General features: G+C 41.4%; 1 protein-coding gene across 2 annotated transcripts; it reads left to right on the top strand.

The window, feature by feature from the left end:
• The first annotated feature begins 85693 nt into the window (after positions 1 to 85693).
• PXDC1 (PX domain containing 1) lies at positions 85694 to 132197 on the top strand. 2 transcript variants are annotated; one of them, XM_083358408.1, is made up of 6 exons: positions 85694 to 85994; positions 102643 to 102734; positions 105713 to 105830; positions 111358 to 111469; positions 130610 to 130709; positions 132140 to 132197. In XM_083358408.1, the coding sequence occupies exons 1-6, from the start codon at positions 85739 to 85741 to the stop codon at positions 132155 to 132157; spliced, it is 696 nt and encodes a 231-aa protein (XP_083214534.1). In that variant the 5' UTR covers positions 85694 to 85738; the 3' UTR covers positions 132158 to 132197. The 2 variants fall into 2 exon arrangements, with proteins under 2 accessions (XP_083214534.1, XP_083214533.1); XM_083358407.1 differs by lacking the exons at positions 130610 to 130709; positions 132140 to 132197 and adding an exon at positions 114153 to 116652.
• The last annotated feature ends 7709 nt before the right edge of the window (positions 132198 to 139906 follow it).

Here is a 139906-nt window from a genome sequence, read left to right as displayed (position 1 = left end):
TCTTCTAGTCCAGCCCCTGCTTAAGCAGGAGACCCTATCATTTCAGACAAGTGGCTATTCAGTCTCTTCTTAAAGTCCTGTCATGACTTTCATCAGGCTCAGCTAATCTCAATGTACACATGTACTTTGACAATAAAGGTTTATTATTATTATTATTATTATTATTATTATTATTATTATTATTATTATTATTATTATTATTATTATCATTATCATCATCATCATCATTATTATTATTATTATTATTATGAAGCATCCACGAGTTCTGACGGCAAGCTGTTCCACAGTTTAATTGTTCTCACTTTTGGGAAGTTTCTCCTTAATTTCAGGTTGCTCCTCTCCTTGATTAGTTTCCATCCAGTGTTTCTTGTTTTGCCTTCTGGTGCTTTGAAGAATAACCCTCTTTTTTGTGGCAGCCCTTCAAAATGCCAGGATACTGCTATCATGTTATACCTAGTCCTTTTCTCTAGACTGGCCATATCCAGTTCCTGCAACCCTGATCCAATGAACACAGAAAGCTAGAAAATACGGGGGGGGGGGTTTATACATCCTGGGCAATAATGGGACATTCTGTTTATAGGGAGCATCTATAAAGGACATGCTCTAGCAACAGGCGTAAGTCATGTGCAAAGCAAAATACAATTGTGGTATAGTTAACATGAATTTAATCCCCACTTTAGTAACAAAAGTTTCTGCTGCTGATTATCGCCTCAAGGGGTGGATCAGTCTTTATCTGGTCCGGGGATGACTGAAGTGATAGTATTTTTTTAAAGTGTCATTAAATCATTTTTGACTCCCAGCAACCACATAGATTGCTCTATGAATGTCAATTAATGAGTACAGTAAAACTCCAAAGGCCCTTGGACTAACACAGCCATAAAATAACCTAGTATTTTTTAGCAGCTCTGTCTGTAGGATGTGTTTTCGGTGTTTTGGACTTATATATTCTTCAAATATATATTAAATTTATTTTGTGAAGAAGGCACAAGTGATGCTTAGAATTCAGCAAAAGTTAAACAATGGGATGTTGTTACATCATGAATTTAATTGTTTTATTAAATCATGGATGCAAATGTACATTTGGATTATCAACGTATTTTTTTTAAAAAAACCTGAATTTTAACAGTAGCTTGCTGTGTTAAGATTGATATAAAAATTACTTGCAACCCTGTTTTGAAGCAATTTCTACTCTCTCTGTTAAAACTTTGATAGGCAGTTCTTCACCTGCATGCAGTTTTGGATTTCTAAATTGGAAAACGCTGGAAAGCCCTGGTGTAAAAGCAGTAGGAGACTAGTCCAATCCAGGGGTTCTGGATGGCCTCTCCTGTTAAACAGAGTGGAATATCCTTTTCTGTCTCTCTGCCCTGGATTATCTTGTGTGCATGATATTTTAGAGAGTATCCTGATCTGTTTTTCAATGTAAAGGAATGATTGAAAAAGGGTGAAGAATCAGTGCTGACTTTGCAAAGTGTTTTAATGAAATCTGGCTTTAAGAACAATGAGCTATATCTAGTACTTGGGTTCTTTAATTAAAACAGTTGTGTTACTAGATGACAAAATGGAATTTTTGGTGGTTTTGTGGATTGTAAATGAATTCATATAAACAGGCCACCAATATATTAAGATACTAGCACCAGAAATCATGAGACAGATTATTCTTTTTTACTTCTGGTAAACTTGTTTACTTTTCTGCCTTAAAGAAGAGTGAACTTAATTTCAATGTCAGATGCTTCTCTCTGCAATGTTAAAGTTATGTGACTAAAAAAAATCAGTATTTGTTATGTCTGTCTTTAAAAGGATAAGCTTTTGAAAATAGTTAAACCTCATAGGAACGTTCTTATTTAAAATTGCACATGCAAGTATCAAAGTGAAATGGTCCCTATAGCGTAAAGAATAAGTCATAAACATTTTTTAAAAAATAGGTTAAAAGTTCTACTATTGCCTGTGCAGCAGTTGTTATGTAAGCTCCATATATGTAAATATTAGTCCATATTAATATGAATAATATATGCTTTCCAAGGCAGATGGGCAGTTAAGAAATATGAAATATAAATAAAGCTTATTCTGAAATATTAATTGGAAGAGTAAAATATTTACTTCTTTTTCACAAATTCCACTTGTGTTGTAACCATTTCATTTTTAAAAAATTGCATAAGTGTTACTGTCATGTTGGATGATTTCTACTATGAATAAATAAATGTCTGTTTCCAAATAATTTTCATCCTCACTTCAAGATTAGTTTTTAATGATAGAGAATAACTTTTGCACAGACACACAATCTTCTGTGGTTAAAATGCAGCTTCCTCTTAGTACTTTTATTGCAATTGAAGAAATTTTGGGAAAATGCCACTGACATTTGTCAGATGGTACCAAAGACATCTGCTCAGAGAAATTTACATACTGACCAACTCTCAAAGCCCTCTGCATATTATACACACACACACACACACACACACACACACACAATCCAATTTATCAAGTACTCATGAAGCACCTACTAAAACGTTTTAGCAGTTCTGCAAAAATCTAGTAAGGGATCTGGTCTATCTCTATGGATAAGGTGTTCAAAAGCAAGAGAGGCAGGCACTATGGAGAAGGATTGCTTTGGGGTTTATGCCTGTTTGATCTTGGGGGCAGGGCTCTAAGCAATTCCCTACTGTTTGAATGTGCAAACTGGGCAAATCCACCTGGAATGAATATTCCAGGTAAGGTAACCAGGAGCCAATCCATAAATGGTTGAATAGAAATAAAATAAAATTATAACAGAATAAAATACTTCATTTGAACAAGTGTGATTAGACATACAAGGAATTTGTCTCCAGTGCAGAAGTTCTCAGAGTACACACAAAGCAGTAAGTAATAATGCATAATAATGATACCAATAAGAGGAGGTAGTAGAAAAGATGAGGATAATAATAATAATACAGCAAGGGTGAATATACTTAGATGTAAGAAAAAATCATATAAACATAGATCATCTAATCATATAGATCATAACCATCTTTTGAATTGGCCTCAGAAACAAATTGTGCCTGATGCAGCAACCATAGTATTGGTGTCATATTACAGAAGGGGACTCTCACCTACAAAAATCCAGGCTGTTGCATTTTTTTTCCCAACTGCAGTTTCCTGGACATCTTCAAAGACTTATGTAGAGCATATTACAAAACTCATGAAAATGAGGTCATGAGTCACTATTGCCAGAACTACACAACCCAGGTAGGCTGCAGATTGTAGACCGCTTTGAGTAAAAGCCCCCATCCTGATCATAGTTTCTATCTCCATACCACCTGCTGTGAGTCCAGGAGGACTCCCAAGTTCTGGACCTTCTGGTCCTTAAGAAGGTCAAGAACTGTCAAAAATTGTCATCAGAGTCTTTACAGGTACAACCAGATCCAGAGACACTGAACAAATGGGGCTATCCAGTTGCTTCTGCTCTTTGTGATTGTGGGCCATTCTAATCTTTAAATACTAGTTAACCATCATTTAGGTGATTTCATACATAAGAAGACACCATTCTTGGCCAAGTGAGTAACTTCCACGTACTTATTGCAATACTGTTTAACTAGTTTTGTACTCAGTTTCTGGGAGCTGTTTACATATCAAGAGGAAGTCCTCCCACAAAATCTAAGTGCTGTACAAGTGATGGTTTCCCATTTTTTCCCCAGCAAGGGACAAACATTGGTTGACCTACATGAGATAGCTTTGATTGGCTTTGATGAACTTTGCTTTGCATTTTGACCACCTTTCAGAGGTTGACAATGAGGAAGGAAGGAAAAAGGGAAGTTGAATTTTTCAGAAATTCCAGGGTACAATAGTGCTTTGTATACTCATCTACACAAGCATTACATATGTATGCACATGTTATCCACATACAATATGTATTCAGAAGATAATTTTTAAGTTCAATTTTTGTTACATGAAAACAGAAAAAAAGAGAAGGAAAATATCCCGTAAAATCAGACAGGAACATATAGGATTTTGTAAAAACTACATTGGTAATATTTAAGTTTGTTCAATTTACTGTAAAAGGAAATAAATAAGCTAGAATGCAGATTGCAAATTGCACTTGGTTGTCTAAATTGGATTCCTGGAGTGTCCTTCCAGCCTTAATAGCTGTTGTCTTTTTACAACTCTAATATTTACTTCTATTATGCTCTGTTAGCACACAAGACATTCAAAGAGAATTCAGAGGGACAAAAGCATCTTCATAATGAATGAATAAATGTTCTTTCAGAACAAAGCCTGTACAACTCCACTAACTTTGTAACTCCTCAAATAAAAAAAAGCATTATCTGACACTAACAATTTACTTACTGTTCAGCAGGGCAAGAGGCAAATAATGGAAACAGTTTCTGTTCCTTTTATACATATGTCACGATATTGCATACAGTACATATATGAAGGGGGTGGAGCTTGCAGGATGACAATTTTTGTGCGGCTTGTGTTATGCTGTGCAGCAAAAGATTTGATAATGATATTGGATAGACCTGCGTTTACTACTTTTAACTGGTCTCAGCTCTTTTTGAATCGTCATTTCTCTCCTTTCTCTTTCCCTCCTTGAGCCAATGAACCTCTTAAAGAATTACCCCATTGTCATATAAGCAAACATACTTTATTTACAGTCCAGACAATATCAGAGTTAACAAAGAAAAAGGAGAAAGGAGTTTTGTGTGATTATGCCATGGGAGAAAGATGGCAGGTTAAGGGAATTTTCCAGATCCTAACAACCACAATGGACTACCTAACATACATATTGGCAAGGTAATAAGTGCTACAATGCACTCTCCCCTGTGCTTATAATTTGCTTAGTCCAACAAGCAAAACACTTTATTTTGTCATTTAATGAAAATCATGTATTGGAGGAAAAATCAGGTCCGGTTCCAAGCCAGGAGAAAGACGCTGAAATAAAATGGAGGCAGGTTGCAGGAAAGAAAGTCTCTTTATTTGGTAGCTAGAAACTTCAGTGACAACAGCATGTTTCTGGGGTGGCTGACAAAATGGGGTTGAAAGTGGGTGGGTTTTTATACATTCTTTGGGACTTTGTGGTTGAGATGCCTGTTCTTGTATAAGAATATGTCCTTTAATATTTTAATGGCTGTTGCCAGATTCCTATGGGGTCATTCCTGTGGGGTCATGGCTGGATCTTCAGACAAGAGGGGGAAATGCAAATCCTAAGTGTTTTGTTTGTCTGAGCTAACCTTGTCAGTTTGGGCTCCTTGCCTATTGTGCTGCTAATTTAGGGTTTCTGGCTGTACTTTGTTTATGAATAGTGTGGCCCAGCTTTCTGAATAGATACAAAATATCCAGTCCTAAAGACTAGCCTCTTCAAGCTTCTGCTTGAGGCTGTTTTCCTATAGCAGGAAGACTGGGGCTGCTTTCTGCCTTTGTTAAGATTTTTCTCTTCTTTTCCTTTAGGGGAAATATTCTATCCTGCCTCTTTTAATATCCTGTAGAATATTTTTATTCGGGGGGGGGGGCTTCCCACACCTGCAATGTCTTTGCTCTTGTATACACTCTGCACTTTGCTCCAGCAAAAGAAATGCCTTGCTATTTTCAAATGTTGACATCACCATTACATTAATTTACTATGACTGTAAGGATCAAACTGGATTTTGTTTGCTATTGCCAGCTACATCATACTAGCAGCTAATAAAATAATTCAATATTTAACAAAGTAATTAGACTACAACATCCCACAACTTATAAGGGTGCCAAACATGTTGATTCCAAGAGAGTCCATGAAAGCAAATGTCCAGCAGACTAAATTGCTATCATATATTATTATCCTGAGAAAAATATTATGTCGCATCATACAGTTTTATCACTGCAAAATTAAAGCTTTCTTTTCTGACCATTGAAACTTCCTCAGTGAAAAGTGAGAGGGTGCCTTACCCCAAGTGAATCTTCAAAACAAGGCATTGATTTTCTAAAAACCTGCTTTAAGCATGTCTTTCTTAAAATAGTTGCAAGATTTTTCTGAAATCAAATGGTGGTTTACTTTTCTACATGGAAGTCTCATTTTATTCCTTCACAGCCAAAGTCATCAGTGCATTTAACAGTTGATATACAATCATGGAGTACAAGCCTCTTTGGACTATACCAAAAATAGAGTTCTGCAGGGCGGGAGGAGTAGGCTTCAAAAAAGTCAAAGGTTCAATCACACAGTTGTGACTGCCTTCTTGTTCCTTCCTCCTTCTCCTCTCCACCAATATGCATGTCCTGATATCCCTTTCTGAATGGAGGTAAAGGAATTACATACTGGAAATTAGAGAACGGTTAATGTTTTTGTTTTTAGCCTAATCTTGCTTATATTCAGTCTGCTCACTTCCTTCTTAAGAATGTAAATTAATGTAACAACACACAAAAAAACTCCCTGCTGAATTCTAAGCATCACTTGTGCCTTCTTCACAAAATAAATTTACTATATATTTGAAGAATATATAAGTCCAAAACACCGAAAACACATTTCGTATGCAGCTAAAAACAATCTTTCTTCTATAATTCCATCACTAAAGTTTTTTTTATAAAGTAAATAACCTCAAGGGTAACTATTGCTGTACTCAAACAAATCTATTTGTTTAAAAAATGTAGCTCCTACAAAGCCCTCCCTGATCAACTCCCTTCACGTCAGAAAGAAGAAAGGCAAATTTTGCTATTTGCTTAGGAATCAAATCTGCTGGGAGGATTTGCAACGGGAAAGGAGGCAGGGGAGCTTCAGCTGAAGGAGAATCATAAGCAAAAATAGACTCACAGTGAACACTGAGAGGTGGAGCAAGACCACAAAAAGTTTAGTCTGTGCCATGTGGCATCTCTAAATGGGCAACAGCACAGGGTGTTCTTGGAAATACAGATGCAAAAAAAAAAAAGGAAATAGGTTTCTCATCTGGGCAAGAATTCTGCCTGGAAATTTCAGACATTCCTTTTAAGTTCGAAGGGTGTAATTTTTTTTTAAAAAAAATGAATCATGTTCCAAAGGATTTGAGAAAATTGCCTGAGAGATGTTGCGTAACAGAAGGAAAGGGAATTTGTGTATCTATTCCCCAAAATGCTTCCAAAGCATCCTGTTCTATTCAATGCAATACCAGCTCTGATAAATATCCCATAATTACCATTTTTAGCAATATTCTATTTTTTATTTTTATTTTATTTTAATTCCATTTATATCCCGCCCTTCTCCGAAGACTCAGGGCGGCTTACAAGCTTAGCAGTAGCCTTCATTCTATGTATATGCCTGCTTATTAGGGCTTTCATACACCCCCCAAGCGGCATTATTACAAAGTCAGCTTAATTGCCCCCAACAATCTGGGTCCTCATTTTACCTACCTCGGAAGGATGGAAGGCTGAGTCAACCTTGAGCCTGGTGGGATGCGAACCTGCACTAATTGCAGGCAGCTGGTGTTACTTAAGGAGGCATTAGCCCACTGCTCTACCAAGGCTCTATGCCTCTGCTTTTTCATAATTGAATTTTCTATAATAAAGAAATGCTGACCCTCCGGGTATACCCTTATGCTGTTGACACAAGGGGTCAAATGACAAGCTTGCATTGCAACATTATTATCTAATGCCCCTTTTGTAAATGCATTGTGCAATTTTTTTTATGTGCCTGTGAAAAGTCCTGTTTGCACTAAGACATTTCAATGCACATTTTATTATTCTCATGTAATTGCAGCTCAGAGTGGGGATTTCTGAGTAATCTCAGAATGGAAAAAAATGGTCATGGAGAATTAGTCTCCATCCTTTTTCCGCTGTTTCAATCATCACACTTAAGTACTTAGCTACAAATCTCATTTACCTGGAGGAAGGATGTCTATTTAATGGATATCAATGGTTTTGTCTTTCCCATGATTTGCCAAAATAGTACAGCTCAGTGCTAAAAATAATTCAGCTGGATTTTCAGCCAGATCAGTCATAATGTTATGCAAAAAGAGATGGTTCCATCATTTGATTCCCCCAGCTTGGAGTCAACAGTTTTTCTTTATGCGCCCCCAAAAATGAAGTTGGAGGTTTTTTAAGAAAACGTGTTTTTTTTTGTTCCCAGCCATTCTTGGATTTACAGGTTTCAGCAGGCAATTGAAGTACATATTTTCATACGTCGAAACCTCACTCCCACCACTGATGAAAGCAGAGCCGTTTTTGAGAAAAGACAGTTTTGGATAAGACAACATATTTTGTACTTCTTTCACAACCCCCATCCATCCTAGCAGCTTGTTCACAAGTCTAACTGAATATAGATAGAGGAAGAGAGAGAAAATAGATGATGATAGGCAGACTGACTGGCAGGCAGACAGACAGAGGGAATATGACTGTGGCAAGGAGGTATAGAACAGCCTCAGAATTTGATCTGAGTTCATGTAAGTGTGGAACAATACAGTATACAGCAAATGTATATTTTTATGCTATATGTAATGCTGATGAAATAGTACATTTTAATTGTTTATAATTATTCACTTTTAATAAATATAATTATAGTTTAGCCTTTCCGTCAATTAGATCCAGAGTTTCTTTGGGATTGTCTTCCATTATATAAACACACACCCATACACATGCACAAATACAGTATGTTTAGTATACGCACATACACAACTTCTGTACCTCCTTTGCAATAAAGAAATAAGTTCCACAAAAACTGAGAAATTTCCCAGATGGCAAAAGCTTCAGAACCTTTCCTATACATACACAGAGTTTTCATCCATTTTTAGAAAGTAAGTTTGCATTGCTTTTTTAAATGGGAAGAAGATGGTATTCATTATTTTGTTCCCTTTATTCCCAGTGGGAAGGCAACAGGTTCCATCCTCAGCTTCCATCTTAAATTCTTGCTGATGAGAGAATGGAATTCTCACAAAATTAGCAGTATTATAACACCACAAAAAGAACATGCTCATGTAAATAAACTAGCATAGGATAAAAAAGGCCCCACTCTCAAAAGCAACCAATGTAATGTGATTGCACAGGTCTGCGGTTGACTCAGTTGCAATTGGTATGATGCTTACAGAGATAGTGGTCATATATATATGAGTGGACTGCTTAAATTTAGTTGAATCAGTGGGATTTTAGGAGCCATCTTTGTGCAATCCTGGACAGAAGCTTGCAATAATCTTAAAGTATTAGACAATTATATGTATGATGCCTTTTGTCTGCTGTCATGTTAATTTGTCCATAAGTACTGCTATGCTTTTCTAGCATGTACATACCTGACTGTAATGAGAAATGACGGGATTAATGAACTAAGAATCATTTATTAAGAAAGCATGTTTTGGCTTGCCCCTTTTAATTTGTTCTACTAACAGCTGCTGGTATGTGCAGAAAAAAACCTGATTTTATTATAAATAGTACTTTTAATTGTTGCAGTGATTGCAAATATTGAAGCTTTGGGTTCTTACAAGCACTGGTTTATTCCTAAAACAAATATCATGCTATACTCAATTATGGTTGTTTCAGTATTCATATATTTTTAAACTTGATCCAACAAGGCAATAATACAAGTAAACTGAAGACAGGAATAATCTCCTTAAATAAGAATATAATCTGTCATGCTTTGAGACAAGGAAAGTGCAGGATGGAAGAGAGTTCTGATGCCTAGAATCTCATGCAATAATTTAATATGGATTTGCTAGATTTGATTTGCTAGATTAGAACCTTATTTGCCTTTACGAAGAGTGATATCTCTGCTTGAGACATTGAAGGTGAGTCAGCTTGATTCAGAGTCTAGTTCAGGTTGAGGAAAATGGGTCACAGCAGTAGCAGTAAGGGAACGAGGTCCATGATAGTCTAGGAATCAAATACCAGAGAGGCTAGTTGGTTGGTCCAAGTTGAAGAGTCAAGAGTCAGAACAGGAGTAACAGAATAACAGAGTTGGGAGGGACCTTGGAGGTCTTCTAGTCCAACCCCCTCATCAAGCAGGAAACCCTACACCATTCTGGACAAATGGCTGTCCAGTCTCTTCTTGAAAACCTCCAATGATGGAGCACCCACAACTTCTGGAGGCAACTTCTGTTCCATTGGCTAGTTGTTCTCACTGTGAGGAAATTTCTCCTTAGTTCTAGGTTGCTTCTCTCCTTGATTAGTTTCCATCTATTGCTTCTTGTTCTGCCTTGAGGTGCTTTGGAGAATAGTCAAGGAGAAGAGTAGGAAGCATGGATACAGGGATCTGGATTTGACATTGGTGAGGCCTTTCCAATAAAGGGCCTGTTACGGGTGGTTTCTTCTTAAATTAGGCCAGATGCAAGTGTGTCTCATTTCTGGTTGCTGATGTCTCTTCTGTCAGATGCTGCCGACAAGTCCTGGGGCATGGCAGTTTGCCAGGATCGGTCTCTTTCTGAACTGATTTCTCCTGTACCTGCTGAGTCAGCCTTAGGTGGTTGATTGACTCTGAACTCCTGAGGTTGGCACCTTGCTAGATCCACCCCTGAGAAGTTCATAACACTAGGTGCACCATGCAAATTTCGAGCTGATACATTCTAAGTGACTTCTTCCAAACTGAACTGAAAACTTTGCTGTTGTGTACTGGGTTCTTGCTGGAAAGCAGGTGACGAGGCAAGAGAGTTCAGGCAGGAACATGCTTTTATTGAAAGGCTGGAACTGAACTGAGAAGCAGGGCTGCAATGTAGCTATTTATACTCTGGCCACTAGGCGGCGGCCAATAGGTTTAAAGCAACCTATTGCCACCCTAGAGCCAACCAATGGTGGTCCTGGAGACTGACTGTCTGAGGAGCTGGCGACCATTACCCAGCTCCCTGCTTAAGCAATCTCACAGCAACCAAACCCACGTGGTACAACTTAGTCAAACTAGGCCCAATACATTACATTTGCATTGCCTTATTACTGTGGCTTTCCATTCAGCCCTAGGCAGCCTACTCAGAAGCAGGCTACTCTATGTTTAACAGGGGGGAAAAGCCCTCAGGAATTTTCTGTAAAGTTGATTTCAGTCTTTATTTGATGGGGAGGGGGGCTATAAGCCTGAGTAAATAAATCAACAGATTTTTATTACATAAGAGAAAAATAATGATCATTAATCCTTATGTAAAATCTCAGTATTATTATTTATTTTATTTTAATTCCATTTATATCCCGCCCTTCTCCGAAGACTCAGGGCGGCTTACAAGCTTAGCAGTAGCCTTCATTCTATGTATATGCCTGCTTATTAGGGCTTTCACCCCCCCAAGCGGCAGAGATCCTTCTCTGTGGGCGCCCCGGAGCTGTGGAATCAGCTACCGGTAGAGCTCCGGATGGCGCCCGATCTTCGCTCCTTTCGTCGCGATCTCAAGACGTTTCTGTTTGTTCAAGCCGGCCTAGCCTGATGGGGATTGGTGGGGTTTTTTATTTTTGGTGTCTTAATTTTAACTTGGTGTTTTAGAATTCTATTCCAATTGTTTTAACTTGGGCAATCATTTAATCTCTTTTTAATGTTTGTATTTAGTATTTTATTCTGCCCTGTGAACCGCCCTGAGTCCTCAGGGAGAAGGGCGGTATACAAATATTATTAAATTAAATTAAATTAAATTATTACAAAGTCAGCTTAATTGCCCCCAACAATCTGGGTCCTCATTTTACCTACCTCGGAAGGATGGAAGGCTGAGTCAACCTTGAGCCTGGTGGGACTCGAACCTGCACTAATTGCAGGCAGCTGGTGTTACTTAAGGAGGCATTAGCCCACTGCGCCACCAAGGCTCAGTTTGTAATGCTAAAATACACTTTTTTATTTATGCAATTAATATCTGGATGTCAGAGTTACATCCTACCGTTTCTCTTAGAGAAAAAGGTGACTAATATAACACTCCCTTCTCAAATGCCTTCCAACAATACCCCAGTAAAGTAGGCTGCACTGAGAGAGTGTGATTTATCCAAAGTCAGTTACTGAACACCCTTGGCTGAGGGTGGAACTGAACATAAAGGTCCTATTTGAACACTAGCCACTTATACCAGACTGATTTTAAAAAATTATTATGTCCTACGCACAGTCACTCATGCGCTCGTGACCTCCCGTTTAGACTACTGCAACTCTCTCTACATGGGGCTACCCTTGAGGACCACTTGGAGGCTTCAGCTGGTGCAAAATGCGGCCGCACGAGTTGTGATGGGGGTTCCCCAATACTCCCATGTAACACCTCTACTCCGTGAGCTGCATTGGCTTCCGGTTGCCCTCCGGGTGAGATTCAAGGTGCTGGTGATGACCTATAAAGCCCTAAATGGCTTGGGTCCGGGATATCTGAGGGAACACCTGCTGCCGGCATCAAGTTCCCTTTGTCCTGTGCGCTCCCACAGGGAGGGCCTTCTCAGGGTGCCGCCGGTAAAAGATTGCCGGCGGATAACACCCAGGCCTTCTCTGTGGGTGCGCCTGCCCTCTGGAACCAGCTGCCTGTGGAGCTTAGGACTGCCCCCGACCTTCGTTCATTTCGCTGGGACCTGAAGACCTGGCTCTTCGAGCTTTCCAGCCCAGGCTGAGAGTTTTAACTGGGGTTTTTATATTTCTTCAGGGATTTAATTTAATCTTTTTAAATTGTTTTTAATTTTTGTATCGTTGTTTTAAGTACCCTGTAAACCGCCCTGAGTCCTATGGGAAAGGGCGGTATATAAATTCAATAAATTCAATAAATTCAATTTTCTGTTGGCAGCCTCTTAACTATACAGTGGTACCTCGATATGCAATGTTAACTGATTCTGGGAGGCGCAATGAGTACCAAAAACGTTGAATATCAAAACATATTTTCCCATAAGGAATACTGTAGTGAGTTACAAGGCAACCGACACCGACAAGTTCTAGCTTGTGCGTTGAGCAGTGGCGTAGCGTGGGGGGTGCAGGGGGGGCCGGCCGCACCGGGTGCAACATCTGGGGGGGGCGCGCTCGACGGCGCCGGGATCCGGCAGGGCGGAGGCACCGGAGCCCCAGCCGGGAAGGGCCTGACGCCCCACGGCGCGCCACACACACACACACACACACACACACAAACACACAACCACACAGCGTGACTCCTCCTTCGGGCCGCTCCGACCGGAAACTCCATAGGCCACAAGTCGGAGGCGCTCTTCTTTGCCCGGCCTAGAAGGCTCCGGGGAGCCAGGCCCGGCTGGAGCTCCTTTAACTTTTGCCAGGCGGCCTCCGCTCCCCCGAGAGGGCATAATCCCTCTCGCCTTCAGGTTGGCTGAAGTTCCGGCTTGTTTCCCGCCTGCCCTCCCACCCTTCTCCGCCGCCGCCGCCGCAGGCAGCCGCGGTTGGCGCCTATTTACTCCCGTCGTTTGTAAGGACGGCTCCCACCAGGAGGGCCAGAGGCTGGAATCCGCCTTCGCTCCGGCGCTGGACGGAAGCCTTCTCTCCCTCCTCCCCCCCTGCAAAGGAGAAGGCGGCTCCTGAGCGTGCACAGAGCGCGGCCCTCCTGCAAGCCCGGGGCTCCGCTGCGGAGGCTCTCCCAAGGCGCTCCCGGGGTTGCCAAAGGCGGGGGGGCGCGGCGGGGCTTGAAAGAGGGTGGATTTCCCGCGGGGGGAGGATCGCTGCAGCGTCTCTCCGGGGGTCCCTGCTCTGGAACGAAAGCTGCGTCGGCAGGTTGCCGATCCAACCGTGCATCGGCGATCGGGACCGTCCCCCCCTGACACACGTCGCCAGCAGCGAGAGTTTCCAGCCAGGCCGGCGAATCTTTGGGGTGAGGTGCCAAAGAGAAGGAGGCGGCTTGGCTTGGATAAGCAGCGTCTGGGCAGAAAATAGGTCGGGCGCCACAGCAAGTATGAATTCCTGGGGTTCAGCCTAAGCAGGCAAAGCTGCAGGGTGGATTGGTTGGCTTTTCCGGCTTTGGAATAACCTTGGGCAGCTGAGGCATTGTAAGTTGGAAGTCATTGTTTGTCGCCTAACATGTTGGGTCAACCCCACGCCACATGCTAAGCCATAAACCGTGGTTGGTATCCAGGGTTTAGGACAAGATGGAGAAAACTAGCCAATTGTGGGATCATAAATCTTGATGAAGCCCATCATCGCTCCATGTGATGTATGCACTCAATCTACAAACGTAGTCCAAGCCTATTCACATCTGTTGTAAGGTCATTCTCTCGTGGGGTTTATCCTGACGTCCACTAAGAGTGGAACAAACATGCCCCATTAACCATTTTCAATGCCATGTCCTCTCTTTGTCTCATCCTAAATCACAGCTGAGGCACCTTAAAGTTGCCTTGTTTCAGTTTTAAACTAGCATTTTCCCTCTTCTCCAGTGCAAAGTCGCGTGGTCGCATGAAGAGAGACGGACACTTGAGCTGGGTAGTATTTCTTTTATTCGGATCAGGAATGAATCTGGGACAAAGGGGTTTGCCTGGTGTTTCTTATACCTGCCCAGGTGAATGATGGCCAATAGAATTGAACCTGGGCTTCTCGCCAGTGCATGTGGCCAATAGGTTTAAACCCTGGCTTCCCTCCAGAGCTGACCACGCCGGGGCTGTCAAACTTGCTCCATCCGGCTTTTCCCGCCTCAGCGGTTATCGCCTGGAGCTGACCAGCCCCCTGCTGCGCTGGCATTTCCTGTGTATGCTAGCAGCATACACTACACCCCTTCCCCCATAGTGAGGACTTTTCCTCTGTCATACCATCTCCAACTATATACACATATTTACAAAACATGGTTACAATGGATACACTTGTTGATCTGTTGCCCCCTTATGATCGTACATAGTCAGCGAGGTAGCTTGGCGCTTTGTGTGGCCTACTTGACCTTCTTGGTACCTGATCTTCCGGAGGTATGGTGGCGTGGCTATTCATTCCTTCCTGAAGCTCCTGTTGAGGAAGGTTGTTGTGTGTCTGTGTGTGTGATTTGCTGATTCCTGGTGACTGCCTGTACAAGGGTTGCCATTGCTCCCCCCCAACCATCCTCCTTGGTGAATGTGTTTGTATTGGCTTTTGTGTTGGATCTTCCTCCTCACCGCCCAGTGTGTCCTCTGCCCCCCTTTCAGGATTCCTTTTCCTCAGTTGATCCAGATGCCTTTTCCACAGGAGTCCCCCCTCCACCCTTACTCTGTAGGAAAGGGGCCCTGTTTGCTCTATAATTTCCCCTGGCACCCATGGATAACCCGTACTGTAGTTCCTGGCCCAAATGAGGTCCCCTGAGGTAAAATGTGTCTTGATGTTGGGGTTCCCCGTGTCTGCGGCTACTCTGTCTGGATGGAGCCTGTCTAACGTTGTAATGAGGCGTCTCCCCCATCTGAGTTCCGCTGGGCTTTTGCCTGTGGCAGTGCAAGGTGTTGCGTGTTGGTGAAGGAGGAATGTGGCTAGTCTTTGCTTCCAATCTCCCTGTACTATGCGCTTGAGTGCATCTTTTGTTGTTCTCACGAATCGTTCTGCCAATCCATTACTGGCAGGGTGGAAGGGGGCCGATGTGACGTGTCTAATCCCCAAGGTCCTCAGGAACACCTGGAAATCCGAGGAAGTAAATTGCGTTCCATTATCTGACACGATTACATCAGGCAACCCATGTGTAGCGAATATCCCCCTCAATGCTTGGATGGTCCCTGCTGATGTCATGCTGCTTACAGGTATCACCTCAAGCCATTTTGAATGACTATCCACAACTACCAGAAATGTGTGACCTTGGAACGGGCCAGCGTAGTCTATGTGCACCCTGGACCAGGATGAGTGTGTTTCCTCCCACTTATGGACTGGTGCGTGTGGTTGTTCTGGCCGTGTCCTCTGGCATGTGTAGCAGCCCGCTACCTGTGCTTCTATTTCCTTGTCCAACCCTGGCCACCACAGGTAACTCCTTGCTAAAGCCTTCATTCTTACTATCCCTGGGTGTCCTTCATGTAGTGATTGGAGAACTCTTTCCCTGAGCCTTGTGGGAATTATGACTCTATTTCCCCACAAAAGGCACCCTTTGTGTGTGGACAGTTCAAACCTTCTTGAGAAGTAAGCAGTGAACTCTTGCCCAGGTGCTTTGTCTTGCCACCCACTACTCACCCACGAATGAACTCTGCTCAGAACCTTGTCTTTTGGTGTCTCTGTGGCTATGTCCTTCGCGTTGAGGGGGCATTCTGGCAGTTCTTGGATTGCCAGGATTTGGGCAGCCGGTGCTGGGTCCGGCTCCTTGTCCATTAGGGGCAGTCTGCTGAGACCATCAGCATGCCCCATCTCCTTCCCTGGTCTGTGTATCAATTTACAAGAATATGCAGAGAGGAATATTGACCATCTTAGCATTCTAGGTGACAAAATCTGTGGTGTCTGTTTCTCAGTTGTGAATAGTCCTAATAAAGGTTTATGGTCTGTGAAGATTATGAAATCTCTGCCATAAAGGTAATCATGAAATTTCTTTACTCCAGCAACCACTGCCAGTGCCTCCTTGTCTATCTGGGCGTAGTTCCGTTCTGCAGCTGACAGGGTTCTGGAGTAGTAGGCGATGGGAGCCTGAGTTCCATCCACCTTGAGATGGCTGAGCACTGCTCCAATCCCATAAGGGGATGCATCGCACGCAATACAGATTGGCTGATCCTCCCTGAAATGGGTGACAGTGGCATCGCTTGCTAACATGTTTTTTAGTGTTTGGAATGCTTTTGCATGTTTATCAGTCCATTCCCAAGGCGCTTGCTTGTCAAGTAGCCTATGTAGGGGTTCTGCAATTGAGGCTTTGTGAGGCAGGAATGTGTGGTAGAAATTGAGGAGCCCCAAGAATGCCTGCAATTCAGGCTTGTTTTTGGGAGCAGGGGCTTCTTTGATTGCCCTCACCTTTGATGCAGATGGGTGGATGCCTTGAGCATCTATCCTGAACCCCAGGAATTCTGTTTCTGGGACCCCAATCCTGCACTTCTCCCTTTTGAGTTTGAGACCTGCCCCCCTGAACCTCTCAAGGACCGTCCTTAAACGGGTCGCCAGCACGTCCGGTGAGCTGGCTGCGATCAGGACGTCATCAAAATAAGGGCAAACCCCTGGTATTCCTTTAAGCGTCCTTTCCATCACCTCCTGAAATATCCCCGGCGCTACGCTAACCCCAAACTGCAACCGGTCTACCCGGAACGCTCCCTTGTGAGTGATGATCGTTTGTGCTCTAGCAGCCCCTGGGTCTACCGGCAATTGCTGATAAGCTTGGGCGAGGTCCAATTTAGCGAACACCGACCCGCCTTGCAGGGACGCTAAGATGCTGCTGACTGCAGGGACTGGATAGGAATGGGCACTTAAAGCTCGGTTTATCGTCCCTTTATAATCAGCGCAGATACGAATTTCCCCATTTGCTTTAATTGGCGTTACGATGGGAGTCTCCCAATCTGCTCCATCCACTGGTGTTAACACTCCCTGGTCTACCAGCTTATCCAATTCCCGCTCTATCTTTTGCTTTAATGCGAAAGGAACACGCCTCGCCTTTATCCTTATGGGTTGTACCTGGGGATCTAGTCTAAATGAGATTGGGGGACCCGTGTACTTTCCCAACTGCCCATCGAACACGTCCGCGAATTCCTCGCAGACTGCTTCTAGGGACAAATGGCTCCGTGTTTGATTAATCCCTGTGATTTTGATGCCCAAGGCGTTAAACCACCCTAACCCCACAAGGCTAGTCCGCTGGCCCTCGACGACCAACACACTTAATTTACCCTTGAATCCCTTGTACTGCACCCACAACAACGCCTCCCCCCGGATTTTGATCGGTGAATTTTGAAAGTCAGTGAGGGTCAGTCTGGATGTTCTCAAGGGAACCCGTTGACCGCTCCGCTTGCAAATGTCTAAAAACGTTCTGGCGGAGATGATGGATACGGCTGACCCTGAGTCCAGCTCCATCAAGCAGGGGACCCCTTGCAGCTTCACCCTCAGTTTTATTTTTTGGGCTAGCGCCGCAGGAGCCCCTGTTTTGAAAACGCCCGGCCGTCTCGATGTGTGACTCACAGTCAGACCCAACGACCGCTTCCCAGTACCTGTGGCATACTGGAACTCAGCTTCCACCTCGTGTAGGCTGTCCCGCTGCTTGCCTCTGCAGACCGCCGCGATGTGCCCCGTCTTTCCGCACGACTGGCACTTCGCTGACTTGAAACGGCAGGTAGACCGGGGGTGCTGTCCTCCACAGCTTGCACAGCGGGTAGACCGGGAGTTGCAGCCGCAATGCTGGGTAGACCGGGGGCGATTCGCGCTGTGATCGTGAGGCTGGGTAGACCGGGGTCCGCTCGCTCCACATCTGCACTCCTGGTGTCTCTCGCCTGCCGTGGTTGGTCTCGGTTCTTTTCTGTTGTCTCGGTCGGGGTTGAAGGATCGCTGAGGTCGGTTGATGGCGTCCACCTCCAGCTCTTTTCCGTCTGCGTCGGTGCCTCTTCTCACCTGGTGGATGGATCCGCCCTCCCTCGTCTCGGGCTCCTCGGCTGCATCCCAGGCTAGGAGTTCGTCTTGGACATCCCTCAGGGTCAGTTTCTGCTTAGCAAAAAGTTTCTGGCGCAGCTTCCTGTCCCTCACCCCGCAAACGAGCCGATCCCGCAGCCTAATTTCTAGATTTTCGAAATTGCAGAGGCGAGCTGCCAGCCTCAGAGCTGCCATATACTGTTTGGCAGACTCACCTGGTCGCTGATCCCGTTTTTCAAAACGATACCGCCAGGCGATCTCGGACGTCTCGGGTTTGAAATGTTCAGACAGTTTCGCCAGCAATTCGTTGTAGCCGACGGAGTGGATGTCATCGGGTGCGCAGAGGCCAACCGCCAGCTGGTAGATTTCTGTGCCGCAGCTGCAGAGCAGTACCGCCGCTCTCTGCCGGTCCTCCTTCACCCCGTTCGCCCTCAGGTAGCATTCTATCTGCCCCACGAAGGCTTCCCACTCCTCAGGGCGGCCGCTATTGAAAAGGGGATACTGACCCAGTTGTGTCATCTTGTCGTCTCGGTTGTCCTGCGTCTGGATCCGGGGCTGCCGATTGGATTCTGTCCGTGGCTAGCGTTGTCTGGTGCAGGATCCCATCCTCGTCGCCAGTGTGGGATCATAAATCTTGATGAAGCCCATCATCGCTCCATGTGATGTATGCACTCAATCTACAAACGTAGTCCAAGCCTATTCACATCTGTTGTAAGGTCATTCTCTCGTGGGGTTTATCCTGACGTCCACTAAGAGTGGAACAAACATGCCCCATTAACCATTTTCAATGCCATGTCCTCTCTTTGTCTCATCCTAAATCACAGCTGAGGCACCTTAAAGTTGCCTTGTTTCAGTTTTAAACTAGCATTTTCCCTCTTCTCCAGTGCAAAGTCGCGTGGTCGCATGAAGAGAGACGGACACTTGAGCTGGGTAGTATTTCTTTTATTCGGATCAGGAATGAATCTGGGACAAAGGGGTTTGCCTGGTGTTTCTTATACCTGCCCAGGTGAATGATGGCCAATAGAATTGAACCTGGGCTTCCCGCCAGTGCATGTGGCCAATAGGTTTAAACCCTGGCTTCCCTCCAGAGCTGACCACGCCGGGGCTATCAAACTTGCTCCATCCGGCTTTTCCCGCCTCAGCGGTTATCGCCTGGAGCTGACCAGCCCCCTGCTGCGCTGGCATTTCCTGTGTATGCTAGCAGCATACACTACACCCAGAGACCCTTTTTTGCCTTGAACCTAACTCAGGGGTAGGCAACCTTGGCTCTTTTATGGCTCATGGACTTCAACTCCCAGAATTCCTGAGCTAGTGGAAGAGACTCGAATGCTAAAATCCACAGGTTAGGGGGCGCAAATTACTTGCCTTGCCCCGGGTACTGACAACCCACGCTACGCCACTGGCGTTGAGTGCCAAACAAAGTACTGGGACAAAATTGTCATGTCAAAATGCATTGAGTGCCAAATTCCACAAGTTTCGAAGCAGTTGAGCACCAGAGTATCACTGTATATCATTAAGTATACAGTACCTCAAAGAAAAGTTACCTTTGTTTAGTAATATAGGAAACAGAAATCCAACCTTTAACTGTCATTGGAAGCTGATTCTGGGGAAAGTGAGGACAAAACCTAGGAAAGCCATTGTCTGCCCAGGTGGGGAGAGAGTGAGAACATTTCCATATGTGGTTCTATAGTTCAAGATTATTACGAATGCAATAACTGAGATCTTAAACTATGCTCATAGTTGAAAATGTAGTGCAGCATATTCCTCAGTTAAATAAATAAAGCTGTTAAAATGTAAGATACTGAGAATGTTTAAAACTTTCCTTAGTTGGGATGGTGTCTGAAAATTCTATCAAAAACAAAAAAAGAAGAAATACATCAGCCCAAGGAAAGCAAAACAGGATATATGTTACACAATTATTCAACGAGAATACAAATGGCTAGATATAAAAATAATATAATAAATGCCCTGGTTTAAATAGAAATACATATTCTAATGACCAGGTAGCCTGTGCCTAAGTTTTACCTGCCTCATTGAACAGGTTCAAGGTCTTCTTTCTGAAGGGTCTTTAAGTCCAACCTTGACCAGATAGCTTACAAAGAAATATCAGCTGTAAATTAGAACACACAGTCGCTCTGTTGCCAAACATTTCAATGAAAAAAATAGAACAAGATTCAAATTCACCCAAAATCTGTCCATAATAGCTTAATTCTCCATGGTAGAAATCAGCAGAAACCACCATCCTAGTTTAAAAATGCTGAGCAGGTCAAATGACACACCACTCTCCTACCTTCTCCCAGTTTCAACTGGCTGAAGTAAATGCTCAGTTTGGTCTAATGGTAGTGCCCAGCCAGATTAATTTGGCAGAAAATAAACTACGAAAAGTTCACAGAAGTAGACCCACCTGAAAGCCTTTTTTACAGTCATTTTATGTATAAAACAAGAAGGAAATCTGCTTTTTGTAGCAAATGAAAAATAGGATAAGGAGTTCCCCACATCTAAAGTAAAATTGATTTCTTTGATTTAATATATTTAGTGGAATTAGGGATGTTACTAGGCATGTGTGTGCAAAACAGTCACAAAGGTTGTTGTAACTATGGATTCAAAGTCCTGCCTCTTTATGTGCACTAGCACATACAGAAAGGGCTGAGCCTTTGATCACGTGGGTACAGGGGCGGTCTTGACTTTCTGACACATACACCTGATCAATTCTGCAAAGAGCCATGGTGGTGCAGTGTTTAGAATGCAGTATTGCAGGCTAATTCTGCCGACTGCCAGCAGTTCGTTTCTCACCAGCTCAAGGATGATTTAGCCTTCCATCCTTCTGAGGTGGGTAAAATGAGGACCCAAATTGTTGGGGGCAATGTGCTGACTCTGTAAGCCGCTTAGAGAGGGCTGCAAAGCACTGTGAAGTGGTATATATGTCTAAGTGCTATTGTTACCAATACACCTGAGTGGATTTCAGTAGTCCTTTAATAGTTGCATTTAAGAACATCAAGATGCAGTTCGGCAAACAAAGATACATTTTTAAACAATATATTCTAGGACCATATGTATGCAAAATATATTAGCATGAGAAGATTTGCTAAAAATGTAGACTTTTTTTAGGCAGTCTTTTTTTTTAAAAAAAGTGCAAATTAATTGCAAAAACATCCTGAAATACAGCTTTGACTATATCACCATTTGTTTTTTATGACTGCAAAATAAAAAACAAATCTTGCATATTGTATTGCCATCAACCTACAGAGAACAGATTATTGGCAGTCACTGACACACTCACAAGTTATTTCCAGCATAGATTAAAAAACACTCTTTTTCTCACGCACTCAAAAGCTGCACATTAACAATTTAACACTGGGTGGCACTGTGTGCCCAAATGGTTGCATAGCCTTCCCATGGCTAAACTAAAGGAATCCTTAACTGTAAAAATAATGTGGAGGTTTGTTGTTGTTGTTCTGAAAATAGCAATTGTGGGGTTGCCTAAGCAGCCTCGTGACCCAGGAAGCTCTTTTTCATATAACCATATTAAAAATGGCTTCTCTGAAGCTGCTATTTAAGGGAAATCCATGGGCACCAACTGAGGTTTTCTATAAAAAAGCAAATCAGAGAAGCAAATTTGTCTGGGTTGTCTGTGGTAAAAATTGGGGAGAAAGAATTAAACATCCATTACCCTAAAATACTAGGCTGCTACACTGTCTGTAGTTAAACATATGCATTCATCTCATTAGGCCCTGTATCCTAGCTGATAGCAGATGTGCAGCATGTCCCTTCTCTGGATTCACATGTTCCACGTGGACCGTAGAGTCAAAGTGCAGAACGAAAACATCTGAGTTACCAGGTCATATGGCAACTGAGCTACAGAGCAAAGAATGCTGTGACTTTAACTTAGGACTTGGGCCTAAGCAGTTCTGCCTTGGAATGCCTGCCTGAATGTGTTCACAATGGAACAAAGATCTACTTTCAGTTCTGCCTTTATTTCCCATGAGTTGTTTATGTAGTATGAATACAGAAGCTTATTTGTTTCCTTTCCCCACTTCTTGTTCAAAAGTTGTGTGTGTGTGTGTGTGTGTGTGTGTGTGTGTGCTGTATGTGTGTGTGTTTTACCAAGGTGGGTGACAAGAAAGCAATTTGACCTCTATCTTTGATTCTGTGCTCTGTAGAAGAAGAAAAAAGATCAATCAAAATTAGGGACGAAGTTATATGATCATCAGATAAATTATCTTAGATTTTTCTGGTAGAAATAAAGTGTTGGAATGGTCTTGGGTGGAAGGGGAAATGCCATAAGTAGAAAAGTAGCATATCGGGGGGAAAACAATCTTTCTTTGTTTCTCCCTTGCATAGGAATTTTCAGGTATAGAATTGCCCTATCCACAACGTGGAAATACGATTTATTTATCTTGGTGTACACACACACTTACACACACAACCCTTTCAGATATATTTGGGCAAATATTGAATACAATTCCTTAGTAACTGGTGAAGTCTAACTTTCTGCTCTCCCACTATATTTTTTGGTCAGATAAGGGTATATACTCAGCTTGAGGGATTTTCAGTTCAATCTTTATTTAATTATGATCAGATTTACATATATTTAATTGAAAATTCATTCTGTCGAGTTTCTGAATCTGTTTACAAATTAAATGACACATACACATATACCCAATTTATTCTAACACATACAGTATGACGGATCAGACCTGGTGGAGTCATTCCACTAAAGAAACATTATCTGTCAACCAGATTGATTCTCACTTCCTTCCTGCACTTCCCAAGTCTACCCAAGGGGGTTAGGGGTCATCCAAGACTGAGTGATGGTGGGAAAAATGGGAAAGGGATATCCCGCTGCAGGAGAAGTCATCAACTTTCAGAAATGTCCAATATGCAATTTTTAAACTACCAAAATTTACCCCATACAGTTCAGATATAAATCATATAAATCATGCAACTGGAAAAACAAGTAACCATATTGCAACGAAGATGTTAACGTAAGCAATATGAATGCTGCTTGTTTGTTTGTGCATCACTTTGATTTCTAGCCTGTATTTCCATGCATAGGTGACTAAACCAATTGTTTAGTGTTTCAAACACATCTCTTCCCATTCTATTAAACACATGGATTTCGTATACAGGATTGCATTCAGAGGTGTCTGCAGCAAAGCAGAACAAGATATTTCAATTCCTGTCCCTTAGCATTGCCACTGCACAAGCCCTTTCTTTATGTGCCTACATCATGGGAAATGTTCAGATACTGCACAAACACATCTTCCAGCTTACCAGCAAAAAAACCCCAGACCTATTAGTAGCTGAGCAAGGTTCTGACTGCAGTCTGCAAGAGTAAATTGGTCTGTTTTTTTTTTGCCAGCAAGAAACAATTACAGCCCCTTTTATTTATTAAACACAACCTCTACTTAATTAAAAAAAACATTTTCTGGAAATTAAGTGTGCCAATTGTCTGTAGTGAAGATCTCTCTAATCACACCCCATGACCTCTTAATGCAACCACTCTAAATTGATGCTACACTTGTTGGGCATGACACAATCCATGCTCAGTTTCTTCTGTGTCTCTAGTTAAAGAATAATCAGAAAGATTCTTAATTGCTTGGGATATTAGGCACATGTTGCCAGTTAGGTTCACCTGGAACAATGCACTTTCTTACATTTCATTGTACAAATGCCCAGGGACCATCTCTTCCTGATCAGTAGCCTAGCATTTTTTTTCTTTTTATGTACAAATCATGAATATAGAATATGGATCATTATAATCTCTGTTTATAGCTTTGAACTGAAGTGTAGGAAAAGGAGCAACAGATGGCAAACTTTCCAACTTTTTCATACAGATACATATTTTTTGGAATAATCAGAGATAGAACTCCCGGAGGAATTGTGCAAATGGACTCGAAACCTTGGAGCTCTTGTGCAACTGATTTGGCCAATTTTCAGCAGTTGTGGGGAACAGTGTGACACAACAGGTAAAGCCGCTCTCTCTGTACGATCTATTTATACAGGCTATTTATCGCAAGAGTAAATGAAGTGGTACACCAAAATACCAGTGGAACTCTCCCATGCCAAGCTTTCTGGCTGCAATTTCATATTTAAATTTTTCCTGTTAAATCAGACACTGAAAAGAAATGAAAACCTGACATTCTGAGTGGAAGCAGGAAATGAAGAAAGGGAGCAGGGAGAGAGGAGTTAATTACTTCTCTGCAGTCTGTTTTTCCCCCACTCAAAATGGTCTCATCTCCCATTGTAAACCCAGCAGAAGAAGTTTGACTTCCGGTTTGCCAACAGCCGACAATGGATGTCTGGAGGACGGCTCCCATCTTCCCCGTCCAGATTCGCATCGCTGGGGGGTCCTAAAAGGACCGAAGAGTCGTCCTGGAGGGGTGTCCAGACAGAAGGGGCTTTTGCAGAAACACGGGGGAGCAGCAACCCCCCCCCCGTTAGTGCCTGCATTCCCTTTGTACCAGTGGATGAAAGACTGACCATAGGAATACGGCCAGTTACTAGGCTGCAGACAGCCAAAGTCAAACTTACCATCAGGCAACATTAAAGCAGCGTGGAAGAGACAGGGGTAAGATTCCTCTCTTATACCTTAATCATCTTCTTTTCACCTAATTAAGCTGTTAAGTACTTTCCCCCTTGTGGAGAGGGAGGGGAAAATTTAACTCTCCCTTCAAAAGGCGGCGAACAAGCCCAGAGGTGCTTTTTAAAAAAAACGTTAAAGAAAGAAATACTAAAAGAAAAGAATTTTCAAAGTACTTGGGGGACACCCAGTGGCTAAACGTGAAATTGCAATCTGACTTTCTCTTTTAAAAAAACAAGAAAATATTTAAGAAAAACAAGATAAGAGTAACCTTCAACACCAGATGTGAATTTTCACAATGGAAGAGTTTCAAAAACAAATTCAGGCTTTGTGGGAAATATCTTACCAAACTTATCAGTTCCTTTCTACAGCTGGCGATGAAATAAGAGCTTTTGGAAAAGAATTAGAAAGCATCTCGACGAAACAAACTCAAATTCAAACTGTGACTACAATTAATATTTTATTAGGATTTTACTTAACAGAAGAAATAGAACAATCAAATACATTGGCAGAAGAATTAAATATTCAACAAATACAGGTTTTTGAAGATTGTAATGGAGAATATATGGAAGGAAGTTTATTTGGACCAGCATAATTATATCAAGAGGTGAAAATAATGAGAAGATTTGGTGCTGTTGGCAGATTCTTCAATCCTTCAAAGGTGGAGACTGGAGGACCACTTCAATATGATATAGTAATACAAGAATGCTTTGATGACCCTGAGGCAAAGAAGCGTAAAATAACATGGCAAAGGAAGAAAGCAAGAATAAGATTGAAGAAATATGAACATTTTAAAGAGGCCTGAAATAGATAATATTAAAATAGACAGGATTGTATTGGGATTACAAGAGATTGTTTTGATGAGTAGATAAAAATACTGATTAACTAAAAAAATAATAATAAAATAAAATAAAATACAGATGTATGAATTCTAACATTGAAATATTGAGTTTTTTAAATGATATGGGTTAAGATGTATATATGCTAAAATGATAGAATGTAACTAATATACTTGGATGTAGAGACATGAAAGGATGTATTAAATGTTGAAATGGAAGAAATTTTGGTTAATTTTTAATATCTGGAAACTATAAATGAGAAGCAAGAATATTATATTGTCCTCCTTTGTTTTTTGTTTTTTTTTCTCTCTCCTCATTACAAATTGGTATTTTAATGACTACTATTCTAAATATTGTATAATTGATATGGATATGGAAATGAGATAAATAAGAACTGGATTACGTTACCAGATATTGAAGAAAATTGTGTAAAGGGAAAGGAGGTTATTTAGCAATATGAAAATGAGAAGTCTTAAACATTTTAAGTTCAATATCAATGTAAAATTAAAGCTAGAAAAATAGATAAGGTGTTTGATGTGTTAAAGATGGAATGTTAAAATATGAAATATACTAAAAGATTTATAGATAGATAGATAGATAGATAGATAGATAGATAGATAGATAGATAGATAGATATAGATATAGATATAGATATAGATATAGATATAGATATAGATATAACTATTAAATGACTGATGGGTAGCAATAAGAAATATATTAATTTAGATAAAAGATAGTATGTATTAAAGGGAAAAAGAGAGAGGAAGTATTGATTATAACTTGGAAATTTGTAACAATATGTATTTGTCTGAAATGGAACTATTGTAACCTGGACACCACATTGCTTTTTAAAGATATTATTGTAATAATGGAAAACTAATAAAAATATATACGGTATACAAAAAAAAAGAAGTTTGCAGACGTAAACAGGCACCTAGAATGCAATAAAGGGTGAGAGGTAAAGTATGTTTGAGCATTTTGTAAAATCATCCATCCCACTCATCACCTGCTGCTTAAAACGCACAGCCTCGGAAAGCTACTTTTTCTATCAAAATGCTAAAAACTGGAGCTTTCTCACTGTATTTGTGTATCCAATGTTATTACTGTACTCCTGAAAGTGCACCTCTCTATTTTCTCTGTGACTCTGTTTATTTCTGTGTTTTTATGCAGTGTTCATTTGGTTCTGGAGTCCCAATTTTTTAAAATCAAAATGTGCCCTTCTGTATTAGATTTGCTTATAATGTTTCCTTAAATTGAGTAGACAAGATGATTATATTTCATTTCTCTACTCAAGAATTATGTACAGAAATATTCTTAGTAAGGCGACCCTAACTGTAATACCCTGAGTATCGTACAATTAAGCTTCTCAGAACCTCCTTGTAATGGCTCTCCATGCAATGGGTCACATTTTGCTGTAATTTATTTCATATTTCTAATGATGTAAATGGCACAAAGTGCCTCATCCTCATAATAACAAAAGACCTCATTTGCATTATTCACATCAATGGGATGACAAACTGCTTGATTCCCTGGATTTTGGGAAATAATGAATATTTTCTCCTATGAAAAAGGCCATTAAAATCAGGTTCCTGAGTGCCAATGACACCAGCTATCTTCTTTTACTGTTTATAGTTGAATTCTAGTTACATGTCTAAATTTAAATCATCCTAGCTTTAGGTTCAGTTCAACAACTTCTACTTGAATGTTCTAGTTGAATATCTTAATTTAAAACATATCGCGAATGAACTTTTCCCATTTCTCCTCTATTTGGTGCAATTTCCCCCTTTTTGGTGCATCCGAAGATTGATAATGTTTTGTTTTTGTTATTTATTTATTTGTTTTTACTTACATATTTTACATTTCTAAACTGCCCATCTCCCTCAAAGAGGGACTCTGGGTGAAGTACAATATATCTCAGGGGCTGCCACAAAGAAGAGGGAGCCAAGCGATTCTCCAAAGCACCTGAAAGCAGGACAAGAAGCAACGGATGGAAACTAGTCAAGGAGAGAAGCAACCTAGAACTAAGGAGAAACTTCCTGACAGTTAGAACAATTAACCAGTGGAACAACCTGCCTCCAGAGGTGGTGAATGCTCCAACACTGGAGGTTTTTAAGAAGAGACTGGACAGCCATTTGCCTGAAATGGCAGGGCTTTTTTTCTGATAGAACGCTCAGAACGGAGTTCTGGCAGCTTTCTGGGATGGAACCTTGTAGGATAGGCAAGGCAGTTTGTATGACATGTGTGAGTTCCAGCACCTTTTTCTTTTACAAAAAAAGCACTGTGAAATGGTATAGGGTTTCCTGCCTGAGCAGGGGGTTGGACTAGATGACCTCCAAGGTCCCAACTACTACTACTACTACTACTACTTCTTCTTCTTCTTCTTCTTCTTCTTCTTCTTCTTATTATTATTATTATTATTATTATTATTATTATTATTATTATTATAATATCTGATAAATAAAGCAATGTATAAAGAGTAACATTAGAAATTTAAAATTAAATTAGGGTTAAAATTTCAAAATTATAGAATAATGACAATTAAACCTCAAAAGGGGTGGATCCTAAGATGGCCATTCAGTGTTAGATTATAACGGGGGGGGGGCGGGGCGGGGGGGGGCTCTTAAGAGACTAATCAGTCCCATGGTTGCAAGGTTTTCTGTGCCCCTCCTCCCATGCAAGGCTATAGTGCTATGTTTTGACCCTTTTGTGGAAAGCCAAGAGATTGGGGGCTTTCCTTACCTCTTTGTAGTGATAATGAAACAGGAAGCCATATGATTTTAACCACACTTTGGGATGCTTATGTGAGTGAAGAGCTGTTTAAAATGTCATGCATTACTTTATAAAGGTGAACGTTTCAGGTAATCCTAGCTAAAGAAAATAGGTAACGCATGTAAGTGAATAAACCCGCTCCAGCTCTTCTGATATAGACATAACAATATTTAAATCTGGGTGTCTCCCAGCAAAGCTGCAATGTTTTTGTATAACTTGGGATCTACCTCCCCCCTCCCTGCCAGTTATCTCAAGTGACAGATTTATTACAGGCAAAAAAGACATCAGCCAGCATAGCAAACAAAAACTCTGCAGGTGATTCTTAGATTCTGTGCAGAAGGATTGTGGCGCTCCCTTATCTGAGGCCCTTTAAATTTTTGGTGACGCCCAACTCCCAGCTCTGGCAGATGTTAGACTGCTGCTACTCAGGGAAAAGATCCCATCACCTTCTTTCTGTCAGGGGGCTATAAAGAAAGTAGACAAAGGAAGGATGCATCTGTCTCAAAATAAAGAACATCTGTTTTTCTGCCCAATTGGTTTTTGCCATGACTTTGCAAAACACAAAGACTCAGGTTGACCAGCAGAAACAAGTCACTCCATAAAACAAATGATAGCTTTTTTTGGTTGCCTCTAGAGTCAGACTTGTATTCTTCAGCAAAACAACAGGAGGGTATGAAATGGGTTGAGTATCAACATGGCGCACAAATCTTAGTGGTGCATCTGCTGCTTACTTTCTTATGGCCTTATGGCCCTTTATCTACAGATTATACAAAACTAAATCGTGTCTTGGATTGTGTAGAGATGACATAATCAGGTGGGAGACCACGTTCTGAAACAGAAGGGATTTCCACCATTGGGCACTAGAATATTACCTCGTTGAGGACGTACATGCCACTTTTTAGTGTATTTTACAATTTTAATCTGGTGAGGTTTTTGAAAAGACTGTCCCCCAGACTGACCAAAGTTATATTGTCAAACCAGAAAACACTAATATATTCTTATTCAGTCTTGGCTGCAGCTTCAGCATGACATGTTAATTTTCTACATTTATTAATATGTGCTGCTTGAATCAGTAGTTTGTCACAAAGGAGCCTGACCTGGTCCCACCCATAGAGGGCTACTTTGTTTATGCTAATAGGCATTTTGGAATATTTGCTACCATACAGTTCGATTAAGTGTAGTATCGCATTTGATGATATTGCCCAACTATATTGATTAGGAATTGTACGGACAAAGCAATTGCTTTAGTTTTCTTTATTTTCCTTTGTGTTTGGTTTATACTTTGGAAGGAAGCCTTGTTGACGCTAAAGACATTCTCTAGCTCAGTTTTCTTGGATGTTCATGGAATTCTTACCTAGGTAACAATGAAACAGTGAGGTAAATTACTCTGATTCTGAAGCCAGCAATAGATTACTATATTTTGTACTGTGTTTTTTATGAAGTTCTATATAGGGTTAAGAAGGGACGCGGTGGCTCAGTGGGTTAGGACGCTGAACTTGTCGATCGGAAGGTCGGCAGTTTGGCGGGTCGAATCCCGAGTGCCGCGTAGCAGAGTGAGCGCCTGTTACTCGTCCCAGCTTCTGCCAACCTAGCAGTTCGAAAGCACATCAAAATGCAAGTAGAAAAATAGGGACCACTACGGTGGGAAGGTAACAGTGTTCTGTGCGCCTTTGGCATCTAGTCATGCTGGCCACATGACCACGGAGACGTCCTCGGACAAGCGCTGGCTCTTCGGCTATGAAACGGAGATGAGTACTGGCCCCTAGAGTCGGAAACGACTAGCACGCATGTGCGGGGGAACCTTTACCTTTACCTTATATAGGGTTAAATAAATTAACATACTGAGACCAGTGAGGCAGACCTAGTATGTGAACCATTATTATCGTCTCAAAATAACCTTCTAGCTGTTGTATAATGAATTAAAAATTATCTGCTTTCTCATATGTGTGGTGATCTAATTAAAGTATGAACATGATTTCAAAGACTATCTGATGTTGCTTACGAGTTCTTTGGTCAACAGCTTCTTCTGTGTCTTAGTATAGTTGGAACATTTGGATCTATGATGTGATCAAAGGATTTAATTCTGATAGGTTAAATCACATAATGGAAAACTTTAATGTGGCAGATTGATTTTTTTAAATTTAAATTTTATTAGAAAATTTTAGAGAATATAAAAACTAACACAAATACAGAATAAAAAAAGAGAAAGGAAAAAAATAAAAAATGAAAGTGCGGAAATAAATATAAATAGAAAGAAGAAGCTTCTGATTTCCTTTGCAGCAAATACAAGTATGATTACAAAGTTATCTCATACACTAGGATTAAAAAAAAACTTTTCACATTTTTCTATTATCCATTTTTTCCCCTAATTATCAAAATCACAAGTCATAAATGTATTTTTTCTGGTTTCATGCAAAAGGTCTATAACGGGTTTCCAGGCAGCCATAAAAGTAAATGTTACGTTTTCTCTAATCAAGGAAATTTGAGGAACATTGTCCATAGGGTCGCGATGGGTCGGACACGACTTCGCAACTAACAACAACAACAAGTTCCATCATATTTGCTAACCATTCTTCCATTGTGGATAATGTTGAACCTTTCCATTTTTTAGCAGATAACAGTCTTGCTTCACTTGTCATATATAAAAATAAATTTCCATGACTCTTTTCTAATTGCCTGGCCATTAGTCCCAAAATAAAAGCTTCTGGTTTCAACTGTACCTTAAACTTTAAAATCTTCTGAATTAACATGGTTAGAATGCAATATTGCAGGCTAATTCTGCCAACTGCCAGCAGCTCGATTCTCACCAGCTCCAGGTTGACTCAGCCTTCCGTCCTTCCGAGGTCCATAAAATGAGGACTGCTCGCAGATTGTTGGGAGCAAAATGCTGACTCTGTAAACCACTTAGAAAGTGCTGTAAAGCACTGTGAAGCAGTATACAAGTTTAAGCGCTATTGCTATATGCATTTGTATCCAATTGTTTTTGGCTTTTCTACATATCAATTTGTTGTGGCTTACTGAAATATTAAATCAGGGGTCTTCAAACTTGGCCCTTTTATGACTTGTGGACTTCAACTCCCAGAATTCCTCAGCCAGGCACACTGGCTGAGGAATTCTGGGAGTTGAAGTCCACAAGTCATAAAAAGGGTCAAGTTTGAAGAACCCTGTATTAAATGGTTGTTAGCTGTAAATAACTGAGTCACCAGATCACAACAGTGCTGGGATTCAAATATGTGAACAACCAGTTCTCTGTGTGGATGCCGCTTCCGGAAGTCCATTCTGGGCCTGGGCAACAAAAAATTAGCTACTGGTTCTGCCAAAGTGGTGAAAACTGGCTGAATCCCACCCCTGGATCACGAACTTCACCATATGGAGTAGGAAGTATAATAACTGTTCAATAGCATTGATAAATATTCCATAACGGCAACTATAATAGCAGTGATATATATTCCAGCCCTCACGCATCAGGAAAATGTTACATGTGTGCCTGTATTTGTGGTGGGGGTAGGGGTGGGGTGGAATTATACTCTGCTCATATTTAACAAGCAATTATTTGTTTTAAGAAGAGCAATAGAAGCTGATTCTGTTAATTTTAGCCTGTGATTCCAAGCATGCCCTCTGGCTACGTGCAAATGCATAGAAAAGCAGCTGCTGATTTTTTAAAATACTTGTTATATAAAGTAAAGATGAGAAAGTTGGGCTAATTCAAAACAGTATATAATAATATTTTAATTAACTGTGTTTGAAGTTATTTTCATTCCTTCCTTCTAAAGATTTATCCTTTGCCAAAATTACATTGCATGTTGAGGTGGCAAGATTTTGTTAAATATTGTAATGCAACCATAGCAATAAAATGAATATTGGTGTGAATTTTACATGTTTTCCTGAGGGCACCTGGATGCTGTAGAAACAATAAGAAATACTTTAATAATAAAAGGTGTCTATAAAGTGATTGCCAGTGCTTTCTGTAATTTTTTATTTTACCACTTTTCTGAATCAAAACAATATATTATGGTGACTTATCCATAGTTTAATATCCCCTTTGAAGTCTGTATACTTTGAACATGTGTTCAGATTTAGATTCCACTATGTTTTGAATTGGTTGGAAACAGCTGAAATAGGAACTATATTCAATTTCAACATATAAAAGTGCTTTTGGAAGACTTCTTAAATCAGATTTTCCTGACCTAGTTTTCTGAAGACATGTTAAGAAACCTTCCTATCAGAATCAAACATTCAATTATATAAGTTACATCATCTCCTTTTTTGGAGGAATTTTGCCCATGTTTACAGGTATTTTTCCATACTTCTCATTGGGAGGGTGTATGAATAACAAGCATGAGGTGAATTGTCTCATAAATTAGATACATTCACACTGAATTTCAACTGAATATCTACCCACGATTGATTGGTCAATAGAAAGCATATAAATTCATAACTCCTGAACACATTATACTCCTTCCTTCTTCTAATATGAATGAATGAGCTAGTGAATGTTATATATTATTGTTTCCAGGTGTCAGGAAAACACAAGTTAATTGGAATTTCCTCTCTTGTATGGAGAGTTCATAAGTCCTCCATATGCACATTTTACATCTTTTCAATATACTATTTCAAAAGAAAGATACCGGTAATAGAATTTTACAGGAAGCATAATAAAGTCCAGCTGATGTATTTATTAGATCTTAAATGAAGTTCATCAAGCACTTTTTCTTCACCTTTGCCTTCATTTGGAGGCCTTTAGAGAGAGCAATGTTTATGCATTCTGTCAAATTTAGCTACAGATTACAAAAGCAAAGTCTTGTAGCTAGCTATCTGCATTCCTATAGTATGGCTTCAGCATTATTGTTGCTTGTCCAATGAACAGAAGGACTGACTCTTCCTTCTCAATGGTACAAGATCATGGGATAACAGCCAGGAAATGAAGCATATTTAGCATTCATGTGAGTCATAACTAGTTACAAAATGCCTTGTTAATGATAGGCATACTGCAGAGAGAGTCCACAGGTCATAGTTTAGAACTTGGCTGTCAGATGTTGCCATGTAGTCCAATTAAAGCAGCAGCCAATTCACAGAGGCAGCTACAGAAAGACGTTTTGTCTTCAGAGAATGGTGGGCAATTGCCATCAATCTCTTTATTCAGATAATTTTTTTAAGTTCATTGAACGTTTTAAAATTCTTTAGCAATAGCTGGGTCATAATATATTCTATGAAATTCTGTACCATGGTACTATTACTGAGAAGAATGTAATACAAGGTGAGCTTGAAAGACTGATGACTTGAGATTCACAAGCCAGCTAGGCAAATGAGGCACCCCTTGACATTTTTTAAGGCTTGAAAGTTAAATCATAATACTTTATTCTAATTGGTGGATGTTTTAATGATGACCCAGGCCCAATGTATACCAGGTATCTAAAAAACAAGTAATGTTATCAAAGGTAAATACTCTTCCCCCCAGATAAGGGAATGCTTATTTAAACAAGAATCGGACACTGATGAAATAAAGCACCAAGCAAAACTCAACAAATGACAGAGTCCAGTCTGAGTCATCTCTGAACAATTAATGCTGAATTGCTTCTTCTTTTCCAAACATACAGCACATATAACAGCACAAGAATGTGCTGGGTTTTTTCTTTCTTCTCCCTTAAGAATGGGAGATGAGAGGAAGACTATGCTAATTGACCCATTTTCCAAAACACCTGAGGACAGCTTATCAAAAAGAGCTCCAATCTAGAATTAAGACGAAATTTCCTGTCAGTGAGAAAAAATTAATCAGTGGAATGGCTTGCCTCCACAAGTTGTGGGTGCTCCATCTCTGGAGGTTTTTAAGAAGAAATTGGGTAGCCATTTGTCCAGAATGGTAAGGGGCAGGGGTGTCAAACTGCCATCCCACAGGCCGGTTGCCTCATATGGAGGCCGCGCCCACCCCAGCTCTGGCAATGCAAAAAAAGTTGCGATACGTCATGACACGTCACGTGACGCGACGAGTTTGACACCCGTGGTATGGGGTCTCCTGCTCAAGCAGGCAGATGGACTGGAAGATCTCCAATATTCCTTCCTACTCTGTTATTCTGTATTCTGATTCCCTTTGGCAAAAGAATAAGCTTAACAGTAGGTTGTTAACACCTCTGAAATGGAATAGACTTCACTCACAAAATGATTGCCAGTGATGGGCACAACCAGTTACAAGGCACTTATATACCAGAAGACAGAAAGTAGTGGTGGGAGTTACTTTTCAGGAGTCATTGAAAACAAGACAGCAACAAATCTGATCATTGCAAAAACAAGAGAGAGAAATGGAAAATGGTCCTTTTGTCCAAAATATGAGATGTGGTTAATTAAAAAGGCGGGAAAGAAAAAAAAGGCAAAAGTAGTTTTAATGTTGTTTCTATATATAGGATTTGCTCTTGAAACAGAGCAGTTGTCAGAATTCTTTCCTTGTGCCTTCCTAGGTTTTCTTCAGTGAGTACAACTTCTCTGAAGTTGTTGGATTCTCATCAAGTTGCCAAATTGGTTTTGGTCCTCCCAGTGCTTTTTTTGTAAAAGAAAAAGGTGCCGGTACTCACACATGTCATACAAACCACCTTGCCTACCCTACAAAGTTCCATCCAAAAAAGGTGCCGGAACTCCGTTCTGAGTGTTCTATGAGAAAAAAAAGCCCTGGGTCCTCCCTTTTTGGAGAAGCTGATACACTTCTATACAATGCCCTGGTTGACAGACATCCACTATTTTTATTTTCCAGGAATGGCCATATAGGGGCAGAGGGGCCATTTGTAAATGAAGAGGAAGCTAGAACATGGTTTGGGTCCTTGGAGAACTCCCTCTTTAAAAGAAACAAATAAACATATAAAAACCTCCCTAAAATTAAAGTTAGGTGCGGCAGGCCAGAGTGGTTTGTGACAAGGATGCCCACTAACACCATATTCCTTAATTCTGCCTAGAACATTAGTTTATTTTCTTCCTTGCTTCAGAATATCAAAATAGTTTAGAATCTTACACAATAATTATATAAGTAGATGAACAGCATATTTATTTTTAAATGTGCATCATTTCATTTTATTGTGTTAATATTATTTACGTAACATTCCTTAGTTCAGTTTTTTGCAAAACAAGCCTGCAAAGTGGGTTAGTGAAAGTGAATGGTGCAAAATTGTTCCGTCAGTTTCCAACACTTTCCTGCTACAACGAACTGGGAAATGAGCAATAGGCCTGGTTTAACAATTATGGCTGAGATGAGCATGTTCTATTGGTCCTAAGAACCAGACGTTTTGGTTCATTCCTACAAATACATTTTTGTCCTGCTCTTTTTATAGCAATAATTTGTTGACTTTTCTCTTGAAAAGCTGGCTTATATTAATTTCAAGATTTTTGCTTTGTTCCAAGTGTACTTCCAAATATTTATGGAAGAAACTGTGGATCATGTGATTAACCTGGAATGATTCCAGTGAAGAAAGAGCAAAAGAAAGGGCTAAGTATAAATACGATCATTATTACATCATTGTCTTGGCATCCTCATACAGACTAAGAAAGAAGCCATATCCTCCACTGTAAAGTGGCCCCAAGATCCAATGAAAGGATAGCATATCACATATAACAATATTTTTTAAAACTGCAGGAAAATATTCAAAAAACTGAATCAACTGTTATCATTATAAACTGTTCTGAAGCCCCCAGTATTTCAAATTGAGTGTAATGTTATCCTATTAAAATACTACTTGTGTTGCATCCAGTTTTTCTTACCTATATTTATATTATTAAACTGTTTACTATCTATCATCTATCTATCTATCTATCTATCTATCTATCTATCTATCTATCTATCTATCTATCTATCTGGAAATTCAGTTCCTCATGAATATCCAAACTCAGGCATTAAACTGTAAATGTTTCAACAATTATTACTCAAACAAACGAATAATAATAGTGTTATATGGTCAGTACGTTTAAAAAAAATAGCAGGCAAAGCTGTTCTGTACCAGCCTGCTACCGGCCCTGCAGAAAAGGCAACCCCTTTACAAACGGCAAGAGGCTGGAATTACGTCTGCCAAATTTATTACTACAAAAACAAACAAGACACGAACCAAGATACAGGAGCTTTGAAACACTATCCGAGCGGTTGCTTTCAGCAAACCAGCCCTCCCCACACATTCCCCTTATAAAGAGTTCAGGGTGTGGCTTCTCTCTGCCTCCTTCTGAGAAGCCCCATTGCCTTCCTCTGTTTACTCCTACTTGACTGCCTCCTGCGTCAGGCATCCTTGAACAGGGCCAGCTGTAGGTCATCTTCATCCACACTGTCAGGCTCACACAGCTGGGTCTCCATGGTGACCAAGTGGGAGGGGCCTGCCTGAGGGCTATCATCAGCAAGATCTTCAACCCCCTCCGCAAGGTCTTCAACACCCCCCTCCTCCTCTGAGTCGTCCGACCCAACTGCCGAACCCACAGGCTGACCCTGAATCACAACAAAAGCAGATAAAAACAATATAACAAAACAGTTTAGCCTGGCAATGGCTAAGAGCAGGAAACTTGAAGAAAGAGACAAAGCGTCAAATTCTAACTGCATAAGACAACCCTGAAGAACAAATGCATACGAAGCCAGAATTGAGCAGACCATAACAGACAGCATACGCAAAGCAGCTGAAGAAACAGTTTGATAGCTAGTTAGCTGCTGCAAGAAGTTTGCACAGACAAAGTTACAAACAACGGCATGGCAATGGTGCACTGGAACATCTGTAAGAAATACCATTTACCTGCAAGGAAGAATGGTAGCACTACAAAAATAATAGAAAACGAAGAGACTAAAGTGCTCTGGGACTTTAGGACTGAAACCGACAAGCACCTGCCACATAACACCAGAGACTTAACAACTGTCAATAACAAAACACACAAAAAAATCTGGGTAGTGAATGTGGGAGTAGAACAGAAAAGAAACAACTGGAGAAAATCACAAAATATAAAGACCTCAGAGCAGAAGTAGAATGACTGTGACAAAGGAAAGCAAAGGTAGTATCAATAGTGATAAGGAGCTTAGCATGCAATCCCAAAGCAACTGCAGTATTATTGGAAATACCATTAGCATTGACAAAATCACTATCAATCAGTTGCGAAAGGCAGCTTTACAGTGTCTGGAACAGCTTACATCTTAATAATAACAATAACAATAATAAGAGTAATAATAAAGTTGGAAGGGACCTTGGAGGTCATCTAGTCCAACCCCCTGCTCAGGCAGGAAACCCTATACCATTACAGACAAATGGCTGTCCAGTCTCTTCTTAAAAACTTCCAGTGTTGGAGCATTCACCTCTTCTGGAGGCAGGTTGTTCCACTGGTTAATTGTTCTAACTGTCAGGAAGTTTCTCCTTAGTTCTAGGTTGCTTCTCTCCTTGATCAGTTTCCATCTGTTGCTTCTTGTCCTGCCTTCGGGCACTTTGGAGAATAGCTTGACTCCCTCTTCTTTGTGGCAAACCCTGAGATATTGGAACACTGCTATCATGTCACCCCTCGCCCTTCTCTTCATTAAACTAGGCATACCCAATTCCAGGAACCATTCCTTATATGTTTTAGCCTCCAGTCCCCTGATCATCTTTGTTGGTCTTCTCTGTACTCTTTCTAGAGTCTCAACATCTTTTTTACATTGTGGTGACCAAAACTGGATGCAGTATTCCAAGTGTGGCCTTACCAAGGCATTGTAAAGTGGTATTAATACTTCACGTGATCTTGATTCTGTTCCTCTGTTAATGCAGCCTAGCACTGTGTTGGCTTTTTTGGCAGCTGCAGCACAGTGCTGGCTCATATTTAAGTGACGATTTTATGATGATATCTTTAACAACATCAAACAACAACATGCCCCTATCCCAGGCCCTTGGGAAAGACTTGACAGATGAATAAAAATGTCAGATCCAGTCTAAACATCTGGCTGACTGGGCAACCAACCATAATAAAATAAATTAAATGTATGACTCCCAGAGACTTTGGGCAGTTACCAGTTATATAAAAATGCAAATAAATGAGCATTCGTATCTTACCATTTCTCCACCCAAGAGTCCACATCCTTTGTTTTAATTTCTAATTGTTCATACACCAGGAAGAAAACACTTTGATATCTGATAGTAAGAGGCCATAATTTACTGTTCATATTGTATCAGGTTTCTAAATTATGTTGGATCAGTGATAGGGTTCTTTTTTCAAATCAGAAGAATTGAAATATTTTCCAAATCTGTCATATTTCACTAAACTGATATATTTTAGGATCTGGCATATATAGAAGGTTAAACACATTACAAACTTGCTGAGCAGACATAAATAATAAATCTGGGATATAAATAAAGTAAAATATGAACAGTTATATGTTAACATTGAAGTACTTCCAGAAAAACCACATTTCTTAACTGAATATCATTCATTATTTTCTTAAGCTGAAACTTAAGAGCTGATTATGAAATCCAAACCTCTGCTTGATTTGGACAGCATCAGGATTGAGAATATACAGTATCTTTGGAACTGCAGTCTCCATTTCTTCTAGGAGCTGTATTTGGTGGCATAAATTGTTTTCCAGATGTTATCATCATTCCAGATGTTATCATCATCCTAAGAAAATAACATATCCTCTGCTTAAGTGCCAAATATCAGTAGACCATGAAGAGGGAAAAGAAGAACCCAAAGTTTAGCAGTTTCTCTTAAATGACACACAAGTTGCAACAGGCATAAACATTTCATGCCTCAAATTAGCCTTCAGCTGTTCCTGGAGATAGATGATGCTTCCAGAGAGAACAAGCACAAAAGGCAAACAGGAGATCCAATTAAAATGGATGAAATACCAATAAATAAAACAGGGAAAGGGGGGCGTTGTCAGGCATTCAAGTCAGAGAAGAAAGAAACAGAAGGGAGTAATGTGCACCATTTCACTATAATGTATCATAGGAGGGTCAGGCTTTTCTTGTTGTAACCTGCTATCAAATTATTTAGAACCACATCTCTTCTTTTGACCAAGTCCAGCCCTACCATTAGGCAGAATGTGGTAACAACCTCAGACACCTGGCATCAAAGTCGCACCTCTAGCAGCTCACCAATTGTTCCTCTTAGCCCATGGACAGAACTAATTGTTTCATGAAAACAGTACTTAACCTACCCTCCTGGTGTTAGATGAGCTGGCAAATGCCATCACATCAACAGTGGTGAAAATTCTATTGTATGTCCAGTCACCTTCTGCAATAAGAATGGAGAGACAACATCTTGGCATCAAAATCCTTAGTGCCTGTCCTTGCTTGTATCTAAACATGGCATAAACATGCCTCAGCTACCTTTTTTTGTGCAGAATCCTCATGACACACAATAAATTTCATTTGATCCCCAACCCATCCCGGAGGCATCCTTAAATCATTCGTAACTGTCAGGCTTAAAGTCAACATTCTTTTGGTTTCAGATTAGGGGTTTCCATCGTAACCTGACATCACTTTTATTGCTGATACAGTCTGGCATGTCTCACTCACACAGAGACTTCTAGGGAACTGGGATCAATCTAGGTCCCACTGGTGAACATGCCCTCCTCCTCCTCATCTCTGGTCACTATCCACACATGTTGGAGTAGCAGGAGGATCTGGTTCTTTCAAATCAGAATGTGGAAAGATGAATTGACCCAAACAGACAGATCCCTCTTTGCTGCTTCATGGTGTAACTCTCCCCACAACTGTTGTTTAGTCTTTTTTTGGAACACAAGATTAGCACTCTTCCAGAAGGCCTATCAGTTGCTTTGAGTCCATGTTTGGGCTACCTCAGGACAACTCACCACAGCCAACTCGCCACAGTCAACTCACCACAGGACAACTCGCTGTGGGACAAGTCACCAATTCAATGTAATCATTTTAAATAATTAAGCATTATTTTATTTTTATTTTTTTTATTAAATTTTTATATCGCCCTTCTCCCGAAGGACTCAGGGCGGTGAACAGGGCATATAATAAAAATACAAAAATACAAAAGTTAAAATAGAATTAAATTAATGCCCAAAATAAAACAATAAAATATACAAGTATTTAAAACCCTAAATTAACTCCCCATCAGGCCAGGCCAGCTTGTTCGAATAGGTGGGTCTTTAACCCGCGCCGGAAGGAGCGGAGATCCAGTGCCATCCGGAGCTCAACCGGCAGTTGATTCCACAGAGCCGGGGCGCCCACAGAGAAGGCCCTCCCCCTGGGGGCCACCAGCCGGCATTCTCTGACCGGAGGCACCCTGAGGAGGCCCTCTCTGTGGGAACGCACAGGGCGGAGGGGAGTTGACGCCGGCAGCAGGTGGTCCCCGAGGTATTCCAGACCCATGCCATGTAAGGATGTCATTCATTCACATTTGTCATTCACATTTCATTTTATAATAATAATAATAATAATAATAATAATAATAATAATAATAATAATAATAATAATAAGAAGAAGAAGAAGAAGAAGAAGAAGAAGTAGTAGTTGGAAGGGACCTTGGAGGTCATCTAGTCCAACCCCCTGCTCAGGCAGGAAACCCTATACCATTTCAGGCAAATGGCTGTCCAGTCTCTTCTTAAAAACTTCCAGTGTTGGAGCATTCACCACTTCTGGAGGCAGGTTGTTCCACTGGTTAATTGTTCTAACTATCAGGAAGTTTCTCCTTAGTTCTAGGTTGCTTCACTCCTTGACTAGTTTCCATCCATTGCTTCTTGTCCTGCTTTCAGGTGCTTTGGAGAATAGCTTGACTCCCTCTTCTTTGTGGCAGCTCCTGAGATATTGGAACACTGCTATCATGTCCTCCCTTGTCCTTCTCTTCATTAAACTACACATACCCAATTCCAACAACCGGTCCCTATATGTTTTAGCCTCCAGTCCCCCAATCATCTTTGTTGCTCTTCTCTGTACCCTTTCTAGAGTCTCAACATCTTTTTTATACTGTGGTGACCAAAACTGGATGCAGTATTCCAGGTGTGGCCTTACCAAAGCATTGTAAAGTGGTATTAGTACTTCACTTGATCTTGATTCTATCCCTCTGTTAATGCAGCCTAGCACTGTGTTGGCTTTTTTGGCAGCTGCAGCACACTGCTGGCTCATATTGAAGTGATTGTCTACTAGGACTCCGAGATCCCTCTCACAGTTACTACTATGGCATCCTTTCTTTAATGATTTAATTTCACTATTTCTTCAATATTAGTGCAATCCTTGTCCTGTGGCGAGTTGGCCCATGGCAGTTCACTGCGGCAAGTTGGCTGCGGTGAGTTGGCCATGGCAAGTTGTCATAGAATGAGATAATTCTCCGTAGTCAACTCACCGCTTCTGCTGAGGGCCATTCAGACATTTATAATTTCATTCGCAGGCCACACAAAATTATTAATTTAAAAATTAGCCTTCTATATTTGGTCAAATATTTAATTAGTTCATCCCTAATGTGATGGCTGGCATTGCTTCTCTTTGGTGAGGCATGCAATGTTAGCTGGTATTGTTGATGTTGCTACTCGCAACTGGTTTTCCAGGTTTGCATTGGTCAATCTGGAGTACAGTCAACTCTTTACGATGGTAAGCTTTGAAAAGAGCTGCTTGTGGCAGTAAGTTGTTCTGAGCAGATTCATATTTCACTGCATGTCTCCCCAAAGTGGGAAATTCATCATTGCTTATGTAATGTTTATCTACTACTTGTGCTACTAGTATTGTGTTACTTTTCTGGAATAGCCTTAAGCTTGGATCCAAAGGGAAATTTATCCGTTGATATCAACTGATACTGAGGTTTTCTTTGAAGGCACCCACTGACACAAAATGGTTGTACCAAGAGATAACATGTTTTGACAGATGGCCAAAAAACAAAGATGATTAGAGGACCAGAGGCCAAAATATAAAAAGAATGATTGCAGGAATAAAGTATGCCTACTATAATGAAAAGAAGGGCTAGGGTGACATGATAGCAGTGTTCCAATATCTAAAGAGCTGCCATAAAGAAGAGGGGGACGTCAATCTATTCTCCAAAGCACCTGAAGGCCGAACAAGAAGGAATGAATGGAAACTAATCAAGGAGAGAATCAACCTAGAACTAAGGAGAAATTTCCTAACAGTGAAAACAATTAATCAGTAGAATGTCTTGTCTCCAGAAATTGTGGATGCTTCAACACTGGATGTTTTCAAGAAGAGATTGGACAACTGTTTGTCTGAAATGGTATAGGTTTCTTGCTTGAACAGGGGGTTGGACTAGAAGACCTCCAAGGTCCCTTCCAACTCTGTTATTCTGTTATTTTAAACCAGGGGTCTTCAAACTTGGCCCTTTTATGACTTGTGGACTTCAACTCCCAGAATTCCTGGCTGAGGAATTCTGGGAGTTAAAGTCCACAAGTCATAAAAGGGCCAAGTTTGAAGACCCCTGTTCTAAACCCACTGGACTAGTCATTTATCAAAACTCATCTCCTTCCAGCCCAATTTCAGTACATGTAAAGAAAGACTGGTGGATGTTTTCATCTAATTTAATTTTCTTCTAACATTTCCAATACATTATAATAAAGATAGCATCTTTTTCCAGTATTGTGCCTACAGAAAGTTAGTGATTCCCACTGGCAACAAATTTTGTACCAAGGTCGTTGTCTCCTCCTTCTCCTCCTCCTCCTCCTCCTCCTCCTCCCTCCACCTTCTCAAGAGTAATACATTTCTTCATTCTCCGCATTCTCTTTCACAACAGTAGGTAAAACATAAGGCCTTGTCTTTCCCAAAGCCATAACAAACATCTCTATTACAAACTCTCAAATGTTCATGACATCATTTAAATTTAATGTATAAAATACATCAAAATAATGCTTATTCCCAAGAGATACATCTTGGCATCTGAAAGCTTTATTAACATTATTAGATCTCTAGTCTAATGATATAGCAATACCATTTATCAAGGGAGCAATACAATATTTGCTTTGGGAATATTGGAAGTTATTTTACTTAATTATTTAGCAGAAGAATTGGCATTTTTTAAACCAATCAGACTTCTCCAACAACTTTTTGTCCTCTGGCCTTACCATGCACAATGGACCCACAGTTCTTAATTCCAAGTACAGAGGATATAGTTATTCATGATAAAGTCCTATTGACAAATCTGGGAAGTTTTGCACAGAGTGTGGCAATAATAGGAAAATCCATAACCATAAGATTTAATATTTCAATTTCTGAACTGCATTTCCAAGAGTAAGGCTGCTGCAGCTAACTCTTGAAAAAAACATTCTCTGAAGTATTCCATATACACAAAACAAGATTTTCTGCTCTATTAAATTGCATTTTGAGTTCAAAATAAATGAATGTCATAGTTTTTAAAGCAACCTGCCACTGGATTTGGAGAGAACATTCAATGGAAGCTATTTCATATCAGGTCATTGCGTTTGTCCATCTCAGAAGCATTGTCTGCTGTGATCACTTGCTACTCTGGGGGGGTTTCAGCCAAAGAATCTTTTCCTTTCTTTGAATTCAGTGCGAGAGAATGAATCTGACATCTCCTAAATGAAAAAAGCATTCTTAGGTAAATATAAATAGTTGACAGGTAGATACCAAGAGTCTGAACTGACAGTGTCCCACTTTAGAATAGGACCTGCAGGAATGGGACCTTGGCCTTAATTCAATTTGAAGTAGTTGTCCCTTCATTTTAAATCTGAAGCTATAATTGTGTAATCAGTTGAAGATAAAGATATGCAATACAACTTTTATATATGTTTGTGTATATGCATGTATTTGTTTCCATTTTATTTCAAAAGTGTTTTTTATTCTTTGTGGTTCCTTGAGAACTCTGCTGTTTTATCTCTTCCTCCTTTGTTCCCTTCCTGGTTCTTTTCCTATTTTAATATAATGTGGTTGCTTGTTAACAGCTATGGGTTATCTTCCAACCCTCCTGTTGTCTAGTCGGTTTGTTGCAGGCTATAAGCAAGACAAAGGTTCCAAACAGTAACATGCTTTATTGAAGTAAAGCAGAACAGAACTGAAACACTGGCAGCTGCACAGCTATTTTTTTTTTAAATTCCATTTATATCCCGCCCTTCTCCAAAGACTCAGGGCGGCTTACAAGCTTAGCAGTAGCCTTCATTCTATGTATATGCCTGCTTATTAGGGCTTTCACACACCCCCAGCGGCATTATTACAAAGTCAGCTTAATTGCCCCCAACAATCTGGGTCCTCATTTTACCTACCTCGGAAGGATGGAAGGCTGAGTCAACCTTGAGCCTGGTGGGATGCGAACCTGCACTAATTGCAGGCAGCTGGTGTTACTTAAGGAGGCATTAGCCCACTGCTCCACCAAGGCTCTTTATACGGTTGGCCACTAGGCGGTGGCCAATAGATTTGAAGGAAGCTATTCCCACCCCAAATCTACCAATGATAGTCCTGGAGACAACAAGTCTGGCTTAGTCAGTAGCCGTTACACATACACACCAATTAATGCAGCATTTAAACAGATACGTGAATCAATACAAGCAAAACCCCCAATACATTACACCTCCTTTAAAGAAAAACTGATTTTGAGTATGGATGAGGCGATTCCTCTTTTTCTATTCTCTAATTATTAAGAACTTCTGACATCAGTGGTGGGATTCAGCTGGTTTGCACCAGTTCGGCAGAACCAGTAGCTAATTTTTTGTTGCCCAGGCCTAGAACAGACTTCCAGAAGTGGCATCCACACAGAGAACTGGTTGTTCACATATTTGAATCCCATCACTGTCTGACATCCTTTTTTTTCATTTGTAACTGTATTGTAGGAGAATGGCTGGAATGTCAAAATATTGGCATAGATTTTTTAATATGGCTCCAAAGTTTGGAAAGGGGTAGAAAAGAAGAAAACATTATATGAACTTAAGGTAACAAATGCACCACTGTCCATGTTTAAAATGGCAAAACAAATTTTCCTTGTTATCAATGGGAATTATATTACTGTTCACATAATCAAATCCTTTCAGTGGAATTGTAACCACATTTTATTTTATTTTTATTTTTTTAAAAAGTCAACATTTATAGCTCTGTAGCACTTGAAAATATGGGTTACAGTTCAACAGAAACAGTTCCATAAGCATTTCATGGCAAGACAGATTAAGACAAGATTGGAATCTCTCTTTCATGTGTAATTCCATTCAGTTTCTCTTCTAGAATACAGTTCTGAAAAACTAGGTCTAGAATCCTGAATCTGAGGCCTGGTAGCATCAAGGTTCCTGTGGCATCTCCTTTGGCAATTGCCAGACCTTATCACTTACATTTTAAAATACATTATTTTATTTAAAAGCATATAATTATATCCAGTGCTTTTTTTGTAAAAGAAAAAGGTGCCGGAACTCACACATGTCATACAACCCGCCTTGCCTACCCTACAAGGTTCCATCCAAAAAAAGTGCCGGAACTCCGTTCTGGTTGTTCTATGACAAAAAAAGCCTTGATTATACCCAAATCATTTGCCTGGCTTAATGTTGATGAATGTTGTGGGCAAGAGTCATCATTTTCTACTCTGCCTCAAGTTGTAAAGCAGACATGTCAAACACAAGGCCCGGGGGCCAGATCCGGCCCGCGAAGTGGTTTCATGTGGCCCGCGAAGCCATCCTGGAAACAGTGAGGGAACAGCCCCCACTACCTTGGCCCTGGCCCAGAGACCCTCCTTCTGCCACAGACCCTCAGATCTGTCCCACTCCTGCCCAGGCCCCCATAGGCAACCTTGATGCAAACGATGTAGAGCTGGCCACGCCCACCCAGTAGGCCATACGCACTCTAGCCACGCCCATCCAGTAGGCCATGCCCACCCAGGCCATACTCACCCGGCCCCCTGAGGGCAACCGCAAAGCTGATACGGCCCTCAATGAAATTGAGTTTGACACCCCTGCTGTAAAGTATTTTGAGCCCCAGTGATGAAAATATAGCAGAAAACAGTAGTGCAGACCAGACAAGAGTAAGAGAAAATATACTCATGCAATAAAAATGAGGTTTTAATTAATTGGATTTATATTACAAAGTACAGTCTCTAGATGTTCATATTTCAGCAAATAGACCTGTAAGTGGTAAAGGAACGCTACCCAGGCAGTAATTAAAACCACAGAGTCATATTCTATAACAGTCTCTTCATCTATTAATCCAGATGTTCCTAGGGTCCATGTTATGTTGGGGTTAAAGAGCAGGCCATGAAAATCAGGCTTATGTCATACTTGTATAACCTTGTAAAGCAGTAACACCTCTCAGTGGCATTTAAAAGTATTTTCGCTTCTAATGCAGAACTAAAGCTGGATGTTCCTTCTTCCCACTCACCCAAATGCATTGTGGGCTTGAAAAATATATTTGACATAATTCCTTTCGCAGTCTTAAAAAAAAAGCCTGCAGCACTTTGCTTTAACCCATCCCTGATATTTAATTTCATGTTAGTGGGTACATATGTAATTAAAGTTCATGAAAGCAAGTTATCTATGCATAGTAACTTGAACGAAGTCCAGCACATGAATTTCTCACCTAGTAAAGCTGAAAGGATTGAAACAGAAAATCAGTTATAATTGCATATAGAATACGAAACCCCTCTACAGAGCCAATGCCCCCGCAACCTCACTGCTATTTTTAATTAGCCAAGTAAGAAAGAAAAATTTCCTCCTACCTCAGTGCTTTAACTATAGTTAATATATCTCAGCAACTCTGTGGTGGATAGTCTTGAATCCAAGACTGTAAATATTAGGCACATCTTGTATATAATTAATTTGAAAAGGTATTCATAGCAACATTTACAAGTTTCTTTTTATTCATTAATAGTTTCATTTTGTTCTTTCAGTGCAATGAGAGGTTTACAGCTGCCCTTGAAAGCTACCAGTGCTTTTTTTTTAAAAAATAATAATAATGTTCTTGTCATATTGGAAGAAGCATGCCTAATAATACTGGGGAATCAGATTAAGTTGATTGTATATATATATATATATATATATATATATATATATATATATATATATATATAAAATTCATTTCCCCCTCTCAAACCAGAATCAGATACTACATATTATAATAGGGAAATCTCCTTTAATTAACTTCAGCCTCATGATCAAATCAAGGTACCGTAATCAGATTGACTAGCAATTCTGGAAGCTGTAATTTCAACAGATGCCTAGAATATCAGATTTGGAAGGATACCTGTATTTTTCTCAGATTGGCTAGGTACAGGGCTGGCATGAAGAATCAGTATGTGGACAGCTGCTTGGATATTCTGTCAATCTTCTCTGGAATTCTATACCCATACTAGAATGTTGAGAGTATACGTAATGGTCTCCAAAGACTCTTCATTATTTGCCCTAACCATGGCATAAACCTGACCTTGTAATTACTCCCCCCACCCCGCTATGGGTTCAATCTTCTATACTTGCTATACCATTGACTCTATGGTTGCTCGCAGGGCTTTTTTTGTCATAGGACGCTCAGAACGGAGTTCCGGCACCTTTTTTGGATGGAACTTTGTAGGGTAGGCAAGGTGGGTTGTATGACATATGTGAGTTCTGGCACCTTTTTCTTTTACAAAAAAAGCACTGGTTGCTCGTGTAGGAGTTGGAATCTTGGAATCTCACCAGCTCCTATTGTTCACCTTTGGCTGCTGGACATTCTACCTCTCCACTAATCACTACTGTCTGTTGTCTTTTGAACTTGGGCTTAAGGAAAGAAAGAGAGAGAGAGACCTGACACATGGCTTATGTAGAGGCATTTGTCTATGTAATGTCTCATCAGCTTCTTCCCTAGTGTTTTTTAAGTCTTTCCCAGGCAACTTATATTTCCATCAAAGTCATCTTTTTTACTCTCTATAGTAGCTTTCCTTTGTAATTTTATCTCTGTGGAAAATGGTGCCCACTTCAGGTGCTATGGTACATCAAAGCTTTTCTCCTCTAGGAATTCTATAGTCCATTCCATTTTTGTTGTTATATCAAACCTTGTAGATTTTTTCCCCTGCTTGTATTAAATTATAGAATTCCCAGGAGAGTTCCAACTTTGCAAGAACTTTTGTTTTTTTGCGAGAAGTTGGAATTGATTGATTGACCTTTTTTCTCCCCCCACCCCAAACTTTTTCTGTTTCTCTGTGCGTGGCAATGGAGGATCGTGAAGAAGAAACAGGACAGGGCTGGAAATCAGGTAAGCAAAGACATGCAATTCCTGGGGGAAGCGAGGATATCTGGGTGGTAGTGTCGTAAGTTCTTCAGTTCCATGGGAAGAGGCAGCCAGCATGGGTGCTGACGCAGGATGCCCGCTCGCTGCAGCACCCTCCCTCTCCGAGGCTCTGGTGCTCCACCGACCGCTTTGGTCCTGGGCTGCCACCTCCCCACTCATCTCCCAGGAAGGCGGCTTCCCCGGATCCCCGGGGCAAAGCCCCCCCCTGCTCCAGCCAAAGGAGCGTCTACCTGTCCTTTCCCACCTCAGGGTCCTTCCCGCCTCTGCCTAGCATGGCTGCCACAGGGCTGCAGGGGCTGGCCTGGCACGGGAAGGCCACCCGCCCCACCCACCCAAACCAGTTCTTGGTCCACCCCCATCTCTCACTGCCAGGTTGCATCCCCACCCCATGCACAGGGCCCACCCCGCCCATGCGCTCATGATCTGCTGGTACTGTCAAAAGTAAGCCCTACCTGAAAGTAAGTCCTAGTGCTTACTTCAGAGTCCAAAAGAAAGTAAGACTGGGTCTTACTTTCGGGGAAACACGGTAGTAACATGTGGCTTCTGAGAAGGAGGAGAGACAGTGGCATTTTATAATTTTGTAATAGAAAGATTCTATTGGAATGCATTTATATATTAGGTTTTTTATTCCACCTTGTTTTGCTTCCTCCTCCTACTTCCCCCCCCCAACAATCCTGTGAGGTAGGTTGGGCTGAGACAGATTGATTGGCCCAAAGGGTTTCACCTTTCATCACTCTATGCTATGTAAGAGAACAAGGTTGGATTTGGTTTCAGTTTTGGGACAGAGCATTCTTAGGACAAGGTAAAATATAGATTTCATGGAAGGCAGTTTCTTTATGAAGTCATTTATGTTTGGCTCCAATGTAGCATACTTGAGATTGAAATGCAGATGATGTAAAACTCTCTTCCAGATAGAGAATGTAATAGTCCTCAGAGTTTTCTTCATGAAAATAGCTGCCAGTGTAAATTTCATGGGTTAGAAGTGTATACATTCCATCAGAACATTCCATCAACATCCTTTAACACTGCTTGGCTCTCAGTACTATGTTCAGTGTCTGTAATATCCTACATATCTTCACTCTAGATATCATCGGGTTAACTTTTAACCTTAAGCCAGTTCATTTAATTTTGGATTGCAAAGAAAAGAGGTTAAGATGGCTGGGTCATGCTTCCAATAAAAGTATCTGGCTGAACTCCCACTGACATTTTTGGAGAGGAACAAGTGCCAGAAGACAGTCAAATATTGTTTTGTTCATTCAAAGAGCTTTTCCCAAAATAGGAAAATAATACATGTTTCCAGGAATGCTTTATTTAAAAATATTTAAGGGCACAATCCATAGACTAAGCACCAATGGTCAAATTCCTCCTGGAATTTGGTACATTAATATGCATTTGTCATTGTGGCTGTGCAAATCCTTTGAAAGAAGTGCTTTGCAAAGTGTACAAATACTTACACAAAGCACCTGTTTTTCCACCCTGCTGAAGCAGCCGCTTCCTTTTCCAGATTTCTGAAGCCATTTTGAAAACATCTCCATGCTGTCTTTGTATGGGCTCCTACACATTCCCAAGCATCTTTTTAAAGGACTTGCACCACCCTATTTATTATGTCATTATTAAGATGAGCTCAGCCATCATCCCTCTGGGCAATGGTCCTGAACCAGCCTGCCAGCTGGCTGTTAAACTGCTTTTACTTGGACTGCTTTTATCTGAGACATTTTGACAGAACAACTTAGTTGTGTGTGTGTGTGAGTGTGAGTGTGTGTGTGTGTGTGTATACATATACATAAAAATACATACATTATCAAAGAAAAAGAAAAACACAGAGAAAGTTATTTAATCTTTCTGGAGGCGGGAATCTCAACTATTTGATCTCTTCCTCTGCCCTCCAACTCTCAAGAGTACTTAATTTGATCAGCCTAACGTCTTATTAGTTTGACACCTTTTCCCTGAGGCTGAGGGAAAACAACATGGGCTCCCTTGTGCTTGAAGAGCTCGGCTCCCTGAGAAGCCTATTTTATGCATTTCTAGCTGGCTTCCCCAACTCCAGCAGCAGCCTCCCTCTCCCCTTTGCTAATTTTGTTTTTTAATATTAGTTTTAGAAACTCCTTTGCTCTCTCCTGATCATCTCAGCTTTTCTTCACCCCCACACTGTCTACTCCTCTTCACTTCCCTTATATGCAGCTGCACTTAGTACTCCATGGTAATTTTCATACTTACAAGTGGACACCTCTCTTTAAAAAAATATTAACTGGAATTCCCAGAATCACGAGCTATGCAACATCCCTTTCTGAATAATCATCCTGCTGACATTCCTATAGATTGTTTTTAAAATAAGGTATAAAATAAGAAGCCTGCCTTGGACCCAGATGTGTTAAACAACTTTCGTCTGGTCTCCAACCTTCGCTTTCTTGCAAAGATTATTGAGAGCGTGGTGGCGCATCAGCTCCCTCTGGTCCTGGATGAAGCTGATTGTCTAGACCCGTACCAATCGGGCTTCAGGCCTGGGTACAGCACGGAGACGGCATTGGTCGCTCTGGTGAAAGATCTCTGGAGGGCTCGGGACAGGGGATACTCCTCTGTCCTAGTCCTATTAGACCTCTCAGCAGCTTTTGATACCATCGACCATTGTATCCTGCTGCGGCGTCTCAGGGGATTGGGAGTGGGAGGCACGGTTCTTCAGTGGTTCTCCTCCTATCTCCTGGGACGTTCGCAGTCAGTGTTGGCAGGGGGGCAGAGGTCGGCCTCGAGGCCTCTCGTTTGTGGAGTTCCTCAGGGGTCGGTCCTCTCGCCTCTCCTGTTCAACATCTATATGAAGCCGCTGGGTGAGATCATTCGTGGTTTTGGAGTTGGGTATCATCAGTATGCTGATGATACCCAGCTTTTTATTTCGACCCCAAACCACCCCAGTGATGCCCTCGACGTGATGTCCCATTGCCTGGAGGCGGTTCGGGTCTCGATGGGGAGGAACAGGCTTCGCCTCAACCCTGACAAGACTGAGTGGCAGTGCGTGTTGTCATCTTGGGAAATTCAGAATATTCCATCTCTTTCTATGGGGGGTGAATTATTACCCCCCGTAGATAGGGCTCGCAACTTGGAAGTCCTCCTAGACTCACAGCTTTCTTTTGAAGATCATTTAGTAACTGTGACTAGGGGGGCTTTTGCCCAGGTTTGCCTGGTGCGCCAGTTGCGGCCCTATCTAGACCAGGATGCCTTGCGTACGGTCACTCATGCGCTCGTGACCTCTCGGTTAGACTACTGCAACGCTCTCTACATGGGGCTGCCCTTGAGGACCACTCGGAGGCTCCAACTGGTGCAGAATGCAGCCGTGAGAGTCGTGTTGGGAGTCTCCCGATACTCCCATGTTACACCTTTGCTCCGTGAGCTGCATTGGCTTCCAGTTGTCTTCTGGGTGAGATTCAAGGTGCTGGTAATGACCTTTAAAGCCCTACATGGCATGGGTCCGGAGTACCTTAGGGAGCACCTGCGGCCGGCATCAACTTCCCTCCACCCAGTGCGCTCCCACAGAGAGGGCCTCCTCAGGGTGCCACCGGTCAGAGAATGCCGTCTGGTGGCCCCCAGGGGGAGGGCCTTCTCTGTGGGTGCGCCGGATTTGTGGAACCACTTACCGGTTGAGCTCCAGATGGCGCCTGACCTTCGCTCCTTCTGACGTGATCTAAAGACCTACTTGTTTGAACAAGCCGGCCTGATCTGATGGGTTTGGGTTTTATTATTGCTTTTAACGTATTGTATTTATTGTTGTATTGTATTGGGCATTATGTTTAATCTTTTCTTAATTTTTGTATCTTTGTATTTTAGTATTTATTGCCCTGTTCACCGCCCTGAGTCCTTCGGGAGAAGGGCGGTATACAAATAAAATTATTATTATTATTATTATTATTATTATTATTATTATTATTATTATTATTGTTGTTGTTGTTGTTGTTGTTGTTGTTGTTGTTGTTGTTGTTGTTGTTATCTTGAACACGTTATGGGTAGTCCTTGACTTACAACCATTATTGAGCCTGCAATTTTGGTCATAAGTTGCAAAGGATGTAAAGCAGGTCACCTTGTGACCATACCCAATTTTATAACCATATTTGCAGTGTTTGTCAAGCGAATGCTGTGATTGTTAAGCAAATGCCATGGTTGTTAAGCAAATGCTGCAGTCATTAAGCAAAACCGTTGCTTTGCCATGTGGTATATTTTGCTGGAAACTGGAAGCAAACACTGGTTTCAGGCAAAAACATTGTTAATCACTGTCATGTGACTATGGGATGCTGCAAATGGCTGTAAATGTGCGCCTTTTGCCAAGCAAAAATAGTCACATGACTTTGGAAGGGGCTGGACGTTGGAACTTTGAGTCTGGGTCATAAGTAGCTTTTTGGGGGTCTATCCTAACTTTGAATGGTTGCTAAGCAACTGGTTGAGGCCTACCTATACTTAAATAAAATTGTAATAGGAATTTTCCAGCCTCGTTTATTGTGAGTTAATTAAAGCAGAGTCTCTTTGAATACCTTAAAGTACTTCTTCCCAAATTTCTCATCACCTCAGCTGAAGTGTTATTTTTGAGATAAGCTGTCAACTGACTTGACCACTGCAGTCTCTTGATTGTTTGTCTCTGTTTTCTTCCACTGTTCCCACTGCCTCCCCATAATCTCTCACATCGGGTAAAAGAAATAACTCTAGATTTTACTTGATAGAAGACTGACAGTTCTTCTCTTTGCCCTTTGTAGAAGAAAAGTTGACTTAAGGCTGGCTATGAAAAACTGGTTTTTGTTTTAAATGCATTGTTGCAGATAAATTGTCTGTCTCTGTACACAAACAGGTAAATATTTCTTGAATTCTGGAAAGAAAATATGGAAAGATAAGTTTAGGTAAAGTTCAGAGCAAATGCCTGTCTTCCGGCAGAGACAAATTTAGTTCTGGTCTTGAGAAGGAGGTAAGAGGGTTATGCAGCCTTGGAGAATGAGAAAGTATAATAAAGAAATTCAGAACAGCCCCAATATAATCTTCTTGTCCTTAAAAAGGGCCAGTGAAGATTTTGAACAAACTTTCAGGATTTGGTTAATATACCATACCCTACCTACAACAATGTAGTAACATTCCTGAAATTTGTTTCTTGATCTAGCCTACCTCAAAGAGCTGATCTTTGTAATATTTTAAAATACAGGTAGTCCTTGACTTACAACAGTTCATTTAGTGACTGTTTGAAGTTACAATGGCACTGAAAAAAGTGACCTATGACCATTTTTCATACTTATGACCGTTGTAGCATCCCATGGTAATGTGATCAAAATTCAGACACTTGGCAATCGATTCATATTTATGACACTTGCAGTGTCCCGGGGTTGTGAGATCACCTTTTGTGACCTTCTGACAAGCAAAGTCAATGGAGAAGCTATATTCACTTAACAACCCGTGTTACTAACTTAACAACTGCAGCGATTCACTTAACAACTGCGGCAAGAAAGGTCATAAGATGGAGTGAAATTCACTTAATAACTATCTCGCTTAGCAACAGAAATTTTAGGCTCAGTTGTGGTCGTAAGTTGAGTACTACCTCTACTGGAATGTGTAGCAGGTGTCTAAGCCACCTACATATTCACAACAAGAGGTGTGTTCAGAGGAAGTTAATAGGGAAGGCGTGGGTGGAAGAAAAGCAAGGAGTATCGTTACAAACACTGAAGCCCTACCTCTCTTAGGCATCTGTAGGAGTGCAATACTTTTGAATGACCATGCCTTTAGAGGTGTGCTCTCTCTAACTAGATGATCTCTGATAAGAAAAAAAATGGAAGCGAGAAAAGATGGGGCAAAAGACTTACAAAAGTATCTCATCCACATAACCATTTTGCCATGCTTCATCTTTGTCTGCGAGCCAGTAGAAAATTATCTTGGTATAAATCATTTTGCTGCCATTGCATATATCAATAGCAATAGCACTTAGATTTACAGTATATACCACTCCATAGTGCTTTACAGCCCTCTCTAAGCAGTTTACAGAGTCAGCATATTGCCCCAACAACCTAGGTGCCATTTTACACACCTCGGAAGGCTGAGACAGACTTGAGCTGATGAGAATCATTAATGCATATCCTTAATAATGTGCATCTGAAATGGGACTCTGTTGTACTTCTGATCCTACAATTCTACTGTGCAAGATAATAAAGGCAGTGTCTGTGATTTCCTTGGCTGAAATCGCACTCCAAAATCACCAACCATACAGAAAGTGACCACCGATTACCATGTACAAACTTGCTGCTGTCACTTTTTACTGCTTGAACCATTAGGGCTGTTTCTTCCTAAGTTTCTTTCTCCAACGCTAAGCCACTGTGAACCTTTCTTGCCCTATTGTGTCCTAGGCAGCATCCCTTCCCCTACTTCCTCAAGGTCATTCCATTACATCACCAATCTATCAATCACTAAATGGTAACTGTAATGTATTGGGTTTTGTCTTACTAAAGAGTATCATGTGGGGTTAATTGCTGGAAGATTGTTTAAGCAGCGAAGCTGGCTAACAGCTCCCAGCTCCTCAGACAACCCGTCTCCAGTTCCGCCATTGGCTGCTTCTAGGGTGGCAATAAGTTGCTTTAAACCTATTGGCCGCCACCTAGAGGCCAGGGTATAAATAGCCGCATTCGCAGCCCTGTTTCTCAGTTCAGTTCTTGTAAACAAATAAAGAATGATTCTTGCTGAACTCACTCACCTCGTCTTGTCAATCAAACAACTAACCCAGTATATAACAGTAACAAAGAATAAATACTTTCTGTCTCTTTTGACTACCATGTAGTGGTCACCTGGATTTGTGTATCCCAGATGCAGCTGTAGATACGTAAATTATTGAAGAGACAAAGTTAAGTTGCAAAGTGTTTTGGATACTCTTACTCCAACTCTATAGACCAATAAGTCAACGTTTTCTTTGGAAACAACAAATAAAGCAGTTCTGGAAGCCAGGGTTCTGTTCTGCCTTGCATCCGAGGCAACATCATAGCTACAAAGCCCAGAAACCTGGAAGGAAAGGACACCCCTACAACAGACCTGCTGGCCAGTTGGACCCAAGTAGATGGCTGACCTACACTGTCATGTTCTTTGTGCATCAAAATTATCCTCACAGGAAGTCTTGCACCAGGTTAAGAGGGAAGACATCACTTCTACATTGCAACATCTATGCTAACTGGGGTGTCTTAGGTAGGAGCTGGCAATGAGATGGAGACAACATTAGGAGATGTCCTTGGTAAGAAGTCTGTGGAGTATCTTCATGCTGCAGAAAGTAGAAACATACGGAATAACATTAAGGTGGATATTTTGAGAGATGCCAGGGTTGTATAAAAAAAATCTTTAATATACTGTATTTTCCAGCGTATAAGACGACTTTTTAACTCATGAAAATCTTCTCAAAAGTTGGGGGGTTGTCTTATACGCCCAGTCGTCTTATACGCCGGAAAATAGTGCATAAATCAATCGAGCGCCCCTGTTCTTGCAAAGCAACTTCAAGCCTCCTTAGTCCAGTCCCCCCTCCAACATGACTCTCCCTTCCCACCCCCAAGAGCCTCTAAGCCCCTTCCCCTCCCCCTTGCAAATGCCAGACCCTGGGAGCGGCAGGAAGCCCCTCCCCCTTGCCCAAGTGGCATCTGAGCATAAGCAGAGTGCGCCCTTCTACCCACTATCTTTCCCGGCAGTCTGGACAGCGGTACTTGGCGGCCTGGCTCCCCTCTCACCTGCAGACCAATCAGCGGCCCTCGCCAGCCGACCTCGGCATGGCCGCCCCAAGCCCGGCTCTCCAGCGCGTCTTCCGGGTCCGCCTGGCCAACCGCCTCCTGGGCGGGACTTGGCTCCAGAAGCGGAAGCTGCTCCGTCTGCAAATGTACTCTCAAAGCCGGATTGCGCTCGGCTGTGCAGGCTGCCGAAAGGCGGGGACTCAGAGTGCCCGCGGTGGTTGCGGCTTCTGGCGTGCCATTTGCAGAGTCTGGCCTGGAAGAGCGCGTCGTGTGAACGCAGCTCTTGCGTTTATTCCAAAGGGTGGGTGGAAGGAAAAGCCCCTTTGGGCTTCAAAAGGGAGGCTTTGCACCATCTGCATCAGATGGGGCTGAATCGGGCTTGTGTCAGACACTTGGCAACTGGCATGTAAGTATTTTCTGGTGTATAAGACAAAAAATCTTGAAAATCTTCTCAAAAGTCGGGGGTCATCTTATACACCCAGTCGTCTTATACGCCGGAAAATACGGTATCTGTAATACATTCTTTGAGTTTAATATTGCAGAAAGCCTAAATATTATTTCTCCACCTGATGTTCCTTTTGCAGGATTCTTGTAAATGAGGTTGGCTTGGAAATAACAATAAGTGGTTTTATATTGCACTTTTATTATGTGCATTTCTTCAGTTATTTCTCTAGACATAACAAATGACTCAATGGCTGTATTATTGAGATATGACAGCACTTGTACCATTTATTTTTAGTCTGTTTCACTGTTTGCAACATAAAGTTGTAGAATTGTATGATTCTTCTGTCTAAGGAATTTGCCATTCAGGCATAAACTGGATGGTATTCATTTGTGCTATTTTTAGATCACCAACCTCAGTAATAGATCTGTATTATATATCAGGAGGTGAGGGAGGAACCCTTGCAGGGTCGTGCCGAGGAGTTTGGTCAACATCTGTTGGATAAAATTGCTCGGATTCGGACCGGTCTGGCCTCCAACTGGGCAGAGTCTGACGATCAGGACATGGGCGGTCTTGTCGATGTTATCTGGGAGGAGTTTGATTCTGTGACCCCTGAGGAAGTGGACAGGATTATGGGGAGGTTGAGCTCCACCACATGTTTATTGGACCCGTGCCCTTCTTGGCTGGTCTATGCAGCTCAGGAGGGGACACGAGGCTGGTTCCAGGTGGTTATATCTGCTTCTTTGAGTGAAGGTAATTTCCCCACCGTCTTGAAGGAGGCGGTGGTGAGACCTCTCCTCAAGAAGCCTGCCCTGGACCCAGCTGTGTTGAATAACTTTCGTCCGGTCTCCAACCTTCGCTTTCTTGCGAAGGTTGTTGAGAGTGTGGTGGCGCATCAGCTCCCCCTGGTTCTGGATGAAGCGGATTATCTGGACCCGTCCCAATCAGGTTTCAGGCCCTCTGAGTGGCTTTGCATACCTTCATCCCGGGTCTATTAGGATATTCCACCTCTTTCTATGGGGGGGGTGAACTATTACCCCCCGTAGATAGGGCTCGCAACTTGGGAGTCCTCCTAGATTCACGGCTTACCTTGGAAGATCACATAGGGGCTGTGACTAGGGGGGCTTTCGCCCAGGTTCGCCTGGTGCGCCAGTTGCGGCCCTATCTAAGCCGGGATGATCTATGCACGGTCACTCACGCGCTCGTGACCTCTCGACTAGACTACTGCAATGCTCTCTACATGGGGCTGCCCTTGAGGACCACCCGGAGGTGGTCTTTGGTCTTTCGGGTTTTTCCCCGCGTAGAAACATGGGAGAAGCATGGAAGCATGGAAGAAGGAAGCTGAAGCCACCAGCCTGAGGATGACGGATGGGATTCCATCGAAACGTTGCTCCTACACCTTCAATTCTACGCGGGGAAAAACCCGAATGACCAAAGATCCACATAATGTCCTTAGGAAGCTGCATCTGTTCTAATATGTTTTTTATCCTCTATCTGTTAGCCTCTGTCTATTAATTTTATTATTATTATTATTTATTACTAATGGGAAGGTTCATGATTTTTCCGCAGTAGCCTCCATCCTCAAAAAGGTACATCTTGTTAATTCTGTACTGCTGAGGTTAAACAAATGGTATAACATCCCTAGTTGACCTGATGCTTGTTTTTGATATTTTTAATGGTTTTATTTTATGGATATTAAAACATTAATTTAAAAATCCGAATTTTCAAAAATTACATAGCCCCCCTTCTTGTTTTAGACCCGTGAACAACACCCAGTGGGGCTACTCTACCATTATTGCCTCAGCATCTAACAAAATAATTTCATTCAGTCAACTTTTGAACCATGTAACAGTGGCAACTGCATTGTTACATGGAGGAGAAGGGGAAGGAGACCACCATGGCAGAAGATTCTCAGCCAAGAGAATTATTCTTTGCATGACAGTATAATAAAAAGATTTGTTTCTGCTAACAATTTCTTTCTGAGCTTTCAGATGAGTTAATTTGTGTAACTTGGAGCACTATTTCTCAAACAGAACTATTCTCATCTTCTGTGTTGTGTATACAAGCCTGTGGTTCATACTGAGCAATTTCTCAATCTGTGTCCCCATGGGACAGCTATAAATACAGCACTACAACTTCTGTTTTGTTTTTACCCAAGGTGATTTCCTCGCCAAGAATCTAACTGACTAGTTGCACTAAGGATGGAGAAGAATTGCTGTTAAAATAAACTGTTTTAATTATGAAGTCGTACGAAATTATGGGGTTACACGTTTCAGGCTTAATGAGAAAAAAGAAAGGTCACCTTAGAAGTAGTTATGGAGTCTGTGAATATCAAAGGACATGGAAGCAGATGAGTTGTGTGCATTTTCCCACGGACTAATTGTCCAACCCATATACCTCCTATGATTGGAAAGGATCCTGTAGTTCTTTGTTGGAACCCTGCTGAGTATCCACATCATTACATCAACAAGGATAACTTCCAGAATGAAGCATCCATTCTGCAGCACCATTCAAATGGGTCCATTCACACTCAATTATAGTTATACACTGGCACCACTGGATAACTGGAATGTAGATTCAGAGAGAAAAGCTGAGCATTCACAGAAAGAGCAAATCTCCCATACCAAGGAACAGACCTAATCTGAAAGAATAGGGAGCGCTTTTGGCTGTTGGTGCCAAATAGCTGTTTAAGATATAATTTCCACCTTAGGCAAATGATGGCTCATAGACTGGATTTCTGGCTAACATCTTTCAATGTCACTGGTTCAACACTTGGAATGAGCTGAAGCCCGAAGGGGGATTTTTAATCTTCTTATATCTATAATATTTGTTCAAACAGAACAAAAACCAGTGATGACTCCTGGGTGAAATGCGACCTAAGGGAACATCTTTTGGCACATTCTGCACAACAGTGAAAAAGCCGAATCAACCCTTTAGCGATATGTGGATCTATTATATAAACATTCTCACTTTCCCATCAAACCAGAAATTCTGGCTTATCATTGTAGTTTGAAAAGCGTCCGTCCATTCTAATGGACACAAGCATGGGTCAGAAGACAAACTGAGAATAGGCACACCCACTTGAGATGGGATTATTTTTTACTATTAGTCCCTCTTTGATGTTACACCCTATAAAGCAATGAAATTATATCCTGGGCAGGTCCCAGTGAACATACCTGGAAGGCAAGCTAACTGAACGAACTAGAATGACAGCTGATCTAATGAATCAAAATACTCTTTCGTAGCAGAAATGATGAATGCAGATAATTCAACTGGCTGACTTAGCAGGGGAAGAATGTGCTTCCTTTAGTGCCTGGATACTAATGGGTGTGCACAGAATTCTTAAAAGCTTATTTGAGATTATTATGTTACATTTGTTTATGATAATCAAATCTATTTCAGCTTGACAGAATAGTGACATAGGGTTTTCTATAAGGTGATTTAACCTTTTTATTCAACAGGTCTATTGAATCATCAAGACTGAGTTTACACAAATAATGATGCAATTTATACGATTTATGCTTGGCTATTAATATTTGTTCCTCATCTAAACATTTCCTACTTTTGGTTTCTGGACATGTGTTCCATTGAAACTATGGGAATTGATGTCTGATACACTTGGTACACAAAAGTTCTTTTGCAATATTTATTACTTGTTTATTCAACTAATACAATTTCCACATGAATACATTCATTACATGTATAAATAATTGTAAATATTTTCTTTGGGAATAGAATTTGTAATGAATCTTATTTTACTAAACCTTCAGCTTAACTCATACTTGCTTTTGGGCTGGCTAATCTTTCTTTGACTTCTATCTCTTTTAGACTATGCCATTTGGGCAAAGCCTGGACACTGACTGCATTTAAGTAGATCAACAATCCTTGCAAATAATTCTAGGTTATTCCATTATCCTTGTTTGGAAACTGATCAAAGAGAGAAGCAACCTGGAATTAAGAAGAAAGTTCCTAACAGTGAGGACAATTAACCAGTGGAACAACTTACCCCCAGAAATCATGGGCACTCCATCACTGGAGCTTTTTAAGAAGAGACTGGACAGTCATTTGTCTGAGATGGTATAGGTCACAGGTCTGCAACCCGCGGCTCCGGAGCCACATGCGGCTCTTTCAGCCATCTCCTGCGGCTCCCAGTCCTCTGCCATGTGCAGTCCAAAAAAAAAACTGGGACTAAAAAAGTTCAACCAATCAATTTAAATATGCAGGGTAGGTGTATATCTCGCCTTGTGTCCACTCTTCAGTCAAACCCTGTTCTGCACATGCGCGCATGTACACACATGTGCACGCATTTTTTGCGGCTCCCAGTTTTTCCTTTTGTGAGGGAACCAGTTCTGAGTGGCTCTTTAACTGTTTCAGGATGCTGACTCCTGGTATAGGTTCTCCTGCTTGAGTTGGGGGCTGGATAAAAGACCCCCTAGGTTCTATTCTATTCTATTCTATTCTATTCTATTCTATTCTATTCTATTCTATTCTATTCTATTCTATTCTATTCTATTCTATTCTATTCTATTCTATTCTATTCTAATATTTTCTACTAAAGCTATTCTCTGGGTATGCTTTCCATGGGAGTAAAGATGGATAGCAACAATATAAAAGGACAGTTTTTATTGATCATGTTGCCTTAACTTCTTTCCTCCCTAGGCTGTTCTCCTGAATTTAAGATTTCTTCACTAGTAATTTACTAGCATCACTGAAAGGAAATAAGGTTGGCCTTTCTGTGCAGTTTTCTGTAATTTCTAGCCCTGAAATAAGATCCATTGCATCAACATTTCAGGTATAGGTAGTCCTCAACTTACAACCACCATTGAGGCCATAATTTCTGTTGCTAAATGAGACATTTGCTAAGTGAGTTTTGCCCCATTTTACGACCTTTCATGCCACAGTTGTTAAGTGGATCATTGCAGTTGTTAAGTTAGTAACACGGTTGTTAAATGAATCGGGTTTTCCCTATTGACTTTGCTGGTCAGATGGTTGCAAAAGGGGATCTCATGATTTCAGGACACTGCAACCCGTCATAAATATGAGTCAGTTGCCAAGCGTCTGAATTTTAATCACGTGAGTATGGAGATGCTGCCATGGTTGTAAGTGTGAAAAACTGTCATAAGTCAACTTTTTTCAGTGCTGTTGTAACTTTGAACGGTCACTAAATGAACTGTGGTAAGTCTAGGACTACCTGTATTTCCTCAACTCCACATTATTGGTTTCTGATGGGGAATTGAGTAGATGAAGAGATAGAAAATAAAATATATGCAGTGATATTTAAGTTATATGTTCCAGAAATGAATTCTGACCTTCATTTTGGTTCTGCCTTGAAAAGAAAATGTTATGTACTCCGTTATGTACTCCATTATGTACTCTATTCTATCCTCTACACAAGGACTTTGAACCAGTTCATAAACACTTCCAGGAATCCGTAGTCTCACAGTTTATTTCCACCTCAGCTAAGATGTAATCTAAGTCCTACATCAGAAGGTGCAAGGGTTCTGGAGAGGTTGTAAACTATCCTTTTCTCCATTAGAAGAAGCCTGTCTTAGTCTCTTTCTGACTCCTGAGCAACAGCAGATGAAGCAGGCCCTTTAAATAGAATGCTAGCTTTATTTCTGATTGATTGTTATGTGCTATCAAGTTGGTGTAGACTTATCAATCACATAAATGCCCTCCATCTATCCCTAATCTAGTCCTTCAAGTCTTCCAATGGTGCACCCAGTGCCATTGTAACTGAGTCCATCCAGATTACTGCTTGTCATCTTCTCTTTCATTCCACCTTTCCTAGCCTTAGCACCTTCTCCAGAGAGCTTGTTTTTTGCCTAAAAGTGTCCAAAGTAAGATAATTTGAGCCTGGCCATTTGTACCTTGTATGAGAACTCTCAGCTGATTTGTCTGAAGATCCATTTGTTTTCTTGGCTGTCCATGGTATTTTTAGAAGTATTCTCCAACACAAAAAAACAAAAGTGTCAATTTCTATCTGGCATTTCCAACTTTCCCTTCCATAGACTGTCATAGGGAATACCATTGCTTGCGCTATCCAACCTTTGTAGGTCATCAAAGCATCTGAATATCTTCTCCAAGACCTTCCTAAGTTGCCTGTCTGTGTCACATTCCTTGAGTACTTGTTCCTTTACTGTTGATGATTGATTCAAAAGGGCAGAAGCTATGTACCAGTTCAATATCTTCATTATCAATTCTAACAATGTTGTGCCTGTTGCTATTAGTTTGGTTTGCTTTAAATTTAATTTTAGTCCCATTCTTTCCTTAACTGTGCTCCTAAACTGTCATTAGTAGAGTTTGCAAATTCTTTGCATTTTCAGCTATCAGAGCAATGTCATCAGCACAGCACTGGTTCTTGATGTTTGTTTATCCAGTTTTAAAACCATGCTCATCTTCTTCCAGAACAGTTTTCCTTAATGCATATTCAGTTTGTAAGTTGAATAAATAATGGCTTTGCCACCCTGGAGCCAGTCTGCTTCGCCATATTCTGTCTGTATTGTGGTTTCCTATTTGTCACATGAGGACATGCATGAGATGTTCTGGGTTTCCCATTTTTCTAAAAGCAATCTTGTGGCTTCTTAATTATGCCATGCTTGTTGTGACACAAGATCATGTGGGCTATAGTCCATTTCATCAGCTATCAAGGGTATTACTTTGAAAACAAAATACATGTACATCCATTATTGAGTGGATGTGAAGAATAGTAAACCATCATAATACAGGTAGACCTCGCTTCTTGACAGTCTCATTATGACAATGCTGAAAAAATAACTTTGCAACTAAGGCATGCATTATGACTTTCACACATCTTCCTTTCAGTCACATGTTTACCATTAGTCCCTTAGTATGCATTGTCTTTTGCCTGACCCATTTTTTCTCTTTCTGGAGTGAAGAGATTGCTTAAACAAGTGATCTCTTTAGGCACGCTCTTCTGTGCCTGACTTGTCCCCCACACCTTTTTTTTTACCATCTTGCAGATGGAGAGATAGCTTAAACAAGCAGTCTATTTAGGCAATCTCTCCTAAGAGATTGTTTCCCCCTCCCCACTTGCAGAGTGGAGATATTGGAGAGGAAGGGATTACAAGAGAGTAAGTAGGCACATAATGGTGAATACACCAGCTGTTTGCCTACTATGCTTGCAGCTCCCAGCCCTGAGAATGCTAGGCACACAGCTGATTCCTTTCTATGTGTATTCCCCATTGTGTGCCTGTTGATTCTCTTGTAATTCTTTCTTCCCCCATGAATATAAATACAAACATTAATTCCCTTCTTGCTATTCATCCCAGGACCTGGGTGAGCATTCAAAACGGCGGAGGAGTGGGGGGAAAAGAAAGCTGAAGTAAAATTGTAACCACAGTCATGGTCCCGTGATTTTCCACTTAGTGATTGCATCACTTAGCAACTGAGTTGCCAGTTGCATTTGTGGTTGCTAAACGAAGACTACACATAAACGGAAATGACAACACAGTTAATTATAATTCATCTAATGGTAGAGAGCAATCATATAATAGTTATTAAGTGTTATGACATTCTTGCATTGATGAGCTGAGTAACTACTGCAGTATGTTAAGAATATTTGGCATGCTGGCTGGGGAATTCTGGGAGTTGAGGTCCATGCATCTTAAAGTTGCCAAGGTTGAGAAATATTGCCATTAAGTGATCATGCCGTTGGATAGAAGAGCTGATAGCAGAAGACCTGCTTCCTTCTTTCTCCATTCCCACTTCATCTGCTATCCATGGCAAAAGAAGCAGGGAGAGATGGGGGAGCCTGGCCCTATTTCTCCCATAGGCGAAGGAGAGAAATAGTCCAGAATGGCTCCTTTGCTGCCCATTTTCTAAATCCTAAAGATCCTAAAGAATGATCGCTGGCTACAGCGATCATGTAGAATTGTCTAAAGTTAATTACCTAAAATACATAAAGAGACAATAATGAACATTTACAAATAGGGAAAAGATTTTTTCATTTTTGCAACAAGGAAGAATGTGGAGGAAAAAAGAATATAGATATATTCAAGATATTCATATTCTAGTTATGTTCTTCACCAAGAAGCCAAAAAGGATTTTAATTTGAACACTTGTTGGTAATAAGAACTGCAAAAACCAAAACATTCCTCAATATTTTTGTTGATGAGCATGTACACTAGATGGAAAATTTATATGATCTGAAGAAATACTAGAGTAACAGAATTTGGGACAGTTTTGAGGATTGGCTAAGTTAAAAGTTCCAGTTCCAAAATTTAGATAATGTATAGTTAGAATAATATAGGAGTCAAGTTAATTAGAAATCACCCTCATAAAGGAAAAGTAGCTGAATAAATATTGGCAAATGACTTATTCCTCCAGGTGGCATTAAAAAGTATCAATAAAGAACTGTTTTTACATAGAAATGTTCAACAAAAATAGTCCATCTTTGTAAGGGAATTGAGCAGTTTCAAAATATAAATAAAATAACTTAAAAAATGCTGGCCTGAAGTTAAGGTTTTCAAATCATAATAATGCTGTGTATTACAGTACATTTAAACTAAATAATTCCACATGTAATTCAGATACAGTAATTACATAGTCTATTGCTCCAGTTTCTGACAAGAAGTCATTTACATCTGTAATTAGACACACTTCCAATCATTTATACTTGTTTTGACATGAAACATTTAAAGTGATAAATCCAGAAGAACTATGTATTAATCATGTAATGTCTTCCTAAAACAGAGAGAAGTTCATTTGAGCTATTTACCCATATATCAAAAAAGCCCTTGATTCTAGCTTTTCTAAATGCCCATTCAAGAGGATAATAACCATTTTTCAATATGTTAAATACATGAAATAAAATAGAAAGAGCTCGCCTTCAAACAAAATGGCAAAGTTCCAATTCTTTCTCAAAAGCTAGAATTTACCTGAAATAATTGCTCAGCCTTGATGTTTATGAGTGGTTCATCCTCATAAACATTCCCCTCAGAAACCAAAGAAGGCCTGGAGCATCTGATTAAGAAAATCAAAGAAGAAAGTGAAAATTTTGGTCTCTTTCTGAACATCAAAAAAGACCAAGCTCATGACCATTGCAAAGAATGGAAAAATCAAAACAGAAATTGATGGTGAAGAGAGAGAATGCATGGGAAAATTCACTTTCCTTGGGTCCGCCAATCACTCAAAATGGTGAATGCAACCCAGAAATAAAATGTCAGATTGTACTGGGTTGCACAGCAATGATGAACATGAGCCGAATATGGAAAAACAAGGACATCAGCCAGGCACCAAATGTAGGTTGATTCGCTCTAGTGTGTTCCCCATAGCTACCTCTGGTTGTGAAGGTTGGACCTTAAAAAAACAAGACAGGAAGAAAATCAACTCATTTGAGCTGTGGTGCTGGAGAGGTTTCCTGCATATACCTTGGACAGCAAAGGCAAGCAACAAAAAAGTACTGGAGGGCGCAACACCAAATCACTGGAAGGAAAATCACAAAACTGTGTCTCACTTATTTTGGTCATGTCATGGGGGGACTTCACTGGAAAAAGGAATTATGTTGGGAAGAGTTAGAGGTAAAAGGAAACCAGGCGGCCAAAGAACACAATGGCTGGACACTATCAAAGCTGACACCAGCCAGACCAGGGGTAGGCAACCTCGGCTCTTTTATGACTCATGGACTTCAACTCCCAGAATTCCTGAGTCAGCTGACTCAAGAATTCTGGGAGTTGAAGTCCATAAGTCATAAAAGAGCCGGACTTCCGGTGGCGGCGCGGCGCCGAAGACAGCCTTCCCGGGCTGCCCGCGGCTCAGCTGTTTGTTTTTTCGCCCGAAACAGCGCCGATCAGCTGTTCGGGCGAAATTGAAGCCCCCTCCTCGGGAGAAGAGGAGGGGGTGAGGCCCCAGGTAGGGGTAGAGTTCTCCGGGGCCGCCTGAGCTTGGAGCTTGGGCGGCTGAAGGATTGAACTCCCCCGAAGCCTGGGTTGCTCCCAGCTGGCCGGCGTCTCTGCTCCGAACTTCTTGGAGCAGAGCCAGGCGTCTGTGAACCATCCCTGCCTGAAGAAAGGACTATGGTTTAAAGGAGCAGGCAGAGCGGTACAAGAGGAAAAGGTGAAGAGGATTATTTTACTATACTCTCGAGCTTGTTGGACTTTTTAAACTTTAAGTGAAAGTGCGTCATAATTGTGGACTAAAAGATGGCGGCGAAACCTCCCCCTAAAACTCTTCGGAGTGGTGGATCCTCGCCGGTGCAACAATCATCACTACAGGCGTTGCACCCTCCTGAAGCGCTGACATCGAAGGATTTGCGAGATGCTTTGGATAAACATGCCCAGGTACTTTTGGAATCAATTAATCAATCAATTGCTGATAAATTTGCACAGATGGAGGAGAAATTGGAGAAATTGGAGGAGAGAATGGAAGAGAGGATGGAACAGAAGTTCAGCGTGATGAAGGTAGACATTTTGACTTCAGTGCATAAAGTGGCGGAATGTGTGGAAGATTTAGATGAAAAAATGGATGATCTGGCTCAAAGGAATGCTATATTAGAAGTAAAAGCACGGGAGAATGAAAATGCAAGAGACAAAATGGAAAGGGAGTTAAGCCTTGCCCAATATTACCAGATGCAGTTTGCTGTCAGAATCAGAGGTTTAAAAGAGAATATTAAAGAAGATTTAAAGCAGCTGATCTCTGAGGCTCTCGAAGTGGTATTGAACCAGCCAGCATCTGAAATAAGAGCAGCTATGGATAAAGTGTTTCGGGTGAATTCATGGATTGCCAGACAGAGAAAGTTGCCTAGAGATGTGGTGGTTTATTTTGCAAAAAGAGAAATTAGAGATCAAGTTATACAAGCTGCCTATGATGCTAAAGTTGTGATTGCTGAACAAGAAGTCTTGGTTTTAAAAGAAATCCCTCCAAGGATTTTAAGGGGAAGGAAAGACTATACATTTCTCGTGCATGAGCTTAAGCAAAGAGATATAAGGTTCAGATGGGAGATTCCAGATGGGCTGATGGTGATGCATGAAGGTAAAAGGTACCGGCTGATTACTGTGAAGCAAGCGCGTGATTTCTACAATAATGTCTTAAAAGCAACCCCATTAACACTTCTGGAAGCTGTAAAGGGATCTGGAGAAGGAGAACATCAAGAGGATGAAACAGAGGAAAATGGTGCTGGAGGAGATCAAGCTACAATTTCTTTGGATGATCCTAGAGAGCAAAGAGTAACGCGTGCTGCTTTAAAACGAGCAAAGAAAATAAAAGAACAAGATCAGCAAAAGCCTTCAGATTCTTCACAACGTACTCATAGCCAAGCAGTGGGAGGAGCACGGCCTAAAGAAGTTAGTCCTATCAAAGCTGTGGTCCAAGAGCTTTTGGAGGATATGCATGGCAACTAAATTTTTAACCTGGAATGTTAATGGACTAAATTCACCGCAGAAGAGGAAGAAAGTTTTTCAATATTTAAAACAATTTAAGATAGATGTTATATGTCTGCAAGAAACGCATATTAGAGTTTTGGATCAAAAGCACTTACTGAACTCGAGGCTGGGTACGCAATTTGTTGCTTCTGCAGAGAATAAGAAAAATGGAGTGGTTGTTTATGTTAAAAGTGCCTTAACAGCAGACTTAATTGAAACAGATAAGCATGGAAGATATGTTATGATTGAGCTGTTGTTAGAAGGTAAAAAGACGCTTTTAGTTGGATTATATGCACCTAACCAACAACAAGCTGACTTTTTTAGCTTACTTCACACAAAGCTTACCCAGTTGGATTATAAATCTTTTATTTTTATGGGGGACTGGAATGGTGTTTTGGATGTGCAGTTGGATAAGGCTGGAGCTTTTAAGCGCATTCCAAGTCATGCTAGATTGCCTAAATCTTTTTTTGAATTGAAGGACGACCTGGAATTGCGAGATATTTGGCGTGAGAGACACTTGCAGGAGAAGGATTATACTTTTTATTCTGACAGACACCAATCTTTTTCGAGGATTGATTTTATTTTGTTGACTAATGATTTTTTTTTGAGAACTAAAAAGGTGAAGATTTGTGCAAGAACTATTTCTGACCACAGTCCAGTTTGGTTGGAGATTGATAAGGAGAAAAGAGATAGGCGCTCGTGGCGCGTAAATGAGAATTTGTTTAGAAATCAGAGAAATGTGGAAGAATGCAAACAGCGGATGAAGGATTTTTTTGAGATTAATATGAATAAGGGTACCTCTATGGATATGGTTTGGGATGCTAGCAAGGCCTATATGAGAGGGGTGTTGATATATATGAATAATAGACATAGACGTGCAGTGGAAACTAGAAGGAAAGAACTGGAGAATGAAATAAAGGAAAAAGAAAAGGTTTTGATTTTGAACCCAGAGGATGTGAAGATTAAGGAGGCTATTAGACTGCTAAGAGGACAATTTGATAAATTAATGGCTGATCAAGTGGCGACCAATCTGCGGTTTGCTAGGCATAATACTTTTTGCAACGCTAATAAACCAGGCAGATGGTTAGCTTATAGACTGAGGAAAAAACAAAGGGCCTCTAATATAGATAAGATTGAGTATAAAGGAAGGGTTGTGTTTCAACAGAATCTTATTAAGGATGCTTTTGTGGATTTTTATTCGAAATTATATACTAAAGAGGAAATTAATGCAAAAGATATTGATATATACTTGGAGAATGCTAGCATCCCGGTTCTTACGCAAATACAAAAAGAGGGGATTAATCAACTGATTACAGAAGAAGAAATTTTTACAGCAATTAAGGAACTGAAGGTGGATAAAGCACCAGGCACGGATGGCTTGACTGCGGCCTATTATAAAAATTTACAATTAGAGATGATAAAACTGTTAAAGGAACTGTTCCAGACAATCCAGAGGGGGGGAAAGGTGCCACCGTCTTGGAGAACAGCTTTTATCTCTTTGATTCCGAAGGAAGACCAGGATGCTACTCAAGTTAAAAATTACAGACCGATATCGCTTTTAAATACAGATTATAAGATATTTGCTAAGGTTTTGGCTAATAGACTGATGAGGGTTCTGCAACAGGTGATTCATGGGGATCAAACGGGGTTTATTAGTGGTAGGCAAATGAAAAATAATGTGAGACATATAGTTGATGTGTTAGAGTTTTTGGAAAGGCACAACCAGATCTCTGCAGCGCTAATCTTTTTAGATGCTGAAAAGGCCTTTGATCAATTGAATTGGCAATTTTTGTTGAAAGTTTTAGATAAAATGGATTTTGGGGAAAATTTTTTACAACCGATTAGGGCATTATAACAAAAACAAACTGCCCGAATCATAGTTAACAATAGCCTGACAGCAGCATGTAATATTGAGAAGGGCACAAGGCAAGGGTGTCCGTTATCGCCCTTGTTATTTGTGTTAACATTAGACATATTATTGGTTAAGATTCGGAATTCGGAAAAAATTAAGGGGATACAAGTTGGAGACCAGGACTATAGATTGAGAGCATTTGCAGACGATCTGGTTGTTACAGTGACCCAGCCAGAGAATTCTGTTGTGGACCTGATGGAGATAATAACACAATATGGGAAGGTTTCTGGATTTAAAGTAAATACACAGAAAACTAAAATTTTGGCTAGAAATATGACAGTTTCACAGAAGGCTCTCTTAGAAGGATTAACTGGATTTGAGATTGTTAAAAGGGTTAAATATTTGGGGGTGATTTTGTCGCCCTCTAATACAAAGTTATATAAAAATAATTATGAAAAACTATGGGGGAAAATTCAAAAAGAATTGGAGAGTTGGGAAAAATTGCAATTGTCTTTGTTGGGACGGATTGCAGCAGTGAAAATGAATGTCCTGCCCAAATTTTTATTTTTATTTCAAATGATACCGATTCTTAAGAAAGATTCTAATTTGGAGGAATGGCAGTGTGGTATCAATAAATTTGTGTGGGCAGGGAAAAAGCCACGAGTTAAACTTAAGATTATGCAGGATACTCGTGAGAGAGGTGGCCTTAAATTGCCTAATTTTAAACTATATTATGAAGCTGCTGCATTAGTAGGAATAAGCGATTGGATTAATTTGACGCAACCGAGGTTATTAAATCTTGAGGGCCATGATTTGTTGTTTGGCTGGCATGCATATTTGTTGTATGATAAGAAGGTAGATACTGTGTTTAGGATGCATATTTTAAGGCAGGTATTACTGAGAGTTTGGAAGAAGTATAGACATAAGTTAAGCAGCAAGATACCATTGTGGGCAATTCCAAAACACGCAATAGAAAATATACATGCTGGTTTCAAACATGATGTGACTACGTACAAGGAAATTTTAAGCTTGGAAAGGAATGTTTGGTGTTTGAAATCATATAGCCTCTTGCGAGAAGAGAAGGTTGTTCAAACTTGGTTTCAATATATTCAGTTACGGGCCAGGTGGAAAGAAGACCAGAAAAATGCATTTGCAATGACTGATGAAAATTTGATAAAGCAAATTAGAAATCAGGGACCAGCACATATCAAACGGATATATCTTGCACTGATAGAGATTGATTCAGAAACAGAGCTTGTTAAGGATTGTATGATAAAATGGGCCCAAAACATTCAGGAAGTTATTACAATGGACACGTGGGAAAAGATTTGGGTGAGGAATGTAAAATTTACTCAAGCTCAAAATCTAAGAGAGAACTTTTACAAAATGTTTTATAGATGGCATTTAGATCCTAAAAAGCTTGCAAGTATGTATCCGAATTACCAGCCTAAATGTTGGAGGTGTGGTGATGAAGATGCAACATATTTTCACATATGGTGGACATGTAAGAAGGTTAAGGTTTTTTGGATAAAAGTCTGGTGGAATATGCAGAAGATTTTTAAACGGAGGATAAAGTTTTGTCCGCAATTTTTTTTGTTGGGAATAATTGTCGACGCTACAGTTGTGGACACCAAGTTGATGTTGAACTTAGTTACGGCAGCAAGACTTTTGATAGGTCAATATTGGAAGAAAGAGGAACTGCCGACCATAGAAGAGTGGACTTTAAAGGTTTCCAACCTGGCAGAGATGGCGAAGATTTCGGCCTATTTGAAAGATCATTCGCAAGAACGTTATATTATGGAATGGAGAAAATGGATTGAGTTTATCCAGAACAAGTATAGGGTTAAGAAGTTTTATGTAGCATTCGAATAAGTCTTCTTTCGTTTTTTTTTCTTTTTCTATTTTAGTTTTTTATATATATAATATTAATATTGCCAAGGTTTGTTTTATCCTATATAAGCTAGAGAGTGATGGATTTTAGAATTTATAGTTGTTAGTATATGGTTGTTTATGATTGCTTTTTTATATATATATACCTTGTATTTAGCTCTGGGAAGTCGGGGGGGGAGGGGGGGAGGGGGGGAGGTAGGGGGGGAGGAGGGAGGGGGGGAGGGGGGAGGTAGGGGGGAGGTAGGGGGGGAGGAGGGAGGGGGAAGGGGGGCTTTTTAAAGGAAAACTGTATTTTAAAACTTTTCAATAAAAAAAAAATAAAAGAGCCGAGGTTGCCTACCCCTGAGCCAAACCATAGAAAAACTCAAAGAAGTAAGGACGCGACTGAATGGATATCATCATCGTCGTCGTCGTCATCACTTACCCTACTTTAAATCATAAGGCTGCTATATAGATGAAATGGAACAGCTCTATATATGCTGCTGTGACTTCAGGAAGAATAATCTATGCATTCAGATAGAGACGTTGCCTAAACAGGAAAAACTGAAATACGCAGGATTCCTTTATATGGATGATAATGCAGGCCCAATGGAGAGCAATGTGCCTCCTTTGAAACCTACCTGGCACCATGCCCTATTTGATTTTATTTATTTTAGATTTTTTAAAATTAAAAATAGTAAATGGTAAGCTACCAAAGCACTAACCTCAAGCATTACCTACTGGGTTGCATCTACTGTGTAGTCTAGAGCAGAGGTGGGTAACTATGGCCCTTTTATGATTTGTGGACTTCAACTCCCAGAATAGTTCCCCACCCCTACTCTAGAGGCATTCTTACACAATAAAAATAAGAGTCTACAATTCAGTGCTTTATTAGAAAAGTACATATCTGGTCAGGAAATCAGGCAGCAGTAAATTGAACTGATATGTTTTAAGTAAAGCAGTATAATGTTGGGGTTTTAAAGAAGCTTTCCTTCCTACATCAGTAATGTCTCATCAGCCAATAGGCAGGCCACCCCCTAAATAATGTTATCCAGTTCCTCTTTTCTCTGTGTAATATTTAGTATAATTTATTCTGCATCTTTATGATAACAAGCTTCTCAGTGTCGGCTGGAGATAATGGGATATATATAGTCCAAAAAATAAAAATAAAAAATCTGGAAGGTTGTAGAATAGAGAACGGTGTTGTTAAGAAATATAAGGTCATAGTCCTGTTCCCAAAAATCTGATAATAAAATTCTTCGAATATTCGTAGATAATCTCCTTGTTATCTAAAGTTTAGACAAGACAACACTATTTTTTTCTGTGAGAAAGCACTATCCTTTAGATAGAACACAATCATCCTATGGCATTGAAACAGCTGGCTTTACACGGCTATTCATGCATCCCTGAACTTTTATGATAGATGTTTTAATGGCATGAATCTTAGTCTTATCCATTATATGTAATTCAGTACTGCTATTAAAAGGATGGGAGTGAGAATGTTTCAAACTGCTTTCAGACATGGAATATGCTACTGGAAATTGGGGAAAAATGTTACTTGTGTACATTATTAACAAAAAAGTGATGAGATAACCCCCCTGGCCTTGTAATTTACTAAGCGTCATCTCCCATATAAAAAAAAAATGAAGAAGTTGTTAAATGCATCCTATTTCAGGCCTAAGGCTGTCCATCTCGCATGAATGGATGAAAGTGAAAGAATCCAGCAAAACAGTTCAGCCCCTGCATTTAACTTCTATTCAGAAGCATTTCCTACCACAACGTCTGCATTTCCTAGTTGTTGAATCTGTAACTTTTGCTCAAAAATGATTTCAGAGGAGTTTCATTTCAGGATGAGAGAATCTTAATGGTAGACAGGATGAAGATTGCATTGCTTCTGTATAAAACTGTATATTAGAAATAAAATAAATTGCCACAGAGATAGTTGGACTACATTCCCATAATACCCGCCTTTGATTATATTGGCTGTAGGAGCTGTAAGAACTATAGTCCAAACTATCTGGAGATATCCATTGTAGGAAAGAAAAGGGTTAATACTGCCTGTTTATCAATTTTTTTGGTAATGTTTTTTCATTGCTTAAGCAGGGAGATAAACTGAAAGCATTCAATATAAAAGTCACCTGATGACAAACAGAAAGAACATTGACCCGTTCAACTTCTGTGAATGTTTCATGCATGTTTTGCAAAGCCCCTTATATCTCATTTTCATGGCCACTGGCGCTAATCACCAGCCCCAAAGCAAGCAGAAAAATATGCCAGCATAAATTATGATGCCCCCATTGGGAGGCTGGTGAAGGATACTGTCCTAATGCACCTTTTGCAGTCCTAGTTAAAGAAAGGTCTTAATGGATTCCCCTTGCTTTATTCACTCTTCCATTTGTCAGCAAGAAAGCAGCCAGTCTTCCTAATGCAAGGTGGGATTGGGTAAAGTTGCTTAGAGGTGGAGTTGTCCTCATCACATTGTCCAATTAACATTTTGTAGATACAGAGAGGTGTGTGAAGTGGGAGGGAGCACTACCAATACTTTTTATTATTTACAGCAGACAAGTCAAACACAAGGCCCGGGGGCCAGATCCGGCCCGCGAAGTGGTTTCATGTGGCCCGTGAAGCCATCCTGGAAACAGTGAGGGAACGTCCCCCACTGCCTTGGCCCTGGCCCAGAGACCCTCTGTCCGCCAGAGACCCTCAGATCTGTCCCACTCCTGCCCAGGCCCCCATAGACACCCTTGATGAGAATGATGTAGAGCTTGCCACACCCACCCAGTAGGCCATATGCACTCTAGCCACGCCCACCCTGGCCATACCCACCCGGCCCCCTGAGAGCAACCGCAATGCTGATGCGGCCCTCAGTAAAATTGAGTTTGACACCCCTGATTTACAGTATTAAACAAATGTATATGCCCCCCCCAACTCACACACTGTGACTCCAGGTGGAAGATAGCAATAAAAAGGTCACAATTTAAATCCTACCACCTCTTCCATCCACCCTCATGGTTACAACAAACAAAATCAAGCAAGCGACTTGATTGGCTCTGTATCAACCCAGGACCTCCAAGCCTGTTGGCAGAATTACCTGTATATCTTCAGGGCCTTTCAGAGGCTTTCAAGCTTTTGCTTATGGCAACCCCCATGACCCGTTACTTAGGGTACTTCTCAGAATAGTTCTAGCAATCTTTTAAAGGAGTACTGAATTCAGAAATAACTGCCAGGCCTAAGCTCCAGAGACAACATAGTCTGATCTACTCGAGTCCAGATCTTTATTTGCTTCTACCTAGTAGACAGACTAGGTAGAAGCTCCAAGATCACTGCAGATGGGGACTGTAGCCAAGAAATTAAAAGACGCTTGCTCCTTGGGAGGAGAGCCATGGCAATTCTAGACAGCACACTAAAAAGCAGAGACATCACCCTGTCAACAAAAGTGCGTATAGTCAAGGCTATGGTCTTCCCAGTTGCAATGTATGGCAGTGAAAGCTGGACCATAAGAAAGGCTGAGCGCCAAAGAATTGAAGCCTTTGAACTATGGTGCTGGAGAAGACTCCTGCGAGTCCATTGGACTGCAAGGCGATCAAACCGGTCAGTCCTAGAGGAGATCAACCCTGACTGCTCTTTAGAAGGCCAGATCCTGAAGCTAAAACTCAAATACTTTGGCCACCTAATGAGAAGGAAAGACTCACTGGAGAAGAGCCTAATGCTGGGAAAGATTGAGGGCACTAGAAGAAGGGGACGACAGAGAATGAGGTGGCTGGATGGAGTCACTGAAGCAGTAGGCATGAGCTTAAATGGACTCCAGAAGATGGTAGAGGACAGGAAGGCCTGGAGGAACGTTGTCCATAGTGTCGCGATGGGTCGGACACGACTTCGCAACTAACAACAACAGTAGACAGACGGGGCGCAATGGCTCACTGGTTGAAGACGCTGAGCTTGTCAGCTGAAGGGAAATGTGAACCATGGTCATAAGTTACCGTACTTTTTTCAGTGCCACTGTAATTTTGAATGGTCACTAAATGAACTGTTGTTAAGTCCAGGACTACCTGTATATTTAAAAAATGAATGCATAAATGAGTAAATTAAAAGAATCATGTCAAACTTGGTTTCTACCAATTTCTACCAAACATTTCTATTAAACGTTTCAATAAAAATGTTCACAACTTTTGTTTTCAAAGAACTGGCTTATCTTTAAGGTGATCCTCTTTTGAGACAGTCATTTCTTCAATATCAAATGATACAAAGAAATGTATTTGGAGACTAAACATTGGAAGTGTTAAATATGCTGGAATATCAATATATTGTTCAAGCAACAGCTTATTCCTTTAATAAAAAAGATAAATTTTAGAAATAGCCACAGAAGTAGCTGACACATTCTGATGATTGTATTTCTCAAGGCAGAAATAATATGAGAAGTCCTGCCTCTAGATCTCTCAAAGATGGTTAGTATTTCTATTCTCAGTATAAATAAAAGGCATGAAGAAATTGAGAGACGAAAGAAAATTGTATTTAATAAGAAGCCTGTCCCTTGGAATGTGGATAATATTTCCAATTACCCTTGGAGAAGCAGATAGCTTTTCTTTTCTTTTCTCAATTCTCTTCAGAGATAGTTGAATATAACTGATCATCCTCTCTTTAGAAAAAGTGTAAAAAGGATTGCCTAAGGAAACAAATAGTTATACTTGGGTGACATAGCAGAAAAACAAAGTTAGGTATTTTTATCTTCGACATACCATGATGATTAATTCATTGTTTTTATCCTTGTGAGACTGATATTTTTTTAAACTTGTATTTCTTCTAGGCATGCTGTCATTTGCTGCAGATAATCCTAGGTATAGCAACAGATTTCATTCTGAATCATATAGTCCTAAACCAAATCATAGCACCATACAGTATTGTGGAAAGAAAGATTGTTTGGAATATTATGGTCTTGGTTTCAAATTCTTGATATTTTAATCTCAGATAGCTCATATAGCATAATATATTGCAGGGGTGTCCAACCTTGGCAACTTTTAAGATTTGTGGATTTCAACTCATGGCTGGCTGGAGAATTCTGGGTCTTAAAGTTGCCAAGGTTGGACACCCGTAATACATACTGACTGGTCAAATATGTACCCCTGGTCAGTACCTGACTGGTCAAATGTATGGTAATGTTTCTTTTTTATTTGTAAAAAAATACATGTCAAATAATTTTAAATAATTCGTAAAATGGAATCGTTTATTGATCGTACACACTGCCTGACACATAACATTTTACAAGGTTTCAGACACTCTCACTGTGTTTCATCACTGTTTCTTCTGTCTTGCTGCATTAGAAAAACCAAGGATGGAAAGATGGAGTGGCTATCTATATAATGTCTATTCTCCCATTTTTGTCCAGTCTCCAATCCTCCCTTTTTGAGAAAAGTTGTTCAGAAGAACTATGGAAGAAGTGGATTATCTGGACATGTAAGAACTGAGTTTCAAACTGGACCATAGCGCTTATGGCATTGATTGACCTTTGGTGGGCTTGGGATGAGGGTAGGATATCCATCATGGGCCTCCTTAATCTCTTGGCAGTTTTCAATACTGTCAATCGTGGTTCCCCATCTGAGCCAGTTGAGGGTTTAGGTTAGGAGCAGGAAACATACTTGTGCACTGTTGTCTCAAGATCAGTTCAGATAGTTTGGTGGGGGGAGAAGTCCAGGGCTTGATTCTTGGAATGCTCTGTGGGAATGAACTTGGGAGACAGGAGGGAAGAGCAGCAGATTGGACAACTGGTGTGTAAGAGCCAGTATTTCTACTTGTCCGTCTTGTCTCAACTACCTCACAGGGTTAACAGCTCTCTTCTTGTTCCACTTAACATTGTCATGAAACTGTTGAGTTAGGTCATCCATCAGCATGGACATCAAGCATCAGTCTGCCCCGGGTTGTCCAAATGATGTCATCAAGATGCTTTCCCAGTGCCTGGAGATACTGCAGGTCTGGATGAGAAAGAATAGGCTTTAGTTCAACCCTGACAAGACAAAGTGGCTATGGATTTTAGGGCCTTCTGTATGTCATGATAGTTTATAATCTTTCCATAGAAGAAGAAATTGATCCATCTGTGACACAATCAGGCGGGATCCAGCCAGACGTTATACAGGTAATTTAGAAATACTGGTAGTTGATGCTAAACTGAATGAGATGTATATTCAATTCAATGCAGTCTTAATTTATTACCAAATCTAAACTTTAAAAAAGTTATATATCTTCCAAGATGAAAATTATGAAACAATATTAATGGCCAACGTTAGCAGAATTATTTGTGTGACTGTTCCACTGAGGTAATATAATCTAGAAACCACAATCTGCAATGTCTTTGTTTATTACATCAATTTTTATGCTGTCCACGTACCAGACTTTAGACAGTTTAGACAAAATTAATAAAATATTATTAATAAAATCCACCTTACAACAAAGAATTGTTTTCAATGGCTTCCTAAATGACAGAAAGATGAGCTTCATCTTGACCTTGGGTGAGAAGCTCATCCAGAGTCAGGGGACGTCTACTGAGGCCATTTTATTGCTCCTGCCCTCTTGATCTCTCAGCCAAAGGCACCTGGTCAATCATCCCCCATAATTAATCTTTGTTGGGAGAGCAGATTCTATCTAGAAACAAGTAGTCCCAAAGGGAATAAGGACTCAAGCCATATGTATAGGGCTTCTTAGATAACCAACAACACCTTGAATTGGCACAGAAACCTATCGGCCCAAGCCTCCTACAAGACAGGTGTCATTCTACTGGACCAGTTATTGCTGGTCAGCAAGGAGACAACTGTATTCTGTGCCTGATGCAGATTCCAGGTCTTTTTTTTAAGTAAAAGCAAATTGCAGTAGTCTGGGAATTGCAAATGGCTTGTTTTCCTCTGTGGCTAGAGGTCCAGGAAGCTTACCAAGCTTATTTTGGCCATGATGTCTAGCTGCCGTTCTCAGAGCACACACCTTTCTGGGGAATGCATCATGAAGAATAAAACAGATATGCTTCTGCACTAACAGCTACTCCATCTTGCTACTGAGCATTGGAGTCTGTTCTATGCCATCTAGTCCCTCAGAGAGAGCACCAAGTCAAGACTCTGACTGCATCTCCTGCTTTGCCTAGAGTACAGAAATAAAGTGGAGTATAATTTGTATAATGAGGACATATAACCCCATAGATCAACGGTCCCCAACCTTTTCCTTTTTCCAATTTTTGCCATAGATAGTGGGGAGGAGAAGGATCATCCCACACATGCAGTTTCACTTGCCCATTGCTCACCTCCAGCTGTGCAGTCCAGTTGGGGACCCCTGCCGTAGATGACTTCATCCTGAAGCTTCATGTGATATGAAAAGTATAGTGGAAAGGGACAAGCTTTGAAGCATTCCAGATGAATTTTCTGCAGGCTCCATCTCTCCTCCCCCATTACCTCCAACAGGAACCAAACCACTGACCTGAATCCCTAAATCTTGGGCATACCATTGTCAATGCTACTGAATGCTATTTACAGATCTAATGGACTAGCAGGGACAGGCAACCTTGGCTCTTTTATGACTCAGCTGGCTCAGGAATTCTGGGAGTTGAAGTCCACGAGTCATAAAAGAGCCAAGGTTGCCTACCCCTGGACTAGGAGATCTACATCACACTTATTGGAGTCCTGTTGCAGGTCATCTGCGGAAGTCGCCAATGGTTTCTGTCCCATGTTTGCTCCAGTATCCCAAAGGAAAGCCATCTGGCTAATCTATAGGGCTGTCTGTACTTGTAGTATTACCACCATCTCTACAAACATATCTAACAAAAACAGACTGGAACATGGTCAATATATCTCTAGGACATTTTGATCAAATAAAATTGTTTTGAAAAAAGAGGTAAGCTGCTTCCTTTTTCAAGTCCACTTCCTGTCCGGGAGTCAGGAAATGTGCAGCTCTAATTTGCAAGTGGTTGAATTCATTCCACAGGAGATCCTATTCACTTCCTCAGGTATCACAGGCTCATAAGAATTCCAAACAATGTCACAAATGGTTGCCTTGTCATTTCATGAGAACCCACCAATATGGTGTCTACCTCGAAGTGGTTGGGAACAATTGTGCCTGTAAACTGCCCACAGTGAACAACAGGAAGACATTTGGACCAGAATTCTCAAGAGGAACTGAGTCATCCTAATAACAGAGCTGATTGGCATCCCAAAGACTCAATAAGCGTGGAGAAACACTGGTGTTTCTCTGCCCCAGCACATGTTCAAATTCCATCTACATATTTGATCATTTTCACTTCTCATCTTCCATCACTCCCAAGTAATGATTTCTTCCACTTGATTTCTTGGAGTGCTTCAGAAAACGAAGAAGCATACCTGGACCAACTCAGCAAGAGAGGCTGAAGGATTAACCCTCTCAAGCATGTTTATGGTCTCCCTATCCTCAGCAATTCACGGGAAAATTCACACCTTCCACGTAAAGGACCATTTTCGCCTGCTAGGCACCCAAACTAAACTCAGCCCCAGCACCAGCATGAACTATGCTGCCCGTTGCTGACTCCTTTTGTGCCTCTATTGTATCTCTTCTGAGTCATTGTTGAATGGTATTCTCCACTTGCTGTTGGAAAAATTACTTTTCCCCTGATTTTTCTGCCCCCTTCCCCCCACCAACATGCTACCAGTCAGCAGGGATAGCATCCATCAGTCAGAATGAATGGGAAGGTCTGACTTCCAGGCTTCTCCCAGTTTCTCCAGGCTGCTAGGTCTTCCGCACCCCATCTGGGCATCTCCCAAATTAAAATAAATGTGAAGTGAAGAAACATATCAGATGACCTCATAGACTGCAACTAGCTATGTTTTGCAAAATAAGAGGGGGAAAAATCTAGCTGGTGGGCAACCATCTCTTATACTTGTGGGTGAAGGGAACGATCGAAATTGATGAATAGCGCGAAGGTGGTAAATACCTACAAATACATATCTTCTTTTTCTTTAAACTAAACTGTTTTACCCTAAGGCAGGGGTGTCAAACTCACAACGTCACGTGACGTGTCATGACGTTTCATGACTTTTTTTCCATTGCTGGCAATGGGGTAGGTGGGGTTTCATCATGATGCATCCGGCCCATGGGCCGGCAATTTGACACCCCTGCTCTAAGGGAAGTCTGTGGAGAAGTTGATATGAAAAACTGAATGTGGTGTAAACGACAGAAAAGAAAGAAAATTGGGAAACAAGCAGAACTTGGAAAAGAAGCAGCGGAAGACAACAATCAGTGACCAAAGGACAGGGTGTGCTTACAAGTCTCAGCCCTCCCAAAGAGGTCAGGTTCATTACTGGTCACCTGATTTTGTCTCCAAAACAATAGCTGGCAAAGTATAACAGATTTTTAAATATCTTTTTATATCTTTGTAATGTAGCAAGATGGAATAAAAAGGCAAATATGGCTTGGATACCAGTACAGCTAATGATGACTTACCTATGCCTCACTTATGGGCTGAGGACAAGAGATGAACAATCTTACAGAGGTTGGGGGGGAGGGTAGAGGCTATTTTGGCTATTAAGCCATCTTTGTAGCCTGATTAAGTGCACACTGGGGTAGGTTTCTAAACTGAAATTAAAAATGAACTTCTGCAAATAAAAATATAGTTCCGAAGGGTTTTAATCGCTTTTCAAACACTGTAGTGCACATTAAAATGAATTTGCGGCAGCTGCGGTAAAAGTACTGTATATTAAAAAATGAAATGTGTGAAAGAGGATTATGATTTTTCCCGACTCATCTGCTTCACAATAGTTAATTTTTTTAGAAATATATTTTGCCAGTCTGGATATCCCTGGCTTACTTCTCAACTTTATATAATTGACAAATATTCATAATTTCTGAAACTTTAAGAATATTCATGAAGCCAAACAACAATGTAACGGAAACCATCCTTTATCTTTTATGGAATGTAATATAATTGCCCTCAGTTGGAGCAATCTGGTCGTAAAAAGGAAGAGTCTTCTCAGGATCAGATTTAAAATCAACAGGGAACAATCCAAACCTCTTGAAATGCCACCCCATTCTTTCCAGGCAGATCTAAAACCATCCCAATCAATTTTAAGAAATCTAACTAAGACTCTCCCCCCCATTCCATTTACCAAGTCAAAGCAAAACCTTTTGACTTCCTCTTCTCCCTCGTTACCACTGTTGTCAAACACTGGCATTCACAGCCAAAACTTTTGTCGCTCCAGCAGCATTGCGTCATCCTGGGCTTTGGTCCAAGGCTGCTTTCTGGAGAAGTTGATGCAAGGCCTCAATTCACCATGTCCTCATTTTCAGCCCAGTCTTCCCTCGAGAGGTTTTGCTCTGCAGCCCCCAGCTTCCCACGTCAGATTTTCCTCCACGTAATTTGAAAAAAAGCAAAATCTCTCTCTCTCCCTCCTGAAGCTGGATCCTGGAGCCAAGAGCAGACATCTGTGCTTGTGTTTGATGAGGCATCTCCTCCAATCCAGCCCGAGCAGGAGGGAAAAACTTTACTTCCTCCATTAATTATGTCTGTGGTGGGTCAGTAGCACCAAGCACTGAGCAAAAGCATAACTCTTTCCCAGCTTCGAAACGAGGCCACAAAGTTTTTCTTTTCGCATATTTTAATTTCAAGCAGAACACGTGTTTAAAAACAATTAGTAAACCTCTCCAAGAGTTTCTATTGCATTTCCTCTTTATGTGTGAGGAACCATAAGGAACAGAAGGATGAAAAAGTGGCTTCATTACAGAACTGACTTGTAACTTAATACCTGAGTAAGGAAATCCTATTGATAAGTTTTCCCAATAATAATATAGGCTGCAATCCATCAGGAAGCAGTCCAATGCCAGCTAATATTAGTGGAACCTCAGAATGGATTGTCCCATATGGGATTCTGGAACTGGATGTATTTTTCACTCCTTCTGGCTCAGGAATTCTGGGAGTTGAAGTCCACAAAAGAGCCAAGGATGCCTACCCCTGCGGTAGGCTTTGCCTCATCACCAGGCTTTTGGGGAAAAGCCCAGAGTTTGGACCTAAGAATAGGCTTTGATATCCTTTTTCCATCTTCTCTTCCAAACACTGCTGGATGAATAGGCATAGCTTCTATTTAATCAGGCCACAGTAGGAATTTAAAGTGGTAGCAAGGCACAACACTGATCCTACCATTAGACGGTGTGGTATCTGCAGCAGTCAACAGATGTTGGACGCCATGAAAAGAGCAGCTAATTGATAACTGTTGTCACTGTCTTTTAACTGGTAGGGGAACTGCTGTGGGATTAGGTCTCAGGGCCCAAATAACTGTGTTGGATATTATGCCAGGCAGCCAACAAAGACGCTGATTCAACTCAGGCAACCTATATTTGAGAGATGGTCCTCTGAGCGTAGACAGTCAGCTTAGTGTTGTTGTTAAGGCACCAGATTAAAAACCAGGAGACCAGGAATTCTAGTCCCTCACGGAGCCAGCTAGATGACCTTGGGCCAGTCACTGTTTCTCGACCCTAGGAAGCAGGCAATGGCAAACAGCTTCCAAGAATCTTGCCAAGTAAACTAGGACTAGGCAGTGGCCAGAAGTTATTCCTGACTTGAAGACACATACTGTACTGTACAGAGTCTAACATTCTTCCATCTTTCAACCTTAAGTAAGGCCACCGTGTCCCCATTGATTGCAGAGGTGGCCCATAAGACCCAAGTCTAGCCAACCTGAAGCTGACTCTGGCACACGGTCTTTCTGGGTCAGTCTTTTGGATAAGAACTGAATTGCTCCATTTAACATAACTGTACATGAGGGTGGTTTAGCAGGGGGCGGTTTTTATAGTTAGTACAAGTAGTCCTGACCCATGACCACAATTGAGCCCAACATTTCCGTTGTTGTGAGACTTTTTGTTAAGTACATTTTACCGTTTTACATTTCTTGCCACAGTTGTTAAGCGAATCACTGTAGTTATTAAGCTAGTAATTGGGTTGTTAAGTGAGTCTGGTTTCCTCATTGACCTTGCTTGTCAGAAGGTCGTAAAAGGTGATCACATGACCTCGGGACACTGCAGTCCTCACAAATATGAACCAGTTGCCCAAGTGTCTGAATTTTGATCATGTGACCATTGGGCTGCTGCAAAAGTTGTAACTGTGAAAAATGGTCGTAAGTAGGGCTTTTTTTCTCATAGAACGCTCAGAACGGAGTTCCGGCACCTTTTTTGTTTAGAACCTTGTAGGGTAGGCAAGGTGGGTTGTATGACATGTGTGAGTTCCGGCACCTTTTTCTTTTACAAAAAAAGCACTGGTCGTAAGTCACTTTTTTCAGTGCTGTTGTCACTTCGCATGGTCACTAAACGAACTGCTGTCAAGTCTAGGACTACCCGTACTTGCCTTTTCCAGCTGTGGTTTGTGAGTCTGGATTGATTAGGACCCAGATCTGATCGGTCCTTTCCAGCTTGTTGCAGACAGAGTTTAGGATTTCACTTCTCCCGTTTCCGAATAACCCTCGCCGGGATCGGAGTTGCGCGTGTAGTATCCGCGCCACGCTCCGGTTCTTTTGACACTTCGGTTTAACCCGCGCTCAGCGGAAAGGAGGAGGCGAGCAAATTGGAGACTCGCCAGTTGCTCGACTGGAGACGATATTGGTCTCTCTGAAGCGGGAAAGATCGACTGGATTCCTCCGGAGAAACCACTTTGTTTTCTTGCAAGGAAACAGGGAGAAGTTAACTTTCGCCTCCCAAGCCCCGCGGGGCAAGAGTTATCCGGAAACCTACGAGAGAGGAAAAAGCCAGCATCCCGGCGGTCTTTTCTGCTCACGATTCACCACAACCCTCTTTCTCCAGCAAGCAAGCAAATTAATCAGTTGCTGTTGCTTTTTTTCTTTTTCTTCCCCTCGGGCTGTTGCGTCACGACCTTTTAAAAGCCGGCCTCTGCCAAAAAAATCGATGTTCTGCCAACATCCGATCGAGAACTCCTCGTCTAGCACCTCCCCTGCCGCCGGAGTCGGACAGACTAGATTCCAGGGAGGGGGGGACCCGTTTGCGTCTTCCGCCCCCACCCTTTTTCTCTTCTTCTTTTTTTCTTTTTTTCCTTCCACGTGTTGAATCTCGGATAGGAAAAAAAGAAGAAGCCCGGAGCCTTAAAAGCCGAGTTGTGCTTGTCAGGGCGCGCGTGCTTTATCTATATCTATATCTATATCTATATCTATATCTATATCTATATCTATATCTATATCTATATCTATATCTATATCTATATCTAGATAGATAGATAGATAGATAGATAGATAGATAGATAGATAGAGCTATCTATCTATCTATCTATCTATCTATCTATCTATCTATCTATCTATCTATCTATCTATCTATCTATCTATCATCTATCCATCTATCTATCATCTATCTATCTATCTATAAATTCAGCCCCAGATCTTCGCCCTGCCTCCCAAACATTCAGGAAGATTGCAAAAGTGGGGGCGGGGGGGGGAAAGAAAGGAAGAAGCGTCAAAGCCGCAGATGCAACGCAACGCCACCCTACGAGCAAGCCTAAATAATCCCTTCGGCCTGAAAAGCAGAAGCCCGCCTGATTTGCCCGACAGCTCCTCTGCCCCAGCCCGCGCTTGTGACTAGCAAGCGGTGGCGGCAAAAAAAAGCAACTGTAGTCAGGGTGGAGGCGGCGGCGGCGGCGGCGGAGGAGGAGGAGGAGGAGGAGGAGGAGGAGGACGGCTGAGCCCTCCCCTCCTCGCCTTCGCCTGGACGAAGAATGCCGGAGGCGCCCGTGGCCGCCCTGCGCGGCGCTTGAAGGCAGCGCCTTGTGCCGTCGACGCCCAGCTCGACCATGGTGGCTCCCTTTTCCTGACGCCGAGCGGCTTCTTTGGCGAAGGACGGAGGATTTCCGCCGTCCCCTCGCAGCGGGCTGGTATGCGCGGGCAGCGGCGGGATGGCCTCGGCTGTGTTTGAGGGCACCTCGCTGGTGAACATGTACGTGCGGGGCTGCTGGGTGAACGGCATCCGGAGGCTGATCGTCAACCGACGCGGGGACGAAGAGGAGTTCTTTGAGATCCGCACCGAGTGGTCGGACCGGAACGTCCTTTACTTGCACCGCAGCTACTCGGACTTGGGACGCCTCTTCAAACGCCTGCTGGACTCCTTCCCGGAGGATCGCCCCGAGCTGTCAAAGTCCCCCTTCCTCCAAGGTTTGCCGGCTGCCTCGCTTTCTGACTTTCTTTCCCCCATCCTCTGCCCGCTTGGCGCGTCGCCTCTAAGGCGAGAGGAAGTTCCCTGAAAAGGAGCGGCGCTTCCTTCCCGCCACAGTTGAAGGATCGGGGGTGGTGGGGGGGTGGTAGAAACTTTTCGCCTCCTACTAAACCTCCTCGCTGCCCAAGCCTAAATAGACCCGACGTTTTCTCTGAATCCTTCCTTGTAGTAGAGGAAGGCAACCGGGATAGGGCGCAGTGTCTCTAAGCCGGTTTCTAACAGAACCGAACCGAACAAGAGAGGTGGAAGGGACCTTGGAGATCATCTAGTCCAACCTCTTGCTGAGGCAGGATACCCTATATACCATTTCAGACATAGACTCAGAAGTGGTCCTGGTCTCAGCCAGTCCTTGACATTCGTGATCAATATAATGTCTCTGGGCATACCAAAAAAACAACAACACCGCCTTCCCCAAAGGCTTCACCACAAAAATGACGATAGGAAATACTTGTGATAAATATTTTTCCGCTAATGGCCGAGAGTGAGGCTGGGAATGAATGGGGCTGGTTCCACAGGGACAGGATATTTTCCTTTTCTCCTTAGCCATGAGGGAGGACTGTAGACATAGAGGGGCAGAGAGCCACGTGGCTGGTCAGCTCCACCCTAGATCTCCTTAAGTTCAGCTTTTGAGACAGAGAAGTCCTGTGTGGTGGGTCTGTGTTGAAAATGGTTGGCCTGTTGCACTGCCCTTTAATTCTGAGGGTTGTTCAAGTACAAATTCCAAAATGAAACTTTACTATAGTTGGGGTTGCTGTTGTATGGGGAGTTGTGTCAAGTGCATTTATTTGAATTTTCTGACTTTTGCGTCACTTTGGCATGGGGTTCGCAACTTTATGAATGCACCTTAAATTTCTACCTCGTAACTGGTAGGGATGTTGATAACGGGAAAACAGCAAAGAAATAGCCTGATAATACATTTTGTTTTACAGATACCAAATACTAGTGAGTCCTATTTGTTCTTTGGACTGTCAGTAACCACCTCTGTCTGTGTATATGATTGCTGAACATCCTAATTCATCAAAGTATTTATCGACACAAGTAGATAAACAGTTATTACAGCAGGATAAGTGAAGCTAACTATGATACTCAAATTAAGTAATGTTAATCCAGGAACCCGTGATAGCAAAGTAGAGGGGCAGATTATCCTACTGAGACTCCCAGAGTAGCCCTGTGCCACCCAGAGTTGCTTGAACAATGAGCTGGGTGGCATTTAAATTTAAATTAATAAATCTTTTTGCTCTTCCAGCCTTATTCTGCTCCTTCAGATTTCTACATAGACTCAAATCAGCTGTTGGACATATATGAAACATACATTAAAATAGATGCTTTAAAATAGTAAAATCCATAAAAAATGTGCTGTCACCAACTAGCTTTTCCATGCTGTTTCAAGATTATAAATGTTGCAGGAACTTGAATTTACCTGGGTCTGCCACGGAATCCTATAATTATAGCGCAGCTCCCAGAAATACCCATTATAAGAAACAAAAGTCGAAACCAAATGGCTCAGGTGGAATGACAGAACAGATCCTCAGAACCAACTTATCCTTGTCATAAATTGATTATCTGTTCCAGAAACAAATAATCTTCTGGATAATTATTGATGATAATCCCAGAAAAACACTTGTCACAAAGGGAAATTAAAGGCTACAGGTTTTATTCCTGACTCTGTAATTCATATGTAATCACCATGTTGGCAAGTTTTACATTTGATATTTATATGGTTCATCCAGTTCTCCATCCAACATGTATGCATCTATTCAAGTAATGTACGTATGTGTTTCTCACAGGCAGATTTAATTTGATGTGTAAAATATGTTCTAACAAAGGGCTTTTCACTCCCAGCTATTTGGTAACAATGCTAATGTGCATTTAAAAAACCTTGAAAATTAAGCACCCTATATTATATATTTTTATTCCTGTTATCATAACTCCTCCTTCAGTTGGATGATATTCTCAGCCCAAGGTATATATTCATTGTGGGCTTGATTTTAACTGAAATAAAAGAAATATATTAAAGAAAAAGGGAGGTTAGAAACAAGGATTTTAAGGTTTCTAAATAAATACAAAAAACTACAGCGCTCAAAAAAAAGAAAAGAAAAATGATAGTGGTATACAGTGAAGAAAAAAATCCTAGATTGATTATGGTAATTAAACTTATCTAAATGTGAGAAAAAAGGGGAAAAAGGGGGGGGGGAAAGGCTAACTGACTGAAAATAGAGAAAACATCTCCTTGGTGGAGCAGTGGGCTAATGCCTCCTTAAGTAACACCAGCTGCCTGCAATTAGTGCAGGTTCGAGTCCCACCAGGCTCAAGGTTGACTCAGCCTTCCATCCTTCCGAGGTAGGTAAAATGAGGACCCAGATTGTTGGGGGCAATTAAGCTGACTTTGTAATAATGCCGCTTGGGGTGTGTGTGAAAGCCCTAATAAGCAGGCATATACATAGAATGAAGGCTACTGCTAAGCTTGTAAGCCGCCCTGAGTCTTCGGAGAAGGGCGGGATATAAATGGAATTAAAATAAATAAAAATAAAAATAATATCCATTGTTGATATAAAATTAAACTTAAACATAGACCCCTTTCTGCAATGTTAAGAAGCTTTCTCTCCATTTTGTTGTTCCTCCCAAATTGTAGCCTTAGTTTCACTTGTGTTTTATTATAATTGGTGTTTTTTTAAAAAAAAAGAAGAATGAAATGCTGTCTTGAAGAAGGCCTTGCTTGTTCCTTGTGTGGCTTTTCATGGGATCATGTATAAGATGGGAAGAAGAACAAGCAGTGCAGTCAAGTCACGTTAAAATCCTTGGCAGGCAGTTTTGTTGTTAATTCTGTGATTGTACTTTGGCTCTGATTGCTGGGAAACTGAATGGGGTACTCAGGCTCTGTGTACACATAGCCGCTGTGGAAACCACTGAATAGATTCAAAGGGAGAAAAACGGATGGAGACCTCTGTTTCAGCCAGGACTGATCTCCTGGCTAGGTAATATAAAGTCACAGCTGAGAACCTCATAGCTAGTTCTCTGCTCTGGGCTACCATCCTTAGAGAAATTTGAGCATCTGTGGTAAATGTAAATGCCCCGTAATCCTCATAAGGAATAAAGCATCCTGACAACACTGATTTCATGCTGATATAGGTAGTTCAAGTAATATTTCTCAGACCACTAAGTAAAGCCCTTGTGAGGTGACTAGACTTATACATTTTTCTGGTTGGAGAAGTGGTCTCAGATTTGGAAGTCTGGATAGTAACTCAAATAATAGCTTGCTGAATGTTGCAAAGCATTTTGAGTTGGCAACTACATGATGGCCAGAAGATATAACTTAGAAGAACACCACATCTTTTCTTAGTTGGTTGATAATCACACTTTATTAAGGGATTAAAATTAGTCAAGGGCAGAGTTCACACACTGTGGAACTTCCTTTGGTCAGTAGTATTAGAAACCAGTTGACCGCAATATATTTGAATGGTGTTCTTGTTGAGCTTATTATGTCTGGTAACAATTTAGAAATTGTTCCTCCCTCCGAGTTCCTTTAATTATACAGTCCTTAGAATATGATTACTAAGCAAATGGGTGAAACTTCATAATGTTAAGATCATAAACAAACCAGGGTTAAAGATGATCATACTATGCATAAGCTCCTGTTGATGTCTTTACTTGACTTTTTGGATACTGGATGAAGGGAGGGGAAATGGAGATATTGTATTGTATAGGTAAGGAACTAGTTAATATCACCGAGATACTCATTTATATCATCAGATTGCAGTTCTGAACTACAGTTTAATTAAAATAATTAAGATTAAGTACATAAGGCTAGCTCATGCTTTTGGTGGCTTCAGAAGATTTCCAAGAACATTTAGTTTTTTGATGAGGCCACCAGGAGCATGAAATAGCCTTATGTACTGAGTCTTCTATTTACCAGAAATCAGCTAGGTGTACAATAGCATTTCCCATCATTCTTCTTTGTGCATGCCCTTACAGCATCGTCAAAGGCTTTTAAAGACCAGCACACAAATCAGCATTAATTATGTGACGCTGGCTGGCATCATGACTCTTTCTATCTAGACAGCATCCCCCAAACATATTAATTTCATTTTTAAGCTTATGTAACCAAAAAAAGATAAAGTGTCCTGTCTCAGACCACACACATGCAACCTGTGGAGAGGTTTGCAAATTTTACTTGAAAGTTTTAAAGCAAAGGAACAAGTGGCAAAGGAAATATGTGTGCAAGCATGCACATACAGACAAGAGAAATCAAGTCCCCCAAAGTCCAGGAAGCTTGCCTTGCGAAAGAATCCAAATCAAAAAACAGCAGGCCCAAGGATCAGACAGCTGGTCTAAGTCCAGAGTCACAAACATGAAAATTCAGGTTGGGAGAGCCAAGGCACACCGTGTGTAGGTCAACAAACGGTCGTCACCAATGAAAAGGCTTGAGCTCACTGCTCTTCTTAAATAGAAGCAACCCCATGTTGGTCATTTGGAAGGGTGAGGTTCCATTTCCAGCAAAGAGCCTTGCAGATCACCTTTCCTCTGCCCATTGCGCCATGTTCCCTTGCACGGGGAGGGAGTGGCAGCTTAGACCAGGGGTAGGCAACCTCGGCTCTTTTATGACTCATGGACTTCAACTCCCAGAATTCCTGAGCCAGCCATGCTGAAGGAAAAGAGAGAGGTTTCCAAGCTGAGCCATGCTAGCTCAGGAATTCTGGGAGTTGAAGTCCATGAGTCATAAAAGAGCCAAGGTTGCCTACCCCTGGCTTAGACTCATCTTTAGAGGCTGGGGGCAGCTGTGTCTCTTGGTTACTGTGGCTGTTGCAGCACAACCTCCTCTGGCCTAATACTCCTTAGGCACGGGTTTGTCCAGCAATTCAGGAACTGGCTGTTCTTTGTCGATTTCCTTGTCAGAATCTGGCTCGGCAGTGACACATAGGATTGACAAAGAGCACAAGATTTCAAAGGAACATGACAAATTTTTGCAAGATTTTAGCTTTTGTTTTATTTATTTTTTTGAGATCCACTTTGATCTAGCCCCCAACCTTTTGGGCACCAGGGACCAGTTCTGTGGAGAGAGATTGTTTTCCGCATACTGGAGGGGGTGTGGTTTCGTGTGCAGCCTGCATCCCGCGCATGGGGCTTCGTTTGTTTGCGTGGCCCAGTTTATGGCATGCTGTGGACCGGTTCCGTTCCACGGATCAGGGGTTGGGGACCTCTGATCTAGTGGTTAAGGCACGAGACTAGGCAGGAAACCTGTGAGTTCTAGTTCTGCCTTAGGCATGAAAGCTGGCAAGGTGATTCTCAGTACACAATAAGCTGGTCAGTCAATTCCTGATAACAACCAATCGACCAACACTCAGTTGATCGTTCCCCCTCCCCCTTTACACTTGGAGGAAAACACTAGGAAGAAAAAATAATTCTACATTGTGAACTTCTTGCAGTATTCTTGCAGACACCAGTATACAACAAGCATGCCTAAATTTACCCAGGACTACTTGATGACACAGAGAAAATAACCTTACTGAGAAAATTCTCAGCCAGAGGATTAGTTTCTTTGGGTTTCTTATATTTGTAGACAGAGAAAGAGTTACCTGTTTTAGCAGTGTTAGACCTGTTATCTTCAATTACATTTCAGGTGTTTCTGCTAATCTGCAATATTGCAGTTTGGCTCTCAGGGATTCACATAGTTTCACTTTGCTCTGCTTCTGCCACGTAATCTTTATTATATTGTCTGGGCTCTTGTTTCTTTTTTCTGATTTTGGGTAATGTGGAGTTATTCCCACATTTGTTTCTCCTCAGCTGGAAGCAAGAAGCTGAAAGGATTTTGGCAGAGACTTACTGTTCTAAGCTGCCATCTGCAGTCAAATCTACGATACTGCTGCAGAAACCTACCAACCAACAAAAATGCAATTCTTCAGCTAAAAAAAATATCTCAGTATTAATACTTCACAGTAGATTTGAGGATAGCTTAATGGAAATATTTTGACAAAGTTGCTTATGCCAGACCCCTAGTGATTCATGTGTTATTTTTCAGGATTTGAGATGGAAGTTGCAGAATAGGTGAGAAGATAATTTAGTTCCTTTGAAAACACAATACCGTAATTGCAGTAGCACTTAGACTTATATACTGCTTCACGGTGCTTTACAGCCCTCTCTAAATGGTTTACAGAGCCAGCGTATTGTCCTGGACAATCTGGGCCCTCATTTTACCGACCTCGAAAGGATGGAAAGCTGAATCAACCTTGGGTCAGTCAGGATTGAACTCCTGGCAGTCAGCAGAATTAGCCTGCAATAACTGCATTCTAACCACTGCACCACCATGACTCTTTGTATATGTAGGAGTTTGAATCGCAAAGACTTTTTTACAAGCATAAAACTTTTGTCCACTTTGCAGAGCCCTTTATAATAGCCTTATAAAATATATAACTTCTTCTGTGTTGTATCCTTTCCCCTTAAATTAAGTATTATTGATGAAATAAACAGTTGCACAAGACTATAGGATGCTAAGCCAAAGTTCAGATGATTACAAATTCATATAAAAATAGGGATGACATCTAATGATCCTCCTAGACTTGTCAAATTTTATGATTTTGTAAGATGTTTTCATGAAATCTAAAAGAGAAGAATGCCATAATTGTGTAAAATGTGGGGCACTGAATAGTTAAAATAATATTTTATAATAAAATAAAGAATCACAGGGGTCATTGTGCAAGACTTGTACAGTGGAAACCAGGGCCTGAAAAACACTGGGGTCCTCTGTCTTGTCAATTCACTTGTTTGATATTTTTACTTATATCACTGCCCAAAGCCTTAGTACAGGATCAGATGTACCTAGAGGAGCACTTTGCGAAAGTTGAGGGAAGAAGGAGCAGAAGCTAACGTTCCCATTATTCTTTTCTCCTGAGGTTATCTGAAAATGTGGTGTGGAAAACTGGAGAATTCTTTGCAGCAGCCTGAGAGGCAACTTAAACAGCTGCAGAGGCAATTAATGGAAACCTTTCCTCTCCTCACTGCAGAAGACTTCTGGATCCACATGCATCTTCTGAAAAAAAGGGATCGTTCTCATTCTAAAGAGCTCCTCACTTTTCTCCTGTAAAAGGCTACTCATGCCTAGCAGAGTAGGCCTGTGGTTTGCAAACAAAAATGTGGACTAGTAACTTTTTATTTGCAAGGCTAGCTTGGTTGCAGTTAGCTTACTGGCAGTCCTCTTTTATGAACTGATTCATTTAGCGAACACTTACAGTTACCCAGGAATGAAAAAGTAACTTTGGGACCAGTCTTCACATTTACAACCTTCAAAGAACTATAAAGCAACGGAAAGCTAAAGTAAAATTGTAACATCGTGATGTTTTCCTTAGTGACCACTTTGCTTAATGACCGAATTGCTGGTCCCAATTGTAGTCGCTAAATTGTGGCTACTTGTATTCCTTAAAAACAAATCAACTTGGCAAATAAAGTCTGGATTCTAGGAATGGCTAGAATATTTGCAGCACAACAGCAAGATTTCATCAAAATGCATGAAAGTTGCTGATTCTTACCCAAAATGGAAACAGGCTTCTGATTCTGTATACTGTACCTCACGATGTTCAACCCCCACAATTAAAAATAGCAGCAATTTCATGAGAACAATAGAGCTAAAAACTTACTTTCAGTCAGATAATTAAAGAGTCAGATCCCTTGTTTACCAGCCAGGGCTTTTTTAATGGACTCTTGACATTGGCACAATAAAATGTGTCACAGTTAATGCAATTTATCTATTGTGAAATTAATCTTTATTGCGACAGCATAGCAACAGCAACTACTGTCTGTGGAAATAGCTAATTTACTTCTATATCCTAAAATACCAGTGCAAATACTGCTCTCTATCAATAATACCTTTACTGTACTTACCTCTGCAAACATAGCAGTATTTAGAATAAATCCATGGCAATCAGTGGTAGTTAAGGCAATCAGAACCAATTTAAGCCCCGTAGATTTCAATTAATCCACACATGTACTACTAAGACTGGATTGAATTGTATAATTGTATAACCAGATGCCTGAATGGAGAGGAAAGGCTTTTTTTTCATTCTTTGCATAGCTGATGTTTATATAAAGTGAATACATAGGCTTTATATTATTGTTCCCCAAACAACAAAAGACTTGTTTGTTGCCCAGTTATGGCTTTCCTTAGTGGCATCTGACTGAAAACTGAATCTTAATTGCTATCCCAATTACTGTTAATCAAACCCTACCGTTGTTAGGTGACCAAAGTCAGTGGGGAAGCTGGCAGGAAGTTGCAGGCTCCAGGCTGGTAGGCAGCTAAGTGGAACCTGCCAGGTAGGAGAGGAAGTGAGGGGATGCTTAGGGGGTTGGGGTGGTTCAGGGAGGGTGGAGGAGTCAGGGAGGGTTTGCAAGGGAGGGTGTGAGAGGTGTAGCATGGGTTGGAGAGTGTTGTACAAGGGTTTGCCAGTGGCCGGTAACATAGGATTTGTGGGGGGGGGTGTGTATGGATGGGTGGAGTCATACTCAAGAAATTTACAATCTTCCCTGCTGTCTTCCCCATTGACTTTCTGGGGAAACTGGCAGAGTAGATTGCAAATGGTGATCATGTTGGCTCAGCCAATCTCAATGTATACATGGCTGTACTTTGACAATAAAGGTTCATTCATTCATGTGATCCCAGGGCACTGTAACTGGCCATAAGTGCCAACCTGTTTGCCAGGTGCCCAGCTCACAATCACATGACTGCAGAGGTGTTAGGTTAGTCGGTAATCCAAGGACCCGTCTTAACCATCATCCATTCAGTGCTTCAAACAGTTGCTGAACAAATAGTCATAGGTCAAGGGCTACCTATAATCAGATTCAACCAGAGGACTCTTTGGGTGTCATTCTGATTAGATACAACCATTGTCCTTGTTCCAGAAACGTGAGCTTGTATAAGATATCACTGCATATTGCTGGCATGGATGCAATGTATAGTTACGACTCTAAAATGATATTAGGCGGCATCCCTTGAGGTAATCAACAAAACCAACTTTGTTTTATCTTTGCACAGAAAACAATGTTTCTAATAGTTAAAATATATTTTGGGAATGCAGCCTATTTCAATCACAGGGCGAAGTGTCTAGAAATGTTTCTGGTTACCATAGTAATTGTAATGTAAAGCAAGAGAGCCCATAAAGACAATCCTACACATTGTGGGTATTTATGAGTAATTTAATTATTACATGAGAACAATTAACGCTACAGAATTTTTACATTGGCTTCAGTTTGCTGTTTCTCAAGTCAGCCACTCAGGACAACATTACATAAAATTCTGCTCAAAACATTGAACACAGATGCAGTCATCACAATTCCACAAAATGAGGCTGCTGATCTGTTGCTTTTTTTCCACAGCAGGCATTTTGTTAACAGCACTTTTAAGAATAAGCATACTCTGTGTAGAGGAACAGATGTTTGTCAAACTATGAGCAAGTAGCAGGATGCACTCAATTTTTCAGATGGTGTTTAAAGAGAGAGGAAATTGCCCTCATTTCCATATTGTGTGTCAGCGATCATACTAATCTATTTCAGGAAAACTTGTGGTTAGTGTTAGAATGCACTCCATTTGCTGTTTAGTCCAAAGGTCGTGGCATTAATCCCAATGAGGTTTTTGTGTGTATGCATGCTTGTGAGCAATTAGTGAAGTTCCAAAGTCCAACTTAATAAATATTTCTAAAGACAAAAATAAAACCCAGTTTTAGGAAACATCCAATCGAATAGCATCTTGAAAAATTCATAGTTTTTCATAATCTGTGCCCCCAGTCGTTTGGCTCTGTTTCTTTCCAAGGGGGAAAAAAGGGATTTAGAGGCAAGGTTTTAATGTAAGATAGGGAAAATTCATGAATAACTATGACACCTATTTTTTTGTGTTTTGCTGCCAAATTTCAGTGAAGCCATTTTGGGGAGTTTATATATTTTTTTTTAAAAAAAAGCTATGTTGTCTGGTGGTTCATCAGACTTATGCACTAATAGGGTCTGGAGTGTCTTTGGAGAGTGGTTGAAAAAATGAATTTAGTGGTGGTCGACTATGTGCTCAGAGCCCTAATTGCATGTATATAGATGACTTTTTTTGACCTTCCATGGATTTCCCTGGCTGCCAATTAATGCTGAAGAAGGAAGGACCAGATCACCACCAAAAAGGAAAGATGAAACAAAAGAGCATATTATAGACCATCCTTGTGTGTGTTTATTGGGGATAGTCCACATCAACATACAAAGCAGGGGTCTTCAAACTTGGCCCTTTTATGACTTGTGGACTTCAGCTTCATGTCCATAAGTCATAAAAGGGCCAAGAAGACTCCCTGATATAAAGGATCACAACAGCTTAGAAAATAGATAAAAAGATAAAAAGAGGAGGTGTTCACTAACCACTTTGTAAATAAAGAAAAATGATTGCAGAGCAGAACAGCTAAATAATTTTGGACTGGAGACCACTGAAAAATTCCAGGGTTACAACTAGGTTGGGTCATCCAAAAAAATACCAAAAGGCTGTAGCAAACTACTCCAGACTTCCCAAGAGGACTACGTGGATTTGCCCATACGTTTAAAGGTAAAGGTAAAGGTTCCCCCGCACATGCGTGCTAGTCGTTTCCAACTCTAGGGGCTGGTGCTCATCTCTGTTTCAAAGCCGAAGAGCTAGCGTTTGTCCGAGGACGTCTCTGTGGTCATGTGGCCGGCATGACTAGACGCCAAAGGCGCACGGAACGCTGTTACCTTCCCACCGTAGTGGTCCCTATTTTTCTACTTGCATTTTTATGTGCTTTTGAACTGCTAGGTTGGCAGAATCTGGGACGAGTAACAGGCGCTCACTCTGTTACGTGGCACTCGGGATTCGACCCACCAAACTGCCAACCTTATGATCGACAAGCTCAGCATCCTAACCCACTGAGCCACCGCATCCCTATGGTTAACAAGGGTCAACTCAAATCAAGGGAGCCTTTACTGGTTCATGAAATACACCAGTGATTTGGCAATAGATGGTCCACTGGTGATTTCCTCCTAATGGAGACAGGGCTGTCTCAAGTTGATAGGGACCTTGGAGGTCTTCTAGTTCAACCCCCTGCTCAAGCAGGAGAACCTATACCATCTCAGATAAGTGACTGCCTAGTCTTTTCTTTAAAAGATCCAGTGAGAGAGCACCCACAATTTCTGAAGGCAAGCTGTTCCACTGGTTAATTGTCCTCACTGTCAGGAACTTTCTCCTTAATACCAGGCTGCTTCTCTCTTTGATTCATTTCCAACCATTGTTTCTCGTCCTTCCCTCTGGTGCTTTGGAGAATAATTTGACCCCCTCTTCTTTGTGGCAGCCCCTCAAATACTGGAATACTGCTATCATGTCACCCCTATTTCTTTTTTTCTTTAGACTAGCCAAAGACAAGTCCTGCAGCTGTTCTTCATATATTTTAGTCTCCAGGCCTTTGATCATCTTAGTTGCTCTTCTCTGAACTTTTTCCAAAGTCTCAACATCTTTTTTGCAGTATGGTGACCAAAATTGGTTGCAGTATTCCAGATGTGGCCTTACTAAGGCTTTATAAAGAGGTACTACTACTTCACGTGATCTTGACTCTATGCCTGTTTATATAACCAAGGGTTGTATTAGCATTTTTGGCTAATTGTGTCAAGACTGCTGTCCTATCTCTCATCTCCAGGGTGGAGAAACATAGTAAGTTTTCCCCACAACCATTCACTGTTGTCAATTGCACACCTGAGAGAAGCAGAATTATTGTAAAATGGTGCCCCCCAGTTTCTAACCCTTAGGAGAGATGATCCAGAAGGATGCATAATCAGTGGTACTGAAGGTTATTGATAGATCCAGCAGGCAAAAGGATCGTGCTTGAACTCTGATCGAAAAGGATATAGATAATTGATAATGTAGATTTTAAAAAGGAATGTAGATAATTAACTGATTTGCCTATTCCATGTTTCAGCAGAAATAAAATCATTTCAGTTGTTTTGGTCATGGGAAACAGTGGGATTCAGAACTAGCTCTTAGGTAGCAAAACCAGAGGCAACAACAAGAAAAATGCAGGACTCTTTGCAACTTTATGAAGGCTTTCCCAATTTTTGCACCCTAGTCTTTTTTGAACATTGAGCAGCAGTTCGCTTGGAAGTGGAGATGCTTTAATTAGGAAGAATGCAGGAAAAATAAACTGGCCCTGCATTTTCAATTCTTTTACCAATTACCTCCTCCGCAGGGCAGGAGAACATTCTGGGTGATTAAATTAAATTAATTCCAGGCAGGTAATTAAGGAGTTATTTTAAAAAAAAATAAAACAATTTGTAAGTCTGTGCTGTCCATGACTAAAGCTATCCTTGCAGACAGGAATATTGAGCTATCTGCATCCATCCCCATGTTTAAAAACTCATCCTCAAAGTTAGTGTTTTCCTGGCCAGATGCCAAAAACTAAACAAAAATAGGAAATGCAGCTTTTCTTTCCTTGTTGAATGATTAGGAAGGAACTAAATAAGCACCCGCAAACGGACTTTGCTTGGCTGCTAGTGTTTATATTAGATATAAATTATATTTGCAGCCTCAGGAATATTCAGCAGAATAGAATAATTCTGAATCATGTGTACACACTTGTTCAGCAAAACAGCATTTCAGTACAGGTAGCCCTTGACTTCCATCAGTTCATTTAGTCACCAATACAACGGCAGTAAAAAAAGTAACGTATGACCATTTTTCACCCTTGAGACTGTTGCAGCATCCCCATGGCCATGGGATCAACATGTAGATGCTTGGCAACTGACTCATATTTGTGACAGTTAACAGTGTTCTGGGGTCATGTGATCGCTTTTTGTGACCTTATTACAAGCAAAGTCAATGGGGAAGCCAGATTAATTTAACAGCCGTGTTTCTAATTTAAGAACTGCCGTGATTCACTTAACAACTATGGCATGGAAAGTTGTAAAATGGGTCAAAAATTTGCTTAACAAATGTTTCACTTAGCAACAAAAAAATTTGGGCTCAGTTGGGGCGGTACGTCGAGGACTACCTGTATACACTTGAAGTGCTAGAGCAGTGATGGCGAACCTTTTAGAGACCGAGTGCCCAAACTGCAACCGGGTGCCGGTTGGGCGTGGCCCATTGGGTGGGCGTGGCCCATTGGGTGGGCGTGGCTGCTGTGGTAACGGCAGACTGGGTGGGACTAAAAAGTTCAATCAATCAATTCCAACTTTGCATGATCTTTTTTTCCCCGTGAGAAGTTGAAATTGATTGATTGATTGAACCTTTTTTTTTTGCACATGGCTGCGGAGGCCTAAAGCGAAAAGGTTTTATAAAACCCAGCTGAAGGCCTAGGACTGGGCCGATGGCGTGCGTGCCCACAGAGAGGGCTTTGCGTGCCACCTGTGGCACCCGTGCCATAGGTTCGCCACCACTGTGCTAAAGGGATAGCCAAGGATCAAACCAACAAGCCCAAACATGCCTTTCCATAATAAAGAAAGAGCAGGGAAAGTGTGATGATTAACATAGAGAGAGTTGTTAATATGGAGAGTGTCATCAAGGCATTTGTTGTTTCCCCCCCACCCTCAATATTAAGTGCAGCCCCTTACCATTAAAATTCCCCACCACTATTTTTACTTTGTTTAGCCCCAGGTCTTCAAAAATCAAGACCTGGGGCTAAAGCAAATTATTTTGCCTATTTTTATGGAGCAATGAGAAGTCTTTATATACATCTGTGGATAAATTTAAAAAGAAAATGGTTTCTTCCAGGCTCGGTGTCAGAGTTCACTTCGGCAAAAGGCTGACTGCTTTATGCTTCCTAAAAATTATGAATGAACTCCCTTGATAGATATCTTTCACACAGTATCAGTAACCCTAATAAATAGCTGGAGATGATAGCAAGCCGGAGGGATGGTTTAATGAGAAATCCTTCCTGTTTCCATCAGTATCTCAAGTAACTAAACATGGCTCAAGATAAAGTCAACCCATGCAGATGCTAATTCATCAAGCCAATCTGGCTAAGTGGAAGATTTATGTTGGATTTTATCTCTGTCTCTTGGCTGTGCTGTTTCAAACTGCTTTGGGATTAAATGCATAAATGCATAAAATCCTCTACACTTTTGTTTGCACTGTCAAATGAGATAACATGCTACCTAGTATTTGCTAAACAATTCAGTTTCTCTGTGCAGGATCGTCCTCTCCTATCATATCTCCTTGATCATTTTTATTGAAGAGTCAAGTCTTCAAAAGGTATCTTGCATCACTCGATGGTTGCTTCTCCACTGAATGCACTTCAGTTAAGTGGGGAGGCACTCAATTAAGAGATGGTCTACTAGTTTAGGTCTCTCAAGTCTGTGTAATTTACCCAGACATGTGAGCACATGTAATTGGACAAAATAGCTGAATTTAACAGAATGGAATTACCATACTGTGTTCAAATAGGTTCCATAGATTTTAGAAGTAGCAATGTGTGGAGCTATGGCTCCCTCTATTGGATACTGACCAAATTGCAGTGGAAAGACCTCTCACGTTCAGAGATTTTTCTAAAGGGGTGAGTGGGTGGCCAATAAATGTAATAATAATAAATAATAACACTATGGCAGTGAGAGTATGGACTTTCCCCACCATAGCATTATCACTGAATCAGTCCAATCAATGCTGGTATAAAACCTGTTACTCGCTTTCAAATTCCTACTCTGCTTCTATTGCATTTGTTCGAAGTCACTACTAATAATGATGTTCTGATTTGTGTTTGTGCCACTTGTAAAAAGGTAAGGTGATTGTTCTTTTGGCTTTGCTATCCTCAGTCTTCAGCACATTACCTTCCAATAGAGAAAACGTCCATGAATAACGGCAATGAAGCATGAATTTATTAGATCTGATTTCCAGGCCTTAAGGCAGACATGTCAAACACAAGGCCCGGGGGCCAGATCAGGCCCGCGAAGTGGTTTCATGTGGCCCGCGAAGCCATCCTGGAAACAGTGAGGGAACGGCCCCCTCTGCCTTGGCCCTGGCCCAGAGACCCTCCTTGTGCCAGAGACCCTCAGATCTGTCCCACTCCTGCCCAGGCTCCCATAGGCACCCTTGATGCGAACGATGTAGAGCTGGCCACGCCCACCCAGTAGGTCATATGCACTCTAGCCACGCCCACCCAGTAGGCCATGCCCACCCAGGCCATACCCACCCGGCCCCTTGAGGGCAACCACAATGCTGATGCGGCCCTCAATGAAATTGAGTTTGACACCCCTGCCTTAAGGTTTTCCAGACTAGCTTTTTTTGCCCCCCCCCCATACCCATTTTCACATTCCGAAGTTAAAATAAGGTAAAAGCAAGAAACGTGGGGAGATACCAAGACAGAGATAGAACCAGAATGGAGAAGACCGATTCTACCATGATTGTGCACCATGTTAGATGCTACAGAATCAAACTAAAACTAATTAATTGCTGTACAACCATTCCTCTTACTTCTGGGAAAGGAATGGAAATGAATTGAACTAACTGCAAAGTTTTCATAAAGTCATTCCTGACTCCTTGACACAACACATTCGTCTTGCTTTTCAGGTGAGAATATGGAAATGTGCTTGCCATTGTCTTTTTTTCAACTTCCCATTCTGGCCTACAATTCTGGTATTTCTTGGTAGTCTCCTGTCCAAGAAGTACCAGCCAGACTCAACCGACTTAGCCTCTGAGATAATTCAGGGTCAGCCCAGTGCCTTCTGCTCAGATGTCAGACACAAGGAAACCAAAGAACAAAAAAATCAGTTGTTAAGATTGAGCTTCTCTGGATATAACAGTTTTGTAGTCAGTTGCAGTAAGGGACAGGGTGTCTAACTCATTTGGTTCCTCATTAACAAGGTGGAGGCAATGTGCTTTCCATACACTCATTCATTAATAAAAGCATGCAATATAGGTGTGCATATTTTGGGGATCCATGCTGATAGAAAGTGTTAAATTATTCTTTTCTTCTGGTACATTGGCACTGGGGATTTACAGAGGGAGGCCTTTTCGCTCAAGGTGAAAGTGTAACCCAGGGAGATCTAGATGAACATCTGGAAAAGATTAACCTTCAGAATCAATTAGTTATTTGTGATATTATAATCTATAAAGCTCAGGCTTCAGATAGTTTTAAATTCTCCTTCTTGTTGCTTTTTAAAACATAGACAAATATTCTGGCCAATGATGTGACTTATATTCATATTTACAAATTATAAGATAAGAGAGCATTAAAAACCTAAAGGTGTTTTCTGTTTAAACTTTTATTGTTAGGAGCAATGGTGGATTTGGCAATGGATTAAAGCAGACATGTCAAACTCGCGAAGTCACGTGACGTCGCACAACCTATTGGGAGAGTTTTGCCATTGTGGCCAATGGGGTGGGCGCAGCTTCCGGATGACGCATCCAGCCCACGGGCTGGCAGTTTGACACCCCTGCGTTAAAGCATATGGATAAGTTTTGTTATTCACATGTCTGTTATATGTGCAAATTGGGATTATTTTGTCTCATTCATTCTTACACACTGAAGTTATATTCCCATATATTGAGAATATGAAATACGGGTTGGAATGTGTATAATTAAGAATAAAATGTAGCTTTCCCTCAGAAAACTTCCTTAAAGATTTTTTTTCTTTCTTTCCTAGGCTTAATTACAATTAAAGAGTCCCATGATATAGAAGCCAGGCTGAATGAGGTAGAGAAACTCCTCAAGAATATTATAAATATGCCTTGGAAGGTAAGTAGGGGAAATGCTAAACTTCAGTGAAAGTTTAGTCAATGTTGATTTTTCAGTTGTTCGTTTTTTGTTACCTGGGAGACATGGACAAACCGGTGAAGAAATTTTAAAATGTCTACTAAGTTTAGTCCTAAGAATTATCCAGTCATGGTTGGAAGAGAGCCACAGATGGCTGCATTTTAGCCAAGATTGCAGGCTAATGCTAAAACTGTAATGTAAACTTTAAAATGGGCCTTAGTGGCAGAAGGATGGAGATCTCAAACCTTTTCTCTCAGAAGATTTTTACATCTTGATCTTCCTCTCTGTCTTCCTTCATATCTTTCTGAAGGACCTTCACTTGGCATCTTCCCTCTATTGTTGCCCAATTCTTCCTCAACTAGATATCTTGGTATCCAGCCCTTCTCTCACCCCACCACCTTTTTTTTCCTCTCTTCTGCTTTATCCATACAGGATTGACTTGTCCTTTCCCCCACCTCACAGCTACACCTGCAATTCTCATTCTCTCGCATCCACAGAGGACCAGTTCCAACAAACATGCCCCTGTTCCTCAGAGCAAAGAGGCAGGGCAAGGGAATATCATGAGATGTTTCCAGCTTCCCATATGAAGGCCAGCTAACACCCTAGCCTTGAGGGGAAGAGAAACCACTCCCTTGTTGTATCTCTAAGGCAGGGGCCTTCAAACCTGGCCCTTTTATGACTTTTGGACTTCAACTCCCAGAATTCCTCAGCCAGGAACGCTGGCTGAGGAATTCTGGGAGTTGAAGTCCACAAGTCATAAAAGGGCCAAGTTTAAAGACTCCTGCTCTTAAGGGGTTTAGAATCGAGCACTTCCCAAGATGTTGTGGTTGATTTGGGGAAGTGCAAATGTACTCTTCTTGGGAATCAGTGTGCTTTAAGGCCTGTCTTTCCCAACTTATTTCCCTTGCCTTGGCTATTGAATTGTATCAGTTTAACTTTTTTTATATACAACTGCCTTTTTGTGCTTTCTTTTCTTCTTCTTTTTTAGCACAAGTGGGCTAGGCAATACCCCTGAGAACGAATGTGCCATACAGCTGTAATCTAGAAGGAATAAATTCCTGGAATACAGAAAGTGTATTATGAGCCCATTAGAGCAGACATGTCAAACACAAGGCCCGGGGGCCAGATCCGGCCCACGAAGTGGTTTCATGCGGCCCGCGAAGCCATCCTGGAAACAGTGAGGGAACGGCCCCCACTGCCTTGGCCCTGGCCCAGAGACCCTCCTTCTGCCAGAGACCCCCAGATCTGTCCCACTCCTGCCCAGGCCCCCATAGGCACCCTTGATGCGAACGATGTAGAGCTGGCCACGCCCACCCAGTAGGCCATACGCACTCTAGCCACGCCCAACCATGCCACACTCACCCGGCCCCCTGAGGGCAACCGCAATGCTGATGCGGCCCTCAATGAAATTGAGTTTGACACCCCTGCATTAGAGAAATTTTTCAGAGTTTATATTTCTCATGTTATTTTAAAGTATTGGGGCTGCTACATGTGCAAGGCATGATCCAGTGCAGGTAATCCTCACATAACAATGCTCATTGGAACCAGAAGCTGTTGTTAAGTGATGTGGTCATGAGTTGAAAAACCACCCAAGAGCAGTTCTAGCAGTGCCAGTTGCAAACATTAAGCAAGGACTGCACCGGTCCTTAAGCAAAGACTTCATGTGACTATGACTTCTGACTTCCTGCTGATTTCCCCATTGACTTTGCTTGTGGTAAACCAGTAAGGAAGCAAACGAATCGCAGTCTTGTGACCTTAGGATGCTGCAAACATTGTAAAGGCATGCCAGTTGCCAAGCACCTGAGCTGCAATCACATGATTGTGAAGATGCTGCAGCAGGCTGTAAGTTTAGAGACTGGTCGTAATTACCACTCATTCAGTGCTGTTATAAGTTCAAACAGTTGCTGAACTAGTGATCATTAAACAGGGATAGCTTGTAAAGTATTTGCTGTAGTTGAAAGTCCTCCTGATAGAAAAGACCAGACCATTAGGTTATATATATAGCTAAGAGGCAGGCAGTCTTCCCTTAAGGAGAGGCCAAGTATCACACTTTTTAAGGGAATATCCAAAGGCCATATTGGGGTAATCAGGAAAAGATGTCTGCAGTGTGGGTTGGTTAAGAATTTTAATATTCTTGACTGTTTGTGGTTTGTGAGTGTACGTATTCTAGGTGGGTAAAAACACGTAAGTAACTTTTTTGTTTGTTTTCTGCCACAAGTAATAATAATCGAAAAGCCACATCAATAGCTTACTGCTATAGCTTACTGTAAAGCTAAAGGGATGCGGTGGCTCAGTGGGTTGGGATGCTGAGCTTGTCGATCAGAAGGTCAGCAGTTTGGCGGGTCGAATCCCGAGTGCCGCGTAGCAGAGTGAGCGCCTGTTACTTGTCCCAGCTTCTGCCCACCTAGCAGTTCGAAAGCACGTAAAAATGCAAGTAGAAAAATAGGGACCACTACGGTGGGAAGGTAACAGCGTTCCGTGCCCCTTTGGCGTCTAGTCACGCTGGCCACATGACCACGGAGACGTCCTCGGACAAGTGCTGGCTCTTCAGCTTTGAAACGGAGATGAGCAACGGCCCCTAGAGTCGGAAACAACTAGCACGCATGTGCAGGGGAACCTTTACCTTTACCTTTATAGCTTACTGCGTACTGCTGAATTTTAGCAGTACATCTTACTTGTTGCATATGGTACACTGTGCAGATCTATAGATGGTTCACTTTCTGTCAAACTCATTATCCACTTCAAACTTCCACAATCTGTAGACCTGTTGGAACCAGAACTTGCAGAGTTCCCAGCTAGTAGGGAAGTCTGAGAAAGTTGGGTATCGGGCAGAAATTTTTCTTGATCCTACCTGCCAAGTGCTAAGGATTGAACAAAGGGCTTCTCATTTGGCCCATAAAGTATGCCTCAAATGCTATTTCCTCCCATGATTATAATTGTCTTTGTTAATTTTATTTCAGTATTCCAGATCCGAAGTTGTCCTCACCTTTTTCGAAAGGTCTCCTTTAGATCAAGTGTTAAAAAATGACAACGTCCATAAAATACAACCAAGCTTCCAGAGCCCAGTTAAAATATCTGGTAAGGTTTAGTGGTTTGCTTAAAGCTGCATTAGGTAATAATCAATTGTGATTTGTCTCAGTATAAACTCAGTAGGAACTGGGGGGGGGGGGGGAATAGGATACTTGTGGTATTTTTTATACTCAGTCCTACAAAATTATTCAATCTCCTGAGGTTTTACAATCTTACAAAATTTAACTGCTTTTATGCTTACATCCCCCCCCCTTGCCGAATCAATTTATCTTTCATTTTGGCTTCCCATAGACATTATGGGATGTTAGTAACTGCTGGATTAAGTTTTTGTCTGCAAAAGCTTTTGATGGCAAGGTAGTGATCTGCACAAAAAAGAAGGTTGAGAATCTCCAGAATAGATTTTGGATTATTCATTAGGCGAACCAACTGAAGTTAGACTTGTTCCTTCTCTGAACATTCTTTTACCACTACAGCCTTAATTATTGAGATCTGTTGTTAAGATATAAAAAACTAAACTACACACATAAACATCTTGGAAGCTGAAATGATGTTACATTTCGTTAATGTCGATCTCCCAGTTTGAAGAAATTGACAGTTTTGTACAGGTGAAATATGATTCAGATTTTTGCTTAGGGAAACATTTCCCTGAGTGAGGTGGAATCAGTCATATCTCACGTAGGCTGCAGTTTTACACACGTATTCCTAGGGATAAATGCCCATAGAATTCATTATCTGTATAGTTGCACACATAGGGCAGTTCAGACATAGAAAAATGTGCCCATCTAATTGCTGAGTTCCAGAAAAGAGCAAGAAGAAACGAGATACATCTATGTATGCACACAAAGGTTTGTTTGCAGAACTACAGCCAGATGTTTGTGAAAGTAAGGATCAATGTGCTCTAGAAAATGTTGTGCAGGAGTTTCTGAAATGCCAGCCAAACAATTTAAAATCTTGCAATGTTTGGAAGATCATAGACAAAAGAAAAAGTGGCTGATAGAAGTGAAGATGGCTAGATTTTATCATTAATAACACAAGCATGAGCTTGCAGGAACTCATAAAAGCAGTTAGTAATCCAGTACTGAATTTAATTTAACCTGGAAACTATTTATAGATTATTATTGTGCATATAAACCTCTGCCACATCCAAAGGTTGGGTTTCTGTTAACACAAAGCTTTGTTCATTATAATATGGGCAGGCTTTCTCCAATTACACATAAATTCCCATTAATTATTTATTCGGGCAATGATTTTTATCCTATTGACTGCCTTATTTTGCTACTGAATATTGATTTCATTTTCAGAATGGTTTTAAAGTGCTAAATTGATTTTAAAAGTCACCTTTATCTAATGTTAACTCTTACTCAGTTTTATATAGCTTGTAAATCTCTTTTCTGTTACTTTCCTGCTTTTATTCCTTTTGCCTCTTTTATTCCCCCTTGATATATTTTCAAATATCTATAAAATAAAGTAAGAAAACACAATCTTTTGAACAATCTTTCAAAAGTGATGTCTTTTAGGTTATGAAGAGTTGGGAGTGACTGAATAATTGAGTACCATCCCCACAAGGCTCACACCAGCCTAATGCAACATTCCTGATTTGGGCAGCTTCCAGTTGCACGTTGAGTTCACCATCTAGAATTCTTAGCAGTTGTGACCATTGTGGAGTCTTCTGAGAAATAAATTCCTTTTGAGAAATAAATTCCTCCTGTCTGGAGGGTTGCTGGGAAGGCTGAGAAGCACTTTGTGAGCTGAAACGTGGTATTGAATGGTGTTTTTATGTTCGTGCATAAAGGGAAATGACGTGTCCTTGGTTATTGCAGAATAGAAAGAATAAAATATAAATATATTCATTCATTTTCATTTTCATTTTATTAAATTTATATGCTGCCCTTCTCCCTGAGGACTCAGGGCGGCTCACAACAATAAAAATTAAAAAACATAGAGTAAAAAATTTAAAAGAGAATTAAACAATAAATACAAAATTACAAAACAATTTAACCCAGTAAAAGCCTAATTAAAAATCGTAGTCAGTCCAGGCCCGCTTGTTGGAACAACCAGGTCTTCAGGTCAGGGCGGAAGGACCGAAGGTCATGGGCCGTCCGCAGCTCCGGAGGCAACTCATTCCAGAAGGTCGGCACACCCACAGAGAAGGCTCTCCCCCTGGGGGTCACCAGCCGGCATTGCCTGGCCGATGGAACCCTGAGGAGGCCGACTGTGGGAGCGAACTGGGCGATGGGAGGTTGACAATGGCAGCAGGTAGTCTCGCAAGTACTCCGGGCCTAAGCCATACAGGGCTTTAAAGGTTATTACCAGCACCTTGAATCGCACTCGGAGGGTAACCGGAAGCCAATGCAGCTCGCGCAGGAGTGGTGTAACATGGGAGTATTGAGATACTCCCATAAGCACCCGCGTAGCCTTATTTTGCACCAGTTTAAGCCTCCGGGTGCTCTTCAAGGGCAGCCTCATATAAAGAGCATTGCAGTAATCCAGGCGAGAAGTGACGAGGGCGTGGGTAACCGTGCATAGGACATCTCGGTCCAAAAAGGGGCTCAACTGGCGCACTAGGCATGCTTTGCATAGTATTTAAGACATACACATGTAAGATTTTCTTTTTTGTTGTTGTTTGGGGGGGTTGTTTTTTGGGGAAATGAATGGAGAAATCAAACAAATTCCTTTAGTCTCTCTTGATCTGTTGAATTCAAAATCTCACAGGGCAAACAATATCTGGTAGAGTTTGCTAGAATAGATGCTATGGAACAAGATAGTATTTAATTTTACAAAAGAAAGGGTTAGGGAGAACAAGAAAAGAAAAGGCCTTCTGGTCACATTTCACTTTGGATGTGTTTAGCTTGTTTGCTCGGGCCACTTGCATCATCCAAAGAGCGAAAAGGACATAAGAACATAATTTTAAGTTCAGTAAAGAAAAACCTGTTCCCAACAGTCCCTCTCCAGGATGAAAAGGAAAGAACAAGAACAAGGATACAACTTTGCTTTTCTTTCCTTCTTGCAATCAATCATGTTTAACAGCATTTCCTGGGGTGGGGAATAGAGGAAACTAAATTGGAACGGATACAAGGTTAACAATAAATTTGTTTTACTAAATGCAGAACAAGAACAAGAAAGTCACCTACACGCTTAAGCATTAGATAGGAAGAATACATAAAGAAAGTTTAGATACGCCTTACATACCCAGTTCATCCAGAAATAGTTAGCAAAAACTTCAGGGTTCACGGGTAAACATTTCTGATTATGTAAGTTTTTTCTATAATTAGATGAAATCTCTATCGTTTTTGTACAAAACCCTGTCATGTAAGATACAGGAGCTCTTTCTGTGTTCTTTTTCCATTGGAAAACAGTTCCTCAAGGCAGATATTACTTCGTAAAATTTTGTTCAGATCAGGAGAGCTTTAGCCTCTCCTACCAATTGAAAGCTGATGCTCTGTGATTGTTGCTCCCCAAGACAAAACCATTAAAATTTAAAAAAAGTCATAAAGAGCCTAAAGAATCACAGAAAAGGTTATAGAATGGGAAACGTTTGGTGGAGCACCTGGCCATAATTCCCCAAAAAAAAGAGCATGGGTGTGTGTATGTGTGTGTGCATGCCTATGCACTGTGTGTGTATATAATGGGATTTGGAAATTATTAAGGAATACATGTATTCTGTATTCTGGATTGAAGGCAGGACAAGAAGCAAAGGATGGAAGCTAATAAAGGAGAGAAGCAACCTAAAACTAAGAATAAATTTCCTGACAGAACAAATAACCAGTGGAACAACTTTATTGTGTAATGGGTTCTGGAGAGTAGGAAGGACGCCAGGCCGATGAGTACAGCATAACAGCTCTTTATTAGGTGGAAGTGACTGTACTGGGAAATAGGGGTTACCTGCACTCTTTATATACCTGGCCAGTACCTGGCCAGGTACACAGCCAACCAATCGGATTGAACCTCTGTTTCCCGCCGAAACTGCTTCCCGCCAAAACAGTTACAGTTCAACGCCTCCTGGTGGTGACTCTTATACAAATGCTTTAGGTGTTCCTTTAAGCCTAATATATCCAGATTTTGTGAATGCTCCAACACTGGAAGTTTTTAAGAAAAGATTGGAAAACCATTTGTCTGAAATGGTATAGGGTTTCCTGCTTGAGCAGGGGATTGGACTAGAAGACCTCCAAGGTCCCTTCCAACTCTGTTATCCTATCCTATCCTATCCTATTCTGGATTAATATTTATCATACTTTTAGAAAATTATTTTGGAACTTGGAAAAACATTCAAGATGGAGTTTAATACTATATAATGTTTCAAACTAAACATGGGAAAAATAACATGCTTGTTCTGTGTATGCTCAAATGCTAATAAAGTGTCATTTTAACATTTATTTAATTAATAATTCAATCACATATTGAAATTGCAGAGAGTGATCTCTTGATTCCTGGAGGTATGAATAGTTTTTTTTTTCTCTCAACCTTGATAATCCAGCTCATATAAGAGAAACTCTGGCAAACTCCCCTCAGTGTTTCAGGCATTATGTCACTCCCAAAGACACTCCTTGTATCTTATGGAGGCACGAGTAACTTCAGAACAGATCGGCACAATATTTGTCCTGTAGGCTACACGAGGCCTTCCAAGCAGCATTTATGCATTCCTGCTATTGTTTTTCATCATTGCCAAACCTCACTTTAGAAGAGATCAATTTAATATCTTCTTGCAATAGTATGAAAGGTAAAGGTAAAGGTTCCCCCGCACATGCGTGCTAGTCATTTCCAACTCTAGGGGCCAGTGCTCATCTCCGTTTCAAAGCCGAAGAGCCAGCACTTGTCCGAGGACGTCTCCGTGGTCATGTGGCCAGCGTGACTAGATGCCAAAGGGGCACGGAACGCTGTTACCTTCCCACCGTAGTGGTCCCTATTTTTCTACTTGCATTTTTACGTGCTTTCGAACTGCTAGGTTGGCAGAAGCTGGGATGAGTAACTGGCGCTCACTCTATTACGCAGCACTCGGGATTTGATCCGCCAAACTGCCGACCTTCTGATCGACAAGCTCAGCGTCCTAACCTACTGAGCCACCGCGTCCCTAATAGTATGAAAATAGTATGAATAGTATTAATAGTATGAAAAGCCCCTGCCTATTTTTTTGTAGCAACTTCCAACCTCAAGGCACATGCTACCGAGTATCTTGCAGGCTTCAGGAACGCTGCCAGCTCCAGTGTTGCTTGTCATCAAACTATATAAGCAAGGATCAGAAGTACAGTAGCTTCTCCTCTCTCCTTCATCCTTGTCTCTATGATGATTATATTTTCAAGGATTATGTTGTTTTTTAAAAAAAATGTAAAGAAAGGCCACATTATTGTTGTCTTCCTTGGAAGTTAAGCTGCAGTTCTATATCAGTAGAACTTACTTTTGAGTCAGCATCAGGAAATTGGGATTTCTTGATAATTTTAATCGCGATCCAAGAGATCACCTGTAAATTCCTTACAACGTACACCCTGAAATACGATACTTGTACTTACCTTTAAGCACGTACCTTTTAGGAATTAGTTCATGTTTGTAACGTTTCCCTTTCCCCCTTCTTTTTCTTCAGAAATCATGCGCTCTAATGGATTTTGTTTAGCGAATACTGAAACGATAGTTATTGATCACAGTATACCAAACGGCAAAGAAAGGCCCTTGGATGCTGATTCAGCAGAACATTTGTAAGTAATCATGATCCCTGGATATATATCCTCACCCCTAGATATGAAATCACCTCGTCTTTTTTTTTTCTCCCTCCATTTTTGAGCGTAATTGAGAAACAAACTATTGAACTCCTGTTAGGGAAGAGGAAGATTGCGTATCGCCACTTCCTTGTATTGTGGTCCAAATAGGATCAGAGGCCAATGCATTTAATGCAGCTCAGCCCCCTGTCTTTTCCATTAACATGACTCAGGGAGCTCATCCAATTAAGCTCAAAGTAGTCTTTGAATACAGGTAGTCCCCGACTTACAACAGTTCATTTAGTGACCATTCAAAGTTGCAATGGCACTGAAAAAAGTGACTTATGACCATTTTCCACACGAGCCTTGCAGCGTCCCCATCAAAGTCCAGACGTTTGGCAATTGATTCATATTTACAACAGTCACGGCGTCCCGGGATCACGTGATCCCCCTTTGCGGCTTTCTGACGAGCAAAGTCCATGGGGGAAGCCAGATTCACTTAACAACCGTATTACTGACTTAACGACCGCAGCGGTTCACTTAAGAACTGTGGCAAGAAAAGTCGAAAAATGTCTTGCTCAACAGCATAAATCTTCGGCGTGATTGTGGTCGTAAGGCGAGGACTACCTGTGTCAGTGAGCCCTCTTTCCACCCTTACGGGCCTCCATTTTGAGACTCCCCCCCCTTTTTCTCCAAAGATATTTCTAAGTTATGCTCCCCCCCCCTCCCGGTTGCACTAGTTTTGCTTTTTTTTAAAGCGAATTGGCTTTTCCTTCCTATCCACCCCCAGGCTTCCGTGCGTGGGAATTAGAGATTGTGTCGCCAGTGCAGAATGGGAGCTGCAGTTGCCAGCAGTTATTTTCTTTTCTGCTTCTAGATCAGGGGTCTTCAAACTTGGTAAGTTTAAGACTTGTGGACTTAAAGGGCTGGCTGAGGAATTCTGGGAGTTGAAGTCCGCAAGTCTTAAAGTTGCCAAGTTTGAAGAGCCCTGTTCTAGATTATCTTTATCATGCCAGGAGCTGGGTTTATAGGTTAGCGGCTAGATCTGCCAATACAATCTTTGCGGATAGCACAATGACAGTCAGAGTTGTATCACAGAGGAGTCCTGGGAAATTTTGTGGTGGCAGGTGATGAATGTGTCACTGCCAGAATTTTACAAGAGTTAAATATTTGGAGTGTAAAAACCGAGTCTTGAACAGGGTGGCAGAATAAGAAAAAAAATACTAATCACAAAACACCTTACTAAGGGTCAACATTATGTTAGTTATGTTGTGTGGCTTGGTACTAGGCTCATGAATCTTTGTACCTGTGTGTATATATGTTATTTTAACAGCTCCTGTGTCAATTTGTGCAATCATTTTACATATCCCAAACTATAATAATGTGCAGAAGTACTTCTAAAGACAGGATTCTAAAGACTGATTATATTTCTCTGCGCGGATAAACTTTCAAACTTGGGAAATGATAACTATCATTTGGTTTTTAATTAAGGAGGAAGCAGATAAATTTAATAGGAGTCCTTCAGAAAGAGATGTTTTTTATTCAGTAGGTGGCAGTCTCTCCCCTTTGTGCCTTTATCATAGTGTATTGTTGCTGCAGTTGTGATAGTTTGAAATGATCCACTGGTAGATAAAATTCAGGTTATGAAATCAGTTCATAATAAATATTGTGAGTCAGAAAATGTGCAAACGAACCATTATCCAGTAAACAACATACCTAAAATACATGAATCATGGAAAGCATTAAAGAGATTTGGGGCAGAGCACACAAATTTATATCCTACAGTATAAACCTTAGTTGTCCAGGATTGAAATAGAGGCCAGTTTCCAGTCCCACACATTCTGACATGTTTTTATTTGGAAAATATTTAAAGTACTGTTCTATAAAAATACAGCAACCCATGTTAAAAAAAATATTATCAAGGTTTCCTGAGAAACTGGTTGCGGAGGTGCCACTGCTTCAGGTCCAAGTCAACAGGCTATGTTGTAACCAGTTTCTGATACCAACCTGGGCATTTGCAAGGCTGTTACTTGATCCATTCAGAACAAGGTAACCAAGGTGTTAGTGTGGCTGGTATACCATTATCAAGAATTTCTGTATTTGGCTAAATTCATCCTGGAATAAAACCTTGTCTCTAGTGCAGTGTTTGTATTTCAGTGCTGCAAAAGTCAATGATCAAAGAAATGCCATCCTTATTTTCAGAGATTAAAAAAAAGTTACAAATTTCATCGCATTCTGCCAAGCATAAAGGCCTTTAAAGCAGCTGTCTCAAGGTTTTTAGAGTGAAATAGGAACATCTGGGCTTCAGTTATATCATTCATTGCTCAAGTCCTTTCTAGCTAACTTCATTCTTCACTCAAGTTCATAATAAAATGGAGCCTCCTGACTTACAGATAAAGCCCTTGTCACAATGATCTGTAAATTAAAATGTATGTACTCAGAGTAGAAGATTTCTTTGTGATTCATCAATTGCATCATTTGAAGAAACTCTTGCAGATTGCAAAATTATAGCTTGTGCCCAGGTGAAATGACAGCTAAATTTGATCAGTCAGGTAGTATCAACCTCTGGCTATTATCTTGGTGGCGTTACAACATAGCAAATATAGACCAACCAGTATCTCCTTTTGTGTCTCTATTATATGTCCTGGTATGAATGGCAGTTCTTTGTTTTATCCATTTTTAGGTTCGAAAATGTTAGTGAATTTACCTCCGAGTTGCAGGACACTGATGATCCAACAGCTTATGTCACCAACTTGTCATACTATCATCTGGTTCCATTTGAAACGGATATTTTGGACTAAGACTGTCAAACAGACTTCATGGCTGACATCAGGCAACTGCCCCATAGCTTTGCACTGATCATGCCTACTACAAGTTTATGATGCAAGACGGAAAAGGATTCCTACAAATGTAAACCTTGAAGCTGATTCTTCACAGTGGTTCCCTGGGCCAACTTGCAAGAATGCTTTTCTCCTCTAATGGACAAAGAGGGTTTTTTATATGGCCAAAAAGAATGAAACAAGGACATCAAGTGCTAAGTTGGTTCAACAAATAAGTGATCCAGTGGTTTTCACACACTGATAAAACTTTGATGATACCAAAAAGGAAACAAAACATCAGCGGTACCAATGGTTACAGTGATATTTGCAAAGAAACTTCATGTTCCTTCTCTATCAAGCTGTCTTCAACATTTTGAAGCTTTTTTTAATTGAAAGATTCATTATGATCAGACACTAGGGGATTTTTTCCCCCATTTCTCATGATAGCTTGCAAGAAACGTCCACTAGTTGGTTTACAGGGAGTATTCCAGAGTAAGTGATGCCTTATGTAATGCGTGCCTACAAGAAATAAGCTCATGAATTGACTGCTTAGTTTAGCTTAATTTGAAACCAAGGATTTTAATCCTCTGAGCAACTATCATTTTCTCCTGAAATAAATAATAATAATAATGAAACAAAAGAGTAAATAAGCAAGTTGTAGCTCAAAGAAAAAGGAAAATGCTGATGAGTTTTAAATGATCTATCTAAACTTTTGGGTTTCCCCCCCCCCCAGGAATTCTCCAGGATATTTTTTTCTTCCACAATAGGAACACTTTGCAATTCTCAGTATTAATGTTTACACAGGTGGGGTACTTTTCTTCCTGTCACTTAACTTTCCATGGACTAGAACAAGAAACTTGCCAAAAGTACGATTTCCACACTGAGTAATCTTCAGCACTCCCCACTTAAATATAAATAACAACAAAGGAACATGGAGTGGAGTTCAGTTTGGTGGGGTGGATTCATGTTATCAAATAGTTTTAATGTTATGAATTATGTGCCACAAAAATATTGCTTTCTGTGGCACAACACTGGGCATGTGAAGTAGGTGCTTCAACCCAGAGAAACATCTGATCTTGCATTAGGTGATTTTACAATGGCAAAACTTGAGTATTTGTGAAAGGAGAGAATATGTTCTAATAATAGGAATGCAAGCTGTTGTTCATACCACTCACTCAGCAATAAGCTTACAGTATTACAATTGTCATTATTTGAAAGTTACCCCACTGTTCTGCTTATGCACCAACCTTCCTCCCCAGCTTATCTTGTGTGATAAGGTCGTTGCCAACTATAGGGAGTGGTGCTCATCTCTATTTCAAGGCCATTGAGCCAACACTGTCAAGAGACGTATCTGTGATCATGTACAGTAGACATCATGACATCATGTAGTGCTAAGCAGTTAAGACACTGGGCTTCTCAGCTGGAAACACCCAAGTGCTGCATGACAGGGTGAGAGCCCCAGCTCCTGTCAACCTAGTAGTTTGAAAGCATGCAAATGTGAGTAAATAGGTATCGCTTCAGTGGGAAAGTAACAGCATCTTGTGTGATAACTGAACAAGAACTCCTTTTCCTGTAATAATAGCATAGGAGATTGAGGGTCTACAGCACCAACAATACATTGAAATGCAGCCCTTACTGAGCCTCTGTACTCATTTGTTAAGAATATAAGCACTTCCCCAAAGAGTGATCCCTGTAATACTTAAACCTTCCTTTCAGGTGGCCGTAAGCCAGAAGAAAAAAAAATACACAACTCTTGATCACCATGAAAGAGGTATGGCAGAAGTAAAATCCACAGAGCTAACGAGTGAGATATGAATGGAGAAAGAGAACTGATTCTCCCATGAATGCACAACAGCCAAAATAGGGCTTAAACTGCTGGGCGTTGTCGACATTGATTTGAAATAGAACTCACAAGGTAGGATTCAACCACATAGTGATTTAATTATTTACAAGAGGCCCATCTGCAGGTGTTTCAGTCATCTCTTCCTTTCTCAGGATGTTCTGGAACCGTTGTTCTGCATTTAGAGTTAGGGCGCGGTGAATTATTGATGTCAAGCTGTAGTTTACAAGGATTGGGAAATGACAGTGAAAACAGTATTAGACCAACACATGCTTTTGTAAAGTAGATTAATGTCCATGATGTAATGGAAATAATTGCATTCTATTAATAATTCTATTTTTCCCCTCTTGGTTGGGAAGGATATGGTACATCTTCCCCATCGCTAAACCTTTTCAGAATTTGTATAATAACTATAAAGCAACATTTGCAAATGTAAATATTAATAAGTTATTGAAAACCCTAACTCTTTAACAAAATTAGGTTTCCATTATATTTTAATGAAATAAAAGTATTACTCATCTTCAGTGTAATGTTTGCAATTGAATATCATTTTTTAATTGCGCAAAAGGAGCTCACTGGTGGGCCTGTTTTATACAGTTTCAGCTTCTGACATTATTGTCTATAAAACTCACCATCTCGTGAAGTTTGGGATTATGGGATTGTAATCCAGTACCATCCGGGAGCACAAAGTTGACAGATATTCTAGCATTCTTCTACTGTGATTGTCATAGGATGGTGTATTTTTCTCAGCTTTTTTAATTGATGCATTTCAGTAGAGTTACGAATTCTAAAATGAATTCAGGGCACATTTACATTAACCTTCCTTTCAAACGTCAAGGTGAATAAATCTCATACATATGCAACTAAGAACTTAAAATGATGTCATAAAACCTTTAGTGGACTAAGAACTAGTGCCTATGTCTTTCTACTTTACCTATGATGAAACTTGCACAGGTGACATTGTCCAGCAGCTAAGCAGAGCTAGCCATGTCTGCTACTTTAATAAAAGGCCTCCAGGGAATAATTGTGCTCTAAATTAGAATAATTTAATGGCAAATCACCTCTGTTTTATTATCAATAAAACAATATAAGGATGTCCTGAAGATGGGATTGACTGGAAGGAGACTTTATATTTTATATGATTTGGGGAAAAATGTGTAAAACGTTATTTTTCAGAATCCAACTTTTTTTTTCTTGTAAATTAATTGATTAAAGTTACTTGTAAAGTAAAAACAACACAAATTTAAAGAAAAAACAAAAAGGGAAAAAAAGTAATAACTAGAACAGAGATTAAAGAGAAAAAAGAACGATATAAAGAAGAACTAGAGAAGAAGGAAAGGAAAGGAAAAGTTATACAGAAGAGTCTTCCAATCTTCTTTGCAGCAATTAAAAGCATTTATATTTTACCCTTTCTCTCTTAAGTTTACAGTGTAATGCTTTATACTTTCTAATCATTCTTCTACTATGGGTATTTTAGAATTTTCCATTTTTGTGCATATAATATTCACTTCGGTTATCCTGAAGCCTTTTCTAGTTGTCTACCCATTAGTCACAGCAAGAAAAGCTTTTGTATCAATTGAATATTAATCTTTAAAATTCTTTCTATCACTGTGTGTATTTGAATCCAAAATTTTCCGCTGTGTTTAACAAGCATGATAAAATGACCTTTCACATTTTCCACACTTCCAACAAAATTTGAAATACTTCTATAGGTTCTAGAATGTTTTTCTGGTGTCTTATCATTTTGTAAAAATTATCTCTTAAATTATAATATAATGTGCATTTCAGTCCTTTCAGCCCCATAGGAGCCATGGTGGCACAGTGGTTAGAATGCAGTATTGCAGGCTAATTCTGCCCACTGCCAGCAATTTGATTCTTACCGCCTCAAGGTTGACTCAGCCTTCCATCCTTTTGAAGGCGGCAGAATGAGGACCCAGATTGTTGGGGGCAAAATGCTGACTCTGTAAACTGCTTAGAGAGGGCTGTAAAGCACTGAAGCAGTACATAAGTATGATAAGTACTATTTTTATTGCTATATTTTCCTACTGATCCATCTGTATATTGTAATCAAAGTTCTTAACCCATTATATAATGCACCCTTTAACTTATTCTTCTGTTTCAAATTTCAGTAAAAGGTTATGTATTTAAACGATATTTCATCATTTGCACGTAATTCAATTTCAAATTCCATCTTGTATTGTTCAGTTTCTAATGTTCATTTGCCTAATTAAAGTCTTTTTTTTAGCTGTATATAGGAAAATCATTGGAAGCCAAATCTCTCTGCAATCAATTGAAATTTAGACTTCGTCTTATATTCTCCATGTTCTTGTTCTGACACCAGTCAACCATTTTTCTTGGCTGATTCTTTTCTATAATGTGTTTCTTGTGCTAAGATCCACAAAGGTATTCCAACACCTGTGTCTGAATACTACTACAGTACTCAGAACATACTACAGTTCTCTTGTGTGTGTGTGCTTCCCTCCACCCCACAGCCCCACTTAATTTGCTTAGTCAATGGTACAGTAAAAGTAAATTAATACCAATGAGAAAATAATAATGCCTGGTCCTAGTGCCGAATAATTCTACCTTCAGTGAAACAGCCTGGGGATTGCAGAGTTCTTGGGAGATTACATCCAACTTTAAATCTCTTTCTATAGAGAAGTAGCTGATAAGAACCTTCTGTTACCAGTCATTTATATACATTACAATTTATTGCTGCCCAACGCATTTTGTAGCTCAGTTCCTCTTGAGCAAACGATCAAAAGGCAAATGGTTCAATGAATTTCAGCAAAGGAGAATACTAAAGTGTGCTTTTCATGAGGATAGTAACAAATTGTTATTTTATCTCATTGCACACCGCTCAGGGTCGCTTTTGGTGAGATGGGCAGCTGTATACAATTGATTGATAAATAAGATAAATAAATAAAAATTGCCCCTGAAAAACTACAGGTAGTCATCAACTTACGACCACAGTTAAGCCCAGAATTTATGTTGCTAAGTGAGAAATTGGTTCAGTGAGTTTTGTCCCATTTTACGACTTTTCTTGCACAGTTTATTTATTTATTTATTTATTTATTTATTTATTTATTTATTTATTTATTTATTTATTTTATATACCGCCCTTCTCCCGAAGGACTCAGGGCGGTGAACAGGGCAATACATGTTAAAAGACAAAATACAAAAATTAAAAGAGATTAAACAAAATGCCCACAGCTCTTACAATAGGTTAAAACACATTAAAAATAATAAAAAACCCAACCCATCCCATCAGGCCAGGCCAGCTTGTTCGAAGAGATACGTCTTTAGATCGCGCCGGAAGGAGCGCAGGTCGGGCGCCATCCGTAGCTCAACCGGAAGATGGTTCCATAAATCCGGCGTGCCCACAGAGAATGCCCTCCCCCTGGAGGCCACCAGTCGACATTCTTTGACCGGTGGCACCCTGAGGAGGCCCTCTCTGTGGGAGCGTACTGGGTGGAGGGAAGTTGATGCCGGCCGCAGGTGCTCTCCAAGGTATTCCAGACCTATGCCATGTAGGGCTTTGTAGGTCAATACCAGCACCTTGAACCTCACCCGGAAGACAACTGGAAGCCAATGCAGCTCGCGGAGCAGAGGTGTAACATGGGAGTATCGGGAAACTCCCAGCACAACTCTCGCGGCTGCATTCTGTACCAGTTGGAGCCTCCGAGTGGTCTTCAAGGGCAGCCCCATGTAGAGAGCGTTTCAGTAGTCCAGACGAGAGGTCACGAGCGCATGAGTGACCGTACGTAAGGCATCCTGGTCTAAATAGGGCCGCAACTGGTGCACCAGGAGAACCTGGGTGAAGGCCCCCCTAGTCACAGCTACTATATGGTCTTCTAAAGAAAGCTGTGAATCTAGGAGGACTCCCAAGTTGCAAGCCCTATCTACGGGGGGTAATAACTCACCCCCCATAGAAAGAGATGGGATATCCTGAATATCCCGAGATGCCGGTACGCACAGCCACTCAGTCTTGTCAAGGTTGAGTTGAAGCCTGTTCCCATCCAGACCCGAACCGCCTCCAGGCAGCGGGACATCACGTTGAGGGCATCACTAGGGTGGTTTGGGGTCGAAATAAAAAGCTGGGTATCATCAGCATACTGATGATACCCAACTCCAAAACCATGAATGATCTCACCCAGCGGTTTCATGTAGATGTTGAACAGGAGGGGCGAGAGGACCGACCCCTGAGGGACTCCACAAGCGAGAGGCCTCGAGGTCGACCTCTGCCCCCCTGCCAACACCGACTGCGAACGTCCCAGGAGATAGGAGGAGAACCACTGAAAAACCGTGCCTCCCACTCCCAATCCCCTGAGACGCCGCAGCAAGATACCATGGTCGATGGTATCAAAAGCTGCTGAGAGGTCTAATAGGACTAGGACAGAGGAATATTCCCTGTCCCGGGCCCTCCAGAGATCATTCACCAGAGCGACCAATGCCGTCTCCGTGCTGTACCCAGGCCTGAAGCCCGATTGGTGCGGGTCTAGATAATCCGCTTCATCCAGAACCAGAGGGAGCTGATGCGCCACCACGCTCTCAACAACCTTCGCAAGAAAGCGAAGGTTGGAGACCGGACGAAAGTTATTTAACACAGCTGGGTCCAAGGCAGGCTTCTTGAGGAGGGGTCTCACCACCGCCCCCTTCAAGGCGGCGGGGAAACTACCCTCACTCAAAGATGCAGATATAACCGCCTGGAACCAGCCCCATGTCCCCTCCCGAGCCGCATAAACCAGCCAGGAAGGGCACGGATCCAATAAACATGTGGTAGAGCTCAGCCTCCCCATAATCCTGTCCACTTCCTCCGGTGTCACAGGATCGAACTCATCCCAGATAACATCGACAAGACCACCCGTGTCCCTATCGTCAGACTCTGCCCAGTCGGAGTCCAAACCGGTCCGAATCCGAGCGATTTTGTCCGACAGATGTTGACTAAACTCCTCGGCATGGGTTCCTCCCTCACCTCCTGATTAAGGAGGGAGCGGGTCACCCTAAACAGGGCGGCTGGGCGATTATCTGCGGATGCGATAAGGGTAGCGAAGTGGTTAGACCTCGCCACCCTTATCGCTGCGAGATAAGACCTAATACAGGTTCTTAGTCGCAATCGGTTGGATTCGGATCGGCTGGACCTCCAACGGCTCTCTAGGCCCCGTCTCCGACGCTTCATCTCCCGGAGCTTCGCGGAAAACCATGGAGCCCGCTGGGATCTGCACCGGGTCAGGGGCCGCAAGGGTACAACTCGGTCAAGTGCCTCCGTGGCTGCCCTTTCCCAGGCTTCCACTAAGGCATCCACCGAGCTGTGAGCAAAGGAGGCAGGTGGGGACCCCAGCGCTGCCTGGAACCTTTCAGGGTCCATTAAGTGCCTGTGGTGGAACCATCTAGTTCAGACGTGTCAAACACAAGGCCCGGGGGCCATATCCGGCCCATGAAGTGGTTTCATGCGGCCCGCGAAGCCATCCTGGAAACAGTGAGGGAACGGCCCCCACTGCCTTGGCCCTGGCCCAGAGACCCTCCATCTGCCAGAGACCCTCAGATCTGTCCCACTCCTGCCCAGGCCCCCATAGGCACCCTTGATGCGAATGATGTAGTGCTGGCCATGCCCACCCAGTAAGCCATATGCACTTTAGCCACGCCCACCCAGTAGGCCACGCCCACCCAGTAGGCCACGCCCACCCAGGCCACATCCACTCGGCCCCCTGAGGGCAACCGCAATGCTGATGTGGCCCTCAATGAAATTGAGTTTGACACCCCTGATCTAGTTGTTAAATGAATCACTACAGTTGTTAAATTAGGAACATGGTTGTTAAGTAAATCTAGCTTCTCCATTGACTTTGGTTGTCAGAAGGTCGCAAAAGGTGATCACATGACCCTGGGACACTACAACCATCATAAATATGAACCAGTTGCCAAGCATCTGAATTTTGACCATGTGACCATGGGGGTGCTGTAACAGTCATAGGAGTGATAAAATGGTCATAAGTCACTTTTTTAAGTTCTGTTGTAACTTCAAACGGTCACTAAATGAACTGTTGTAAGTCGAGGACTACCTGTAATCTAGTTCTGAATGCATATGACAGAAATAAATTTGATATCAACACCTTATTTTTATTTCTAAAAAATGATTCTCTGTTGATCATTCCTGCATTCAGTGCCTCTTGCTTTTCCCAGTATCCTATCTATACTGGTGTTAAAATTTAAATGGATGGATAACTAGCATATTTCTTTTAGCTGTGTTTTTATTATTATTATTATTATTATTATTATTATTATTATTATTATTATTATTATTATTATTATTAATTAAATTTATATACCTCCCTTCTCCCGAGGGACTCAGGGCGGTGAACAGGGCACATATAAATAGCAAATACAAAAATTAAAAAGAGAATTAAATAATCGCCCAGTAAAACAATACAATATAAAAACCCATTAAGAACCCTAAAATCCCCCCATCAGGCCAGGCCAGCTTGTTCGAATAAGTGGGTCTTCAGACCGCGTCGGAAGGAGCGAAGGTCCGGTGCCGTCCGGAGCTCGACCGGCAGCTGGTTCCATAAAGCCGGAGTGCCCACAGAGAAGGCCCTCCCCCTGGGGGCCGCCAGCCGACATTCTCTGACCGGAGGCACCCTGAGGAGGCCCTCTCTGTGGGAACGCACAGGGCGGAGGGAAGTTGACGCCGGCAGCAGGTGGTCCCCAAGGCACTCCGGACCCATGCCATGTAGGGACTTAAAGACCATAACTAGAACCTTGAACCTTGAACATTTAGCTATACATGATACCTCAATGTTTTGTGACTTGCTGGATTCTGAAATTAGGGACTAAAACATGTTCCCAATATTTGCCATTTTTACAGAAAAAAAGTCTCAAATCTACTTCAGTCATTTTATTAAGAACTAATTTTATGCAGAATGCCAGATTTATTTGGCTTATAATTTTTGGACAACAATTTGGATATAATTAAAATGCAATTAGGGGGAAGACTTGGTGGATAATGAAGATTTTTCTTCTCATAATATTTATTAAAATGGGATTTCCTCCAATAGAATAGCTGAATAATATTTTTTAAACAAAAGGAAATGTTCTTCACATAGCAAATAAACAAGAAATGGAAAGCTGCGTAATGAAATGGCAAGAAGATTTAATAGCCTTTGAAACAAAATTTTAAAAATAAAATTAGAAGGTTATCATCTATTTATCACTAAATAAGAGGGTTGTGTAGATTGATTTGAATTGGCAGAGTGATCTGATTTGTATTGCTAATTAAGTTTGGATCCCCATATTAATTTGATTTAGATTGCCAAGGTAAAATCCCCATTTGACTGGAACTTGATCAGAAAGTTGCTTCAGTTTAAAAGGAAGACTTACTGTGCATGGACAAAAGGCCATCAAATTGATAGACTGATTTGGAAACAATTGAATGATTTGATCTGAACAGACAATCTGATTTAGAAACTCAATTAAGAGATTCAATTGAATCACCTTCAATTCAAAACTGAACGGAGTCTGTTGCCTTATTAAATAATGTTTCAGATCCCGGAGTATTAATCTTGGTAATAAAAAGTGGGGGGAAATCCTTTCTAGTTTCCTTATGGCTGATCTGTTAGAAATACAACACCTGGCATATGTAGTGTCTTTTTTGTTTCAGCAAAATAATTCTCTACCCTTCTTCATGCTCAAGATCAGCCAAGTACATTGGCTGCCGAGCTTATCTTAAAAGGTTTTCTGTAGATGAAGCCAGCAAAATAATAGTCAAAACACCCTGTAAAATTGGCCGCTATACTTGAGTTTCTAACATGTATTAACACAATAACTCTTCTTGCTCATCTTAAAATTCTATATTTTTTTTAAATCATGGTCTCTCCTATGTTATTATTTCATGCAAAACCCTTGACTCCCACACTCCTACCCCCACCCCCTGGTCATTTTCCATTTTGAAAAGTCGAATAGCATTTCCTTTATAGTGTGCATAAATCAATATTGCCCTTGGCAGCTTGACATAACTTGCAGGTGGATGCATATAACTCCTTGACATCGTATTTTTAAATTGATGCCTTTGCCTTCTGTTTCCAAGAAACTTCTTAAAAGATGAAACAAGCTAGGGTGGATGATGTGATTGTATTTGGCTGAGATTCTAGAAAGAGTGAAGAGAAGAGCAACAAAGCTGATTAGGGGACTGGAGGTTCAAACATGAAGAACGGTTGCTGGAATTGGGTATGTCTAGTTTAATGAACTGAAGGACCAGGGGTGACATGATAGCGGTGTTCCAATATCTAAGAGATTGCCACAAAGAAGGGTCAAATCTATTCTCCAAAGCATCTGAAGTCAGGAAAAGAAGCAATGCATGGAAAATAGTTAAGGAGAGAATCAACCTAGAACTAAGGAGAAATTTCCTGACAGTTAGAACAATTAATCAGTGGAACAACCTGCCTCCAGAAGTTGTGGGTGCTCCAATACTGAAGGTACTTAAGAAAAGATTGGACAACCATTTGTCTAAAATGTTACAAGGTTTTCTGCCTGATCAGGGGGCTGGACTAGAAGACCACCAAAGTCCCTTCCAACTTTCCAGGGGTGTCAAACTCAATTTCATTGAGGGCCGCATCAGCACTGCGGTTGCCCTCAGGGGGCCAAGTGGGTATGGCCAGGGTGGGTGTGGTCTACTGGGTGGGCGTGGCTAGAGTGCATATGGCCTACTGGGTGGGCATGGCCAGCTCTACATCGTTCACATCAAGGGTGCCTATGGGGGCCTGGGCAGGAGTGGGACAGATCTGGGGGTCTCTGGCAGAAGGAGGGTCTCTGGGCCAGGGCCACGGCAGTGGGGGCCGTTCCCTCACTGTTTCCAGGATGGCTTCGTGGGCCACATGAAACCACTTTGCAGGCCGGATCTGGCCCCCGGGCCTTGTGTTTGACATGTCTGTGCTATTCTGTACTATTATTCTATTAATCTGATACTGGATGACAGCGTGAAGCTGTAATTTCCTGGATACAAACGATCTACATTTGCTTCATTGAAATGGCCCTAGTATGGATGCAGAGACATTGCCATCAACACAACTGTCACCTCACAGTGTTTGTTTGTTTCCTCTGAAAACAAAACTGTTTAAGCAAAAGGCTTTTCTGGATTATGAATCATTGGCTCCCTACAGGAACTGAGTTACAAAGACGCATGCACAGCTGCCTGTTATGAACGTATTTTTGCAGCTAGGGTTGCCAATTCCTACAGTGTCCACGCTCACATATTCCTGTCCATAAAGAAAAACACCAAGAGGATGTCAACTTCCTTTTCCTGCTTTTCCTTTATGCTGGGTTATGGAATTCCATCTGACCAGCAAAGGAACAAGTTGAGATTAATGGTTCCAAGTAGTTATAAAACATTGGATAACCGTGTCTTCTGCTTTACAGAGGGCAGTTCTCAATTGGCAATTAAATGTCTATATTGACATCTATCTGTCCACTTATCAATTTCATACTATTTTGTTTTATTCTGCAAGGAACTATTGCTTCCTACTGTTAGTGTTACTATAGGTTCTCTTTTGTCGTCCCCCCCCCCCACTTTTTGGGTGATGCATGATCTCTTTGGTGTTACCGTCTTAAGTGGAAATTACCATTTTTGCTAAATGTTAGAATATTTCTGTAGGCTGTCATTTCTTGGAGCAATCTCTTCTAGTTTCCTCTCTGCTCTGGAGGTAAGGATGGAAATAAAGTTTTCCCAGTTTGTGATTGTTAGATGAATACAGCATCAACATCGCTGCTCCTTAGTCTTGCAATACTCCTTAAGTAAAAGGGAGGTATCTGAGGAACTGCCTTACCCTGATGAGACTAACCCACCCCACTCGTTCAAGTAGAAGGGGCCTTCTTTGAATCCCATTGGTCAAAGAATTTAGGCTGGTGGAGTCCATGAGATGAACCTTTTCTGCTGTGGCCTCCACCTTCTGGAATATTCTCCCATCAAAGGTGAAATCTATCTGCACACTCCTAGTGGTAGATACGTAGGTCAAGGATTACGCGAGACAGCAGGCTCGGCTACTTAGATTTATTGAGGTACACCAAGGCGAGGTAGTGGGGTTACAGCTCCCTTTTATAGCCCGCTGTCCGTTGGTTCCGCCAATCCTGGACCCGCTGCTTTCCCACTCGTCGGCTGGGCCAATCGTCTGCGTCGGTTTCTGACATCTCGGGTCCGCATGTGGAGCTGTCAACATGGCGCCTGCGTAGTTGCTACCGGCAATTTGACAGCTGTCAAATTGCCACGTGCTTAACTGTCAATGGTGATTTACCTCACGTAGCGTTTAAAACCATTTCATAACTTGATGTAACATAACTAACAGTTAATAACAATTAACAGATGAATACATATCACCTAGCCTTCTGGAAGAATCCAAAAATTTGTCTCTGGCGCTTGGCCTGGGCTTCTGACAGGGGCCCCCTACATTGGGGTTGGTTGACAGCATAGAGATTCTTAAACACCCCTGCCCCCCAGACTGCCCATCTTGACTTTTAATTTTAATTGGTTTTGGGGTGTTTTTTTGCAGTTTTTAACTTTTATTATATTGTAAGCTACCCTATATTACTGAGATGGGCGGCATAGAAATCCAGTTAATTAATAAATAAAAGGGAGAAGGAGATGGGAAAATAAATATGATCTGATTTTGCTGTTGGAGCATAAGGGGAGGATCCAAGGGAAAAGTAGGTGAAGATACACCTCCCAGGGCTTCCCTCACATTCTGGTGTTCATGATCTATGCAATTGCTTAATGACCCACAACTAGGAGAACTGGGATTGCGATAAAAGCAGTCAGCTTAACAACTGCTTCACTCACAACCAAAATTGCTGTCTTAAGCTGAGGATTACTTGTACTTTCCTTCCCTTATTACCTAGTTAAGTGGAGAATTCTCTGGGGTCTTCATTCATTAAAAGCCACAGGCAAACTGAACATTTCACAGATGAAATGGAATAAAATGCCCACCCCATTTCCCTTCCTTCAGTAGAAGGTATGCAGATCTGGAATTCTATGCTCAAAGAGACACATAGTCTTTCAATATAATTGAAATTTGTGCACAAAGAAGACCCCCTCATCATGGACATACAAAATGAGCCTTTTAGCTATGCATTAGGACTGTGCAGTGTTTTGGGTCCAAAGGCAAAGATTTGCATTGAAATACTTGGGGATGTACATATAACACCATCCTTCAGTTCCGTCTTTTTTCCTGGAAACGTACTGGAGCCGCAGAGGACAGCTGTGTGATCGCAGCTGCTCTAAAGAGTTTCTGTCAACTATATCAACACCCGGATGGGATCCAAAGCACAGCTATGCTATAAATGGAAACTAATCCAAGGAGAGAAGCAACCTGGAATTAAGGAGAAAATTCCTGACAGTGAGGACAATTAACCAGTGGAGCAGCTTTTGCCTTCAGAAGTTGTGGGTGCTTCATCACTGGAGGTTTTTAAGGAGAGACTGGGCACAGTCACCTGTCTGAAATGGTATAGGGCTGTGGTGGCGAACCTATGGCATGGGTGCCACAGGTGGCACGCAGAGCCCTCTCTGTGGGCATGCACGCCGTTGCCGAAGTCCTAGCCCTTCAGCTGGGTTTTATAAAACCTTTTTGCTTTAGGCCTCCGCCACCGTGTGCAAAAAAAAAAAAGGTCCAATCAATTTCAACTTCTTGTGGGGGAAAAAAAGATCTCGTAAAGTTGGAATTGATTGATTGAAATTTTTAGTCCCACCCAGTCTGCCGTTACCACCTCAGCCATGCCCACCCAATTGGCCACGCCCACCCAATTGGCCACACCCACCCAATTGGCCACACCCACCTGGCACCTGGCGATACATAAGTGGGTTTTGGGTTGCAGTTTTGGCACTCGGTCTCTAGAAGGTTCGCCATCACTGGTATAGGGTCTCCTGCTGGAGCAGGGGTTGGACTACAAGACCTCCCAGATCCCTTCCAGCTCTATTCTTATTGACATGCACATTATTCCTTTGTTTTAGTCAGTGCAGAGAAGCGCAAGTGCAATCTCCCTTTTTAAAAAAAAAATTCAGGAATGGACAGTATGCAACTATGACCACAGCTGAGCCCAAAATTTCCATTGCTAAGCAAAACAAGTGAGTTTTGCCCACTTTAGCAACCTTTCTTGCCACGGCTGTTAAGTGGTTTCCCCATTGACTTTGTGCGTCAGAAGGTCACAAAAGGTGATCTCATGAACTTGGGACACTGCAACCGTCATAAATATAAGCCAGCTGGTCATAAGACACTTTTTTCCAGGGCCATTGTAATTTTGAATGGTCATTAAAAAATGGTTGTAAACCGAGGACTACCTGTATCATGGTTTGAAAATATAGCAGGCTACAATCAAGCTAGTCTTGGCCACTGGTATTACCAAAAAACATGGTCTCAGATTCCAGCAGATTCAAACAAATTATTTAATTCATTCATAGCACAGATAAGGAGAGGGGACGAGTCAGATCGTTCCCATTTGGGAGTAAACATTTACTGGACAAATTTCATTCTAAGCTGATGTTTCCTATCCTGCCATCTTCCATGGCTGGGATAAGATTTCCATAACCTCCATGTACAGGTATTGTAGTCCTATACATATGACAGGTGCCAGCCTGGGAGATGGGAGGTTAATATGGCCCCAGTATATGGGTCTCACTTTTTGTTGCAGCTGAAAGAAATAACTATTTTCGGGGGGGGGGAGGGGGAAGGGTGGAGGCAAAAAAATCACATTTTGGATCTCTCTCTCTCTCTCTCTCTCTCTCTCTCTCTCTCTCTCTCTCTCTCATCTGCTGAGGCTCAAAGATTAAGAAATGGTTCCTTAGTCAGCATTTTATCATCTCCTGAATGTTTAATGTAACACAGTCAAGGAAAGAAGAATAACTGAGAGCGATTAGAACTTGTATTCTCTTGGGGAAGACGATACATCTTCATCAAGGGAAGATACAGTTCCTTATGGGCTCCTGTTTATGAGTTTCCACTCTGAACTTGACTAACATTTGTTAGGAGGACAGCAGGTCATAGCAGATGGCTGGAGAAATGAGGAGGGGGAGATGTGGGATAACCAGGGGAAATGATGCATAGCTTCTGTGGTTCCAGCCTCTACTCTGAATGAAAAGAAAGCAGTGTAAACTCAAGCGTTCCCAGACATAACAGTACCCTTGCCAGCATTTCCAGGGTCAAATATCTTAGATGGTACTAACGTTGAACTGCACCGTGTCCCCAATTTTTTTGCATATTTAAGAATTAGTCTCAGACTTGGTTTGCATACAGTTATTCAGAAGATAAGAAATCTAAGGATAAACCCCTTGTTGCAGTTTGGGTTTAAGAAATGGGTACTGTATTGAATTGTCACATAATCATCTTGGAAGAAAACAATCACACCAAAGAATCCTAGATGACCAAGGAAAAACACGACAGATTTAAATCCAAAATAAATATATTCTAAATGTCAGGAGGCATAAACTAAGGAATTGGATTATTCAGCATATAACTGTTAATGGATGTCCAATTTGATGATGCGTGCTCATGTCATATTTTGATGATTTAAAATTATGATAATAATAATAATAATAATAATAATAATAATAATAATAATAATAATAATGATGATGATGATGATGATGGTTGGCCTCACAGTCTGAATTTGGCACTTTTATCCATCTATTGAATCCTTCCCAAGGATCTGGAATAGGCAAATATTTTTCTTTGATGGCGTTAAAGTTACTGTCACAAGATGTAAACTGTTCCAAGTAATGCTGCCTTTTGCATCTCCTCCTCCTCCTCCTCCTCCTCCTCCTCCTCCTCCTCCTCCTCCTCCTCCTCCTCCTCCTCCTCCTCCTTTTACATCTATTGGACAATGATGCAAAATAGTGATCATGGTAGTTCAGGTTTTAAGGGAAATGTAATGTCAAGATGTTTCATATGATGTGCTATAATAGCTCCTTTTGGGATTTCATATATCAATTTTGTTCCAGAAGATGAATTGGTTTTACTTGATGCTTGTGTTCTTCTCAGTTATATATTAAGATTTTGGAACCTAACAAGAGGACAATGGACACAAGTGAACAATGCCTGCCATTATGACAGCAGCAAAAGACACTGCACAACTAGGACACCCATTCAATATCAGCGATGTAATGGTCTGACAAACTGATCTTTCTACTGTCTCCTTCATCTTAGCAAAAGGCTGGTCTTGCAGCACGCCCAATAGCTACTCTGTGATGGGATGTCACAAAGCAAGGAAATCACATTGGTCTACACAAGTAGTTTCTGGGCGCTTTATACGACTTATGTAGAGTGACTTATCTAACCCTGTAAAGGAAAACATGCATGATAGTCCCTCAAATATTTAAAAGATAAACTTAGACTACCAGGTTATTCTTACAAAGTGTGAAAATGGCAGATAAGAAACTATCGAATCCTGAGTTTTGTCTACTTTGTTTTGCATAGAAAATAACATGCTGTTTGATTCTTTGCACCTTAGGCACCTGCAAATCTATCAGAAACAAAGGCTGTACACACACTACAAAGTTCAAGGAGTTGGTTATACAACTAAAAGCACAGGAGGCAGCCTGATCCTTATGGTAAGAAAATGTTTGTGGAAGAAGAGCAACCTCTGGGCTGGTGACAGATGTTCCAGAAATATGTAAGGAACTTGCTGAATATGCTGGATTCTGTTCAAATTGCTTGATACCCAGAGCAAGAAAGATTTGCTTGTGTTCTGTTTTGGTGAACTAAGCTGAAAAATCTATTGCTCAGCCAGACAAGTAATGTTGTGTACATGACAATTGAGAGAGACAGGTCTGGATAACATACAAGGTCACATCGACCTATTCAGTTCTACACAGAGCATCAAGAAAGCTCAAGGTATCTGTTTTTGATACCTCACTTTGCATGGTGGGGAATGGAGGAAGCTGCATCCATTTTATCTCAAGGATACTAAACATCCAATTCTCCGAACTTCAAAATTATTTACCACAATGTAAAGCTCTACTGGAGAAGGGCTGGGAAAACGAATATAACATTATTTTGAAGAGCAGAGTGATGCAAATGTTTTTTTAAAAAAGAAATAGCCTTCTCTCTTTCTAAGACTTCAGGCTGGATTTTAATTTTGCACTGGGGAATGCTTAAGAAGCTGCTACTTATTACAGCATATAAGCAATACAGTATATTGCCTGAAAACAGAAAGAGTATCTGTTAAATATGGGCAACACAAATAACAACTGAAGAATGATGGTTGTTTCTCTTGATAGAAAAGTCTGCTTTAATCTCTTTCTGAAAGAAACTTATGGGGGGGGACTTTAAAAAAAAAGTTAAGATGACAGCTGCAATGGGATCAAAGTGCTGTTACTTCTTATGTGTGTTACACCTCTCTCTCTCTCTCTCTCTCTCTCTTTCTCTCTCTCTCTCTCTCTCTCTCTCTCTCACACACACACACACACACACACACACCAGATGATGTTTCAATCACACACCTCCCATTTTGACTTTTCTTTATCCTGCCCTTAAACACACATACACACTCAGTTATCATCCATCCATCCATCCATCCAAGGTCAAAAGGTTCTGATTTTTTTTCCTCACACTTCTTATCAGCCAGATAGTTCTCTATAGCAAGACTCTAGAGTAAGGAAGAATACCAGTCTCTTCAAAGGATGATTTCAGAGTTACTAAATACACAAGTGATAATTTGTTACCATCAGCATGGCCACATTGCTCCCCCAAACTGTATATTTGCTCTCTTGAGCCAGGCTCAGAGAGACTAAAGTACCAGAATCAACCAATAAGATGAGCAAAATTATTTACTTGAGCTGGAAGCCAACAGAACTTTGGGCTAATTAAATTATTGTCAGATTTCTGCATTATTTCTCTCTTAAAATTTGTAAAAGCTCAACAATTTTTTTAAAATGAAAGTGGGAGAGAGGGAATGAGGAAGAGAGAGAATGAAAGAAAAAGAGAGAGTCTCTTTTTATTTATTCAAACTCTTAACATTCTTTTGTTTCCCTTTTCTTAGCCTGCTCTTGTATTTTGATGGAATCTGCCACTGAGTTGCCGTTGCCATAGAAACCAGGACATGGCTGTTCTAATAATGAAGACTCCCTAGAGAGTAAATAAATAAACAAACCAATGGCACTTTTCTGCACTATATCCATGCACTGAGTGTATACTTGGGATCTGCATCAACTCAGCAACCAGTTGGTAAAAATATAGTAAAAAGAACACGAAATGGATTCTCTGAGCTTTCTTGATTTTGAAATATACTTAAAAGCTGTTCTAATTCCAATCAGTTACATGGGCTGAATAGCATTTCCTACTATATTTCATTAGCGTGTAAGAAGTAATCAACTTAAACCTGGTCAAAAATCCAGTGTGTAAAGGAAGCCTGTTCTAAATTACAAGCGATTCCAGAGGTGCAGGGAGCCCTTACAATTTTCAGAGCGCCACCAAAATGTCAGGATTAATGCAATATAAGGAGAAAATTAAATACATCAGTGCTAGTAATAAAATATACCAAAATTAATTGCTAGCCACAGGTTGTCTATGACTTGTCTTGACCCACATATTTTTTAAATTAGCCTCTGCAATGCCAAAGCGAGTGAATCACTCCAAAAGAGCTGAGGTAAAAGAGAAGCAGCAAGAAATAAATCATAAATATATTGTTTTATAGAAAAGCTATCAGGCCAAGAAAGCAAAAATCTAGATGAGCATAAGCAAATACAGAAAACCTGTTGGAGGCATCTAGTGGTCATCCAGATTTTTGCAGCATATATCTGGTATCCAGAGCAAAAAGGCTTCAAATCCAATTGAGTCTGTACTTGCAGATAATAAAATAGTTATTTTCTGCCTTAAGTAAACCATTTACAGATACTTTACAGCAAATGGTGTGACAAATGAGCTTTTTAAAATGTGCAGAAGGGTCAAGTCTCTGTTAAGGAGACTTAAGAAAAAATAAGGTATATATTACTATTAACTGTCCAAAATTGTCAGTAATAATTGTGAATAAACATATGTTACAAAACTCTTCACATTGATTCTCTTCACATGGAGCAATCATAGGAAAACAAGTAGTTCTTCAAGAAGATATGGGAATGTGGACTATGTGTAATTTTTTTTTCTAATCATCATCTTCATGAATAACTATTTTATCTCTGCTCAATATAAGTATCTTGTTTTATCAACAATGCACATTCCATAACTATTGAACACCAGCTTCAGTGGGTTTTTGAATGGGGAGGGCAGGATTCAACCATGTTTTGACTTTTGTATCTACAGCTTTTGGGGCTTGTGCACATCATGATGCTCCCCCAATTTTTTTCATACCTCCCTGTAATACTATTTTCATTGCACAAGTGATAGCACTCACCTCTCGATATGGAAAGAGCAGGAACAAAATTGTAAATTCATGTTGGGGTAGGGTGAGGAAGGGATGTATGTTCACTGAGCAATTTGGTAGTGTGTTTCATTGGCTCTACAATTTCTTCTGTGATTGTGTCCTCACTATAATTGCTTTTGCAAACTGTACTGTAGTTCCTAAAGCTCCAGTGTTAATAGAAGTTATTCCTTTTGATTGATGGGAAATGAATGTCTGACCCAGTGGTGGGATTCAAATATGTGAACAACCGGTTGTCTGTGTGGATGCTGCTTCCGGACGTCCGTTCTGGGCCTGGGCAACAAAAAATTAGATACCAGTTCTGCCAGACTGGTGCAAACCAGCTGAATCCCACCATTGATTTGACCCAAATATTCATTGGAACTGTCCATGTCATGGTGGTGAGGAGTGGTGTTTCTGAACTAGAGACTTGTGCTTCCCTACACAAAGCCTAAGAGTTTGTGGGAAGAATCCAGAGAAAAATATTTTGGGGAATATTAAAAAGGCAGAATATATTTCTCCAAAGGATCTTAAAGGCAGAAAAGCAATCCCAGTTTTTTCCAGAACTATCTTTCTGCCTGGCTCTCCTCTTCAATAAACTACAACCTTCTTTCTAAAGCATTCTCCATTTTGTTTATTCCCTTCTTGGACAGGAACCTGATGAAGATTTTTCTTTCAACAAATTGATGACACCTTTTGATCTCCCTGCCCACCTCTGCCCCCTCCCATACCTGTAAGACTTTCTCATTTCTAGACCTCAGGATAAGAACTAAAGGGCTGTAGCTTGTTAAAGAAAAATCTAACCTAGAAGAAAGGAGAGATTTTCTGACAGTAAGGGCAATTAATCAATGGAATAGCTTGCTTCCTGGAGTTGTGGGTGCTAAGTCACTGGAGTTTTCAAGAATAGACAGGACATCCATTTGACTGGGATGGTATAAGGAGTCCTGCCTTGAGCAGGAGATTGGACTAGAAGATCCCAAGTTCCCTTTCAGGCCTATGATTCTATATTCTATGTTCTTCTCCTATTCATACTTTCCTTGCTGTCTTTTAGTAATGGACTATTACCTTTCATTTCTACATGTAACTTTATTTCAATGCTTAACAAAGGATACAATTTATTAGTCTTTGTATAAATTATCTCTCATTTCTCTCTCTCCCCCCCCTTGCGCTTAATGTTTTTTTTTTCTCTCATAACTCTACTGGAAATAAGTTTACATAGAAATGGGGGCTGTTTATACCTTCATTAGTTCCATTTGTTTAAATTAGGCAAAACAGCAAGGCCTAATACATATGAACAGAAGATTGCAATATGAGCGCAATATGATCCATCGTTATTCCGAAGCGGACTTGTATGCCCTTAGGGCGGTTCCTGCCTCATGGGCGCGACCTGTCGCCTGTTTCCATACTCCCCTTAATGACGGGCCCAAGCTTTGGGACTCCGAGAGGTGGTTGGGCTTGGATAGGGGCCTCGAGTTAAGACGCACTAAGAGGCCCCTGATCAGATTTTTAGCCGGTTATTTTAAGAGGGTAGGGAGGGGGAGGGAGGGGGGGAGGGAACCTGTAACCGGCACTCAGTCTGGACCTGTTAGAGGTCCTGACGGGACGGGGTCGGGGGAGGTGGCTGCTGGCGCTGGAAATGTGGGGGTGGGGCATCGAATCCCCACGGTGATAGGGTGTGGCAGCAGGTGTTTGCGCGGAGGGTCATATCAACAACTGGGATCGCGCCCCCGCTATCTTCGAGCGGTGGCGCGCTCCGACCCTCCGGTTAGCACCCTCTTACCCGGGGATGAGGGTAATCAGGCCCCTGAGCTCAGGCTGGTCTATTTTAACGCTAGATCCGTAGTTAATAAAGCTCCCGTCATCCGTGATCTGATCGAGGAGGAATGTGCAGATCTAGCGTGCATCACGGAAACTTGGCTGGGCTCGGAGGGAGGGGTGCCTCTCACCGAGTTATGCCCGCCGGGTTTCCGGGTGCTGCACCAGCCACGGGCTCAGGGCAGGGGTGGTGGGGTGGCAGTGGTTATTCGGGAGACTTTGTGTCCCCGGGAGGCCACCATTGTCCAGATGGCCGGGAGTGAATCCCTCCTCTTGAGGTGTGGTCCTCGGGTTCAGTTGGGCTTGTTGCTTACATACCTGGCGCCCAGCTGTGTGGCAACAGCCCTGCCCGAGCTGCTCGACACCCTCTCAGGGTTGGCGGTGGAGTTCCCCAGGCTTATAGTCCTGGGTGACTTCAACCTGCCATCACTGGGAGGGTCGTCGGAGTTAGCTCGGGAGTTCATGGCTTCCATGACAGCCATGGGCCTGACCCAGGTTATTGAGGGCCCGATCACACTCTCGATCTGGTGTTCCTGTCTGGACAGTGGTTGGATGATCTGGGAGGGGGTTCTCCATCCATCACCCCTCTGTCATGGTCAGATCATCACCTCCTGAGGCTGGTTTTCCATCATGCCATCCCCCGCCGCTGGGCGGCGGAGCCGACCAGGTGGTTCCGCCCCAGGCGCCTAATGGACCCAGATCGGTTCCAGAGGGCGCTTGGGCCTATACCTATCACCCTTACCCACAGCCCAGTCGATGCCCTGGTGGAGGCCTGGGAAACGGCAGCCACCAGGGCACTCGACTGCGTTTTACCCATGCGACCTCTGACCCGACGCAGATCCCGCTGGGCCCCATGGTTCTCTGTGGAGCTCCGGGAGATGAAGCGTCGGAGACGAGGTCTAGAGAGCGGCTGGAGATCCAGCCGATCCGAATCCGACCGATTGCAGTTAAGAACCTTTATAAGGTCTTATCTTGCGGCGATAAGGACGGCGAAGTCTAACTACTTTGCCGCCCTTATCGCGTCCGCAGATAATCGCACGGCCGCCCTGTTTAGGGTGACTCGCTCCCTCCTTAATCAGGAGGTGAGAGAGGATCCCTTGCAGGGACGAGCCGAGGAGTTTAGTCATCATCTGGTGGACAAAATTGCTCGGATCCGGACCGGCTTGGACTCTGACTGGGCAGAGTCTAATGTGGAGGAATCAGGCGGTCTTGAGCACGTTATCTGGAATGAGTTCGACCCTGTTTCCCCTGATGATGTGGACAGGATCATGGGGAGACTGAGCACCACCACCTGTTTGTTGGATCCGTGCCCCTCCTGGCTAGCTTATGCGGCTCGGGAAGGAACACGAGGCTGGTTCCATGCAGTAATAACTGCTTCCTTGAAGGAGGGTGTCTTTCCTGCCGCCTTGAAGGAGGCGGTGGTGAGACCCCTTCTCAAGAAGCCTGCTTTGGACCCGGCTGTTTTAAACAACTACCGTCCAGTCTCCAACCTTCGCTTTCTGGCGAAGGTTGTTGAGAGCGTGGTGGCGCATCAGCTCCCTCTGTTCCTGGAGGAAACTGATTATCTGGACCCGTACCAATCGGGCTTCAGGCCCGGACACAGCACGGAGACGGCATTGGTCGCGCTGGTGAATGATCTCTGGAGGGCTAGGGACAGGGGTTGCTCCTCTGTCCTGGTCCTATTAGATCTCTCAGCGGCGTTCGATACCATCGACCATGGTATCCTACTGCGGCGTCTCAGGGGGCTGGGAGTGGGAGGCACCGTTCTACGGTGGTTCTCCTCCTACCTCCAGGGCCACTCGCAGTCGGTGTTGACAGGAGGGCAGAGATCCGCCCCGAGGTCTCTCATTTGTGGAGTTCCTCAGGGGTCGGTTCTCTCGCCTCTCCTGTTCAACATCTATATGAAGCCGCTGGGCGAGATCATTTGTGGTTTTGGGGTGGGGTATCATCAGTACGCTGATGATACCCAACTTTTTCTTTCCACCCCGAACCAACCCAGTGATGCCCTCTCCGTGATGTCCCGGTGCCTGGAGGCGGTTCAGGTCTGGATGGGGAGAAACAGGCTTCGTCTCAATCCCGCCAAGACTGAGTGGCTGTGCATATCGGCATCTCGGGTTAACCAAGTTATTCCATCCTTAATGATGGGGGGTGAGGTGTTACCCCCCGTCGATAGGGCTCGCAACTTGGGCATCCTCCTGGATTCACGGCTCAATTTCGAAGACCATATAGGAGCCGTGACCAGGGGGGCTTTTGCTCAGGTTCGCCTGGTGCGCCAGTTGCGTCCCTATCTGGACCGAGACGCCCTACGCACAGTTACTCACGCGCTTGTGACCTCCCGTTTGGACTACTGTAACGCTCTCTACATGGGGCTGCCCTTGAAGACCACTCGGAGGCTTCAATTGGTGCAGAATGCGGCCGCGCGAGTTGTAATGGGGGTTTCCCGATACTCCCATGTAACACCTCTACTCCGTGAGCTGCATTGGCTTCCGGTTGCCCTCCGGGTGAAATTCAAGGTGCTGGTTATTACCTATAAAGCCCTACATGGCCTGGGTCCGGGATATCTGAGGGAACACCTGCTGCCGGCATCAAACGCCCTTCGCCCAGTGCGCTCCCACAGGGAGGGTCTGCTCAGGGTCCCGCCGGTAAGAGATTGCCGGCGGGTGACACCCAGGGATAGGGCCTTCTCGGTGGGAGCGCCTGCCCTCTGGAACCAGCTGCCGGTGGAACTGAGAACTGCCCCCGACCTCCGATGATTCCGCCGGGGCCTGAAGACCTGGCTCTTCGAGCTCTCGGGCCCAGACTGAGGAGAAATTTTTAATTGGGGTTTTTTTAATTGAGTACAGGGTCAATTTAATATTTTTTAATTTGGTTCTTAACTTTTGTATGTTGGATTTTTAATTCCCTGTAAACCGCCCTGAGTCCTCAGGGAATAGGGCGGTATATAAATGTAACTAAATAAATAAAAATTAGTGACTAATTTTTATTAATATCAAACTTAGAAAACCCAGTTCATATGGAGATTTAGGAACACATTTCTCTATGTAAATTTAACTTGGTTAAAAATAATTCCATTCAAAATAAGAATATTTTAAAAATATCTAGAGACATGACTGAGTTTTGAATATATATTCAAATGTGAAAATATTCTTTTTAATAAAAGCAGCCATGGAAATAAAAACATATATTTTTTTAAGTTTTATTTTGTTAAGACAATTGCAACTATTGTTGTTATGCTAGGAATTAAATCATAAATCTATTCAATAGAAATAGTTTAAGTTATTCTTTTGTGGTTCCCAATCCCTCACTACAACCCAACAGGATACCAATTCCCTTTTTAATTTTATTTAGTTTAAAATAAAAATGATTGTTTTAAATGAAAGAAATAAAGTGAGGCAGAGGGCCTGCCAGGACTCAGAATATTGTATTGGCAATACTAGTGCCAGCATATAAAAACTTTGCCTCAGGTTTTTTGCCATTCATATATTCCTTTTTCAATACAATTAAATACAAAGCAAAGAAGAAATTCATAATATGAGATGGAATCTGACGGGTGTGGATTTTCTTCAGTAAAGAATTTTGTGTGAAAACTTAAGTATTGAAATCCAGTGCTGTAGGACTTTATTTTAATCTGGTAAAACAAAATATCACAGTGCTATGCAATACTCACTGCCGGTTGAAATGCAGACGTTTTATTTTTTACTAAGGTCTGAAGTATTTGTCCACTCTGTAATTCAAACCTGGGTTGCTTCCAAATGTATCTTAATGGCAGTAAATTGTAGTATTATTTTTAATATAGCATACAATGTTAGATTTGTGCAGGAGAGTAACACTTTCTCCACACACAGCAGAGGTTTATAAGACTTCAAAACATTGTGACCCACTAAATGTCTAGCAAACATTATGAATTACAGTATACAGAGTGTAAAATTGGTGGTGTGAAATTGACTTAAAGTGGATTTTGTGTAGCTAGGCTAACGGTTCATTTACAGAATTTGACACAGGATCAAGACCATATTGGTGTCAGGATGAGGCAGGTCTTCTGTTTATATATCATATTTCCCATCACTTCTTCTTTCTTTTAAGTAACAAAAAGAATGGAAGAAGAAACAAAGTAATTTCACAATGGTTTGTATGTGGAGGAACTTTCTTTCTAGAAGCACTTTTTACAAAATAAAATGTTACGTATGCAAATACAGATGCATTTGTTACCATATCACATGTAACTTTTTTGATTTGGAGTTTGGATTCTTTCTTAACTTTAGTGCAACTCTTAGGGCTAACTTAAATACAGGTAGTCCTCAACTTATGACCACAATTGGGATCAGAATTTACATTGCTAAGCAAGGCGGTTAAGGGAATCATGCCCAACTTTATGACTTTTTTTTACCATGATTGTTAAGCGAATCACTGCAGTTGCTAAGTGAATTGTGCAGTCATTAAGCAAATTTGGCTTCCCCCGCTGACTTTGCTTGTTGAAGCCAACTGGGAAAGTCACAAATGATGATCATGTGACCCTGGGACACTGCAAATGTTGTAAATATATATACCAGTTGCCAAGCATACAGATTTTTTATCACAGGACCATGGGGATGATAT

The sequence above is a fragment of the Vipera ursinii genome, assembly GCF_947247035.1.
Source record: "Vipera ursinii genome assembly, chromosome: 3".
NCBI classification, from domain to species: domain Eukaryota; kingdom Metazoa; phylum Chordata; class Lepidosauria; order Squamata; family Viperidae; genus Vipera; species Vipera ursinii.
This window is presented reverse-complemented; position numbering and strand designations above follow the sequence as displayed.

What these genes read in the sequence shown, in the direction of transcription:
- PXDC1 (XM_083358408.1), top strand. Translation starts at nt 85,739, where the DNA reads ATGGCCTCGGCTGTGTTTGAGGGCACCTCGCTGGTGAACATGTACGTG. An exon ending in AAAGTCCCCCTTCCTCCAAG is followed by an intron (nt 85,995 to 102,642) that starts GTTTGCCGGCTG and finishes TTTCTTTCCTAG; the next exon opens with GCTTAATTACAATTAAAGAG. An exon ending in GCTGATTCAGCAGAACATTT is followed by an intron (nt 111,470 to 130,609) that starts GTAAGTAATCAT and finishes TTTGCACCTTAG; the next exon opens with GCACCTGCAAATCTATCAGA.